Genomic DNA, 143,195 nt, shown 5'->3' on the forward strand with positions numbered 1-143,195 from the left:
TTCGTGTGTTCTTCTGTCCATATAAATCTAAAATCTTTTTTCAATAATGGACTAAACACCTTTCTATGTTTTGCTAGGTTTTTAATAAACATCCCAGCAAAATTAACAACTCCTAAAAAAGTTTGAAGTTGCTTCTTGTCTTTGAGATTATCTGAAAAATTCTGCACCTTTTCGAGTATGTGTTTTTGCAGAATTATTCCTGACTCATCGATTTCAATTCCGAGGAATTCAATCTTTCTTGTTGCAATGACTGCTTTTTTTCAGATAGAACTAGTCATTCTTTTTTACAAACCTTAGAGAAGATCTCCAAGTATTTAACATGTTCATCCATATTTTTAGATGCTATCAAAACATCATCAATATAAACAAACATGAATTTACAATAATCTTTAAAAAGATTATCCATTTTTCTTTAAAATATCTGGGGTGACTTAGCCAAGCCCATTGGTAATACTTCCCAAATATAATGTCCTTGTGGTGTGAAGAAAGCTGTAAACTTCGTGCTTTCATCCTGCATTCGAATCTGAAAAAAACCAGAGTTACAATCGAATTTAAAGAAGATCTTGGCATTGCGTATGCAGCTAATTAGATGTTCTCTGCTTGGTATAAAATACCCATCAAACTCCAAAATCTTATGAATTTCTTGATAATTAATAACCAATCTGGGTTTACCTCATTTTATCTCACCATGATTTCTTACCAGAAAACCTGGACTGCTATATGTTGACATTCCTGCTTTGATTAAACCAAGGTCCAATTGTTCCTTTATAATAGTCTGCATATTCCTTTGATCAATTATATTTATCGGGATAGGCTTGCAACGGACAAATTCATACTCTTTGCCTTCCTTAATTTTAAGGCAAGCTTTGAGTTGATTTCTCTCCCACCATGCCAATGGATCTTCATTGTAATTTTCTTTGATCCTCTTCTTGATATCTTCCAATGATACCTTAGATTCAAACTCTACTTCATTCATATGTAGAGTTATCTTAAGGCATTTTATATCTTCTTGTTGGAGTTCTTTATCTGCTCTTAACCGGAGCATTGTTTCTCCAAACCATCTAGAATCTTTCATTTTTGGGTTCAGAAGTTTTCCTTCATCACCACGCTTGCTGCGAAACTGGATCGACATTTTTCTGTAAAATGCCTTTCGTAGTCTCTGGACTATGATTTTGTGATCACAGGGCGTTGTGAACACTAGTCGTCGAGTCTAATTTTCTTGAGTATAGGACTTGAACATTTGTAGGAAATTATTTCCTAACAATATGTCAGCTCCTATATCATTAAAATAAATTGGTGGTGTCTTTACCTTGTACCAAAGTGTTTGTCCAGCACCGCCAATTATGATTTAAGTCATCTTATTCCCTTTGCATAAGATTAATATTCTTCTGGAAAAATCTCTTCCAGCAATCTTTGGTAATTCTTCTTCCAAATTATTTGGAAAAACTCCTCGCTTTGCTGTACAGATTCCAGCACCTGAATCAATATAAGCAGCAAAATATTCTGCCTTATATTGTTCATATAACATTCCTACTGGAATGTATATGGAGAATGGGCTTGTAGTCATTGGATTTTTCACATTTTATCATCTGCCATAAACTTCATTCCATACTCTAGACGTTTCCAAGGTTTGTGTTTCTCAAAAAACTCTAGTCCAACAATCAGTCGATCTTATTCTTTCCCTGGAATTCCTTTAATATGAACTTCCAATTCTCCGATGTTGATCATTCCTTGGTAAGTTCCTATCATATGTTGTTCCAAATAGTATATTGTATTACAAAGAAATTGATTCCTTTGCCTCGCAATATCAAATACTATCTCTACTTACTTCCACCCTTCTGGTCTTCTAAGCTTTCCTATTGTAGAAAAACTTTTTAGCACCTGTTGGGCTTCTGGGACAGGCGTTTTTCCCCACCTGTAACTTGTAATTCTATATCCCTGAAAAGATAGTCTTCTAGATTCCAATCTAAGACTTTGATTCATTTGTAGAATCGGTTTGTCTTGTATTTGGATATCTGTTTCTTGTATTAAAGGAAACTCAACTCTTTCTGGATAAATTGCATGGGCAACTTTTCCAAATATCACAGATATTTCAATGAACTCATTTATAATAAACAACTCTGAATGATGTGTATTAGATAGAGCATATGAAATCTGATAGGTAATAGAATATGGTCTATTAACTTCTTTCATCGGCCTTTTTTCCTTGAAATTTTGGTGCAATGTCAAGGCTCGGCTAAAATCTCGATCTGCCAGGTTGTAGGCTATTCTTGGATAGATTACTCCTACAATTTTTCCTGCGCAAAGATTTCCTGAGGTGGTTCTCAGTACTTAATCTTGAAGGTTCCCCATTCTTTTATCACATATAGCAATATCAATGGGTGAATCTATTCCTTCTTTAAAAGTAGCTTTTATCATAATCTGGATTGCTCCAATATGAATCCAGGACATGGTCCTTGCTACTTCTATCTTGAGTTTTTGTAATTCTTCCTTAATTTCTTCGGAAGGAATTAACTGCATCTCCATTCTATTTCATGTAAGTTCCATTGGGTTTGCCATTTCTCTTCTAGAAACTTTATGGATTAGATGATGCTTTATGTTTCTTAGGCCAAAACTTCCTAAGAACTTTTCTACCTGTCCTGCAGAGAATCACTGATATTTCTGTAGACTAGGATTTTCTCTCATGATTCTTTGAACCATATTTTGAGATATTGTTGTCTGGCTCAAGAATCCAGACAAATCTTCATGTGTTTCGTGTCGAAACATCTCGTCTTCAGTCAGATTCCGATTCAGTTCCATCAGATCCTCCCTGACTTAAAACTTCTTCATATATACTTTCATCTGAGGCAATATCCTCGAATTGCTATACCTGAATAAGATATTGGTAATAAACTGCTTCTTCAATATCCAGGGTTAGATCGAAGCATTTAATACCTCTTTTTTCATTTTTTGGACAGTTGGTCGAGATATTCCCTCTTGCTCCACATGTCCAGTAATTACAATCTTTGAAATTTTTATTAGCTCGAGTATGAGTTCTTCTGAAAGTTTTCTTCGTATGTGTTCTTCTTGTGCTTCGAGATGTCCTCGATGCTTGGGATGATATTTTACTTCTTGATGGTCCACTTCTTTGCCCAAATTTATAAGATCTGGCTTTTTGTCTAGACCAAACAGTTCTTGGTTTTCAAGAACTTCTTCCACTTCGAGCATAGGGATGAGTCCTAAAACTTTTCCTCTTATGCTTCTATGGCTTACTTCTAATAATTGTTGGAAGATCATTTTTTTTACAACACAAAGGAGTTCTTTTATTGATACCCCTTAAGCGTTTGTAATTCTTTTGTAATGCTGCCACATGGCACCATTTTGCTAATTTTCTTTTAAGGAAAGAAGCTCTTCGTGCCAATGTATCTGGATTTCCAGATACATATTCCCTTATGAGCATTTCTCTCGATGGAGACTTGGCATCTTGGCGAAGAATAGCTGCATCGCTATATCTTCTTCGACCCCTGAATTCCATATATATTTAGTGAATAACATAACGTATTCGTCTACTAAACATATATCATGTAACTCAAGACTATACATAGCTTGAGTATATTTCTTCCTCTTCTCTGTATCTTGACTGTTGAATATTCTACGTCTATAAATTGTGCTTTAAATATGGTAGCCATTTTTTCAGCGATCTCATTGAGAGATTCCCCAGCTAGGACTTACTCTTTTGTATCTAATGAAGTCATGTCTCAAGCAATTTTAACTGATCCCATAAGACTCATTTCTAAAAGTTTAATAAATCCTTCTCGGTTGAGATCAAGTGTTCCTGCAGCGATTCTCATAACAGATGTCCAGTCATCTATGAGATCTTCTCTGTTTTTGAAATCTAATACATCAAGGTTAAGCATAACCCCGTAAAGATGTATAGGATCTAAAATAGTTTTCCCATAGGATGTTGTTGCAAATGAATTTGACTTCTCCTTGTCCTTGTTCTCGCTGGGTGTGATCCTCCACCCGTATGGAAATCGGGTTGAGATTCTCTCATGTTTATATTTTGAGATCTCACACTTTCCCTTGGTGGTTCTTGAGAAGATGACCAGGTTATAGCAGGTGTTTCACCTCCTGCTGTGTTCATCTTCAGATCTATAACTTTAAGATTTGCGAAAGATTTCGCAAGTTCTTGTAGATCTTTTAGACCAATCATTTCTAAAGTTGTCATCAGATTAATTTCTTTTCTGAGACAGATTTAATTAGATTGATCATCTTTTCTTCTTCAGTCAAAGGTTTTGACACCACTTTGGCCTTACCTTGTTGATGTAACAAAGGTTAAGTATCAATGATGGTGGTAACCATCATCCTGAAGTTCTTTTACTATAACTTGGTTGTTGTTCTAGTTTTTGAATTATTGTTTGAATATCCTTTAATATTCCAAGAATTTCTTCTTGTTTTTCAACGATTTTTTCAACACTTTGAGGAACAATGTATAGCATATTGCTATAATTTTGTACCGTTTTTTGGATTTCCCTAAGATCCGAAGAGAGTTTAGAGGAATCTGGTACTATCTCCAGTAACTTATTTGCTTGAATCATAAGTTTACCTGAGGGTGCTGTAGCGTCCCTTTCTTCTCCTGATATCTAACCAAGGTTAGATGCTCTTGTATGTATTCCATTATACTGGAATAATTCTTGTAAACTATTTTTCTCGAACCTGAGTTCGGATTCATAATTTTTTCGAAATTCTCCTTCTTAAACATTTAATTACATTTGTAATAATAAATTTGTATGTTTGAAATAATTTTACCTCGGCTCTGATACCATTTTATGCCCAGAAAATCAATAATTAGAAAATATAATTATAAGGGGTATTTATGTCATTTTTAACCTTTTAGGGAATTTAAACAAATGTTTTTAGGTGTAGAGAGTTCGAATAAATTTGAGTTGGATTTTAGGGATTTATCTACAATTTACCCCATTTTTTTTCTTGGGTTAATTATGTTAGCATTCCGTGAGGTTTAGCGCAATTACAAATATCGACAATAAATGTGAAAATAAAAATTACCTCCTTAATATTTTACATATCTTACATATTATCCCCTCCATTTTAAAAATTAATAAAAAATATTTTATGTTTAAAAATTCTCTACGACATCCCAAATTTACCTTTTATTAATATTACCTATACAAATAATAATCTTTAATCTTTCCATAATTATTTTCTTGAGAAATTTTCATATTTGCAATATTCGACAAATTTGATTTACTAAAAAATAAATATAATCCAAAAAACTTTTAGAACATTCTAAATATACCTTTGTATTTAATATTACTTATAAAAATTATTTTTCGAGATGTATTCACCTTAATTATTTTTATTTGTATATTATTTATTTTAAAATAGGAAAATATAATGTCTATTTTATTAAAATCACTATCAAATTTAATTTCATCTTAATTAATTTAATTTTATCATTTTATTATAAATTATGAAATTGTTTTTATTATTTAATTTGATTATATTTAATTTAACTGACACTATTACCACACAAATAAAAATAATTAAGGTGTAATTAAATTTGATAGTAATTTGAAATCAAATTGTTCGAATACTATAATTTCTATTTAATCTAAAAAATGATGAAAATTTCTTACGAAAATAATTATAGAAACATTAAAAAATTATAATTTCTATAAGTAATATTAGAAAAAGGATAAATTTGAAATATTGTAGATATATTTTTTCTTTTCTCAAAGTCGTTGGGCCTTGTAAATGAACTGGAGCTGGTCCAGCCCAAATATTTTTAAGGCCCATCAACATTTTCCCGATAAAGGAAATTCCACGAGCAACCAGAGAGCGGCTATCGATTTCACACAAAAATCTATATATTCGATCGGACGCAGAGAACAAAGATGCCAATGAAGGTGTTAGATGCAACAATTTCGACATTTGAAGGTGTCTTGGAGAAATTCAGAAGCGAAGGAGCAAATAACAAAGCTAATCTTATCCTTTTCTTGGCCGACAAAGATCCCTCCACCAATCTTAGTTGGTGTCCTGGTACAATTTCCACCATCCTGTGTACATTTTTTGTTCATGTATATTTGAATCTATGTTTGTGGGATGAGATTTGATGCAGGTTCTGAGTATCCGATTGCGGTTAACTTTTCAATATAGGGGTGAGAATGGGTTTTATGTGTTTTACCTAAATCGAGTAGTATTAAGCGGCGGAAGGTGTTTTTTAGGTTTTTGAACGGATATTGATGGCTGAAATTTTGTTCGATGTTAAAGAGGAGTTCTGAAATTGTTGGCTTGTTTGTGAATGAAGCGGTGAGCAGAGCTAAATTTTGTAGTAATCTGTGTTTGTGGGATTTGTTGTGTTTCTTGAATTTTCATTTTCTATCTGTGGAGTTTGTGTGATCCTACTGGGGGTGCTAGATTGCAGTACCGAACACGAAATTACATGTTATTTATTTTCGAATATCATGATTTTGGGGTAATCAGCCAGTTATGATAGAAGATGATAAGACAGTAGTCAGTGATCTCATTGAAAAATTTGGATTAATTTGAGATGGAGGATTTCAGTAGATCTGTGATCATGAAAAATAGTAGACGATCTCATGTTTTTATAAGGTAAGGCAGACCAGACATCGAATCCCATGTACATGATTGAATAAACTAAGAAATTAATCTAATAAGAGGATATGAATCTGGTCAAAATATAAGCAATTGAGTGGAAAGTAAACATATAGAATGTTTAGTAGCTAAGTAGAACCCATTCAGCTGAATGATGAATTTTATCTTTGGTTTTGGTTGGCTAGAGTCTGGTTTTGGAAGTACAAATACTAGAATTCGAGTAACAGAAGTCATGAAAATATTTGCCCAAAAGCTTCTCACGAAAATCTCTCGCACTTCGCATTTCTCTAAATTTATGGAGTTTGAGCCACTTGAAGTGCTCGATAGGACTCCATTCCTATTATGATTTCATATCATGGTAATGACTACAAACTTCTCTTGTTCATGTAGACAAGATAGGCATTCAAAAAAGTATGCAAAACACGGAAATTTTTGGAAGTTTTTTTTATCTCCAAACATGGTTTTTTTATTTATTTAGAAAAGCCACACAGTTGAACACTAGAATGAGAATTGACCCTTTTTGTCTGTCATCGTAGATAGCACTTGTAAGAGCGCTGAGTAATAATTTTAAGTCAAGTGGATAAAGCGTTCCAATAGATACCATCTCTAAAATTTCCACGGTCATCCATTTTTATAGGTTACTTTTGCTCTTCCTTGTCAATTTTGAATTACGGCACCAGTTTTCTCGTTTGATTTGCTGAAACAATTTCCTTAGTGCAAATAGTACTTGGTTTTCCTTCTTCAGATTGTGTGAGAGCTGAACCTGTGATATACAAAAAGCTAGAAGAGTCGTCTGATAATGTTGCGCTTTTAAGAGCATACGTTGGAGATCGGCCAACTTGGCGAAATCCCCACCATCCATGGAGAACGGACTCGAGGTTCAAACTCAAGGGAGTTCCCACATTAATCCGTTGGGAAGACGATGGTATAAAATCTCGTCTCGAAGACCATGAAGCCCATCTTGAGCAGAAAGTCAACTCCCTTTTATCTGAGAATTAATCTTAAGTCAAGCTTTTATACGATCTGGCAGGAAAAAATGTTTCAACTTGCAATATTTTCTTGTTATCGCAATGACAATACTACTTTGAAAATATGTCAATATATTTTCTTGAATGTTTTGCTCGACAGTCGACACCAGAACTTTTCCCCCCCTCTGAAATCGAATGAAGAAGACATACAATCAAAGATTTTCTAGTTTGAAACAAATAAATTTTTTTAAAAGACGCTACATGGATGGGCGGAAGTATTTGATGGATTTGGATTTTAAATCTTAACATCAACTTGTTTAAATTGTTTGGTTGATTTTAAATTTTTTTGTATTTTGAATCCGTTGTGGTTTATCGAATCAATATATATATTTAACATACCGATTATATTAAAATGTGGTGGTATACCGAGATTTCAATACGATATTAATATATGGTTAAATCTGCCAAAATATCCGGGATATTTCTGGATTTGCTGGGATTGGAGAAGAATTTATTTTACAGGGAAAGATACCTCAGATAGACTTTTTAGTATGGTAACTAGTCATCTCAATCGCTAAAAATACCCAAGTATAGTTCATTGAGCCAAGATCTGATTTGAATGTCGGAGGGGTCAAGCCGGAAAAATTCCCGACGCCCCCTAACTATTGCTCGTCTGTGCGGATTAGCAGCGTTCCATCAGTTCCGGCTCAAATATTGTAGGTTCGAAGACTACGTTCACCAGATTGGAGCAAGAGAAAATTCGGTATCATCAAAATTGATTAAAGTAATTAATTAATTTAAATATTTGAAGGCAACACTTAATTTTAGAAATATCTACTTTAACAATAATCAAATGAAAACAATTTACTTTGCTACAATAATTTAGCGACACAATAATTACTTTACATTCTAAAACAATTAGCTCAATAATTAAATATTTGTCGAGTAGCATCATAAAAATAGATAATTTATGAAAGAAGATGGCTGATGCTTTATACCCTTTTGAGGTCCAAGTTTTTGGGTATCATTTTACAGATTTAAATACTGATGACATCTATGTGCATGTTCAGGACAGTCGTTCATGGTGGACTGGACTTGTTCTTCCACCTTTAATTTTGGTGTCATTGTTATTCGTTCTGTTAGACAAGGATGTAATTTTGGTGTCATTGTTATTTGTTCTGTCGTAAACCTCAGTAAAAACATCATCATCAACTATGTCTTTAGTGCCATTGTTGTTATTCTGTAATGAAGCAGCATCTCTGTTGTGCCATTCTTCTTTCCAATGATGGGAGGAGTATATTTAAAATATGAGGAGTATTTTTCAAAATTAATAAGGTAAAAATATTATATTATAACAAATAATTGAAAAAAAAAATGTATTTCGGACACGAATGTTCCAATTTTTGCTTTTTATTCCTTGAAAATGGGAAAAAAGGGCTTAAAAATAAACTATGTATTTGACCACACTTCTCAATATAAAGGTAAAGAAATCCTTTATAGGTATACCTTTGTGAGGTTTGAATTGACGCTTTCACTCGTGTTTAAGTTTTTGTGATTTGATCTCATTGAGCCACACAAACCAACGATTGCAACAAAGTACACAACGATTTACGGATTGACACCCAACTTTTGTATTCAAAACAATCAGAATACAATACGAAGGAATCCAATAACAAAGGCATAGTCGTGAATGATTTGTTATAATTTTATCTTACGAGTCAATTTTTTTTAAAAAAAAATCTTAAAATTTGTTAAATTATTTTTTGAAACTATAAATTTCGTAATCAAATTTCATGAAATGTATCTCTCAGTTCTATTGCATTTCAATTAGCAACCTAAATTCTTATCACGTATTAAGAATACATTTATATTTCCATGAAATACAAAATTTGAAAGACAAAATTATTGGTAAGGCTTAAGAGTTAAGTGTGATATAGTTCTGTTATTATTATTATTATTATTATTATTTAAACTATGAATGATAGCTGAAATTGTTCTTGAAAAATGAAGACCGGAGGTGTCTTTTTGGTTTTGAGATTTTTTTTAAAAAAAATAAAATTAATTGAATAGAATATAATTCTTAATTTTTTGGAAGGCCTGTGGAACACCTTCTTTGATTTTCGAAAAAGAAAAGTAATTGATGTCGTGAGCGTAAAATATCTGAGATAAAATAGTTAAATATTTCCAAATATCATATTGTCAATTTTGGTATTTATTATATTATATACAAATATTGTCTTGTGCTGATAGATTGGCTTACAATTTTGTTTTTCTGATACACAATCAATGTCAATTATAATATATTTCAAGTGAATTTAGGTTATAATTTAAATTATTCGAAAACCTTAATTTCCCAAAACGTGGGGAGGCTTAAATAAATTATCCAAACGAATTTAGCATAAAAACAATTTTCAAACAAAACTTGTTAAAATATATTGTGTATTTCAAATATCATCACTATTTGCCTAGAACAACCAAATCAATACCTACCACTACTCGGATGGAGAGGCAAAAACGTGAGAAAATATTGTTAGAGATTTTTCTCAAAATCATGTTGTTTACGTATACATGAACATGATATATAATATGCGGAAGCTTAATCGAGAATTACCTCCGGCCATTGAAAACTTTGAAATTCTCCGATTTCCTTTCGGTTGAAGCCTTCTAAACACTTCAACACTCCTTTAGATGATGTATTTTCTGTATGAGATTGTGTGTTTAGGGACCTCAATGCCTTCGGTATTTGTAGGCACACTCATACCATCACCGAGTGTTTTGGGAGCTCGAGATTCAAATCAAATTTGTATACGCATCTCAATTTTCAAAATTTGAGGGTGCTGTGTACAAATTTTCAACACGTTTATTTTACGGGTCACAATTTTCTTACATTCTCCCACTTGACCTGTATATCTCATTTATCATAGGAGAAATTAAAATACATGAATCATGGCGATAGGTCATCTAAAAACGATTATTATCTTCCATGTATCACAATGTATTATATCTCTCAAATAACTTAATGAATAAACCCTATATTTATTCGAGGCCAACTTTATTGATATTTTTCAGGATAACTGAATATGTACATAACTGAATATGAAAAATATCATAACTTAATGAATTTCATTAATTTTGTTTTTACAACAAAATTACATAAAAGAACCAAGTCTCATTCTTTCTGTATGATCCTTGAATTTCAATGGTGGCATGCCTTTAGTCAAAGGATCTGCAATCATAAATTCAGTGCTAATGTGCTCGATAACCATGGTTTTATCTTTAACACGTTCTCGTATGGCTAAATACTTAATGTCGATGTGTTTGCTTCGACTACCACTTTTGGTATTTTTAGCCATAAAAACAGCAGCTGAATTGTCACAATATATTCTTAATGGCCTAGATATAGAATCCATAATTCTAAGCCCTGAAATGAAACTCTTCAACCATACACCATGTGAGGTTGCCTCAAAACAAGCTACGAATTCAGCTTCCATAGTGGAAGTAGCAGTCAATGTCTGCTTTGCACTTCTCCAAGATACAGCTCCACCAGCTAGCATGAAAATATATCATGAAGTGGATTTTCTTGAATCAATGCAGCCAGCGTAGTCTGAATCAGAGTAGCCAATTACTTCCAAATTCTCAGTTTGTCTGAACATAAGCATATAATCTTTGGTCCTTTGAAGGTACCTCATGACTTTCTTTGCAGTTTTCCAATGTTCTAAACCTGGATTACTCTGATATCTTTCCAACATCCCAACAATAAATGCAATGTCAGGTCTAGTGCAAACCTGAGCATACATCAAGCTTCTAACAGCAGAAGCATAAGGAATGTTTTTCATTTGTTCCCGCTCTAGATCATTCTTTGGGCATTGGCTCAAATTGAATTTATCGCCTTTCACAACGGGAGCTATACTTGGTGAACAATCTTTCATTCGGTATCTCTCTAAAACTTTGTTGATATAGGTTTCTTGAGACAAACCTATAATACCTCGAATTCTGTCTCTATGTATCTTAATGCCAATGACATAAGACGCATCGCCCATATCCTTCATATCAAAATTTTTAGAGAGGAATTGTTTCACCTCATATAACAGACCCTTATCATTGGTTGCAAGTAATATATCATCCACATATAGAATAAGGAAACAAATCTTACTCCCATTGACCTTCTAGTATATACATTGATCCATGGGGTTCTCAACGAATCCAAATGAAGAGATAACATCATGAAACTTTAAATACCATTGACGGGAAGCTTGTTTCAATCCGTATATAGATTTCTTAATCTTACAAACTAATTGCTCACCATTACTAGAGAAGAATCCTTCAGGTTGTTTCATATAAACCTCTTCCTCTAGTTCTCCATTAAAAAAAGCTGTTTTCACATCCATTTGTTGTAAATCTAAGTCAAAATGTGCAACTAATGCTAGAATGATACGAAGAGAATCTTTCTTAGATACGGGAGAAAAAGTCTCCTTGTAGTCGATTCCTTCCTGTTGAGTGAATCCTTTAGCTACGAGTCTTGCTTTATACCTTTTAATGTTGCCTAATGAGTCTTTCTTTGTTTTGAAGACCCATTTACATCCAATGGCTTTTACACCATCAGGCAACTGAACTAGATCCCAGACTCCATTAACTGCCATAGAATTCATCTCTTCTTTCATAGCATTAAACCATAGTTTTGACTCATTACAACTCATGGCTTGTGAAAACGTTTCAGGATCATTTTTGGCTCCGATGTTAAAGTCCGATTCTTGTAAATACACAACATAATCACTAGATATTGCTGATCTTCTTATTCTAGTAGATCTCCTCAGGTTGTTTGGTTGATCAACAATTTCTTGTTGTTCTTCATTAACAACTTGATCTACTGGATTTTCATCAGCGATTTGTGGAACTTCAGTAACTGGTTGTCTAACACCCATTTGGTCTTGAGGGGTGTGAATAACGACCAATCCGTCATTTGAATAAGAGGGTTGTGCATTAATGTGATCATTCTCAAAAACTATGTCATGATCACTCCCACTAATCAAGTCATTTTCAAGAAATTTTGCATTTCTTGATTCCACAATTCTAGTATTGTGAGATGGACAATAAAATCTATACCCTTTGGATTTTTCAGCATACCCAATGAAATATCCACTTATAGTTCTTGGGTCCAGTTTCTTTTCATGTGGGTTGTAAACTCTTATTTCAGAAGGACAACCCCAAACGCGTATTTGTTGCAAACTCGATTTCCAACCTTTAAATAACTCAAATGGCGTCTTTGGGACAGCCTTAGTTGGAACTCGGTTTAATATATACACAGCTGTCTTAAGAGCTTCAGTCCACAAGAATTTAGGAAGTTTAGAGCTACTAAACATGCTCCTCACCATGTCCAATAATGTTCGGTTTATCCTCTCAGCTATGTCATTCTGGTTAGGAGAACCAGGCATAGTATATTGGGCAACAATCCCATGTTCCTGAAGAAACTTCGCAAACGGACCAGGTGCTTGTCCATTCTCAGTGTATCTACCATAATATTCTCCACCTCTATCTGTTCTCACAATCTTAATATGTTTTCCACATTGCTTCTCCACCCCAGCCTTAAAAACCTTAAAGGCTTCTAGTGCTTCGTTTTTATTATGAAGCATGTAGATATACATGTATCGTGAATAATCATCAATGAAGGAGATGAAGTATTTCGGACTTTGCATGTCCATATCTGGACAACAAATATCTGAATGTATGATTTCTAATATTTCTGTACTCCTCTTGGCACCCTTTTTAGACTTATTGGTCTGCTTTCCCTTAATGCAGTCCACACAAATCTCAAAATCAGTAAAATCTAAAGTACTAAGTACTCCATCATTCACTAATCTTTTAATCCTCTCTATGGAGATATGTCCCAATCTTTTGTGCCACAATATAGAGGAATATTCATTTATAACACATCTTTTAATACCTCCTTGAACATGCATAGTGGTGTTATTGTTTTGTAAAAAAATAGAGAAAAGACCATCAACCATTGTACCATTTCCAATAAGATTTGATTTATAAAACAAATTTATTGATTTATTCAAAAACTGAAAGGAATAACCAAAAGGTACAAGTTTTGATGCTGAAATTAAATTCCTAGAAAAACTAGAAACATAAAACGTCTTTTCCAATTTTAAAATATAACCACTATTTAACACTAGGCAGCAAGTCCCAATAGCCTCCACATTCGAAGACATCTTGTTTCCTGAATAGATGTTCCGCTCATTTTCTATTGGTTTCCTTAGGTTTTGCATACCCTGCAAGGTATTTGTAACATGGATTGTAGAACCAGAATCAATCCACCATATGTTATAAATCATATTAACCATATTAGATTCATAACAGACAAATGAAGTAGAAATACCTTTCTTTTCAAGCCAGTCCTTAAGTTTATTGCAATCCTTCTTAATGTGTCCCGTTTTTTTACAGAAGAAACACTTGGATTCTTTTTTGATGTCAGGTTGGGGTGGAATTATTCCTTTTCCTTTTTCCTTGACTTTGGCTTGCTTTTTATACTTTCCTTGCGTGGTCATAAATACATTATCACTCGTTTCCATCAACAGCCTTCCTTCCTCTTGAACACACATAGTCATTAATTCATTGATTGACCATTTATCCTTATGTGTGTTGTAAGAAATTTTGAAGGGTCCATATTGCTGTGGAAGAGTGCATAAAATGTAGTGCACAAGAAAAGTCTCAGACATTTCCACTTCAAGTGTCTTGAGCCGAGCCGCTATGTCCCGCATTTTTATTATGTGCTCTCGTACACCTCTCACACTGGTGAGCCTTAATGAAGATAATTCCATAATTAAGGGTGCTTGCAAGTGACTTATCTGAAGACTGAAATTGTTCATCAATAGCCTTCAATAATTCTTTGACATTGTTATGCTGGTCGACAGAACCACGCATACCAGCAGAGATTTTGGTCTTTATGAACATTACGCATAGTCGATTAGATCGCTCCCATTTTTCATAAAGATCAACATCATCCGGAATGCTGTTTTCAGTAATAGCAGATGGTTCGTCTTTTCGTATAGCATAATCAATATCCATCCACCCTAATTGAAGAAGAATTCTTTCTTTCCATATTTTATAATTGTCGCTCTTTAGTTCGGGAATGTCACATTTCATATCAGAAAAACTCGCAGATTACATAACTGCACAAAATATCATATGCTTAAAATTTTGAGACAATATCATGTTTTACTAATGTAATTCATGTTTTAAAATCTAGTGACATAAAATTTGCCTGTGGGCTAAAATTTTAATTCAATAAGATTTTTCTGTAACTTTATGATAAAACTATCAAAATGTATTTTCCTTAACTCCTGTGGGTAAATTAAGAAAAATATAATTTGATATTTTAACCTAATTAGTTATATAAATATAATAAAAATCCACGTGGGGTAAATTTTATTATGTTTATATAATTAATTACAATTGATGTCCATTATGTGATCCAAATCCACTTAATGTATAATTTTTTTTAATTAATGATGCAGTGGCTATTCCTCAATTATTTAAAATTATACGGTTCACCGGACAAAATTTTGGCTTTCCTTAATGCTTTATATAATAATTATTTCGCAATCAACACTTTTCTAAGAGTGCTCCCAGGAAATATAGGTAGGGCTAAGGCCCTTTAAATATCTAACTCCTAGTCAGAGCAACGTTCATCAGGGAGACCAGTGGCTAGTCAAGGCAGTTTAAACCGATCTATGAAGAACTCCCTCAGATCATGTTTTCTTACGTCACCTTATAATTATTATTCAACTTAATTATCCACATTTATGTGAATCTTTATAAGCCAAATTTTTTCTTAAAATAACTTTATATTCACATTTTTACTTAATATGAACAATTACATTCCCCATCAGTTTTTCTCTTCAATCAGAGTAGTGATAAAGTGATGATCACATTTACATAAAAATGTGGGCTCCTCATCAGTTTTTCTCTTTTATCAGAGTAGTGATAAAGTGAGGATTATTTGTTCATTTGTGAATATCTGAAATATTTTATTATATTCACATCTTACTTGATATGTCCATTTCAAATTATAAACAACTTAATATAATTTAATATGAACATAATGTGAATATTGTTTTTCCAAAATATTTTTCAATACAATTTGCATTTAAATTTCTAGAATAAATGCAAACATAATATTAAATTTGCGTGTACAAATCAAACACTTATTCATAATATTTGACATTATCTAACATGCATAAATAATTTCTAAACATGTATTAGAAATTACGTCGAACTTGAAATTACTTTAATGTGTACAAATTATTTAACCAAATGCTATATGTATATCGAATTATACAAATAACTTAATTACACATTAATCATTATTTATTTATTATTATTATTATTTAAATAATAATAATAATAATAATAATAATAATAAAAATCCAACGACAATTTGCAAGCAAATTCAAATGAGTGGATCCCGTGAAATTAAATATATTTTTTTTGAAAAAAAAAAAATTTATGCGGACACAACTTTGCATTATATAAATATGTGAGGTCCCATTCAAATCTTACTCCCATTGACCTTCTAGTATATACATTGATCCATGGGGTTCTCAACGAATCCAAATGAAGAGATAACATCATGAAACTTTAAATACCATTGACGGGAAGCTTGTTTCAATCCGTATATAGATTTCTTAATCTTACAAACTAATTGCTCACCATTACTAGAGAAGAATCCTTCAGGTTGTTTCATATAAACCTCTTCCTCTAGTTCTCCATTAAAAAAAGCTGTTTTCACATCCATTTGTTGTAAATCTAAGTCAAAATGTGCAACTAATGCTAGAATGATACGAAGAGAATCTTTCTTAGATACGGGAGAAAAAGTCTCCTTGTAGTCGATTCCTTCCTGTTGAGTGAATCCTTTAGCTACGAGTCTTGCTTTATACCTTTTAATGTTGCCTAATGAGTCTTTCTTTGTTTTGAAGACCCATTTACATCCAATGGCTTTTACACCATCAGGCAACTGAACTAGATCCCAGACTCCATTAACTGCCATAGAATTCATCTCTTCTTTCATAGCATTAAACCATAGTTTTGACTCATTACAACTCATGGCTTGTGAAAACGTTTCAGGATCATTTTTGGCTCCGATGTTAAAGTCCGATTCTTGTAAATACACAACATAATCACTAGATATTGCTGATCTTCTTATTCTAGTAGATCTCCTCAGGTTGTTTGGTTGATCAACAATTTCTTGTTGTTCTTCATTAACAACTTGATCTACTGGATTTTCATCAGCGATTTGTGGAACTTCAGTAACTGGTTGTCTAACACCCATTTGGTCTTGAGGGGTGTGAATAACGACCAATCCGTCATTTGAATAAGAGGGTTGTGCATTAATGTGATCATTCTCAAAAACTATGTCATGATCACTCCCACTAATCAAGTCATTTTCAAGAAATTTTGCATTTCTTGATTCCACAATTCTAGTATTGTGAGATGGACAATAAAATCTATACCCTTTGGATTTTTCAGCATACCCAATGAAATATCCACTTATAGTTCTTGGGTCCAGTTTCTTTTCATGTGGGTTGTAAACTCTTATTTCAGAAGGACAACCCCAAACGCGTATTTGTTGCAAACTCGATTTCCAACCTTTAAATAACTCAAATGGCGTCTTTGGGACAGCCTTAGTTGGAACTCGGTTTAATATATACACAGCTGTCTTAAGAGCTTCAGTCCACAAGAATTTAGGAAGTTTAGAGCTACTAAACATGCTCCTCACCATGTCCAATAATGTTCGGTTTATCCTCTCAGCTATGTCATTCTGGTTAGGAGAACCAGGCATAGTATATTGGGCAACAATCCCATGTTCCTGAAGAAACTTCGCAAACGGACCAGGTGCTTGTCCATTCTCAGTGTATCTACCATAATATTCTCCACCTCTATCTGTTCTCACAATCTTAATATGTTTTCCACATTGCTTCTCCACCCCAGCCTTAAAAACCTTAAAGGCTTCTAGTGCTTCGTTTTTATTATGAAGCATGTAGATATACATGTATCGTGAATAATCATCAATGAAGGAGATGAAGTATTTCGGACTTTGCATGTCCATATCTGGACAACAAATATCTGAATGTATGATTTCTAATATTTCTGTACTCCTCTTGGCACCCTTTTTAGACTTATTGGTCTGCTTTCCCTTAATGCAGTCCACACAAATCTCAAAATCAGTAAAATCTAAAGTACTAAGTACTCCATCATTCACTAATCTTTTAATCCTCTCTATGGAGATATGTCCCAATCTTTTGTGCCACAATATAGAGGAATATTCATTTATAACACATCTTTTAATACCTCCTTGAACATGCATAGTGGTGTTATTGTTTTGTAAAAAAATAGAGAAAAGACCATCAACCATTGTACCATTTCCAATAAGATTTGATTTATAAAACAAATTTATTGATTTATTCAAAAACTGAAAGGAATAACCAAAAGGTACAAGTTTTGATGCTGAAATTAAATTCCTAGAAAAACTAGAAACATAAAACGTCTTTTCCAATTTTAAAATATAACCACTATTTAACACTAGGCAGCAAGTCCCAATAGCCTCCACATTCGAAGACATCTTGTTTCCTGAATAGATGTTCCGCTCATTTTCTATTGGTTTCCTTAGGTTTTGCATACCCTGCAAGGTATTTGTAACATGGATTGTAGAACCAGAATCAATCCACCATATGTTATAAATCATATTAACCATATTAGATTCATAACAGACAAATGAAGTAGAAATACCTTTCTTTTCAAGCCAGTCCTTAAGTTTATTGCAATCCTTCTTAATGTGTCCCGTTTTTTTACAGAAGAAACACTTGGATTCTTTTTTGATGTCAGGTTGGGGTGGAATTATTCCTTTTCCTTTTTCCTTGACTTTGGCTTGCTTTTTATACTTTCCTTGCGTGGTCATAAATACATTATCACTCGTTTCCATCAACAGCCTTCCTTCCTCTTGAACACACATAGTCATTAATTCATTGATTGACCATTTATCCTTATGTGTGTTGTAAGAAATTTTGAAGGGTCCATATTGCTGTGGAAGAGTGCATAAAATGTAGTGCACAAGAAAAGTCTCAGACATTTCCACTTCAAGTGTCTTGAGCCGAGCCGCTATGTCCCGCATTTTTATTATGTGCTCTCGTACACCTCTCACACTGGTGAGCCTTAATGAAGATAATTCCATAATTAAGGGTGCTTGCAAGTGACTTATCTGAAGACTGAAATTGTTCATCAATAGCCTTCAATAATTCTTTGACATTGTTATGCTGGTCGACAGAACCACGCATACCAGCAGAGATTTTGGTCTTTATGAACATTACGCATAGTCGATTAGATCGCTCCCATTTTTCATAAAGATCAACATCATCCGGAATGCTGTTTTCAGTAATAGCAGATGGTTCGTCTTTTCGTATAGCATAATCAATATCCATCCACCCTAATTGAAGAAGAATTCTTTCTTTCCATATTTTATAATTGTCGCTCTTTAGTTCGGGAATGTCACATTTCATATCAGAAAAACTCGCAGATTACATAACTGCACAAAATATCATATGCTTAAAATTTTGAGACAATATCATGTTTTACTAATGTAATTCATGTTTTAAAATCTAGTGACATAAAATTTGCCTGTGGGCTAAAATTTTAATTCAATAAGATTTTTCTGTAACTTTATGATAAAACTATCAAAATGTATTTTCCTTAACTCCTGTGGGTAAATTAAGAAAAATATAATTTGATATTTTAACCTAATTAGTTATATAAATATAATAAAAATCCACGTGGGGTAAATTTTATTATGTTTATATAATTAATTACAATTGATGTCCATTATGTGATCCAAATCCACTTAATGTATAATTTTTTTTAATTAATGATGCAGTGGCTATTCCTCAATTATTTAAAATTATACGGTTCACCGGACAAAATTTTGGCTTTCCTTAATGCTTTATATAATAATTATTTCGCAATCAACACTTTTCTAAGAGTGCTCCCAGGAAATATAGGTAGGGCTAAGGCCCTTTAAATATCTAACTCCTAGTCAGAGCAACGTTCATCAGGGAGACCAGTGGCTAGTCAAGGCAGTTTAAACCGATCTATGAAGAACTCCCTCAGATCATGTTTTCTTACGTCACCTTATAATTATTATTCAACTTAATTATCCACATTTATGTGAATCTTTATAAGCCAAATTTTTTCTTAAAATAACTTTATATTCACATTTTTACTTAATATGAACAATTACATTCCCCATCAGTTTTTCTCTTCAATCAGAGTAGTGATAAAGTGATGATCACATTTACATAAAAATGTGGGCTCCTCATCAGTTTTTCTCTTTTATCAGAGTAGTGATAAAGTGAGGATTATTTGTTCATTTGTGAATATCTGAAATATTTTATTATATTCACATCTTACTTGATATGTCCATTTCAAATTATAAACAACTTAATATAATTTAATATGAACATAATGTGAATATTGTTTTTCCAAAATATTTTTCAATACAATTTGCATTTAAATTTCTAGAATAAATGCAAACATAATATTAAATTTGCGTGTACAAATCAAACACTTATTCATAATATTTGACATTATCTAACATGCATAAATAATTTCTAAACATGTATTAGAAATTACGTCGAACTTGAAATTACTTTAATGTGTACAAATTATTTAACCAAATGCTATATGTATATCGAATTATACAAATAACTTAATTACACATTAATCATTATTTATTTATTATTATTATTATTTAAATAATAATAATAATAATAATAATAATAATAAAAATCCAACGACAATTTGCAAGCAAATTCAAATGAGTGGATCCCGTGAAATTAAATATATTTTTTTTGAAAAAAAAAAAATTTATGCGGACACAACTTTGCATTATATAAATATGTGAGGTCCCATTCAATTTAATACTCTGTCCGAATAATTCATATTTCACCGAATTCAATTGACTCAATCATCACTTTGCAGTCTTTCATTTTGCTGCAATCTTTCATCTTCTTCATCCTCCATTTTCAGAAAAAACAAGTAGCATTTTTTTTTCCCGAAAATTTTTTGTTCCCAAAAATTTTTATTTTAGAACTTGAAACTCCGATTAAGAAGAAAATTTTCCGAAAAAATTTTCAGGTAAATTTATTATGTTTATTATGTTCAAACTTCAAGTTTCAAATTTCTTACGTAAAACTTCAAAAAATTTCTTAAATTTCTTGATCTGAAAACAAATATTTTCAAGACAGAGGTATAGTTGCTCTGATACCAAATGTTAGAGATTTTTCTCAAAATCATGTTTTTTACGTATACTGAACATGATATATAATATGCGGAAGCTTAATCGAGAATTACCTCCGGCCATTGAAAAATTTGAAATTCTCTGATTTCCTTTCGGTTGAAGCCTTCTAAACACTTCAACACTCCTTTAGATGGTGTATTTTCTGTATGAGATTGTGTGTTTAGGGACCTCAATGCCTTCGGTATTTATAGGCACACTCATACCATCACCGAGTGTTTTGGGAGCTCGAGATTCAAATCAAATTTGTACACGCATCTCAATTTTCAAAATTTGAGGCTGCCGTGTACAAATTTTCAACACGTTTATTTTACGGGTCACAATTTTCTTACAAACATCTCATGTTCTAAGGTGACTTCAAATCCACATAAATTCGAAATCTCGAGTTTTTTATATCAAACTTCCACATGAAATATCGAAAATACACACTTCTCAAAAATAAAATAGACATCTTAGACATTAACTTTCTAAAAAAATGGCACGAACAACCTCTACACAAGCTGAAATTTTGACGAAATGAAATATTTTGATAATATCTGATATATCAGTAATCAAAACGGTTCAAAAGAAACCTCAATTTGCTAAATTTATATTTCAGGATGGGTAGACTAGTTCAGACGTTATTTATATTAACCGGACGCTGACAATTATTGTATTCGTGTCATCCAGCTCGATCTTGTAGCGTCAAGTTAACATAGATGACGTCCGAACTATACTAGCCAATCTGAAATATGACTTGTATCATCATGAATTTTCTTTGTATTTGTTTTGCCCGTTGATCAATTTGATAACTTATCTTTGAGATATCATCAAAATATTTCAATTCGTCATATTTTTAGTTCGTGCAGGGATGTGTTCATTTAACTTTTATAAAAAATTAAGATTTAAGATACGTATTTAGTTTTTACAAGTTTGAATTTTCCATATTTTAGAGGGAAGTTTGGTAAGAAAAATCGCGGAAGCTCACCTGAATATCATAACCGGGGGAAAAAAAACACAACCAGACCAACCTGACCGGTTCATCTTGTCGGTTCGGTTCCTTGGATCATTTTCAGCGTATCCACTCCTCACTAGAACCTTCTATCGGCTTACTTCTTCTCCAAATTGAATAATAATTAGGGTTTCTTTAGGGTTTTAATTATCTCTTAGGGGTCCTAATTGACTGTCAGATACCAACCGATGGTACGGTGCCACGGCTTCCGGCTCGCACGCCGCTGCCTCAATTCATTGCTCCTTCACAGTCCCCCTCCCTCCGTATGCATTATTTTTCACATTGTCTTTGAATAATGTTACATTTTGCTATGTACTTGTTGTTGTTTTAATGGATATTTATTTTTATTTGATTGATTTGCAGTTGTACGAATCTTTATGGAATGGGGACCGCAGGAGCTTCAGCTCCGCGTTGTGCGATCGGTCGAAGGCCCTTTTTAATTCCGATTTTAGAAATGGTACTTGAAATTATCTCCGAGGTTCCATTTTCTTACTCATTTTATTTTTATTCCTTGAATTATGTGGTGTCTGATGTTTTCTTTTTGCTCTTTGGTTGATGCAATGCAGAGTGTGGTGAAAAACACTGGCTGGGGCTAGGATTATTCAATAGCAATCTGGGAGCAGCACGGTTGATTCATGCCACTGGTATTATTAACATGTTATCTTGTTATATTTTGTGTTTTTCTTTGTTGAGGTTCTGGGATTTTCTTATGATTATTTTCATGTACTTGGAATTTGATTGTTTGGAATGAGGAACTCATGAAGAAAAATATAAATTATGTAGTGTAATTTATATTAATTTATTATAAGAAGCTACATATTATTGTCAGCAGTCAGCCTAATATCAAATTATTGAAGAAAATGATAATTTTTGTTAATATATCGATGTTATCTATTTGTATCAATTAAAAGTTTGATTGACTGGATAACGCACTAGCAGCATTAATTGATCGTTCCTTAATGACTCAATCTTAGTTTCTGGGTCTTTTTATATCTCCTTCAAACCACGAAGAGATTGCCTAATAAGTACGCTGGTAGCCGAAGATCAGCTACCATAATATATTGATTAAGTATAATAAGTCTACTTATTTCTTTATTATGTTTATGTGATAAAACTCATAGTGAACCTTTAAGTTGCTCAGTCTCCAATTAGCTTTTGTCATTAATCATTATCCTATTCATGTTGGTATTAATTTATGTTTGAGAGTCCATATTAACTCTTTAACTGCTGGGTTAACTGACTGACTTATTATATTCTCCTTTTCTTTTTCTCTGTTTACCTTTGCTGATTAGTGCAACTGTCAAGAGATTTTTATGATATACTCGGTGTCAGTAAAAACGCAACGGCATCCGAAATCAAGAAATCTTATTATGGGGTATATTCTTGTTTCTTTCCCTTTTGTCTTCTGAGGTTCCCTCCTATTTTTTCTCATCTCTTTTTACGCCCACAATCTCAGCTATTTCCTCGATTTTGCAGCTTGCGAAAAAGTTACATCCAGATACAAATAAAAGTGACCCTGAAGCTGAAAAGAAATTTCAAGAAGTTCAAAAGGCTTATGAGGTACATTCTGAAAGCAATGGCATTTATTGGCATAAGCTTCTAGATTTGTGTCTTTTATTTAACTTGTTATCCAAAATTTTGGCAGGTGTTGAAAGATGAAGAAAAGCGCCAGCAATATGACCAGGTTTCAAATATATATTTATCTGCAAGTAATGTGTTTCTTTAAAATTGAAAATCTTATAACTTCATTAGTCTGCATCGATGGCTCCATTTACTTCAACATTCATATTATTCTTTCTTATGCTATATTGTAAATGATTTAAGAGCCACAGTTTTTTCTGAGTGTAGGATCTAATTTTAGAGTTCTATTTTCTTGATTGTCGTTCCCAAATTAATTAAGATGGTCCTTTAATTGAACTCCTCTAAACAAAATTGAATCTTAGAATTTTTTTCGATATAGAGAGGAAAAGAAGAAAACTAAATGATGAAAAGTGAAATGATATAAGTGCAATTATGTACATGGTAAATGCGAAAGTTGTAAGCAGCTAAGTGCTTTTAATTATTTTTGTGATGTGGCTAGAAAGTGAAAAATTGATTTCGTAAACATTAGGAAGTGGTGTTGGCTAATGCTAAAGTTTAAGTTAGAAAATAAGTGAATAGTATATTAGGATCATAAGACTTGGCTTGGAACAAGATAAAATTTTGAAGACATGGATGCAGTTAATGAATATATTTTTTAGGCTTCTTGTACAAACTGATAGTATGTGATAAGAAATTTACCCACACTTAATCAAGATATACTTAATTTATACGTTCAAATACGTTACCTTATTTTTTAACATGATTAAAGATGTGTTTCAATAAAATTTAGATGAATTATTTTATGTGATTTCTTTAATATGAATAGCATAATTGAATTATTTATTTATTGTCTCAATTTTTTTCTTATTTTTCATAGTTGTCTCCAACAGTTTTTTTATGCCATGTTAAGTCTGTATTTAATATTTATTAATGTATTATCTCGTAAAAGTAATATAGCAAACCCAATAGTGATTATGTGTACTCGACATGCATTTCAAGTGACTTTTCCTGGCATATTTAGGAGTACTGTTTGATGCATATATCTATATCTGACAACTTTTGCAGCAAGCCTTCCTTAACTTTTCTTTCTGTACATATAACTTTCCAAGAAAAATTCAAAATGAAAATCACTTGTGCGGATGTGCCATTGTATAAGTCCTTTATAAAGAAATTTTGTGTTCCATGTATTTTTGTTACAATCCAATGTGTCTTACTTAAAGCATATAATAATAGCATCCTAATGCCCACATGGACTCTTAAGTTTGCAAGTTTTCTAAAAATTATATTAACTGAGCTCTATGTTTTACAAAGTGCATGGTTGCATATGATGACAGAAATCTACTATACCTGTGATGTAAAACAATTGCTTGTGTGCATGGTGGAGGAATACTTTATTCTCATTTTTTCAGTTGCATCTAAAATTTCTTTATTTGTCTTTTACTGTTTGAATCTGAAAAAATGTACCTTTAACAGCTTGGTCATGAAGCTTTTGAGCAAGCCAGTAATGGTGGAGGTCCTGGATTTAATCCATTTGAAGGAGCTGGTTTTAATCCTTTCCAGGACATCTTTAAAAATGCAGATGTAAGCTTATGATCTTAAATTATCTCTGTTGTTAACGATGTTTATAGCTCTCATTGTTTTCTCAAATGTCTTGGACTCGTAATTCTCTCCCAGTGCTAATAGTAAGAGAGTTGCAATTGATCGGGTATTGGGATGTGTTAGGGACTGAAGCTGCTGTAAAATAGCGATACTCTGCTGCAGTCTTATAGGAGAAATATTAGAAGGGTAGTATCCAGAAATTGCAAGAACATACAATGATACAATGCTGAAGCATACAGAAGAAGAATTTAGTTATTCTGCTCCAAAAACTAGCTTTTCTAGGTTGAGAATTTTTTTTGGAGTAACTAGCTTTGTATACGGGGGTGCATTGTTGACCATCACCCCATCTATTCTTCAGAAGCCTGATATATAGTAAATATTGCAAGTGTGGAACTCACCGACCAGTAGCTTTTGGATGCTCCCTCACTTAGGCTGGAAATTGGTTTGGGGTGATAGAACCTAAATACACAATACAGCCACGGGAACTTTGATGCTTTCACAGTCCCTTAAGTTGTATGGTCTAATTATGAGAGTTACTGAACTCACTGGTACTTATGATGAAAGAGGATGTATAAGTTATTAATTGACATGGGTTCAACTGGTAACAGGCGACTTCAAGGCAGTGGACCTTAACATATTAACACTTGAACTTTTCATCCTAATTTTGACCTTTTTTCCTCGGTTTTCCTTATGGTTTCTGCTCATGTTTGGAAGATCTAATCTCTGTGTGTTTTGGTATGATATATTGCAAGATCAGATTTTCAACATCTTCAATAGGAACATGGGTGGTGAAGACATCAAGGTTAAAACTTTTTGTCCAATCATCTATCACAAATTTAGTGATTTTAATACGTTCTCTTAATTTGAGACATTGATGCAGGTTTCTGTTGAACTGTCGTTTATGGAAGCTGTCCAAGGATGTACCAGAACCCTATCAATCCTGACTGATTTGGCTTGCGAAACTTGTGGTATTGGCTTTCATCTTTCCTTCGACAACTTCAGAATCCATGAAGCTCCCTTCAGGATTCTCTGGCTTTGTTCATTTTCTTTGAATCCTAACTTTGTTAAGTTGATTTTGAGCTACATGACAAGAAAGTTGAGGATTCCACTATGTTTTCTCATACCTTGACTTTAATAATTCTTCTTGTGTGTGTTAGGTGGAACTGGTGTCCCTCCTGGGACTAAGCCTGAAACTTGTAAGCGTTGTAGAGGCTCTGGCATGGTGAGTCCCTTTGGCCCACTACCTGAGTTCCTGAATTTATATTAACATTTGAGTTTTTTTTGAAAATTAACTATGACATTCATATTACTATTTTGGTTTGCCAACCCAGATTATATCACAAAATGGTCCTTTCACACTTCAATCTACTTGTCCAAGTTGCGGAGGAGCTGGAAAAATTGTATCGGTATGGCATTTCACTTGTTCTATGATTATTATTTTTTAACACACCCACTTGATAGTTTTTTTGGTTTGTTATTGTGATTTGATGTACTGGGCGCTCATGAGGATTTGTAGTATCCCATTTTTCCTGTGATTGGGTATAATTGATCTAGGCAGTTTATAAAATGGCTTTAGAGGCTGAGGATGATCGCGACGTTACTAGATCTATTATATACCCTAGGTTTGTCTGATGCATTCATGGAAGTACATTGCATTGGATAAAGGATAATGTTTTCTCATACTGGTATATACTCCCTGGGTTATAGATTTAATAAATTGTACTGTTTACCCTCGTCTAGATTATGATATCAAGTCAGTTGTTAACTTGTTTATGTTAACGTTCCTTGTGATGCCAAATGTTGAAAGATATTGGCAATAGCATTTTGCTGTTTTTTTAAACTTGAATCGAGTCTAAAGTAATTCTGAATTCTATTAAGAGATATCTGCTTATGCCTATTCAAAGCTGTTTCTGGCTTGAAGTTATGGACATGCGGCCATTACTAATTGCTGTTATGGTAGCTTTTTTATTATTGTTGGTGAAATAGAGATAATTTAAACGAATTATTCAGAATAATTGTATCTTCTGACTTCAAATTTCAACCAGAGCTTCTGCAAGTCCTGCAAGGGCAAGCGAGTGTTGAGAGGGCCGAAAACAGTTACATTGAAAGTCATCGCTGGTGAGTCTATAATAAATTTAGTCATTATTTATGTTCTTTTTAACAGCAGTTATGGCTTCTGGGTCAGCAGTTTCCTCCTGTTTTGGAAACTCGATGTACATTATTTTCATCAACCTCAGTGTTAATGGAGATTTAATAAGATGCACCTTGATATTTTGCCTGTTAAATCAGTTAATGTAGTTTAACCTACTGCTGTTAAGTAGAGAAATACCAGTTATTTTCACTAGTAATTAGCCAAATTCAGTTTTTCTCTTTGAAGTGTACTCCAATAAAAAGCTTGTGAAATTTGCCATTATGTTAGAATATCTATTCATTTTGGAATTGATTTCCGGTTGTGGCTAACTTTCAGTAGTATTTTCGAACTTGGCTCTTTACTTGTTGGTCTGGGTTAAGAATGCAGTTGTAACAATTAGCAAAATGTGAGTTGAGGAGTATATGGTTATTCATTGTTTGTATTTATTTTTGTGTGTGCCAAAGGTCCAGCCATGAGAAAAATTTTCATTTGATTCTACATTGTTGACTTGCAGGGGTGGACAACGACGAAACTATTAAGGTTCCCAGAAGTGGTGGTGCAGATCCTGATGGGAATCAACCTGGTGATCTTTATGTTATGATCAAGGTCTCTTGCTTAGATATATCACTGCATTTTGTTTCTCTGCATAAGGTAGCTCGAATGTGGTTGGAAACTTACACACTGACGTCTGGATGGAATATGGATGCAATTTTCAGGTTAGAGAAGATCCAGTATTCCGTAGAGAAGGGGCTGATATCCATGTTGATGCTGTTTTGAGCATCACTCAGGTAATACCTCTCAAGTACTCTTTTCTTTCATTTTGGTAGTAGATCAAGAAAATTATTTATTTACCCAAACTGCTAGTTGTTAGTGGTTTGATTTGCATTTATCTTAAATTCGTGTTGATAGCAAGTTACCTGCATAAAGATGTATTATGCTAAATGATTTAATTTTTACATGAAGAACCAAATTGATGGTTGTCCTGATGTCTATTTTTTAATGCCTGATGACCTGTTCTTTTAGCGAGATTAGCTAATGAACAATTTCTATTTGCAGGCAATTCTTGGAGGAACCATCCAGGTGCCCACCCTGTCGGGGGATGTTGTTCTTAAGGTCGGTCTGAGGTTTCTTTAGCGATTTATTTCTTGTTAGTGGTGTCGCTTCTATCTTCATATTTTACTCTCCTTTTTCAGATGAGATTTTGGATTTACTTCTCAGTTTTTCTGTCTTCTTCTGTTTTGGGTTTAGATTTGGAGAGGGGGTTGGTATTTGGGTTTAATGTGTTTTAGTCCAAATGCTTTTTTGGTGTAGGACGCTTTACTCTTACTGTTATCCGTTACTATTGCTATTAAACTTTCATTGGGTGTTTACCCACTGAATCTCGTTCTACCCCTGGTTTGTAGGTTCGCCCTGGCACTCAACCTGGCCAAAAGGTTGTCTTAAGGAAAAAAGGTAGGATTTTTCCTGGTTATATAACTCTGGCTCCTCAATCAATGAGTTCAGATATTATAACCATTAGTTCGTACTTGTTTGCCACCAATCTTGCTATTTTCATGTAGTTGCTGGCTTGTGAGTTGTGTCTATTTGGCATCTGAGCGTTATATATGTACTGGCATTAGAATGAGTTCCAGTAGCATTACTGGAACAATCTATTTTGGTATTACTGGAATAATCTATTTTGGTCGCATGGTCATGTTGCGTTTCATGCTAGGCATATCTGTGTTTTTGAAAGAAAAAGACCAGCCAAGCTATGGAGGGTTTAAACCACCCAAACATGTATATACCTGTGGCACTCATAGGTTTTGGCTTTTGCTAAGATATTTTGTTGTAAAGCCCATTAGAAATAGCTTTTTGATGTCCGTAAGTGCCATTCTAATTTGTCAGGAATTTACTGTGTTTAAACATATACTTTTTCCCCATTTTATGTCACTGGGCAGACAGATTTTGTAAAAACATAAAATAAAAAAGTCAATAGATTGTACTTGCCTTACCATTTTCTTCCCCTTTTACAAATTTTGCATATGATGCTACCCATCCAGGACTGAAGATTGTTAATGCTTTTTATTCAGGTATTAAAGTCAGAAACTCCTTTTCATTCGGAGATCAGTATGTTCATTTCACCGTCAGCATTCCAACGTAAGTACCTCTGATGTAGTAGGTGTAGCTCTTCTCTCCTTTTCTTGTGTGAAATTGTTTGTTATCTATCGCATATTCAAGCACATTCCTTTTCTTTTCTTTCGAAATGTTTCATTCTCTAATCTACAAGTTCAGTTCCTTTTCATACAAAAAATTCATATTCTACTAGCATCTAAAAATTTGCATCAAGATACGACGAATATGTTATGTAAGAAGATGCTATCTATTTCGACTAATTTGTCCTTCTATGCCTTCTCGTTAGAAACTTGACCCAGAGGCAGCGCCAATTGATCGAGCAGTTTGTGAAAGAAGAGCAAGGGGAAACTGATAAAGAGGCTGCTGCAGGTGCATCAGGTTGATCCCGATGGCAGCGCGAGGTGGTTGGAATATTTACCAAGGTAAATGGGAAAAAAAATTATCCCCCTTAAATTTCTGGCGCTGAATGATTTGGCTGATGAGCAATTTTGAGTTAGAAAGTAATTACATTATTTTGTGTCCCTTCCCTTTGCCGAGGAGGGTATGTAATATTTCTGGTAGCCGAGCTATGTTATAATAGATAGATCATGTTTGGATTAAGAGCATTATCGACATTATAACATAAGTTTTTATTAGCCTATTCATCTTTTTTAATGCCATGTAGTTTATCGTTTATAAATAAATTCAATTTTACATTTGGAGCATGTCTGTATTTGTTGATCTATTTGGTTTTTTTTTTTTTTAAATCTATGGATTTTGATTATAGTTTTTTTAAATAAATGGGTTTTTGATTATAGAGAAAGAATGACATCGTACCAATTGTACGGTGTACAAGGTCTTCGAACACTTGTATAAAATCCAAAAAAATAAAGTAAAAATGAATAAGGTTTTACGACACTATACGATCACTGTATCTTTTATTTTTTTTTAATCTTCCCTCTATGAATTTTATTTATTCTTACTAGTTTAAGCAAACAAATAATGTTAATGCTAAATAAATATTTGGATTATCACAAATCAACTCTAGTAAGAATAACCATCAATCGGGTGATTTTTTTATGTTTTTTTTTAAAATTTTTGTTATTTAATGAATTATTTTTTTAACAAAACAAAGAATAGTGACAAATAATAAATTTTTTTTATTAACTAAATTTTTTAGAAAAATTATTTATAGTTGTTGCTCTTTTTAAAATAAAATTTGGATAGAAATGCAAACAAAAACAAGGAGAAGTTTTTTGCTTAAATTTTGAAAAGATATAAAATTGTATATGGTCATTTATTTATACTAAAGAAATTTGGGAAAAACTCGTGTGAGACGGTCTCATTTGTCATATTTTCTGAGACGGATCTTTTATTGGGTTATTCACGAAAAATTATTATTTTTTATGCTAAAAATATTACTCTTTATTGTGAATATCGGTAGGGTTGACCCGTCTTACAGATAAAGATACGTGAGACCGTATCACAAAAGACCTATTCAAGAAATTTATGTCTTTTTTTTCACATGAGTGATAAATAATATTATTTTCATATTAATTTTAAAACATTTAATCAAAAAATTTAATAATTAAAAATAATAAAAAAAGGGATTTTGCCATTTATAAAAGCGAAGATCCTCCCGAATCTCATAATCATGACGTGGCAATATTCAATTCGATACTAAACCATCACAAGGATTGCAATACGAAGCCCTTCGTTCCTTCAATCTCCACCGTCGAACAAAAACCCAATCAACGGTCTTCCCCAACACAAATTCTAGCCTACCTCAAAATTTCCCTCTCCCGCTTATATAAACACACCAACATCCCTCCGCCATGTCATTGCGATTTCCACTCCCAGATTTCAATTTCTACAGAGATTTTTCCACCAAAATCCATCTCCCATGGCGCGTACGAAGCAGACTGCTCGAAAGTCCACCGGAGGCAAAGCCCCAAGAAAGCAGCTTGCCACCAAGGCCGCCAGGAAATCAGCCCCCGCAACCGGCGGAGTCAAGAAGCCCCACCGCTTCCGCCCCGGAACCGTCGCCCTCCGTGAGATCCGCAAGTACCAGAAGTCCACTGAGCTCCTCATACGCAAGCTTCCTTTCCAGAGGCTGGTCAGAGAAATTGCTCAGGACTTCAAGACTGATCTGAGGTTCCAGAGCTCCGCCGTGGCGGCGCTGCAGGAGGCGGCGGAGGCATACCTTGTTGGGCTTTTCGAGGACACCAATCTTTGTGCTATTCACGCCAAGAGAGTCACCATCATGCCCAAGGATATTCAGCTTGCTAGGAGAATCAGGGGCGAGAGAGCGTAGAATTGGGTATTTGAATCATGTTCTCGGTTTGATGTTTTTGTTGATTTTCCTAACAACTTTCTCTTAATTATATGATATTTATACACTTGTTGTAATATTTCTTTCAGTTATAAAAGTTGCAGTGTTATGTAGACGTAGCCTATATTAGGTGATCCACGTAAATCTTTGTGTTCTTGTTGATTATTTTATTCCGCATTTTGGGTACTATTATCATCGTGATTGGCATCGCTTCGGTGTAATCTCCCAACAACTGCTATCAGAGCCTTGTTGTGAAAATTCTTAAGAATTCTGAGTATGCTTTGTGGTTGCAGTTTTGTCTGATCTTTCACATCAGAAAAGATTTTTTAGATTTTTTGCTAAAGCTAGAGAAGTGATGGCTGGAAATGATGGATCGGGACCGGGAATCAGCAAGTTCGACGGAACATATTTTTCGTTCAGGCGGTTACAGATTAGAGATTATCTGTATAGCAAGAAGTTGCATTAACTTCTATTAGGAAATAAGTCGAAAAAGATGGAGGATGATGACTGGAAGCTTCTTGACCGGCAAGTGTTAGGTGTAATACGATTGACTCTAACGAAGAATGTGACACATAACGTGGCGGAGGCAAAAACAACGGAGGATATGATGTCCATTTTGTCGGACATGTACGAAAAGCCATCGACAAATAAAAAAGTACATCTAATGAAGAAGTTATTTAATTTGAAGATGAGAGAAGATGCATCGGTGGCTAAACACATCAATGAATTCAACACGATTGTTTCACAGCTAACATCTGGTGAAATTAAATTTGATGATGAGATTCGGGCACTTATTCTTTTGGCGTCTTTATCAGACAATTGGGAACATATGCGGGCAGCGGTTAGCAACTCTGTTGGAAAAAGAAAGCTACAATTCAATGATGTCAGAGATCAAATTCTTGCTGAAGAAGTTCGCAGGATGGATTCGGGTGAAGGAACATCATCGATATTGTGTACAAGAATCAAATGATGAGGCTTTGTTATTATCTTGTCACCAAAAGTGTGGTTCATGCTGATGTGAAAAAATTGATAAGAAGTCTTCAAGACCTTTCAAATAATTGTGTGTGATTTCTCTTTTGTTAAATCAAACAGAGTTAAAAACTCTTATATGAAAAGTCATTGGGATTCAAAGGGGAAGAAAAGAAAATATCACACATTACCTCAATTTTATATTTTAGTTATGTTGTGGATTATTTGATTTTATATTATTCTGAACGATAACACTATAACTTTCATATTGTTTAAAAAAATTTAATTTTTTATTTTGTTGAAAGGAAGGTGAAAAGTACAACATGTATGATATAAACTGTCAATATGCAAGAAATGAATCTTCGATTGGAGTAACAATTAATAATTTATTTCATGCAAATCAAATTGGAACTCAATAAATGTCTCCTACTCCTATGCTTTGGTCATTTCAAGTACTATATTCAACTCCATCAATCAGCACTCTAATACACACTATAAGTAAATTTTTTTATTGTAGGTCTACATGAATAAATTCATTGATATTATACTCACAAACTGATTATTAAGGAATATGGATTGCATAACAACTTTAATGGATTCAGTCAAAATCTGATGCAAGATTCAAGTCATAATTTTTTCCGATTTGTGTCGTATATGTTTAGATTACATGGATATTTTTATTACGTAGAATAATAATTAATTGTTGTAAATCTGATGTATTTCTTATAAGTTGCTTGGAAACCTCGATGCTATGAGGACAACGTTTGGAGATTTTGGACCACAATGCTAGAACATGTCTTTTGTTCATTCGAATTGAAAAAGTTTTCTAATTTCAATTTTTTGTTGAGAGAGCAATCATGTCTTTGGTATTTAATTTACGATTTATGGTATCATGTTTTTATGTGATTTTGATACATATGCTTTATACTTTATTGAAGAAACGTGATTTATTTTGTGGATATGCTTAATATTTTTACTAGTGTTAAAGCGGAAGAAGCAGGAGGGAAAATAGAAATTGAATAAATATATAAATAAGCTATGTAGTTTTGAAGATTTAAGTAATTGTATTTCTTGTATTGTAGCATTTACAATAGCTAGAGTAATTTTATTAGAATTTATAAATGGGTAGAATATATATTTTTATATAAATTTATTATAATATTTAAATTTTAAAATATTGATTTTTAACATTCTATATGATTTTACCACAAAAATAAGAATAAGCGAAAATTTTAAATCTCAACGTAAAATACCATCAACTAAAAATTTCATATAATTTTTAAATATAAAATATTAAGTTTTAAAATTTGAGAATAATAGTAATAAAATGACACATGTTAAATAAATAATATAAAGAAATGAAATGAGTTCTGAAACGTCCATTACTCGTTTTCTTAAAAAATATTAGAATTTTTTTCCTATCCTACAAGATTCAGCCAAAATAATACATATACGTATATACTTTAAAGTATGAGTTGTACCATTTTAAAAATAAAACAACCAACCAATATTTGAAAATTAAAAAAAATAGTTTAAATCATAAAATCATTAAACGTTTTCAACTCCTAACTTAGCAATGTTGCTAAAACTAACAACCTCTCAAAAACCACTCAAAAGTATAATCAAAGTCGTAAAAATATCTTTAACATAAATTTAAAATCCTAAATCATAAACATAAGTGCGGAAAATATAAGCGCTGGTCCTCGGGTTATGTGCTTCTTCAGTCCAGTCAGATCAACCATCAAGACCTCCATTATTATTATTATCATATTCATCTGCATCAATCACACCTAGTGAGTATAAAGACTCAACACACCATATTCTTGATAACAAATAATACATATACAGATCACATGTAACAGTGAAACTATTTTTACGTAAAATAACTTCATGATCATGCATAAACTTAAACATTTTCCATATCAACATAAACATATTCATATTCATATCATCATCAACATATTCATATTCATCATATACATATACGTATTTCTTTCGTTGAATTCAGATCGTTAGTTGTGACTTTCGTATTCGTATTGGGGGCGATTGATCCATCTACATGTAACAACAGTACTGGGCTGCGGGGACATTAGCGACACTATCACCCGTCAATTGAGCCCTGGCCTTACGTATTAATATATCATCGTATGCGTATTAGTCACAATTACTTCATATCCTTCAATATTTCATATAAAACTCATGCATATAAGTATCATTTTTCTTTTAAACCAAGCATGCATCACGTCTTTTAGCGTCAACATTATATCATAAAATTCATAAACATTTAAAATAACCATTTAAACATATAAAACAACATTCAGAGCACTGTCATGACATTTATTATTTCTAGGTGTAAAATTACCGTTTTACCCCTATACGTAAAATTTCACAATTTTGACTCTTTCTTATTTTCGTTGACTCTAGACCATCCAAATAATTATTTAAGCTTACATAAAATTTATCATATTTTTATTTAGCATAAATCGATGGCTTTTTATTTATTATTTAATTATAATATATTAATGTGTTTTAATTCCGGATTAATTAAAACTATAACATAAAATTCTCAAATTTTAAATATAGAATTTTTATATTTATTTAGCCCTCGTGAACCATGATTCGACCCCGTTGAACCACATTTCAATACCTAGCCATTAAAACCCTAAGTTTCGAACTCTTAAGCTACACCTCAAACCATGTCACGTTTTCACTGAGCCAAGCCCAAGCAACCCGGAGCCATCTTCGGACCATACCTCCCCTGGACCCTCATGGACCTACTGGACCCATAGAACTTCACCCTAGCCCAACCTAAGCCTCCCACCATCAATAGCAAGCAACGGCCGAGAACCATGTTGCACTAGGACTCTACCATTTCTCGCCTAGGACCTAACCACCGAGCCAGCCCCTGACCCAGACCCTTGTGCACCCTCTTAGGACACTAGGGACCTAGTCTAGCCCAGCCCGAAGCCCCCTGGCCAAGCCACAAACCCTGCGCTCGCTGCTGCACTTGCGCGCCTCCTCTTGGGTGGAGCTAGGACTCCTTCCTAGCCGTGTCTCTTGAGTCCTAGCCACGCTAGGACTCCTTACCCGACTCAGACCATGACCCAGCTGTGATCCGAGCCGAGCTATGCAAGGCCTATCCCCTTAAACCTGAACCTTGGTTCAAAACATGCAAACTCGGTTCCAGCTTATTCGTTTCTTGTGTTCAGCGTGTTTCGTGTAATCTAGCACATTTTAACTCGTGTAAAAACAACCCTTAAACCTTCTCTAATCATGGCAGCCCCTTCATGAACACATAAATCATGTTCTGGATCAAAAAACCATGCCTTAAAAATTCATATTGATGGATAATTGAAAATAATAAAAGTGAAACTTGTTTTCCATACAATTCATGATCAAATAAATATTAGGGTGTGATAGATGAGAAAAAGAAAGAAATATGGCGTGTCTTCGCGTAATTTACGCACGAATTTTCGTTGACGAATCGAAGAACGACGACGAGAAGAACTTGGCTGAATTCCTCAACAATTTTGAAGCATTTCCCTTGCAATTCACGTGTGTGCCGTGTGATTTTGATGGAGGAGGAGTCTTGTAATTAAAATATTATGGTAGGGCGTGTATTTATAAAATAAAGGGTAGGGTTTTGGGATTTTATTTTTGGTAAAATAATAGTATACAAGCTTGGGACCATTAGTATAGTATAATAGGCCCAATAAGCCCAATTGTGCATTTAAAAATTATTTCGTTTAGGAAAGTTTGTGAAATTATTAGCCGGGTTGTCAAAACGTTCGTATTTTTGTTGAAAATCGAATACCGATAAAAATTACGTCCTGGCGTATAAAATCACCTCAAAACTCCTTATTTTCAAAAATAAGAAAAAACATCAACCTTATTTTAAATAATTAAAAATAATTATTTAATAAAAATATTTTCCATTTTTCAGCCATCGGTCTCGGTTTCTCGATCGCAATTCGAATAACCTTTAAAAATACAGTTTTATGCATTCATGCAGAAAAGTACATTTTAAACATGTAAATATGCCATCATAATTAATTTATGAAATTAAAACAATTAAATTAAATACAAGGAATTGATGATCTTGCGTGCATACGGTTCACGTGGACCTTCGAATTTTTGGGATATTACAAGTTCAATGGTTAGTTTTTGTGATTATGATTAATAATAATAATAACAATAAAAAACAGACATGTGTAAGAAAAAATTAATGGGGTGTAACTCACTTGGTATAGGATAGAATTGGCCCATATCCATATAGTCAGAAAAGCTCAAAATATGATAAATAGTGTTCAAAATTGAATGCTTAAACGATTAAGCTGGGCTTGGGTGTCCTCGTCTCCATCGACCGTGCCTCAACTTCTCCTTCTTCACCTTCCACCAAGTAGAACTTTCCTATTCCTACATCCATCATTTTTGTTCATAATATTGTTGGTACCAAATACATCTGGTGATAAAAATATGAAAATAAAAGATAAAATTAGACCATGAACAAGATAAAAAGAGTTTTATCTGAGGATCTTCTTAACCATACTCCAATACTCGCGTCCATGATTTTTTATATATCGACTAACTGTTGACTGTTTTCATTTCTTGTGCAATGTTCGGTCTTTTATAGATCACTGCAAACATTAAATTTCCTAGTGCCGATACATATACTACTTGAGACACATCCTCTCCGCTTCACTGCTAGGACACATTTCGATGGATAATTTGAAGTTAACAGGAAGATATGTCAATATTAACGTAATGTCTTGCATGTTGAAGCTTTACAACATTTTCTTCATATAATTATTTTTGAGAAATCCAAAACATCATGTTAGTTCTCTCTCGGTGAATTTGCATATCTAAAATATTGTTTGCTGGTCCAAAGTCCTTAATATAAAATTACCTAGCCAACCGTGTCTTTGATTCTTGGATCTGATATTTGTTGGGACTTACTACCAGCATGTCGTCTTTATACAATAGCAAAATGATATAATCATCACCATACTTTTTGAAATACGTACAAGGATTTGCATTAAGTCTTTTGTATCTAACACTTATAATATAAGAATCAAATCTCTTGTACCAATACCTCGACGCATGTTTGAGACTGTAAATATATATGTTTAACCTGCAAACCAAGTTTTCTTTGACTTTTTCTACAAAACCTTCTGGTTGGAGCATTTAGATTTTTTCTTCAAGATCTCCATCAAGAAACGTCGTTTTCACATCTAGCTGTTCTAGATGTAGGTTGAACACCACATACAATTTCAACCTTGCTTTGACTGCTGTAAACTGAACCACATGAGAAAATATCTCATTGAAGTCATCGCCTTCTTTCTGAGCATAATCTTTTACTACCAATATAGCATGATACCGCTCTACTTAGTTATTGCTATAATGCTTGAATAGTAGACCTATATGTTACTAATGAATTTCCTTCCTCGTGGTAGTTAGGATGACAATTTTCTCCATGTGTTTGTGGCCTTGCGGGAAAAACCTGAAATGGGGCGGGTTTGGGGATTTTTCAAATTTCTGAAGTAAAGTGGGGACGTGTATGAGAATGTTATCCCCATCCCCTAACCCGCCGCGAGACCTCCGATAATAATATCATTACTACTACTAATATTAATGATTTTTTTCTAATGATTAACGAAAAAGAAAACTCAAATTCATAAAATTCAAATCTCGTTCATGATCCAACTCATCATCTCATGATAATTATGTGGTTTCATCTGTTTTGTTTATTAAAATCATGAATTACAAAAGTTTGTATTGTTTAAGTAAAATTTATATTTATATATGTAACCGAATTATTGTAACAATATTCTTTAATTGTTTGAAGACTTTTTTTTGTTAATTCAATTGATATTTGAAATGGTGTTGAGGATAGTGATTTAATTCACACCAGGTCGAGGATGATGATGAAAAATTCGGCTCACCTCATTACCATTTTTATATTATCTGAAGCGAGGATCATGACTAAGATGAATATTTCAAGTTCGCGAATTCGAGATGAGAATTTTCTTGCTAATTAGATAAAACCAGGTATGAGGATCTGATGAGGACTTAATCCCCATGGAGATTAAATGAGGAAATATTCGATTAGGAAAAATAGGAATTGAGGCGGTGATAGAGAAGGATTGATTGATCGCCATCAGAGTCTTTAGATCAATCACTATTGAAGGAGAATGATTGATGATATAACAAGCGATTTTGTCTGATTAAGTCCAAAATGACTTAGCTAGACTTACGGCCCTCAACATGGATCTTGTTTTGTACGATATAGTTATGTTCATATTCTCGTCCACACAATTGTGTTGAGGTGTGTAAATCGTCGTGAACTGTCTTTTGATGCCATCACGTTGGCAAAATTCATTAAATTCATCATCTGTATATCATCTTTCATTGTCAATTCTCAAACACTTGATTTTATTGTTAGAATCAAGTTCAACCCGTGTTTTAAAAACTTTAAAGACTGAAAACATGTGATTTATTCTTGATTAGATACACCCAACATCATCTAAAAAAATTATCAATGAATGAGACAAAGTATCTCGTTCTTTCTAGAGATGCAATTGGTGCTTGGTATATGTTAGAATGAATTAGCTCCAATATGCTTTTGTTTTTGGAAATAGAAGTGTCAAACTTTAATCTATCCTGTTTACTAGTAACACAATGCTCACAAAAAAGTAGAGTAACTTTTGTGAGCTTCAGCAACAACTTTCATTCAGAGAGAATTTTCAACCCTCGTTCTGATATATGTCCGAGCTTTCTATGCCACAACAATGTTAATTCTTCTCATAAACCAACTGATGCAACAAATAGTTCCATCTCTTTGTGTGTTTCTCCTAAAAGTATATAAATTTGCAACAATTTTTTCGTCTTTATAACCACAAGCACACCTTTTACAATTTTCAAAATAGGGTAGTGATATGGTTTTGTACTTGATAGCATCCAATTTCCTCGAGGACAAAAGATTCTTTGTCAGTCCCTTCACATGTACCTCCATTACGGTGAGAACAATGCTATCAAATATATTTATTTTCATAGTACCGACCCCAATGATTTCTAAGACATGATCATTTTCAATGAATACAGATCATCCCAAGACTGGTTCATATTTATCGAACCATTCTCTACGTGATGTAATGTGTCACGTTATCCGAATCCTTACGTTGCATATTTTACGCACGCAAGCGGCATTTTTAAAGTTTCAATATATGATAAGTAAAGAATCGTTCTCAAAACAAGTGTCTATTCGAAAATTAAATTAAGTATTGTAATTAGATTAATATCAAATTTATTTAGAAATTAAATGATAGTGTCAATTTATAACAAATAAATGTGATTCAAACACATGTCAATAATGAGATTTTAGATAAGAGAGAAGATCTAGAGGTTTGATTTATCCTAGTTTTCCACAACAAATCAAATACTCCTTTATGAATTTAAACTTATAGATTCAACTAGTTTAATAGCCAAGAAAAATGTTTCTATTTCTCTTTCCCAAGTAATAATAAATAGATTCCATCATTCAATATTAATTTTGTATCAATATCTAAAATCTAATATTAAAAGATGTGTGTGAACAATCATTTTTATCTCGACTTCGATGGGGTTACATGTCTATCGAACAATGTCAATACCCAACGATGTGTTTTTTGTGATCCTAATTTCAATCTCTCTCCTGAGTATGAGATTTCAATTATATTATCAATCAATATATGACCAAGAAATTGAAAGAATTAAGAATAAGAAAACAAAATTAAATAAATAGGAATGCACTTATATAAATAAAAAGTCACAAATATTGTTTCCAACCAAACTACGTTATTCTTCTAAAATAGAAAATTAGTTCATAACATAATATAAATAAAAACAAGGCATGTTTATAGATCTAAAAATTAATCTAAAGAATTTAAGAAGAGAAGAACAATAGTAACGAAGCCAAAGTTTTTTCACCGTCCTTGGATTTGACGTCTTCGTCTTTGTTGCAAGTTATTCGCCTTCAAAAAATTCCTCGTGCAATTCTCTTGATCGATTTCCTCCGTTTTCCTGCGTGTATCTACGTCTCCTCCTCTATATTTTGTTCCCCCTACTAAAAGCCTTTAAAGATAGAGATTTTGCTGCCTAAAACTCTAGTTCCAACTATCGGAGTCTTCAGATCAATCTTTACTGAAGGAAAACTATTGATTCTATAACAAGCAGTTTTGACTGCTTCGGCCCAAAATGACTTGCTAGACTCGCAGTTCTCAACGTAACTATTGTTCTGTCCAACAAGGTCTTGTTCATCCGCTCTGCCACTCCATTCTCTTGAGGTGTGTTAACTGTCGTGAAATGTCTTTTGATGCCCTCATGTCTACAAAATGCATCAAATTCGACATTGGTATATTCTCCTCCATTCTTAGTTCTCAAACATTTGATTTTGTTCTCAGAATCATGTTTAACCCGCGCTTTTAAATCTTTGAAGACCTGAAAATTATCAGATGTTTTCTTGATTGGATACACCCAACAGCTCATAGAGAAATCATCAATGAACGAGACAAGATCATCTCACTCCTCCTAGGGATACAAACAATACTTTCTAAACATTTGAATGAATCAGCTCCAACATGATTTTCTTTTGGTAGTAGAAGTGTCAAAATTTAATCTGTGTTTTTTACTGGCAACATAATGCTCACAAAAGGGTAGTGGAATTTTGTCAGCTCCAGGAGCAGCTTTCGTTCTGAGAGAATTTTTAACTCTCGTTCTGACATATGTCCAAGATTTCTATGTCATATCAGTGTTAATTCATGTCCTGAACCAATCGATGCAACCGCTAGCTCAGTCTCTTTGTGTGTTTCTCCCAAAAGTACACATAAATTTGTAACAACTTTTTTTACATTCATAACCACAAGCGCGCATTTCACAATTTTCACGATCTCGTTCTCAATATAGGTTTTGCATTCGATATCATCCAATTACCCAAAGACAAAAGATTTTTCGTCATTCTCTTTACATATCATACATTTTGTATGGTACGAATGATGATATCAAAATTTTTTATTTTGATAGTATCAACCCCATCGATTTCCAAGGCATGATCATTTCTCATGATTATAGATCCTCACGACACTGGTTCATACTGATCGATCCATTCTCTCCGAGAAGTCACGTGTTACGTTGCTCCTGAATCCATAATTCACGTGTCACAAAATTTGTGTCTATCTTCTGCAACTATTGTTGCTTCGCTGAATAATATTTCACTACTGCCTGAAGTACTAACCAGATTTTTTTGATAACCTTTTAGATACTCGTATATTCTTTCTTGAAGTGCCCTTTACCGTCACATTTAAAGCATTAAATATTTTTTTTCTTACTTCTTGAATTTGATCTACCTCGCCTTTGGCTCCCACTGGAGTCACTGTCCATAAATCTCCTTCTTATCATCGGTAAAACTTATGCCTCCTTTGAATTTACCAACATATCTTCCTTATTCTTGCGTCGACTTTCTTCTTCAAGAAACATAGTTAAGACATCGTCGAATTTTAAAGATCCCATAAGGATATTGTTAGTTAAGTTGATGATCAGTTGATTATATGAATCTAGTAGACTTTGAAGTAGAAGCTCCGAACGTTCATTTTCTTCTATTTCATACCCATAGAGGTGAGTTTGGCAAATAGAGTATTTATTTTGTTGATATGCTTTGGTCATCAGTGAGGATTCCGCCATCCGAAGAGTATAAAGCCTTCTCTTTAGGAAAATCTTGTTGTGCAGTGACTTAACCTCGTATATTTTTGTCAAAGTATTTTATATATCTTTTTTCGTTTTTATCTTTGAGATACTTAAAAATAATTCGTCTGCTATAGCCAATTGTAAATTGACAACAATATTATCATTCATCTCATTCCACTTTCCATTGCCCATCATTTCCCTCGGCCTATCTCTCATAGCTGCCAAACATTTCTTCTTAAAACTACTTGTATTTTTATTTTTCACATAATAAAATTACTCACATTGAACTTTGCCATCTTGTACTTACCCGTCATTATGTCTACAACAATTTAGTAGATTGGAAAAAAACTAGGAAATTGGGATACATTCAATTGATAGAGGTGATCTCTATTTGTAGAGCTCTCATGGCTTGTGAACACGAGAAGTCAATTTTCAATTGCATCTGCCTTCAAATTTCCAAACTCATTAAATGTGCCAAAAAATATCAACTTATCAGCATTCATATTCAGCTTGTAAACAATTTAGGGTCTCGTTACTTTGATAGCGAATAGAATACTGAGCTTTGTGTGGGAAACTGGTCTTGAATTTTCGAAACCCATCCATAGTCGTCTCTTTAATCATCTTCTTCTCCTTTTTCTAAAGATTTTTGAATTTGTGCCTGGTAGTTTGGTTCATTTGTTTGTTTAGATTGTCATATTCAATCTCAACTCATTGTTCCACAGCTTGTTTAAATAGCTAGGAGAGACGCACAAGAACAATGCCACAAAGAAGTCGCCCCAACTTTGCAAAGATGGTGAAATGTTTACTTAAATTTTTACATAGCAATTATGTTCATTGTAACAAGTTCTTTGCGTGCCATTTCAGGTATCAGATCATGTAAATCAAAGGGAAAAAAAAATAAAATAATAATAATAAATTTACCGAAATAATAATAATAATAAATTATTTTCGGTATATACCGAAATACCGAAAAAAAAAATATTCTGTACCGATACCGATACCGAAAATTTCGGTACGGTATCATATCGTACCGAAATTTTCGGTATACCGATTTTTTCGGTAAGTTCGGTATTTTTTCGGTACGGTTTTTCGGTATTTCGGTATTTTTTCCCACCCCTATCTATAAGATTGATTATTTGACACTTGATCTTGAACTTTTTCCTAAATAAACACACGACCCAGTGGCTGTAAAATCGTGACAGTTCGGTTTGCTTCTCTTGGTGGGCAGAGAGAGCAGCAGGATGAATCCGAGATTCCTCATAGTGGTTGCGCTCTTTGCAGCCATTTACTGGACGGGATTGGGAGGGAGCGGTGGCAAAGGACACAACCGTACCTCTGCTGATTCATTGGTGTCTCGTCCCTTTATTGCATGGTTCCCTGCAGATATTGTTTCATGTAAAATCTCCATGGTGGATCGTTTCATCTTCTGTACTTTTCTTGCTTATTTAACAAATGCTCTTCGTTCTGATTGTTTTTTTTTATTTAAAATTTTTGTCTTTTTTTGAGGTGATCTTGATTTGACTTCAATGCAACATTGACATTATGCTTACGTGTTTCTTATGTATAAGACTAAAAATAGTAAAAAAAATTGATTTTGTAAACATAAGATACAATTATCGAAAGAAAATGAATTATAATATGTTTTTTATGGTTTGAAAATTCCAAAGAACATCTCAATCCTTTCGCACAAAATATGTCGCTTTACCACCTTTTTTATAAAGTCAAATAGAATTGGTAAATCTTTCACGCACGTGACTGGGGTTAGTCGACATGGCGTTGTTTAACAATCATACAATCAAAAACAACAAGCATCGTAGTACAGTGTAAACCGAAACCAGTTTATATCATGATTTTCAACAAAAAAATAATTGTCTTTACAACGAAATAACTGAAAAACAACAGAGTAAATGCGGAAATGTTACAATTAAATTTAAACTTGAACTAAAATCTCGAAATTTCACCAGCTCCAAAACTGGTCCGATTCTTCTTCTTCGAGTTGATCCTCGGGGTTATCTGGGAAAGGATTGTAAGGGGTAAGTGATATGGTCGTCACCCAGCAAGTGGGGGCCGTTCGAGCACAATATAACAACATGCATAATTTCGAAAATCACATAACATGTACAAAATAATTCATGTCGACACATTTCTGACCTAAGCACTGAGATTCATCTACTTTATATAGTTTACTGATATTAGTCCCTAATTTTTACTCCTCTAAGGGGGCGAAGCCATATAACGGTTACAATCCCACCGTGTAAGGCCATAAACATGTCATATTGAGATTCTCACCCATATTCAATCGAATCCTCGCAGTGCCCAAAACCATACGACAAACAACATAAGAACGGAGTAGAAGATGAATTTGTACTCGACCAAATTTTCAAAAAAAACAAAAAATGCATAACCGAAATTTAATCTTTAAAACAAGCCCACTTACAGTATTTTTAAATGCTAAAAACGTGGAAGGTTCTGCACCGGGTTTGGAATTTCTTCTAGGCCTGGACTACAGCAGAGCTTCACTACTCGACCGAACTTGAAGATGAAATTTTCAAAAATTCTGGGGAGAGTTCTAGAGAGAATTTCAAATTTTGAGAGGCGTGAAATTCGAATGGGAGAGTCCTCCTATTTATAGGAGTGATGTGAAAATCTTACCATAATTCGGTTGATATTATTTCTAAAATTGTGAGATAATTATTCCATAATTATCGAGATATATATTCCATACTTAGAATCATGCCATAACAATTAATTCGTGTAATATTCATTGAAATTTTCGAAATTTGGCTTTTGGACTGGATGGTTCCATCCTAAATTATAAATTAATGTGTATATCTTGAACTGGATTTCAAATTTAAGGTATTTATTAGCTGAGAAATTTTTTTGAATACCATGTATTATACAATATTTTCGAAATTTCTATTATTTACAAAATTCGAAAATAATATCTTATACATGTCTATGATAAATTAAAGTTTTTATAACTCCAAAAATTCACGGGTTATCACATCCATCCCACTTTATTGGAATTTTTGTCCTCGAAACTTGAGTTGGCTTGGTCTTCAAAGAGGTAGGGATATTCCTTTCATATCTTTTCTTCAACTTCCCAAGTTGCTTCTCGGCCCCTGTGATTCGACCACTGTACTTTGACGTAGGGAATGACACGTCGTCGAAGAACCTATTCTTTGGTGTCCACGATCTGATAGGGATTTCTTCGTACTTCAATTCTTCTCTCAAGTTCCCTTCGATTAAGAGTGGTTCTACATCCAACACGTGGCATGGGTCTGGAATGTACTTCCTGAGTTGGGATACGTGAAATACATTGTGGATTCTTGACATGTTCGGTGGTAGTGCAAGTCTGTATGTCAGCGTGCCCACTTTCTCCAAGATTTCAAGGGTCCGACATATTGAGGGTTTAGTTTCCCGACTTCACTGAATCAGACGACTCTTCTCATAGGCGAGACTTTCACATAGGCCTTCTCGCCAACGTTGAATTCTACAGGCCTTCTTTTTAGATCCGCCCAACTCTTCTGTCTGTCTTGAGCTGCCTTGAGATTTTCTCGGATAACTTTAACCTTGTCCACTATCATCTATACGAGCTCGAGTTTCACCACGGCTTTTTCTCCCAATTCATCCTAATACATAGTTGATCGACATTTCCTTCCATAAAGAGCTTCATGTGTGGTCATTCCAATGCTGCTGTGATAGCTGTTGTTGTATGTAAACTCAATTTAGGGTAAATGAGTGCTCCAGTTGCTACTGAATTCAAGGGTGCATGCTCGCAGCATATCTTCTAGGGTTTGTATTGTTCTCTCAGTTTGTCCATCGGTTTGATGGTGATAGGCCGTGCTAAAGGTCACTTTTGTTCCCATGGCATCTTGAAAGCTCTTCAAAAAACGAGAGACGAATCTCGGATCTCTGTCAGACAGGATGCTCACTGGTACCCCATGCAGTCGTACGATGCTGTCCATGTACAGTGTAGACAATTTGTCCAGATTATAGTTCATGCAGACGGGTAGGAAGTGCGCAGATTTCTTGAGTCTATCCACAATCACCCATATCCTGCCGTGACTTTGTCTTGAATTTGGTAATCCTACCACAAAGTCCATGGATATATGCTTCCATTTACACTCGGGGATTTCTAAAGGTTGCAGTAATCCTCCAGGTCGTTGGTGCTCTGCCTTGACCTGCTGACATACTTGACATTTGGAGAAAAATTCTGCTACATCCCTTCTCATGCCATTCTACCAGAAATTATTCTTGAGGTCCTGTGCATTTTCGTACTGCCTGGATGGACTGAGAATTTTGACTTGTGCGCCTCTGCCATTATCTCTTGGCGAAGGTTATCGCTGTCGGGTACGCACGGTCTTCTTTTCATCCATAGGATTCCTTTGTCGTCGATCTGAAGATCTTGAGACTTCCCTTCTCCGACTTGATCTTTAAGTTTGGTCAATACCGGATCTCGATCTTGATTTAACTTAACGGTTTCCTGCAGACACGGCTGGGCCGAGAGGGAAGCTAGAGTCACTTTGCCTGTGCCTTTCCGACTTAACGCGTCAGCCACTTTGTTTGCTTTACCCGGATGGTAGCTTATGGTCAAGTCATAATCCTACAGAAGTTCGATCCATTAGCTTGAACGTTAGTAGAACTTGTGGTCGAGTTCAAAAAATTTTGTGGGGGAAATTGGAGAGACATGAGAAGCGAGTAGAACTTGAATGAATGTCTGTTGAAAAGAGTGACTGACCAGTAGCATGAACGTGAATAGAAAACTGAAGTAAACCTGGAATAACCTTCATCCCAAATCGTGCATAGAACCTGAAAATTCATCCCTAAGACAAATAAATGAACATGTCTTATATTCAGAGCCTAGGGAGTACACATTCATCCCTAGGCCAAATAAATGAACATGTTTTATATTCAGAGTCTAGGAAGTACACATGAGAAAATTATGCACTTATTCAAAAAAAATTATGCACTTGTTCAAAAAAAAAAAATAAAGTGAAAACCAAAAGAGAACGTAAGGTGTGGGGAAGCCAAAAAGGGATGAAATCCTATCCCTAGACTGAAAATATGGAGATGTAAAGCGTTGAAGAATGTCAGATGAAAATTCTGACAAGTGCATAATGAAAATGATCGGTGTACTCTCAATCTTTTTGGACCACTTGAGTGTACATGTTGACACTACCCCCTTAAATATTGTTGTGCAATTATGAAATTCTACTACATTGTGTTTACTGGTCGATCACGAATAGAAACAGAACTCAGGAGAGTGAAAACTTACGTTGAATTGTTGATTTGGTGACTCACATGATTTGCGAATAAAACTATCTGAAGCACAAGCTAGTTGAACCCACAGCAAACACACGGATACATTTTCTGTCCAAATAAAAATGCTATGTGGTGCTTTGAAAGGGGTGTTAATGGATGTTGTGATATGGTTGATGAGATGTAGTTCAAAAACCCGCAGAGGCATAAGACGCCAGTTGCTGTTTTGCCTTCGAATTGATTGTTTATTACTTTTATTTGGTGTCTTATTTTATGTCTTAGTTGAGGTCTCTGACCTATTTTGCTTGAGGGCAAGCAAAAGGTCAGTATGAGTGGGTTGATAGGGGCTATTTTTACGTGTTTTATTGCATTAATTTTGTGTGTGGTTGCATTGTGTGTGCATGCATTTCATATACATTTTGTTCGTTTTAGAATTATCAATTTCATATGATCGTGTTTAACTTGTATGTGATGAATTTGCAGGTGAAGTGACCGTAGAACTGAAATCGGGACAGAAATAGGCAAGCCACAAGAACACTTGGCAGAAAGATTGGCGCCTGGGCGGTAGAATCTTACAGTGCAAGTTTTGCTTGATCAGGCCTCTTGAACTTCTGTCCTCCCAGAGAAGGCTGGCTGATAAGAGGATGTTTATTTCTGTTTTCCCATTCTCTTCGGCGAATGTCAGCTTTGGCTCGGATATCCACGCCCATTAGGTCTGAAAAGTTGGCGAGCTGGTAAATTGCTAAAGCCGACGGGATTCGGCTGTTCAATCCCTTCTTGAAGCGATATAATTTCAAGACTTCATCCACCATAATTTCCAGAGCATATGATCCAAGGGCATTGAACTGAGAGGTGTATTTCACAACTGACATATCCGGAGCTTGAGTGAAATTTTCAAACTCACTCAGTTTCTGCAGTCTGACCTCAGCTGGATAATATTGTTTCAGGAAGGCTTCTCGGAAGTGCTGCCATGTGATTGGTCCCGCAGCTGTCATGGCTGGAGAGATCGCTTCCCACCATGTTCATGCCTTGTCTTCTAAGAAAGACACTATCACGTCCACTTTAAGTGCTTCAGGGCCTTCCAGCAATCGCAGCTGGGTTTCTACACTTTTCAGCCGACTTTGTCTAACTTCAAGGTCGGCAGCTCCATTGAAGGTTGGATATCTATTCTTGTGGAGTGATTCGTAGTGGAACTTGATCCCATTTGGTGTGGGGGTGGTTGATTGGCGTTCGGGTTCACTAACCCTTGCAGTGTTGTTGCCACGATCGTGGCTATGACAATCAAGTCTGCCTGGTTAAGACTGAACCCCGGCGGTGGTCCATTATCTTCTTCATTGTCATGGTTGTTGTTTGCATACCAGGGTTGCAATTTTGTCTCGGGGGTCTACCGGTCATTTCATACAATTCAAAATTTCCTAAGATTTTGTTGTGCATATCAATATAATTCATTGATAAAATAAATCATGCTGGAAACCACAGAAATTAATGAATAAATAACTTAACTTTAATGATTTCTGAATATAGAGGAACATAAACAACTGAATGTAAACAAATCGTACTGAAGAAATAACGTAGCAATAATGAGAATGTAAACTCCTAGTAATAAAAAAGGGTCAACTAAGACACTCTACTCCACTGTCTCTCCATCCCCGATGGTTTCTAGGAGCTCCTTCTCTATCTCGACAGGCTCTTCCTCTTCAGGCTCCTCTTCGGGCTCCTTTTCTTGCATTAGCTCTATCATATACATGAGCTGGGTATTCTCACCCATGAGCTGTGCCACATGCGTCTTCAACCCCTATATCTCTTCATCATCTTCGCTTAACAGCTGGCTGGAATGCTGCTGGTACTGCTGACGCTCCATCTTCTTCTGCTTGACCTGGATCCTCAGAGTCTCAACCTGCTCGATTAGGCGGTGGCTCACGTCCGCGAGGCAATTCATAGCATCACAGGCTTCCTCCAGCCTCTTCTTGGTCCTAGCATTTTGTTGCCTCTCTTCCTCTAGTTCCTTGGGGTATCGCTCTATGTCCTGGAGCAGTCTTTCCTCTCGTTACTTGCTCTGGTCTATGTCACCCCTTATGTCCATGTTGTCTCCTCTCACTAGTTCACCCTGGTAGATCGCCTTGTTAAGGTGGACACGTACCTCCTCCTTCTCAGTGTCTAGGGTCTCGACCTCATGCCTCCTCTCAGTTAATTTGGCTCTAAGTCGCTTAAGTTGGCAGGACTGAGAGTCAAGGGCGAGCTGCTTCATATGAATGATAGCCTGAGTACAAGTGCGGAGTTGAAAGGGAGTCGATGGAGCCATTTCCTGAAATAAAAAATGAAAATGGTCAGAATATGTTCAATTATATAGAACAAGAGACAATATGCAATATATAATTTTACAACTCCCAAAATTCATGGGTTATCACAAAATATTTCTTGTATTCCCCCTTTTGAAGTTTTGTCACCAAGGCTTGCCGTCGAAATCTTGATGGCTTTGTAATGCGATCAACCTAATGGTAACAAATTTTGTAGCAAACATCCCATAGATGTTGTGTCTTATTTAATTGGTGGAAATTGGATCAACAAAAAATTATGGGTCATCTTATATGATTTTCTAGTTGAAATAACTAGAAATTTTAGTAGAAATGAACGAAATTTTCTTTCATTATTGTTGATCCAGTTTTATTTTCCCTATTTTTAGAATTCATTAATATAATATCGAAATTTTAATGCTGATTAAAAGCTATCTATTTTAAAAAAATTCCAATAGTTGTTAACTTTGAAAAAAAAAAAAACAAATATGTTGAATGTTAAATATTAAGTCTATAATCAAAGGTGTTTTGAAACACGAGTTTAATTTTTGGATAATGCCAAAGGTACAACTAAAATATCGTACAACGATATTTACAACAATCATATCGTGAAATTTTATTATTATTTCGTGAGATTTTGTATTGAATTTATCATGAGATTTTAATAAATGAAATTTTTGTATTAATTTTTTTGTGTTATAAGAATTGTTGTACAAATTTAGTTGTACATATACCATTACTCGTAATTTTTTTTTATTTTCGACTCAAGCCTTAAAAATCTCAAGAATAACGATAACCTCCTATCGAATCCAACAAAGTATCTGTTTTAAAATAATAATAATAATAATAATACACGGACACAACCACTTTCTTCTACGACTATGAGATATGATCTTGGAAAATTCTTTCTTTTTTATTATTTTTTATCACATAACTCAATTACCACTAATTTTATTATTTTCTTTAGTTTATGACAGTTGCATAATGTTTTTCTGTCAGGCTGAATTATGATGGCTTTGTTCTTTGGTTTATTATATTCTTAAAGCGAGTTGAAGAAAAATATTATTTTCGAATTTAATTGATATATTTTTTGACTTAAATTATTTTTCTAACAATATGTTTTCCTTGTTGTTTTGATTAAGTAAAGATTTAATATGATTTTGCTTTGCTTAGGTAATGAGATAATCATTCAAATATATTCGAAGATATGATTATTTATGATAATGAATTGATTAGATATGATATTGATGTTTAAAAAAGAGTTTATTCCTAATAAAATTTTTACTTCCCTTGTGGTATAGGATTCCTTATGGAGATAAATGTATTCATCAATAAATAAGAGGTCAAGGACATTGGTGAGTGGTTGCTTCAATATCGATCATACATACATACACGGAGTGGAGATTTTCAGAGAAAAATAATTCTCGAAGCCAGTGCTGTTGGAAGAGTGGTGATCGCGTGTTGGCTTGAATGTTGAGAACATTTACAAACAACATCCGTAAAGAAGTTGGCTGAAGATCGTTTTCATGGATTCCCTTTTGGCATTACATTTTTGCTTTGTTGTTAAAGTGTTATTCTAGTTATTTGTTTTAGAAAGCTATTTATTTTCTCAACTTATCGAGGAAATTAACTTTTGTTATAATCACTAGTGATAGGTTTTTGTAAACAATTTGGTTTTCTATTGATTAATTTTTGCCATAAGGCACCGCACACGTATTTATACTTGTGCAAATTTAATCTTGTCCATCTATTAGTTTAAAGTCAATTTGTGTTACAAAATATAATATTCCGCTGCATGTTGTCCCAGAAGTTGTAACATCTGGCACAACACTTAATTCTGATTAAACACCAATTCACTATTTTACATCCTATTATGATATTTTTATTATTTTTGATATCTGTCGAACAACATCAGTTATTACAAGTGGTATCAGAGCCTACTCTTGATATACTAAGTGTTGATTCTGGTTTTTTGTTTTGTTTGACAGAAATATTAAATGGATCCATCTCTCACAAACACCGCACTTCGGCCATCAGTCTTAGATGGAACCAACTGCGGTCTATGGAAGGTCAAAATCCATTTTCATATAAAATCCATAGATGAGAGAGCAAGGCAAAGAGTTCTAAGCGGTTGGTCTCCACAAAGGAGAATAGACGAAGATGGTGACAGTCTAATCAAATCGGAAAGTGACTGGACTATTGATGAAGTGCAAATTTCAAATTACAACTCGAAGGCACTGAACGCAATTTTTTCTTCAGTTGATACGAACATGTTCGGGCTTATTACTAATTGTGTCTCGGCCAAGGATGCATGGGACATTCTACAAAGACACTGTGAAGGTTCTGAGAGTGTGCGACGAACAAGACTGAGGATAGTCACTTCCAAGTTCGAGATGATGAGGATGGAAGAATCTGAGAACATATTGGAATATGATCGTCGCCTACGGGAAATTGCTAATGAGGCGTTCAGTCTTGGAGATCCCATCTCCAATGAATGATTAGTTAGTAAGGTTCTTCGTTCTTTGCCCGAAAGATTCAACATAAAAATCTGTGCGATAGATGAAGCTAAGGACACAACGCAAATGGCTTTGGAAGACCTTATCAATTCACTTCGGACTTTTGAAATTAACATAGACACGCAGAAGAAGGATAAAGGGAAAACAATTGCATTCCAAGCTTCAAATGACACCTACAATGACCTCTTTCAAATATCCCAAGAAGTCAAAGAATCAGACCTTTGTGAGGACTCTATCTCCTTTATCACAAAAAAATTCTGGGATTACTTGAAAAGAATCAGAGATAAGAAGAAGGATGCACAACCCTCAAAACTTTCAAGTCTTCATGCACCTGAAAGACCACAAAGGTTTTCTGCCAAGCAACAATCTCAACCAATGAATGAAAGTAGATAACAATTTAACTCAAGGAAGTATGATTCAGTGCAGTGTAGAGAGAGTGCAAGGGGTTTGGACACTATGCAAATGAATGTGCCAACAGATTGCGAAAGAACAAAGGCTACAATGCATCTCTAAGCGTTGAAGAATCTGATGAGGAGGAGAAATCCAATGATGAAGATAATCGTACCTCCTTGACTGCACTATTGATAGAAAATCGTAGGCTGCAGGTGAATCCTTTAGGTGTTGGCCTAGGTGTTGCCACACCTGGCCGCAACATCTGCAAAAAATCAGTGTGTTTGAAATCCACAACTTCTGGAAATTCGAGTGGAGATGATGAATCAGAAGCAGATGATGAAGAGATGACTCTTGAGAGTGTTCAAAAGCTTTATGAAGAATTGTTTGAGGATTAGACCAAAAGAAACAAGCTTAACTCCACTCTTGTAAAGGAAAACACTGATCTAAGAGCCGTGGTTGCCAAACTTGAAGTAATTTTGAGCAAAAAGGACTTAGAACTGGGAAAGACCAAAAAGAACTTCAAAAGGCAACTGAAACCTTGTCCAAGTTTAATTCGAGCACATCAAAGCTCGAATCCATACTTTCGATGGGAAGAGATGACAAGAAGGATCTAAGGTTCAAAGACAGTGTGTATGAAACTGGTGAATCTTCAAAATCCACTGTCTTTGTGAAAGGAAAAACTGAAACATTCACACCGCCACAACCTACACCATCAACCAAAAGCTTTCCACCGAAAAACAACCCACTTGCACATGTTCCTAAGAAGAGAAAACGAAGGTATGTATGCCATTACTGCTTTAAGCTTGGTCATATCATGCTATATTGTTTTAAACTCAGGGATGATCGCATGAACCAAAAGTCAAGCCGGATGTTGCCTCAGATGTAGCACAACACTTTCCGCAACACCTCTAAGAATCTACCTACAGTAAGGCAGATGTGGGTACCAAAGGTAAAAATTCACTGTAATGTTGTTTATACTTCATTAAAAACTAACACTGCAGGTTACTAGTACTTTGATAGTGGAAGCTCACGCCATATGATAGGGTCAAGAGAATATCTAATCGATTATGTTGAACAAAAATGTGGTAGAGTAACCTACGGAGGTGGAGCTAAAGAAAAAATTGTTGGAAAGGGAACTTTGAACGTTGAAGGACTACCAAAGCTCCACAATGTGCTCCATGTTGAAGGACTAAACTCAAATTTGATAAGCATAAGTCAATTATGCGATGATAATTTGCATGTCAAGTTTGATAAGCATGCGTGTGAAGTCTTTGATGAATCTAACATATGCATCATGACAGGTACAAGGTCCTCGGACAATTGCTACCAAATTGGTGAAAAACTATGGTGCAAACGGGCACAAATCGCTGAACTTGACCTTTGGCATAAAAAACTCGGCCATGTTAATTTCAAAACCTTGAAGAATAAGAGTAAATACGAGGCAGTGCGAGGTATGCCCAATCTTTCATCTGGAATACCCTATGTGTGCGGTGAGTGTCAAAAAGGAAAACAGACTCGTGTGTCACACCCGGTGATGGCAACATCTGGGACAACACGCTGTCTGGAGTTACTTCACATGGATCTTGTGGGTCCTATGGAAGTCGAAAGCTTTGGAGGTAAGAAATATTCTTTCGTATGTGTTGATGATTTCTCACGGTTTTCATGGGTTAGTTTTATTAGGGAAAAATCAGATACCTTCAGTGTGTTTAAACAATTGGTCATAAGTATCACAAACTTTCATGGTTTGAAGGTAAGAAGAATCAGGACTGACCATGGTAAGGAATTTGAGAATTATTCATTCTCATCATTTTGTGACAGGAAATGTATGTCACACGAGTTTTGGGCACCAAAAACTCCACAACAGAATGGAATTGCTGAACGCGAAAAAAAGAACAATTCAAGAAATGGCAAGGGTGATGCTAACCTCAAAGAATATCTCAAAGCGTTTTTGGGCAGAGGCCCTAAATACGGCTTGTCATATCTCAAACAGAGTGTATTTGAGAAGTGTCTCAACCATGACATCTTATGAGATAATCATGGGAAAGAAGCCTAATCTCAAATATTTTCATATTTTTGGATGCATCTGTTACACTTTAAATGACATGGATCAACTTACTAAATTCGATTCAAAGAGTGATAAGTGTCTGTTTTTAGGATATGCCACTAATAGTCGAGCATATCGTATGTTTAATCTAAGAACAAGGACTATTATGTAATCAATTAATGTTGTTTTTGATGATTGTGCAGATCCCAAGAAGAAAACTGCTGAGGATGACGTTGATGATCTTCTGAAAAACCCGACCATACTGGAAAATGCAGGTGTTGCCCCAGATGTTGCAACACCTAGCACAACATGTGACACTGAAGTCACTGAATTTGAGGACGAAGCAAATAGTGATGATGTGACACAACGGATGATGGACAGAATATACCGACTAAGATTCAGAGAAATCATCCATCATCTCAAATAATTGGAAGTGTGCAAGGTGAAGTCCAAACTCGAAAGAAAGAGAAAGTCGATTACCGAAAAATGGCTGGACTTATATACATGAGCTCGGCTTACTCACAGGTTAGATTTTCATGCTTTGTATCTCAACGTGAACCTAAAAATGTTGACGAAGCCTTAAAAGATGAGTTTTGGATCAATGCTATGCATGATGAGCGTGATGAATTCGTTCGAAATGATGTTTGGGATCTAGTTTCACTTGCTGACCACGTCAATATAATTGGAACAAAATGGATTTTTAAAAATAAAACTGATGATTCAGGGAACATCATTCGAAACAAAGTAAGGTTGGTTGCTCAATGGTGCACACAGGTTGAGAGGGTTGATTTTGATGAGACCTTCGCTCCTGTTGCCCGCATTGAGTCAGTCCGGCTTCTGCTAGCCATTGCATGCTACATGAAAATCAAATTATTTCAAATGGACGTAAAAAATGCATTCTTGAATGGTACCTTGTGTGAGGAAGCATATGTCAGACAGCCTAAAGGATTTGAAGATCCACATAATTTGAATCATGTGTACAAGTTGAAAAAGACCCTCTACGGTTTGAAGCAAACACCACGTGCATGGTGTGACAGACTAACAGAATATCTTCTTGAAATTGGCTTCAAACGAGGTGAGGTAGACAATACCCTTTTTATTCAGAAATCCAAAGGTGAAATTCTTATTTGTCAAGTTTATGTTGATTATATAATCTTTGGTTCTTCATCTCAAAAACATGCTGATAATTTTGTTGAGTGCATGTCAGCCACATTCGAAATGAGCATGGTTGGTGAGCTAAGTTTCTTTCTTGGTTTGCAAATCAAACAAATGCATGATGATATCTTTTTGTATCAAAATAAGTATGCTAAAAACTTGATAATGAAATTTGCTAATGAGAACACCAAGCACATGAAGACACCTATGGGTTCAAATGAAAAATTATCCAAAGATGATGTTGCCGAAAATGTTGACAACACCTTATACCGAACATCATAGGAAGTCTCATGTACTTAACTGCTAGCCGCCCTGACTTAATGTTTAGTGTTTGCCTGTGTGCTAGATACCAATCTAATCATAAGATTTCTCATTTAAAGGCCATAAAACGTATCCTACGATACATAGCCGGAACCATTGACTTAGGATTATGGTATACACACGACACCAACTCAAATTTAGTAGGGTTCTCAGATGCTGACTGGGCAGGGGATTTGGATGATCGAAAAAGTACCTCTGGAGACTGTTTTTATCTTGGAAATAAATTGATATTATGGCATAGTAGAAAACAGAACTGTGTTTCACTTTCAACTGCTGAATCTGAATATGTGGCAGCTGGAAGTGGTTGCACTCAACTTTTGTGGATGAATCAAATGATAGAAGATTATGGGCTTAAGAGTGAACCCTTAGTGGTGTACTGTGACAATTCTAGTGCAATAAACATTTCAAAAAATCCAGTACAACACTCTCGAACTAAACACATTGACAGTCGTCATCACTTTATTCGAGATCTAGTAGAAAAAAGATTGATTCGAATGAAATTTGTTGATACAATTAACCAATTGGCTGACATATTCACAAAAGCATTAGACTTTGAGAGGTTCTCTAACCTTAGGAAATCTCTCAGCATGTGTTCTGCCTGATCATTCATAGATGTTGTCTCAGATGTTACAGCATCTCGGATAACACCTAACATGTATGTGCATTTTTAAGCATTAGACATTCTGCATTTTCATACATACTGTGATATGTTGTGTTGAAACTGTGTAGCATAGTTTTCTGATGCACTTACATTTCCTTGTTACATTCTAAAAACTTCACACCTATACATGTGAACTTTGTCACTAAAGATTTCAAGAATGGTCACTTATCTCTAATCAATGTGACAAGTAACCCTAGAGATTAAAGTATAATTATTAATATTGTTGGGTCTGTGATTAGAAGAAAAGATGGAAAAAGCTACCTAAAATAGCCCAATGAAGGCTGGACTTTAAGTGTGGGAGCTACCCCTTCTAAGTATGAACACATAAATAGAAGAAAATGGAAAAAGCTACCTAGAAGAGTCCATTGAAGACTGTTCTTCTAGTGTGGGAGCTGCCACTTCTATGATCAAAAAATTGATAAGTGTAAGTAAAATTGAAAGTTTTTGTTGGAATTGTGCGTGTTGTCAGAAGATGTTGCCAAGATTTGTGTCAACACCTCATCAGTAAACATATCTCTTACTTGTTTCATGTTTATATTTTTGTTACATTCTGTTATTAGGCATAAATAGGTCGTGCATAAACATATCATCGTGAATATTGCTGTGCCAAAAGGACATGAGTATTTCAACAAAGTAAAATTCGATGAAAATCCAGACTTTACAACAATTTCTAATCTATGTGATATTTGATGTCTAGTGATGCTAAAATTCGATGTGGAGTTATCTCTGGAAATTTTGAAAAGTTGTTTGTCTCAAATTGTCTCGGTAATGTCTGAAAAGGTATTAAGCTCTTAAACAGTGCCATTATTTTATTACCGTTGGGAGAAAATTCTGTGGAGTGAATCACTTCTTTTTACCGTTTGGACTCATTTGATTGTTTGATTTTGTTACCATTGCATTGTTCATTCATACTTATCTCATTTATTTACACCGCCTAATTCATCATTATCTGCCTAATAGTTTCTCGAATTTCCGTACCATCTTCTTGAACTTCTATCTGTAAAACTTTTCCCCAAAATTGTCGATTCCCCTCTTTGCTAGCAACTTATCTCGTGTAAATGGTAGGAAAGGGCTTTGATCAACACGATATCCGAAGCGAAATGGGCCATACAGAGGATGTTTCCTCACCTCCCGCAACATCTGCTGCAACACCCCCTGTCCAGAACTTGCAGATCATTCCTGCTGTTCTAATGCCCGAGCCTCTGGAAGTTATTGCTCCCGGTGAACCTGGGATTGCTTTTGATGTTGATAATCCACCAATAATTCAAGTGTTCGATCATGCGCGCCAGCAAGTTCGGAGTTCCAAAAGACAGGCAGGATATTACCCTGATTTGACCACCTCAAAGTGATTTCGTCGAAAGGGTGAGGGGACGAGCCGACCTTCATTTGCTGACCCTGAGCACACCTCAGGTGATGACTCTGCTGATGGAGATTATGAATTTGTGGCCCATACGAAGACAGTTCCTTCGCCCCCAGATAGAAGTGATTCCTCCGGTGACTCCACTAATTCTGCTACGGACGCACCGCCTCCTCCTCCACCAGTGTCCTCACCACCTCGTGATGAGGAAATCACGTTGGACCAATTTATGGCCAACCTAAAGAGCCAACAAGCTACTCGACCATCTGGCTCCATTGCTTCTGAAGACTCCAGTGTCTTTGCTGATACGATACCTGTTGATGCACCTCCCCCTATGGATGTTGTATCAGATGACGAGACCTCCTCGGAAAACATCGACCTCAGCGACTATGACCTGTCAAGCAGTTTCAACAACATGTTCTATACAAAAGTGGCGTTTTCAAATTGGTCCCTCTACGCCAACCGAGCTCTCCTTGAAGAATGAAATGCTGACATAGAAGCTTTCTCTCGCAACAATCTAATCGAGTTTCTCAAATCCCGCGGATTGTTCTCTACCGTCTCATCTGCACTTCCCTATTGCCGTAAAGTGGTACTTGAATTCTACGCCAACCTTTCACCCGGCGTCAGTGATGCGCGATCGGCCAAATTTGGTCGAGTTTTTGTATGGAACATGGTATACAACTTTGAGCCGCAGATCATCAATGATTACTACAGCACACCTGTTATTGCTGAAGGTCCTCCACCGGACCTTAATGATGTGATTTCCATCCTGACTGGTGGACTGATTCGCCATTTCCCTGCACATCCTGAAAAGGTCTCGGCTGCCAATCTTACGTCCCTATACTCAGTCCTTCACAAGATCGCCATTCGCAACTGGACCCCAACCACCAACACCACGGTGGTCACTAAGTCTCAGGCACTGACTATTTTTGCCATTGGCAACTCCAGCTTGAACTTTGGGCGTCTGGTTTTTTATACTATCATGCAATATGCACATGGCGGCATGAAGTCATCCAAGCTCCCATTTCCCTCTCTCATTTGTGGCATTTTGGAGTCACAAGGGTTCATTAAAGACATCACCGAACACTCCACACATGCCAGTGAATTACTGAAGATTGTCCCTGCTCTCTTCAAGGGAAATAGAAAGATTGACCTTCCCTGGATCGAGTCTACCACATCACCTCCAACTTCTGAGCTTTCTACAAGTTCCACCTCTCATCGACCAACAGATGGTTATGTCAAGATTCCCGTTGCTGGAGTTCAGGCTCACCTTGATCATGCTCTTAAAAAGATCTCCCAGACTAAGGTAGACTTGGCATATTATGAGAATTTGGCTGCTGACCTCAGGCTCATCTTAGAGGTAGGTAACTTTTCCGGACAAAAAAGGGGAGATGATCAAACGGATGCTGGTCCATCAGGTACCAAGGATGAAGACAGTGATGAGGATGACAGTGATGATGAAGAGGAGGATGAGAATTATTGAATATGGTCTTGTTTCTGGTTCAATTTCTTTGGTTTTAGTTGTCTTTTTTTTGTGTTAAGTTCCTTATACATGCTTCCTGGTGTGTAATCATATTCCTTATGTTTCGCTCTGCACCTGATATCTATACTGAGTGAACTGCTAATAACATGGTGCAGGTGTTGTTCCGAATGTTGCCAACACTACTAACAACACCCTTGCTAAAAATATTTTATTCAGGGGAAGAGACTAAACAAGGATAAATATGTTTGATCTCAATTTGTCCAAGAAAGGCAAAAAGGGGGAGATTGAAGGGGAAATATTATTTCCGAATTTAATTGATATATTTATTGACTTAAATTATTTTTCTAACATGTTTTTCTTGTTGCTTTGACTAAGTAAAAATTTCATATGATTTTGTCTTTCTTAGATAATGAGATAATCATTCAAATATATTCGAAGATATGATTATTTATGATAATGAATTGATGAGATATGATATTGGTGTTTAAAAAAGAGCTTATTCCTAATAAAACTCTTACTTCCCTCGTGGTATAGGTTTCTTTGTGGAGCTAAAGGTATTCATCAATAAAGAGGTCAAGGACATTGGTGAGTAGTTGCTTCAATATCGATCATACATACATACACGGAGCGGAGATTTTCAGAGAAAAATAATTCTCGAAGCCGGTGCTGTTGAAGAGTGGTGATCGTGTGTTGGATTGAATGTTGAGAACATCTACAGACAACATCCGTAAAGAAGTTGGCTGAAGATCGTTTTCGTGGATTCCCTTTTGGCATCACATTTTTGCTTTCTTGTTAAAGTGTTATTCTAGTTATTTGTTTTAGAAAGCTATTTATTTTTTCAACTTGTTGAGGAAATTGACTTTTGTTATAATCACTAGTGATAGGTTTTTGTAAACGATTTGGTTTTCTAGTGATTAATTTTTGTCATAGGGCACCGCACAAGTACTTATACTTGTGCAAATTTAATCTTGTCCATCTCTTTATTTAAAGTCAATTTGTGTTACAAAATATAACACTTAATTCTGATTAGACACCAATTCACTATTTTACATCATATTATGATATTTTTATTATTTTTGGTATCTGTCGATCAACGTAAGTTCTTACATGAGTCATCATTATGTTTTATAATGGTTACACTTCGTTCTCTACTATATATACTGTATAAGGATTGGAAATTCTTTTTTGAGATTTTTCTTTCTTTGGAAAAACTCTTTAAAATACTTCCCCTAACATTTATTTGTGTTTTGGGTGACATGACTAAATATTTTTACTGTATATGATCACATTATAAAAGTCGACGTTGCGAGCTAGCAACATAGTTTGATCTTGGATTCATAATCTTCCGTTAAAATCTGCCGATAGAAAGACTTTCATAGTTTGGAGGAAATTTTGTGATGTAACTCCCGATCTGCCAAAGCCGTGGGACGTAAAAATATATCGGTAGGGGAGCATTCCGCCTTAGAGGGAAGCCTCTGCGAGAGCAGGGGTGGACGAAGCAGAAGCAAGAATGTCGGCTTGAGTAACGCAAATATTGGTGAGAATCCAATGCCCCGAAAACCTAGGGGTTCCTCCGCAAGGTTCGTCCGATCCAGATTTTCTCTCGATCTTTTGTATTTTTATATTAGTTTTTAGGATGTTGATATTGATTTGTTTTAAGTTTTTATAAACATAAATCACAAAAATACCCCCGACAGTTTCATCTCAGTCCGAGAATGGTCCATGTACGTTAATTTTTCCAGAAGACGATGAACACGGAGCCGTGAGCAAAACATGTCGTGGTGGATTTATTTATGTCCAATAATTGTTTGACTTTCCTAGAACCGAGTAGCTGCCTCTTGGTAACTTCCAAGAAACGAAAACAAAAAAAATATATATATAAAAATGATTCGTTCCCACAGATGACTTGAATCAGTCAGAGATACGGCTCCGTTCAAATAAGATATTGGGTTTGAATTTTTTGAATGGAGAAAATGATTGATAGGAGAACCTCCGTGGCCATGACCAATTAGTATATTTTTAAATAAGTATGTTTATCTTGTTTGTAAGAGTTTGTCTATGTGTGTGTGTGTATATTTTGATTATGAAACCTTTAATTTTCGACGTGTATTGAGTATATTTTTGGATTAACGCAGTAGCTTGTAAACCACGTTAATTAGATAAATCATACTGTATGAACTTTGTGCTGGTCCGATAAAATATTGATAGAAAGAATCAAACTCATATTCATATAGAACATCTCTAAAGAGCAATAGTTTGTATATTGACAAAAATTTGTGTGAGACGGTCTCACATATCGTATTTTGTGAGACAGATATTTTATTTGGGTCATCCATGAAAAATTATTACTTTTTACTTTGAATATCGGTAGGGTTAACTAGTTTACTAAATAAAAATTTGTGAGACCGTCTCATAAGAGACCTACTCTTGTATATATTTGAATTTTAAAAGCATGGATTTAATATAAATATTTGACATATATATAATTTTAATATATTATCTCTCGACCATGGTTATATATATATATATATATATTCATTGCTAAGGTACTTAGGTGACGAATAATTTTGATATATTGTCAATCAATTATACCGACTTTGTTCATTTTTATATCTATTTTTGAAATGACACTCAAGAATATATCAAAATTGTATATATATATATATATATATATATCATTTTATCTGATATTTGAATATTAGACTGTCGCGTAAATAACAGTTGATTAAATTATCTTAATCGAAAACATGTTCTTGGGGTTTTAGGACTGATCAATCATTGGAATAGGTAATAAATATGTGGTGCGAGTCAGAGTTAGTGCTCACAATCGCTGTCATGAATTACAATAAACTTTCGAATCGTTGGAGCACTTGAAATCAATCCCTCTTCTTCTTTGGGATTTGAAAGAAAAGAAAAGAAAAGTAAAGAAAAGAGAGATGGCAGAGTGTCTTACGTTTGTTCTTGAGAAGTTAACAGATCTATTGGAGGAGAAAGTGAATTTGGTGAATGGGGCCAGAAGGGATGTTGAATATGTGAGGGATGAACTGGAGAGAATCATCTCTTTCCTCAGAAACGCTGATTCTGCAGGTAGCAGCGATCCGGAGCTGGATGTTTGGGTGAGGCAGGTACGGGTTCTTGCTCATGATATTGAAGATATCGTAGATAATTTCATGCATCAGATTCCTGCTAGCAGGGACCGCTTCCCTGGAAATCTGATTTCTTGTCTCAAGAAACTGAAAACCCGTCACCAAACAGCTTCGGAGATCCGGGAAATCAAATCCCGGATGAAGGATGTGGCGGAGAGGCACCAGAGATATGGGTACCTTAAGAGTGTACTGAATCAGGGATCAAGTGTGTCGGATGGTGTTGGGGGAGGGAGCACCTCTAGTGGAATTGATCGTCGAGGTGATGAACTTCTTTTGGAAGAAGGGGAGCTTGTGGGTATTGATGACCGGAGAAAAGAGGTCATTTTTGGGGTTCGGGAGGGGGGTTTGAGGCTTCGAGTGGTGTCTGTCGTGGGGATGGGAGGTTCTGGGAAGACAACTCTTGTCAAGAAAGTGTTTGATGATGGTGTTGTGAAGAAACATTTCCACAATCACGCGTGGATTACGGTTTCTGAATCTTTTAAGATGGAGGAGCTTTTGAAGGATATGATTCAGCAATTGTATGGACAGGTGAAGCTGCCTGTTCCTCTGGAATTGGGCACCATGACTAGCGGTAGGCTGAAAGCCATGGTCAAGGATTTCTTGCGGCAGAGGAAGTTTTTGCTTGTTTTCGACGATGTCTGGAGCGCAGAGGCCTGGGAAGGGATCAAACATGTGTTGCCTGATGAAGAGCAAGGCAGTCGGGTCATAATCACGACGCGTTTTAGGGATACGGTTGAGAATGATGCTTATGTGTATGAATTGGATCCCTTTTCGGAAGAGGATTCATGGACTCTTTTCTGCCAGAAAGTGTTTAGGGGGGGTTCTTGCCCTGCACATTTGGTAGACATTTGCAAGAACATCTTGAGAAGATGTGGGGGTTTGCCACTTGCAATTGTTGCAATTAGTGGGGTGCTGTCGACAAAGAAGGTGACTAATATTGATCAATGGAGGACTTTTATGAATGGCATTGGTTCTGAACTTGAAGGCAACGATCGGCTCAGAAGTCTCAAAGCGATTTTGTTACTAAGCTTTAACCATCTCCCTTACTATCTCAAGCCATGTTTTATGTATTTGAGCAAATATCCAGAGGATCACTTGATTGAGCACAACACCCTTATCCGACTTTGGATAGCTGAGGGATTTGTGAAGCAGAAAGAGGGACGAACCCTTGAAGAAGTTGCCGAAGGCTACCTCAATGAGCTCATTAATCGATGCTTGATCCGTCCCATGGTGACAAATGATGATGGAAGTGTGAAATCGAGCTGCATTCATGACTTATACCGGGAGCTTATAGTTCAAAAATCGAGTGATCAGAACTTAATGACTCTTTCCTCTTCAGAAAACATTTTGTGGCCTAAAAGGGTTCGGCGTTTATCAATCCACGGCACATTACGCAATAATGGAGTTGAGAGATACGGTTCTCGACTCTGTTCTCTTCAGTCATTTGGTGCAGCCGATAGTGTATCAGTTTCAGGAATCTTGCAGTTGATCGGAAACTGTAAATTGCTTAAAGTTTTGGACTTGAGAGGTATTCCTTTGGAGACATGTCCCGAAATTATTTTCGAATTGTTTCATTTGAAGTATCTATGCTTGAGGAATTCTAGGATCAAAAGGCTACCAGGATTGGTCAAGAATCTTCGGAAGCTGGAGGTGTTGGATCTTAAAGAGACTAAAATAACCAAGTTGCCTACTGGGAGTCTAAAGCTTCAACATCTTCGCCATCTTTTAGTTTACCATCATGTCCGTGATTCATATATGCCTTACAACTACGTAAATGCTTTCAAAGCTTTGAAAGGAATTGGACGTTTAAAATCGCTGCAAAAACTCGGATTTATAGAAGCAAGTCGAGGAGGCCGTGTGTTTAAAGAGATCGCATCAATGACCAAACTTAGGAAAATTAGCCTCACGGAGTTAAGAGCTATAGACAGCATTGTTCTGTGCACAATGATTGAAAATCTTCACAAGATCACTTCATTAGGTCTAAGAGCAAGGGAAGGAGACATCCTTGATCTTCAACTTGTCTCTTCGCCGCCACCATTCCTTCAACGGTTGTATCTGAACGGACGTATGCAACAGTTCCCACATTGGGTTCAATCTCTTAGTAGCTTGGTTAAAATTTACATGAGATGGAGTCAATTAAGGGATGATCCGCTTCAGTACCTTCAAGACCTGCCTAATCTTGTCCATATTGAGTTTCTTCAGGCCTATACTGGACAGGTATTATGTTTTAAGGCAGGCAAGTTTCAGAAGTTAAAACTTCTCGGACTTGACAAGTTAGAAACACTAAAATCGGTGATCTTCAAAGAGGGCACCTCGCCTCTTCTCGAAAAACTTATAATCCAGCGATGTAATCTGTTAGAGAGCATCCCATTTGGGATTGAGCACCTCACAAACATGAAAGTTCTTGAATTTTTTGACATGCCAGGAGAGTTTATTATGTCGGATGACGAACACTTGAAAGTTAAACATATTCCCAAAGTATATCTTACACACTGGAGGGACGGGTTCTGGGAAGTCTGCCCATTGGAGGGGTTGGGGAAAAATGGGAAATCGTGGGAAGCTGGAGCTTCCATTGTTAGGAGCCAGGAACAAAGGCACTGGCTGTAATTTATTTATATAGCCATGTTTCTGAATTATGACTAATGTATGTAGTGTTGTGTTAATTTGTTTCAAGTACTTGTACTTCTAGTCCATCCACAAACGAGCTCTTGCAAGGATGATAGCTCAATTTTCTCTGTTTTGTAATGAGTCTTACTATTTTTTTCTAGTAATTTTTTTTTCTGAATTTAGCATGTGAAATAGAAGCCTAAAAGATATGTTTAAACCAGGAATGAGAAAATTGTCGTCAACTTGATATGCCAATATTTGCTTGAATCTCGTCTTCTTTGCGATTCTTTGTGACTCGTACTAGTAAAACATTTTCCAACACGACCCTGATAGACTGAACTTGTTCATTGATTTTATCCTATGGACTTATCGACAGTATTTGCAATCTGGATTCATTCATTAATTATGACCCTTTATCAGTCGATCCAAGCTCTTCTTTGTGGGATGGGAGTGCTACATTTGTTGTCCTAATAATTTTCCATGATTCCTAATAATTTTCATTCAAATTTTGATTTGTTCAAATCCTTCTCTTTCATTTTCTCTATTAATTCATTTTGTTTCCTAATTTCATACACGTACCTTTTAGGCCCGAATTTGTAAGATACAGAAGCTTAAATTCAAACATTTAAAATAAAAACGCTTCAACCAGAGTTATAAATAATCCGGCAGATCGCAAAAAATTCAAGAGAATTCTAAGCATATAATGGAAACCGAATGGTCATCTATACTATTAATAAAAAAATGGAACTTTTCACGTTATATTTGAATTTGAGAAAATATTTGAATGAATGATTTGAAATAATTATATTTTAATATATATTTGAAAGTTATTACAAACTAGTTGATGATTTAAAATATGTTACCGAAAGAATTTATCCAAACAAGACGATGAATTTGTTATTATAAATTTGAATCTTTTAAATTTTAATCTATCAATCAAAATTAAATTTTAAAAGTGTTTTGGTGAAACCTTTTCTAAAATTTCATAAATATCTTTTGTAATTCCCACAGCTTTCACCTCTCCTAATTCTTTCTCCAACATCTTATTTTGTTCACTTCTCGAAAATATTTTACAGTTTTTTTTTTAAAACAGATATTTCATTTTTAAAAAAAATTTGTTTATAATTTATTATAAAGACAAATTATCAATCAACTCCACATCCTCAAACACAACTTCCTCCTCACTCTTCATTCCTTCCAATGTTTGTTTGAGCTCTCTAATTTTTTAAAATTTCTAAAAATATCATCAATTTTCATAATTATGGTACATGTCATTGTTTAATCTAACGAATCTGTTCTTAAAAGCGTATATCATAAAGACATGCAGTTACACAAGGTTTTCAGCCTATATACCATATTCATATGATCAATTTTTTTAAATGGTCAATCAAATCGCTGTATAATAAATGAAACAGTTTACCTCTTCGAAATAATAACATGTGGTTCCTGATGTAGATTCATTCAACATCACCTAGTACAACCCCGTTTCGTTTCCTACCTCGAAGTTTATACTAAAATTTAATTTTGAAAATAATACATGAGAGGACAATAAGCCTTTGTTCTTTTACTCAAACATACGACATATTATTACATAGTGACCTCCTGTAAAGGAGGAGAAACTTGAGAATACAACACATATAAACTAGAAAGAGAAAATATTACAATTTATTTGAAAGAAAATGAAGAGGTTGAATGATGGCTTCATCTTCCTTGTGTCTTGGTATTTATAGAAGTCTTGATATATTTGAAATCCAGACTTCAAATATTGTGAATTTTTCTGTCAGTTGTGGCCGAAAACATCTTATAAGTGGTGGTCCATTCAATCACTAGTTGGTGAATTCTCTTTATGGGTGGTTGAGTGGTCCGTCTTTCCACTAATTAGTGGAATCGTCTTTTAGAGATGGTCCGTCCTCCACTAATAGAGTTGTTGAATCATACGCCTACTTTATATTTGTCGGAGAATCTTTTGTTTTATATGGTCCCCAAAGAAATTATTTTTGTGTGGTACTTCAGTACTTGTTCCCGTTTCTGCAGGATACTTTCTGTCCGATTTGGGTCGAAATCCATTTTCCGAATTTTGGCTCCTTTTGGTTCAGGCATTCTGGGAAGATGTTTTCTAACCATCTTCCCACATGAGCTATGTTATAGAATTTTACATGAGTTTCTTTGCTCCCCGGCCGCTTACTATTCCACATAAGTTTTCTTTTCTTTTCAAATAGATCTTCTACAAAACTTGTTGTAATTTCCTGTCATAGTATTTAACAGGAACGATCCATTTACAGAATTAAAAAAAAAAACTTAAATGGAAACTTAAATTTATTTGCCTCAGTTAAACAGACTCATAGACCCGATGCTCTTCGGGTAGAGATATCATCTTAAGTCAATGAAGCAACAATGGTTGTTTCTCCGATCGGAGGATCTTTGATAAATTTATGAATATTTGTATCTCAACTATTTAACTTGATAAAATGAAAGATTTCATGTAAGCTTTTTCCTGATGGTTTTGATGTTGTACTGAAAAAATATAGCTCCAGAACATCTCATCTGGACAAATAATCATTATCTTTCCACGTCTCATGCACTGCTTCCTGGATCCACTTAGGTAATCCTGAAATTTCTGGGAAGTTGAGTGATGTGGTATAAATTGAGGCAAGGGCCCCAAATTCATACTATGCATTGACCTCATTTGGATATGAATTTGGTTTCATCCATAACCTGGGATATTTTCCTGCTACGTCAACCCGGATTGTGGCTGGGTTAATGCCTACTCCTGTTTTCAATTCTTTCAGTTTTGTTGATAAACCTAAAATGGAGACTACAATTTCATTAGTACCAACCTTAGATTTACCCTTGTCTTTATTAGGTCTAAAGTTGATCTTTCTCTCTTCAATCCCCAAGGTGAAGGGTTGACTCGAAGACTCGAGACAAGGATACGAAGTTTCAATTTTTGTTTTAGCCGACTCATCTGGAGATGATCTCGACTTAACACTTGTGTTAGGGGTATTTGAATCCCTTGCTACATGTATGTAGTCTTGTAATAAAAAAACTCTCCATTTGTAAAACCAATGACTTTTCAATGCCTTGGAGGATAGGCATTTACATTACATACCATAGATGGGTATATGCCTATAAACATCATGTAATTCGATCAGATACAATTATCTTTTTAGCTTGTTATAGCTTACCTGCAACTTCTGCATTTAGAGCTAACATTTTGAACTTTTTTTGAAGTATATCAAGGTATTCCAACAAATCCCTCTGTATTTTTATGATGACATCGATATCACCGCTGTCCATCTCTTATTAAAAAATCTGTAAGAATATTTTCATGAGATTTAATAATCACAATATCAAAAATATAATTTACACATAAAGCTTGCATTTTAATAATCTAGGCTTCTCGGGTTTAGATTCTATTATATTTTTCAAAAAGATTTTACCTGTGTATTATCAACGTTTAAAGTAAATTTATTTGCCATTAAAATTAATGGTTATTTTTCAAAAGCCTTTTTTTATTAAAGTAAAATTTCTTTTCGTTGATATGTCATCATATGAATTCTGCTTCTGAGAATATACTAATGCAATACATGTATGGTTGTTCTCCTTCTGGTGTGAGCTTAGTTAAAACCATTTTCCACTAATGATCACTGACATCTTTGTATAATATCGAATCATCTTCATCTTGAGGAATAACCATTTTTGGAAGATTTTTGCAAATCTCTTTTAGTTGGCTAGGTCTATTTGTGTGTTTTTCTATTCATATAAATTTTGCTTCTTTTTTCAGCAATATACTAAACACTTTCTTGTGTTTTGCTATGTTCTTAATGAACATCTCAGCAAAATTAACGAACCCTAAAAAACTCTGAAGTTGTTTCATTTCCTTTAGCACGCTTGGAAAATTTTGCATTTAATAGTTATGTGTTCTTGCAAAATTATTCGAGACACATCGATTTCTATTCCAAGAAATTCTTTCTAGTAACGACGACTGTTTTCTGTTCAGATAAAACCAGTCATTCTTTCCTACAAACTTTAGAGAAAATCTCTAAATGTTTGATTTGTTCTTCCATATTCTTAGACTCTATTAAAAAATCATTAATATATATAAACATAAATTTGAAATAATCTTTAAATATATTATCAGTTGTCTTTGAAATATCTGGGGTAAATTAGTCAACCTCATTGGTAAAACTTCTCAAATATAGTGTCCTTGTAGTGTGGAGAAAGCTGTGAATTTCTCGCTTTCTTCATGCATCAGAATCTAATAAAATCTCTCTTTACTCATTTACGTCAGATTTGAGTTGTCATTCTTTACTCATTTATGCTGAACTCTTTAGGGGATTTGTGAATTTGGTGATGTCTGGCCATTCATTCGCCTTTGCCTTGTGTGTGTGATGGGTGGCCATTGTCCCCACTCGTGATTATTTTCTTTATCCTCTAGTGACAAAATACATCTAATATGATAAAAGTGACCTACTGACCAACTTAATTGAATTATGTTCATTATTGAAACATAAAAAAGAAATACCTACACCAATGGTCGCCTACTTGAACTAAAGTCTAAAAATAAATAACTAAATATGTATAAAAATGGCTTGTAAGCCACTCTTATGCCAAAATAAAACTTCCAAACTCTTTTGTGATTTGCATAGTGCTTTCATTCTACTATGTTATTTCCTTATTCTTCTTTATTTAACTCGAAAAGCCTGACTCGCAGTTCGTTGTCCTTATCTACCACACTTTTTAGGTGGCCCAGACGTTTACCTCACGGATCATCGATGCACGAACAAACTACCAGTTTACACAAGTAGCTATGTAGCCTAATTTATCAATTATTTCCCGTAATATAAAATAAGCATAACAAAAACATCAATCAAACGTATGCTCAAGTGGTCATAAGGCCGACTCCCCACATTTTAAATTTCTTTTCGAGCAACACGAGAGATAATGTGAACTCGAATTATTATTGTTCAAACAAAAATTTGACTCTCGAGAATGGATACAGAGCCTATTTTGTTCTCCATATTTCTCAATATTCAAGTAGTAAAAACAAATATATGCGAAAGTGACCAAGAGGCCAACTCCCCGATGTTTACCAGCACCTTTACTCTCTTTACTCACTATCTCACTCTTTTTCTTCCCTTATACTTGGAAAGTATGGATTTAGATACTTGTCATTTATGGATTTCTTTATATGGTTGGTCATCTAAACTTGATAACCAATATGCATTTTCTTCTAAAACCTTGTGCACCTTAAATGGTCCTTCCCATTTGAGGACCATTTGACCGAATCCCTATCCTTTGTTCCCAGGGACATTATGGTTTTCCACACGATCTGTCTTTCTTGGAAAATCTTCTTGTTGATTCTCCTATCATATATCCTTGCTACTTTCTGATTTTGTAACAATAAGGTGTTATATGCTTGGATTCTCATGTCATCTACTTCTTCTAACTCCATAATCATTGCTTTATTGTATTGTTCGGAGGAGATTTTGCTCTGCTTTGCCACTCGCATTGATGGAACCATAATATCCAAAAGTAGCACTGCATCATGGCCAAAGGTAAGGGCAAATGAATTCACCCCAATTGCAGTCCTTTTAGATGTTCTATATACTCACAATGTTTCTGATAATAGCCTTGGTCAATCCCTATGATTCTGTTCCATCATCTTATGTAGAATCTTTATCAAATCTTAGTTTGATGCTTTAGCCTGTCCATTAGATTGTGGGTAACAAGGGACAAATTTATAAACTTGATTCCATAATCTTCTGTGAACTCCCTCATATCAGAACCCATGAACATAGTGCCTTGATATGTGGTTAGTGACTCTGGAATCCCAAATCTAATGAATGATGTTTCCTTTCACAAAGTTAATGACATCAGCTTTTTCCGCTTTTTTCAAAAACAATGCTTCTACCCATTTGGTAAAAAATTCTATGGCCACAAGGATAAAGAGTGACATTTAGATGATGTCAGGTAAATTTTCCTTACTAAATCTATAGTCCAACCCTTGAATGACCATGGTTTGAAAATGACGTGGAGCTCATCCGCTGGAAATTTTAACCAAGCAATTTCATGACGCAATTCACTTAAAACACTTTAAATCAATAGTTGTACATAATATTCCGGTTATATGGCACTCATAAGTATTTCATAGTTATCACGTAGTTTATATTCACATTCAATATTGGTCAATAGCATAGTTTTGGTGGTTTAACCACCCATTCGTAATCACATAGTCATCGTGACACAATCGTCATCGTAGTCAATATGGTACATCTATCAGCATATTCATTTTGTTGGGTTCAATAATGTCCATGCTGGGTAGAGAAATCGAATCGTAGTATTTGAGCTGTTATACAGTTTAAAAAATTTGAGTTACACTGTTACCGATAGATATATCTTTTGGTAAAACGACAAGCTCTCGATCCTACAATTGATATCAGAGTCAAGGTCACGTGTTCGATTCTCATTTATTGCAAGGATTACAATTATATGGAGAGAGATTGTTGGGTGTAATAATTGTCGCTGCTGGTAGACCAATTGAACCGTGATACTCGACCTGCTATACGGTTTAAAAAATTTGAGTTATACTGTTACCACGAGTTATAGATTTTGGTAGTCCTATGCATTTGCCCATTCTTGCCATACAACTCATGTTCTTTACATACTTCACAGTAATTGGAACTTATAGGCTAGTCATTTGGCTACGAGTATGTAGTTCAAAAATCATAATCAAGCTTATTTGTTCACATGTCAAATTCATGTCATAGCCAAATGCATTCCTAATCATTATGTAACAAAGAGGATTGTCATTTGTAATCAATAGAATGAAAGGAAACTCATACACAAGGTACATATAGCATAATTCATGTCATTTTCATTTCTAATTCATGACAAAAACATAATATGCCCATATATGGCCACAAAGAAGAGCCCCACTTATAATATAAGTTGTAGAATGAGGTAGGAAACAATTTGCTTGGGTCTATTTTGTGAAAGCATCATAAAGTAAATCAATATTCTTAGTTCTAGCTCAAAATTTGGAAATCCTTCCCTAGGTTTTCATTCAACTCATAAAATAATGAATTTCCTATCTATTTACATACATAAGAAGATCATTTATTGTGTAGAACTTGAATCTAGCTTCAATTTGATGAGGAGTGGAATGTTGGGCATGATTTTTAGAGATACATTTGGAAACCCTTGTTCATGAGCTCTTCAATTTCGAGTTTGGGGATGTCAGAGTGAAAGAAATTCACAAATTCGTTATTAAAAGCTGGCAAAGGCATTCAGGTTGTGGGGCTTAAGGCAGTATTTTCCTACCTCTCTAGCATGCCCCCTACGGTCCAAAGGGGGCTGTCGGGCAGGAGAGTGCAATACACCTGACACACTTTGAAGAGATCCAAGTCCTTTTTTAAAATATATTTGGACAAAACTTAAAACATAAAAATTGTAGCATTGTTCTTGGATTTCTAATGGAAGTGTCCTCGTTGCATTTGGCTGAAAATCCATGTTATTATGCTAAAAATCGTAACTGATGTCACTTATCCATAGCAACCCAAACACATGGTTTGGAGATAAAGTAAAATACTAATCCATACCATCATCACAACACACCCTATTTATTCCTCAATTTCCAACTCAAATCATTGATTTTTCTCCTTCATTCTTAACAAGCTATTTCACAATTTAACACAATCATACTCTAACTTACTCATATCATATACATGAAAACATGACATATTCATAGTTCCTCGTAGTCACATCTCAACGTATCACAATGCATTGGAGAATAAGGTATAGAATATCAATGCAATACTTCATGACATTGTTAACATAATATAACTATGAACTACAGAAAATAAGATAATATGAGTTCTGATTTGTAGGGAAGACCGAGCATTACACTAACTATCTAAAATCTTATTCTTAAGAGTTTGGCATACATCTCCCTTCATAATCCACTATTTGTTTCTCTGCCTAATCTGACATTTGTTTACTCTGTTTCTACTCTCAAGGCAAAGCTCTAATATTTATAGCATATGTTGGTTCGTCAACCATTCTCTGGGTTTGACCTTACAATTTTTACAATTACCTAGGTCTTGTCTTCTTACAAGACATTAATCAGTTTGACTTATATTATGCCAACTCCTGAAGGTTATTAAATGGCTCTTACTCTTCCTATAGAAAGTGTTTACCATCCCAAGATCATCAGCTAAGACATGGCCATTTAAAACTTGGCCTAATTAAGATATTTTCCTCACTAGGGATTCTACTAATGAAATCTCCTCAATAGTCCCAAAATTCACTCTTAGTCTCATCATTTAATCCCAGTTGTGGTGTATACGCACACACTAATGATATAAACGATATTTGGTTCCAAGGTTAAATTGATACTCAGAATCCATGTGAGAAGGGGTGTGACGCAATAGTTGGTTGGCTGTCATAGGCCTAACAACAACAATGATATATTTTTTTACAGTGCTAGGCTATCACCGACATAGCACCAACACTCTTTTTTTATCTTGGTTTGTGACCGTTGACCGTCCGTCTCAACGGACGGAGTTAATCTATTGATTGACTTGTTATAATTAAATTATAGTTAAAATTTAAACATTTTTCATGTTAAATCTCGTACTAAATGTTTTAATCTCGTAAAATTTTCGAGTTTAAAACTTGAATTTACGTTTAACATTTTTTAGAAGATAAAATTTCGTCTGAAAAAGTTGAATGACCTAGGAAATATTTATTATAATTGAGTTTCGAAACCAATATTTTGTTCCTAAATTGAGACTTTATAAACTACTGATGTTATATGACTTGTTTTGGGTGTTAAAAATTTTGGTTCGGTCTACTCGGAAGTTCGGTTATCCATTTTAAAAAATATGGGTTAGTTCGATATAATCTGTTTGTTTCGGTTTTCGATTGTTAAAATCGGTTAAATCGATTGACTTATTTAAATTTTATTAAAACAATCAGGGATCTGGCTTTTTTTCCAAAAAATGTGTTGACGTGTTTTTCCAAGTCCATTGTTAATGCATCAGCGTTTTTTTTTATATTCATATTTCGTTCTCTGGATATGATGTTCATATAGTGTTGTGGGACACGAGACCTCACTTCTGTGTAATGAATTTTTGATTTGATTTTCTTGTTATTTCTTAATGAAGTAAAGTAATAAAAAAAAAATAACTAAATTAATCACCTCTTTACACACATTCATATAACTTGTTTCCCTTTCCACCATTTACAAAACCACTTGGTTGCTTCTTCTTCTTTTTTTTTAAATGGAAAAGTATACATTATACAGAGTCTACCAAAGTTACAACAGAAATAAAAGAAGGCGAAGGAGAAACACGGCACGGCCTTCCAAACCAGTCATAGAACCTACCACGTCCAACACATAATATACACAATCACCGTGTATACATATTCGAACCAATTCGAGTTCCCATATAGTACATGTCTTGCAAATTCCACAACCTATCTGGTTAATACATAGTCACATAAAATGCTGGCATTATGGGCACATCGAGTAGCCATGAATCGACATCATCGCTATGTTCTTGTCCAGAGCCGTAGCAATATTAATGTGTTGTCAAAAGAGACGACTTAAGTCGCAGTAGTATTTGTCGCTTATGATCCTCGTGAACAGATGCACCTCGCCCTCGTATCCGTGAGTATCTACATGATGATGGATGAAATAAAAGATGAAGATGAAGATGAAGATGATGATGAGAAATTTCATGTGAAGAGGTGGAAGTTTGATTGAAGGGATTTGTTTGTTTTCTTACCTTGACTTGTTTTTGCAAGTCTTTAATGTACTCAACAGCAAGGTCTAGCATATCTGATGTATTTGTTTGCTGCCAATAACATTAAAAAAATATAAGGGGAAAAAAGAAAAGAAAACAGAGTTTAATCTGAAAAGGAGATCAATAAAATTGAATTTTGTTCAACCCGACCAATAGAAATTTCACCATTTTGATCAAATTCAACAAAAATTTTGGACGAAAATCGATCGCCAGTAAGCAGATTTGTCCCCCCAACACATTGCATCCGACCCCGTAAAAATACAGGGGCAATTCGAGAGTATCGGGGCATCGGGTGAAGATCGCCTGGTGCATGCACATGTGCCATATATAAACAGCACCTGGCCTTGGTTGTGTCACTATTAAGTATTCACGAGATGTAATCCCTTACAAGAGGTCCACATGACCAGGCTTTGCAAGTGTATTTTCCAACAAACGGGACTACAAAATTTAACAAGTACCTTGTCCATATTTGGGAAAAGATCTTGCAGCTTCTTCATTTTTTCACTTATTCTGGTCCGCCTCATCTACAAAACCAGGAAAAAAATGTTTTCGCCACCAAAATCTTGCCGAGTTTTACATCCAATCTTTAGATAATCTTGATGATACACATGTCAGAGAGTAACAAATGCTCACCTTGTCTGTCTATATGGTATAATGATTGAACAAGAACACTGAGGCTATTGTATGTTTTAAAATATTTGAGTTATGTCATTATCGTCAAAGAAAATATTTTTTAATGCAACTAACAGCTGCAAGAGCTTGGGTTGTTGTACGGTATAAAGATTTGAGGACTATCTTTATACATGTGTGTACAACCACATGAAAAGTCGATCCTACACTATGCAATAGGTTATTTACCCTTTCGGCTATGCTTCTCGGATGAGTGGCAAAACCTCGTTTGGCCCGGATTTGACAAGGTACAGTGTCTTGTTGAAAGTGCAAGAACTTCTGCATTTTGACAGTATTAGAAGATGTATTTGGCAAGCTCAAATGATGAACTAAACCTGGAGGCTTCTTCCTAGTAATTTCCTCATTCTGACAAATAAAAATGACACTCAGAATACAATAAAACCACGAAAAAAAATAAAGAAAATGGAAAGAAAACAGAATTTCGACCTGATTTTCCAATCCATTGAAACCGGAAAACATCTTCAAATCACCATCTCGAGTTCTTTTCAAGACATTGAAAGAAGAATCGTTCCACGGCTCGTATTCTCTGCTGTCAATAATGCGTGTACTGTGTGCCGATCGTTTGTCTACGGAGCTAGTTGTGATTATGCTCTCATTGCAGTTCTCGGGTATTGCGGGCATGAACCTTGAGGTTGTAGAAGATGGGGGCGATGAAAAGTTGATTTGATTGTTCATACCTCTTGATGAATTGGGTTCTGCGTGATTTTGGATTCTGTAATTTCCCAAGCCTCCCATTGAACCTAATTCTGAGGTGAAAATACATGTTTTAACCAGTATTAGTACACAACTTATGCCTATCTTGAATATTTTGAACTAATACAGAGCGCAAAAACTATAAATGAAATATAAAAACTTTTCCATTTTGACAAGTTATCACTCCTTGTACCAATTCCCACCAAACTCCCGTCTGCTTGAAACAGGAATATCGAGTTTCTCGGTCAAGGAATCTAGTGATTAATACTTGTACAAGAATATTTAAACATAGAACCAATCGGTGGCGGAGCCAGGTTTGACCAGAGGGTCTCCCTCCAAGTTCTAAATTGTTCGTCCTAATCGAATTCTGGTAAGTGCCGGCAGCAGCAAGAACATATAATGAATAATCAAGTGAAAAAACAAGCACAAATCATGAATTGCTCGAAACTAGAATTGCCTATTCTGGCTCTCAGACGGGTTCATTGTAAATCCTGAGATACAGAGACAAAAATTTGTAGCATAATTATATAAAAGCAGACTAACAATCAACAAAACAAGCAATTCCAGCGAAAAGTACACAAAATCCCAGCACCAAAAACGACGTTAAAGAAAAGGAAAAGTGAAACCTCAAGAAAAAAAGAATAAAGAAACCTACCAGAGAGAAATCCAGCAGGAGAACTCGTTTGCCTAGCAAGATTTGAGCCATTATTATTCACCTTATGAACTTGACTCTCCATTCCCATAGAATAAGATCCCACATACCCCATTTCCCCGCCAATCTCCTGCTTCATCGAACACTGCATCTGGTTCAGATCAAGGTGCCCGTTATCCAAGAAAGCAGAAAAGAGAGCTTCAGAATCATCACCGGTGCTGCTGTTATTGTCCGCGGTGGATTCCAGAAGGGTTGCGAGAAACGAACCCGGAGCAGTTCGATACCTCGCTAACCCACTACAATGCTCTTGATTTTGCTGATTCCCAAACAAATCCGACCCCATCGATTCTTTGCTCCTCAAAAACTCCCCCTCGGCTGAAATATTCTTGATATTGCTGGTGTTGTTCGGGAAAAGAAAGCTACTGCTATTGCCGTTTCTGCTCATGTTTCTTGGGCTTATAACAAGTGCAGAACACCAAGTCAACGATAATGGCGTCTTCAAGATCGGGTAGTTCGGGAGGGAGAGAGATGGAAATCTTGGATTCGAAGCTTTGGGTTGAGTACTGAAGCATCAAAATGGAAACTTTCTACTCTTTAATTCAGCTGATTTCTCGAAAAAGAAAGAAACATGGTCGAATTCGAGGGGGCGGCATATTAAATCCCTGCAAGAATCTAGTGGTAAAAGGCTGTTTCTTGCTATTTCTCCAATTCCACAAACAGCGCCAGAAAAGGCAAAAAAGGAATCAGATTTTGCTCAAAAATGTTCTAATCCCTATTTAGTAATTATTGACTCCAATTGCCTCACACTGCCACTCTCTTTGGCTTTGGGTTTATCCTTTCCCAAATCCATTGATGACGTGTTATATATATTTATATATATTATAAATGAATTACATTCCATTTTGTATATTCATAAATAGATTATAAATAACAAAAAAATAGAACGTAAATATCAACTTTCATTCTATAATAACTATCAATTATATCACATAAATACAATTAATGAGTTATATTTAAAATTTTCTAATAATCTAAAAAAAATTAAATTAATAATTTACATATGCACCTGAAACCTCGTCAACACAACATCATTGATATTGTGGGTCATTCATACAAATCATGATTGTTTTAGCAGGTGATCTCACGGCTTTAAAACGTATCACAAGAGATTAATACATGTCCATTTAAATGCTCAACATTTCTTCTGTGGTTTGACGATATGAGATTTCTCTTTAAGGGCATTCGCTATATGTAAATGTTCAATCCAATTGTGATATTGTCTGCTTTGGCTAGTGGCATTACTGTTTTAAAATGTGTCACATCGTGCGGCGTCAACAAACTGGCTCAAATACCAAATTTAACGGCCTAACTCACTTGTGATATTTTCTGCTTTGGCCCGCGGCATCACGACTTTATAATGTGTAACAACATGCGACGTTCACACACTGGCTCTGATACCAAATGTAACAGCTCAGCCAACTTGCAATATTGTCCTCTTTGGTCAGTGGTCTCATAACTTTAAAACGTGTCATAACGTGCGACGTCCACACACTTCCGATACCAAATGTAATGGCCCAACTCACTTGTGATATTGTCCGCTTTAGTCAGTGGCCTTAAGGCTTTAAAAAGCGTCACAATGTGCGACGTCCACACACTTACTCTGATACCAAATTTAAATGCTCAGTCCACTTGTGATATTATCTGTTTTGGTCAGTGGCCTCACGGCTTTAAATTGTGTCACAATGTGCGGCGTCCACACACTGCTTTGATGCAAAATATAACGACCCAGACAACTTGTGATATTGTACACTTTGGCCAGTGGCCTCTCGGCTTTAAAATCCGTCACAACGTCCAACGTCCACACACTGGCTCTGATACCAAATATAACGTCATAGCCTACTTGTGATATTGTATGCTTTTGCAAGTGGTCTAATGGCTTTAAAATGCATCACAATGTGTGTGGTCCACACATTAGTTCTGATACCAAATGTAATGACTCAGCTCACTTGTGATATTGTCCGCTTTTTTCGACGAACTCACAGTTTTAAACGCGTCACAACGTGCGGTGTCCACACACTGCTCTGATACCAAATGTAGCGATTCATCCCACTTGTGATGTTCTCCGCTTTGGCCAGTGGCCTCAAAGCTTTAAAACGCATCAAAAAACGGTTGCTAAATTCCCATTTAAAGCCAGCATCTCTCACGTGGTTTGGTGATATGGGATTTCTGCCTAAGGGCCTTCACGCTAATGCTTGATGATGCAAATGACCAGTAGCCAAAACTACTTAACAGAAAACATAATTTGGGACAAGTTTTATTTCAAGTCAGTTGGGATAAATTGGCTATTATCTAGGCAAACCGATGGTTGCAATACCAAACTGATTGCACAAAAACAGCAATTAGTTGGGGCTGAGCAGTTGCGGTAGTTTGGCCAGCATGATCATCTTGGTTTTCCAAATGAAACGATTCAGTATGCGTTACGAAGCTAAGACGATGATCTACAAATAATATTCACAAGTCAAAGTACGAATCAGAGTGTAAAATGTAGATAAATGGCAATGAAGATACAAGTTTTGTGCATGCTGCTGATTCAGCAGACCTCATCAGTTTGACTCAGTTTAGTAGAGGAGCAAACTGAAAGACCAGTCTAGCAGAAGAGCAAAACCGAATGAGCAGTCTAGCAAACGAGAAAAATTAAATGATCAGTCTAGCAGACTAGCCAAAGTGGAAGATCAGTATAGCTGAAGAGCCCAATTGAACAAAAACATCAAAATCAGTTAGGCTCGGAAAAAGTGAACAGTAAGGCGGAAATAACGTATATATCATTCTTGGAGCCTATGAACATTTCAAACGGTCATATTCTTGCGTATAACATATATATCATTTTTGAGCCTATAAATATAATATATTAAATATCAAATACAATCTTTTGAAGGGATTCAGAGAATGGACGGCCTACATGAAGAAATTAACAAGAATGAGAGCAAGCCTAAGTGTGATGATACATTTGCAAGATACATACACTATAATAGACACACAATCACTTGCACATATACATGAGATTGAGTTTCAAAGTTTAGATGAGTGAGTCTTCAGACAAAGACATTAAAGATTGTGTTTGTAGTCTTGGTATAAGAGACATTAAACATTGTGAAGATTGTAAGGTTGCGGTCTACAGTCGAGAATGGCCAAAAATTTCAATTATGTAAGTGATAAGTCCTAAGTTGAAATGTGTTTATATAAAAATCAAAATCTTATAGTGAATCCTTTCCAAGGGAAAGAAGATGTGATATAAGAGTTGTTAATCTTCAAACATCCACGAACAAATTTGTGCCTATTTATTCATCGTATTTATTTATTATTCCTATTGTTTTTAAGATGAATTTTTAAAGCATTTTATGTGTATTTCAAATACCAAAATATTGCATACCGAGTGTTTGATAAAATACTTCAACCAAATTTTTTTTTACACATGCAACTTGTACATCTTTTAAATGTTTTATCAAAATGTTTATTTGGTTTGTACGAATGATTATTTTGAGTATCTTCCACTTGGTTTGAAAAGCAAAATCGATTTAATATATTGGTGTTCAATATTTCATGAACCAAGCTATTGTAACTCAACGATTATCCCCCAATCGATCCAATCAATTGGTATCAGAGAGGATTGTTCTTGAAAGAGTATTTGAAACTATTTTTAGTTTTAAAATTCTGAAGGATCGTGTGTTGGGCACCTTGAGGTGCCTTGAACACAATAAATCAATGAGCTGCAATAGCTCGTGTTCTAAGAATGTATATACCGATGAATTAAATCGAGTTTGGTTACAAACCAAGGAAAAAACACTCGAAGTAATTATTGGTTAAGAAACACTGATATATTTTATATTATGTGTAACTGAATAACTGTAAATATCGAGAATCAGTTGTGGCATATATCGGTTCAATGATGGTTAAAACTGAACTGACGAATGCTCTAACTGATCAAATCAGTTTGAAAACAGTAATTAAACAATTAAATAATACAAGATATGTTTATGGATGTTTGGAGACTTCAACTGCTCCTACGTCACCCCTTCTACCTCCTCGGATAGGATACACTAAAAGACTTTGATTAATTATAACAAGTGTAATAACTCACCTAGTTTAGGACTTACCCACTGCCTAACTGAACTCCTAGACTAGACTGAAGACAACACCTTCCGATCAACACTTGTTTAACGTCTGTGTGTCAAAGACTACATACACAAGTTTATTATCTTTGTGCAAGAATGTATTTGGGTGGTGGAGTGTGTGTGTGTGTGAGAACTGAACAATTAACACTATTAGAAAATGTTCTCACACACTCAGGGATCCGTGCTTCTAAACTATGCTTGATAACACGATGAAATGTTCCCTCTGGGCAAATTGCTTCTAGAAAGCTGATATGCAATATGTGTGTCATTTCTATTGTTTTTCCACATACTTGTTCTTCTTCTTGTTGTTGTTGTATATGTTGGTCTTCACTGATCTTCTATTTATAGGCGGGTAACTGATCGTACAGTCAGACTCAACAATTATATCCATTGCAGCTTGAATGTGTTCCTTGAGATTCGTGTCTCGACTTTTTCGAAATCTATGCTGGAACATTTTGTCTTTAAGTTTTGCTGCAACGTCCATTATTATACTATTGATAGTACAAATGTTTTTGTAACCTTGTGCGTAGCTGGAATCTATTTAGATAAGCTTGTCTTGATCTGCAACTGATTGATTCCTAACTGATTCTCCTAACTGGTCATCTGAACTGATCTTCATTTGGGCTGGTGAAATCAGTTTACTGGTCGGTTGAACTGATTTCACTCTTTCAGTTGAGCTGGTCAGCTGGGCTCTTCATCAGTTGAGCACTTCATCAGCTGGCCGGGATTCTGAAGTTCTACTGCTGAACCACCTATCAGCTGGACAATCAGTTGAACTGTTCTTTGATATATCAGTTGAGCTGATTCAGTTTAGGCAATCAGCTGGCATTTTCAGTTCGCATCTATTAGCTTCAATTTTGGCCTGATAACTGGTCAATTCGAAGCCTGATAAGTTCCAGCTTCCTGCATATTTAGGTAAATCATTAGAAACAAAATAACAAGTTTTATTAACATAAAAATCAAGATTGCGAACATGAAATGTTCCAACAAATTCGTTTTTTTAAAATAATTTTCAAAACCCTCTGATAATATTTCATATGTATGATGTGATATTTTGTTGTTTACTGTTTGCAGGATTTTTGAGTTCCACTGACAGCAGAATAGCTAAACTGATCAGCGGACAAGATTTCAGTTGCCAGCTTACCAGTTCAACTGATCAACAAACGAAACCCAACTACCAGCTGAAACTGATGAGTTAAGTGGAGCTTAATCATCAGAAGTGTCGTCGCTTAATTGCCATACCAGCTCCTAGTAGTTGATCATTGCGGTTCAACATCAATTGAGTCCAGTTTGCATCAGTTAGAAGCCAGCACAGAGATCAAGTCCAAGGCAATTTTTGGTACACTCAGTTCTATTTTATATAAACTGACTGATACTTGATTTTATTTGATATTTGGTAAGTGTAGTAGCAATTCCCTTACATAAGATGGTGTGCTTTATGTTAATACAAGGGACACGTGATGAATTAAATTAACATCACGTGTATCAAGTTAGTTTGCATGTAACTGAACTGATTTTTCCAGTTTATATGTTGCCTTAATTGCTCGAGTGTTTATTGCTTAAAATTATTTTTAAAAGTCGCGTAAAGATTATATTTTTGAGGGGGAGCTATTCTTTAAAACTGATTTTAAATTTTCTATCCATCGAACTGAAAAATTTTTTTCAAATCATTTTATTCAGTTGTTGAGAGAGAGCTTTTCTTTCTGCTATCCTTCGAACTTAAAGTACTTTTATTTGCTTTATTGTTTTTAAATGTTTTTTTATTCTCACAAAGGAGGAGAATTATTAACTGTTTAAATTTATTTTAAATCATTTTAACTGTTTAATTTTTGTGATCATCAAAAATGAGAAGATGTTGGAAAATTTCATATTCGCAATCTTGATTTTGATGTTAACAAAACTTATTTATTTATTTTTAATAAGTTTATTTAAGTGTGCAGAAACTGAAACTGATTATACTTCAAATGATCAGTTACCAAACTTAAACTGAAGCTATCGAGATGCAAACTGAAAGTGTCAACTGATTGATCGAACTGAACCAGTACAACTGAAGTATCAAGAGCAGTTCAACTGATTGTCCAGTTGATAGGTGGTTCAGCAGAAGATCTTCAGAAGCCCGGCCAACTGATGAACTGTTCAATTGATAAAGAACCCAACTAACCAATTCAACTGAATCAATGAAATCAGTTTAGCTGATGAGTCAACTGATTTAACCTCACCAGTTCAAGACCAGTTCAATTGACCAGTTCAGAACATCAGTTAGCAGCGAACCAGTTCTTGGGCGAACGAGGTAAATGAGTCACAAAGTCCATAGCAATATGTTCTCAATTCCATTTTGGAATTTCAAGACTATGGAGTAATCATCCCGATTTCATTCCCTCGGCTTTCACTTGCTGACAGATAAGACATTTCGACATAAATTCAGCAATGTCCTTCTTCATACGTCTCCACCAGAATTGAGGTCTCAATGTCAAATACGTTTTTTGGCCTCCAGGAAGAATATTGTATTTGCTACAATGTGCTTCATGAATAAGGGTAGATTTCAAATCAGAATCATCAAGGACTACCAACCGACCATTAAGGCGTAAAGAACTATCAAAAGAAATCTGAAATCCAAAAGGATGTCCTGCAGATACAAGTTCTTTAGACTTTTGAATCTGAGCATCACTTCGTTGGGCCTTTCGTATTTTAGATATCAGGTTAGGCTCAATTTGCAATGCTGAGACATTGACATAATTTCAGTTCGAGTGAAAAGTCCAACCAGAAGTACATATATCATCATGTACTTTGGAGACACTAACAGAGGCTAAAATAGAGTCATGAACTTTACGACTAAGAGCATCTACATTAACGTTCATCGATCCAAGGTGATACTGAATCTCAAAATCAAAGTCCTTCATGATATCCATTCACCTGTGTTACCTCATATTTAAATCAGATTGAGAAAAGTGAAATTTCGGACTCTTATGGTCCAAATATATAACAAACTTTTCTCCGTACAAATAATGGCGCCAAATCTTCAAAGCAAACAGACTGGCGGCGCGGCCAGTTCAAGATAATGAATATGGTAACGAATTTCATGAGATTTTAATTGACGAGACACATAAGTAACCACCTTGCCATGTTGCATCAGAACACAACCCAAAACTTTATCAGATGTATCTGTACACATTACAAATCCTTTGGTACCTGAGGGAATAGTAAGCACAGGTGTTGTGGTCAATCTCGTATTCAATTCAAGAAAACTAACTTCACGTTCATCTGACCAAATGAATCTCTGATTCTTCTGTGTCAGTTGTGTGATAGGTTTAGCTATTTTCGAAAACCCTTCAATAAAACGACGACAATAACAAGCTAAACCCATGCAGCTATGGATCTCAGGAATATTCGTAGATCTCGGCCAATTCAATACAGCTTCAACCTTAGCAGGATCAACAGATATTCCATGTCTCGAAATGACGTAGCCCAAAAATACCACTTTGTCCATCCAGAATTCATATTTGGACAATTTAACATATAAATGCCCATTGCGAAGAGTTTGAAGTACCCGTATCAAATGTTTAGCATGCTCCTTTTTTGATTTAGAATATACAAGAATATCATCAATAAATACGATAATGAATCGGTCAAGAAAATCTCGAAAGACACGATTCATTAGATCCATAAAGAAAGCAGGAGCATTAGTGAGACCGAAAGGCATAACCAAGAACTCATAATGGCCATACCTGGTACGGAAAGCAGTTTTAGGCACATCTTCTTCTCGAACTCGTATTTGATGATAACCAGAACGAAGATCAATTTTAGAGTATACAGAAGTACCCTGAAGCTGATTCTTAGCCGCTTTGATACGCCAGAGTAAGCACATCGAATTAAAACACACGCTCCACCGTTTGTGCAAATAAGTCATCAATACGAGGAAGTTGATACTTATTTTTCACAATAGACCGATTCAGTTGCCTATAATCAATACACATTCGCATAGTACCGTCTTTCTTTCGAACAAATAAAATCGGAGCTCCCCAAGGTGATACACTCGGTCGAATATATCCCTTATCGAGAAGATCCTACAACTGTTCTTTCAACTCCAAAGGTGCCATGAGATACGGAGCTTTCAAAATAGGTGCAGTCCCGGTACAAGATCAATTCTAAATTCAACTTCTCGATGACGAGAAAAATCAGGAATCTCATCGGGAAATACATCCAGGAACTTTTTTGCAACATGAATGTCAGATAAAGAGGGTTCCTTCTTAGAAACATCAACAACATAGACAAGATAACCCTCATCTCCGCTAAACAAAAGCCGAGACATTTCCAGAAAGGATACCAAAGGAATTTTAGCTTGGGAACCCTTGTCATAAAAATTCGAATTGGGTCCATAAACAGGTAGAAATCGAACCACCCCGTGAAAAAAATCAACAATAGCTCGATTGGTTGTCAGGATATCCATGCCAACAATACAATCAAAGTCGTGCATTTAAAAGACAATCAGATTCAAAAATATCACATTATTCTCATATATCAATACACAATTATACACAACTTGCTCAGATAAAATAATTTTTCCTGCTGACGTGGCTATCGATAACGTATCATACAATGAAGTACACATAAAATCAAGGTATGCAACAAATACATGAGAAATGAATTAGTGAAATGCTCCTATATCAAATAAAACATGTGCAAGATAATCACAAAGCATGCAGATACCTGCAATAACACCACCAAGAGCTTCTTTTGTCTGATCCTCGGTCATGGCATACACTCTAACTTGGGGAGGGCCTTGTACAGTCTGGCTATCAGGTCCTCGCTATTGTGGCACATTTGACTGCTGGAAAGAAGGAATAGGAACACCAGGTCTCATCATACTAGGGCCACCTCGTAATCCTGGCTGAGCTTGGGAAGAAGTCATACCCATATTCGGACATAGAAGAGAGAAATAACCTTCCTGCCCACAATGATAACAAGTACCAAACATAATCCAACACTGCTCAATAGTATGCTTGCCTTCACAATGGCTACAATATGGAGTAATAACAGGACTCCCTCGTTGGGATCCATTGGAACTAGAAGAATATGCGGACGCAGTAGAACACAGTCCTTTTAAACTTTTTGCCTTTTGGGCGCAAGGTAGGCTGCTGGGCTGACACTTGAGGTGGAGGAACGTACTGAGGACCTCCTCGCCTTAATCCAGCTTCGGCTGCCTTGGCTCGTTCAACTGCCTCTGCGTAGCTAGTAGGAAAACCAGAAATGATAAAAGTATATATATCATGATGTAACTCATTCACAAACCTGTTATATTTCTCTTTTGCGTTTGCAGCTACATGAGGCGCATATTTCAAAAAAATAGAAAATTTCGAAGCATATTCTGCAACAGTCACCGTTCCCTGCTGCAGACTATTGAATTCATTTTCCTGAGCAGTATAATAAGGAGGAGAGTACTGTTAAGAAATTGGGCCTTGAAGACATCCCATGTGATTTCAACATCGGCATCTTTAAATCCAATCTCAGCGGCTTCCCAACAAGATTTTACTATGTCCTTTAATTGATACAGGACAAGTTTCATTCTCCGAGGCTTGAAATATTCAACAATATTAAACAAGTGATCGATAATCCTTTAATCAGACCTCTGCTCTTTCTGCACTCTCGGTGCCAAAGAACCTCGGAGATTTCAGATCCTGTAATCGGGCCATAACCAAATCCATGGACATTCCCTGAATTCTCCAACCATCCTCTCAGTACTACTACTCATAGCAGTTTCATTTGTGGGATCTATCTACAAAATATAGTATGAATATCACAAATAAATATCAATTATACATCATCAAATCATATCGAATCATCAATCTCACCAACAACTTACTCAAACTACATCAAGAAAGGGCAAGTAATACAAGTAAATCAAACACAAATGCACAATTCATTTGTGCCTATTCAAGTGTACACAAGACTCAATCGAGCATTCTCAGCTATGCTCTGATACCATACCTATTCAAGTGTACACAAGACTCAGTCGACCATTTGGATTAATTAATCACAGCGGAAAACAAGTGAATTTTTTTCTTGAAAATGAGCCCAAAATGTGATGACTATAATTATGTTACTAAAAATAGTATATAATAAAGTATCATCTAAACATAACACATCATAAAAATATGCCCACACATAATCAAAATCAAATGCATACAACATCTCATATTCGCTTGACATTTCCCGATATATAGACACATATACATATTGGGATAGACTACTCAACATCAACTCAAATGTGACTACCTCCAGAAGTACTATTTTCGGTTTCCTAATAACCTGGAGTACCTGCCATTGTCCACACACAAAGACAATAATAACCCTCCTTCGGGTGAGCACAAGCTCGTATGGAACAACCATAATATATACATGTATCTACACAATAATATATGATATGCAATGCAAGCATGTCGTGGGGATATCAGGTCGAATGCCCATCCACTAAGCATGTATCGGAACCAATTGAATCGCTATAATATCAATGCTTGAGCTGGCACACCGGCCTCAATCAAGTATAAGGGATGATCGTATGATAGCGCTGGCAAAGAGCCATCAAATCCCAAATCTCAATCAATCAATCAATCATCGGGACCACGAATAATTATGCTTTTAAGGGCCACATAATGCCAAATATAGCATCGTGCTCACAAACACCAAAATCAAATCCAATTATATAAAGGTATCCCAAGGATCATAGCTCAACGTGCATGTCATGTATCGATGTATGAATAAAATGATGTGTGTTAACAAAATATTTAATTTATACATCGATATACCAATCATGAATGTCATGTATGCCACATCAACTCAACAAATAAGGCACACAGACACATATTCTCACTCAAATCAATCAAACATATATCATACGACACAGATACCTGCCGCATGTTACTCGGTCGCAACATACCTCAATTTTTCGTTTCCAGTCAATGTAGCTTTTCAGTATAGAAACGCTATCTACATAATCAACATCTTCATTTCACTCAATGAATTCAATGAAAATCAACAATTCAAGTTTAAAAAAGTTTTTGAAACTTTGAAAATTCATATCAAATTGAAATCATAACATAATTCAATTCCGCCTTTTAATATAAGTTTCTTGTCGATTATTCTATCTCATATATTTATATCGACTTCAAATACATGTTATTTCAGCGATTCAAGAAATAAAGGTGTTGAAACCATAAAAAAAACTTACCTCAAAAGAACGCTCCCAATGCGAGGATTCCAAATATATATTTTGTTTCAAGTTTCGTCAATGTTTCGAAGTAGATTCGATCGATAGAACTTGGTTTCAACCTTTTATTCGAAATTTCAGAGAAAATAGAAAGAAAACTTATCACTGAACTCATTCTTATCAACTTAAATGTTGGCGGTACGCGCTGGGCGGTAAAGAAATGCACCCTAATGCACCGAGTTCTGCCCGGACATCTTTTATCATGCCGTGCTGGAGCGGTAAAGAAGTAGCGCCCTAGCGCGCCGTGTTCTGTCCCAAAAAATTTTACAATGCCGCGCTGGGGCGGAAATAAAGTTGCGCCCTAGCACGCCATGTTATGTCCGGACCGCTAGGTTTTGAATTAACAAAAGTGTTCAACATGAAAGTTGTAGATCTATGTCTTGGCTTTCATTTGCCACCAACCTCACTCAATTTGGATATCAGACGCGAGAGTTACGCTTATTCTCCCAAAATATGTCAGTGCAGAAACTTCACTGCAAACGATACATTTCGGGATGAGTTTGCCCCTATTTTCAAATGGATTTGGAAAAAACTCAAAGCATAAAAGTTCTAGTACTATGTATTAGCTTTCTAATGAAATTGATTTCATTTCATTTGAATGAATACTCAGATATTTATGCTGAAAACTGTAACATGTGTCACGTATATATTTCATGCACTTAATAACATTACAATGTCATAAATTATCGATAATCAAAATATGATTTACGATAATACGATACACGGTCCTTACAGATATGCTACAACAAGTCGATAAAAGACTGTCTCTGATTGAATTACAGGATGTTTGTAGGTTTATACACAGTTATGATCTGTATTGCAAAAGCCTATCCTCCTGGCAGGAAACTATTAATGAAACCTGGACAAACAACGGCTATTTGTCCAGATGAGACATTATGGAGCTCTAATTTTTTTGTACAGTACCAGAACCACCTGGGAAAGACTCAAACGAATCATTTCATATTATCAAGGTCAGGAGATCAGACATGAACATCCAGAAGTTCATCAAGGATCTTCCAGAGCATGAAACACCTCTTGTTTCATCACTTACTCAGGACGATATCTCCACTCGAGGAGCATAAAGATCATGGTTATGTCTCAAAGAGATAGACAAAGTAAAGTTTTCATTTAAGTTTCACCAAAATTCGGTAAATAAATATTTTCTTTTAAAGACTATAATGGGAAAAACTACAAACTTTTAGAAGACAAATTTGAAAAGAAAATAAATCTTATGTGGAATAGAAAGCTAACAAAGAGTAAAAAAACTCGCCAAAAATTCTGTAACATGTCACATGTGAGAAGATGGTCAGAGAGAATCTGATTAGAATTCACGAACCAGAAAGAATCTAAAAGTGAGCTCTAGGATAATTACGTGATTACCGTATTATTTTAAGTTTCTAGAGGTATTTGACTTTGGCTTTTCTACATTATATTAATATGATTTTTCTATAAAATAATTTTTTTGTGATCGTGGCTAACCTTCATTCACTTGTTAATAATTTTGTGATAAAGCATGTATATAATTGTAACATGCAAAAAGTCAACGTAATATTATTGTTATTTTATTTTATTTATTTATTTTTTTTGGGATTTCATAAACTTTATGGAGGAGGATTGGTGATAGACGACCGAAAACACGATTAAATTACCCAAAAAAAATTGATGTAATTGTTTGCAAGTTTATATACATTTTATAATCTCGATTTTACGAATTTATATACTTTTTTATAATATTTTTTAAATAATAATTTAAAGTATATGTCATAAAACATAAAGAATTCCCATTAAAAATGTTTTGTCAAATTCCTAAAGAACTTGGAGGAAGGTTTCCAAGGTTTTGTTAATTATTCATTAATCCTTGCTAAAGTTTATTAAAGTAATCCAAACCATTGAGAAAGTATTGGGCAATTGGCTCACATGACAAGTGGACATATAAATTTCACATTTAATTCATTCGAGGTTATGGTTGAAATTGACTTGTGTCAAAAGGAGTGTAGAAATTAGTGAAGAAAAAAGTCATCTCCAAATTATTAAAAAAATTGTATGATTTTTTATAAGTAGGTTTTTCTAACAATAAAGTGTGAGAATCGAATGTTTGTCTTTTTATCAAAATTCATAGTTGATGGTAACGACACAACTTCAATCTTTTAAATCGTACACCATCTCAAAATATAATGTTTCAATTGCTCTCTTATCATGGTTAACTATTGTATCCGTCATATTTTGTGTATTTTGGAAAAAAAAATATATTTTGTAATAAGATGTTTTGAGACTGAAAATTCTCGAATCCATATATAATTTTTGTTCTAGTCAGTATCACAACTTTGATTTTCATGAATCACAAGTATGGGAAGATTGGGTTTGTGTTAATGAAAATTATGTTGAATTATATATAAATCGTAAGGGGTGGAAATTGAAGTGAGGACCAAGTGTTCGATTTGAACCAAGGTTAATGAGAATTTATTTCTGTTAGAAATATAAAATACTGAAGAACTAAATCCGATCTACATATGCATAATAATAAAACGTAAAGAACGATATGAAAAAATATAAACATGAACAAATTATTATCTCCAGCTATTGATATTGAATTTGAGACTGCAACCAATGAAATTTGATAAACAACGAAAACATAGATCTTCTAAATCTTTATATAATTATATAGATTATGTATTTCTGGATAACTACATTAATTTAATGATCTGTATTCTACTATTTATAGAAGTTCTCTAACCATCATAGAAAAACTCAAGATTTAGTAAATCCTGGTGATTTTTATCTGGGATATGATAAATCAAATCCCAAGATATTTACCATCTTAATTTACCATCTTAATATATAAAATATTCTTGATTTAGTTTATTTTAAATACGATATATCTCATATATTTATATTAATGAAATATGTTGATCATAATTAAATTATTTTATAAACTTAAATAAAATAATCTAACGATTTCATCATATCTTTAAAGTAATATTCAAACATTTAATCTAATGATCATAAAAAGGCCATATACGCAACGGAATATTGTTGTGAATCGTGTTTTCTCGTGCTCAAACGCAACGGAAGTTTTAAATTTTTTTGAATCTTAACATTCAAGATATTGTTTTGAGCACTTGTATGGTTTTAATAAACAAACATTCATAGGATGTTTAGTATATACCTTTAGTGAACAATTTTCACTTGGCTCCAATTACTCCGATATAAGCGAACGTATCTCTTGTTGTATATCTCTACGAACTTTTTTCAAATCTTCTTTCTTCAATCTCCTAATCCGATCCACGACTTGATTACTTGTTCCTCTTCCAACTTGCATTAGAAAGTATAGAAAGATTTTACGTTGAGATGGTGGCTGAAAACAAGGAGAATGAGAGGAGGTGTTTTTTTCGAAAATCTCTTGGCTTGGAAGCTAGGGTTTCGAAAATTGCATGGGTTAATTGTGTTTAACCCTAAACCTAATACACATATATATAAGCTTAGGGTCCATCAATTAAATTAAATACTTAATGTGTTTATCAATTAATTATTCTAGTCCAACTAGTTTAATTAATTAATCCTTTTAAAGTCCAATTAAGAACCTTAATAATTTGTATATTGGTCTTGTACTCCTACAAGCCCATAATAAATACACTCATTACATTTAATTTAAATCCTTTATCAATTCAACATTTGAATTTAATATTTAAATTATAAATTCAACTACTTGAATTTATCACCTCCAAAATTTAATAGTCATAAATTCAACTTCTTGAATTTATTTCTCAATGCTTTCTATAAATTCAACTCCTTGAATTTATTATCTCAATGTTTTATATAAATTCAACTCATTGAATTTATTATCTCAACGGGGACAAAATAATCAAGTACTTGTGTGACTCTCAGTGGTTCAAAGATATAGATGGCTGTGAGTTCACAACTCTTTGTGATTCAGGACATAATCCTTTATTTGGACTTACCCTAATTCGCCCCATTTTATGTATCAACAATTGATCATGAGAATGTTAGAAATCATATCTCTGATTAAACTCATCGAATCATGATAAGAGCGTCTAGTAGCATCGCCCCATGATTCCCTAGGTATCACTGATAGTGCCTGCAAGAACCAGTCGGTTATTATTAACGTACAGTACTGTCCTTTCATCTCATATATCCCGATCGAATCAACAACCATTGGTTCATCGAGGGTTGCATAAGAATTAGATAACTGTGTGACACATCTTTGAGATTAAATAATGGCATGACATGTACAATTGGAGAAATCCTTCCCTGATGTACATATTATACTCTGGCCAAAGATTTCACGCATCCTTATTTCATCAGATCACACAGGTTATCCGCACCCGTAGGTGAGCGGTGAATTCCCGACTACAATGAACAGTCTCATACATGTGTCGCAACTGTACTCAATCTCGCCACATGATGACCCTCATGGAATCGATAAACGAGTCAAAGCATATCCCTAGCAATAGAGCCTCAGAATTGTCTCGGGTCGGAAGGACTAATAGTGTACAATCACAACCATGGACTTATCCTCTCGATGATAACCACTTGGAAAGTCCTAGGGAGAGCAGCTCGGTATAATCATCATATGTCTACACATCTGCGTGTTTGGACATCTCTATGCCCTTACCAAGAAACGCGGTACACAACATCACAAATGCTAGTTTCGAGCTCAAGCGACCTTTATTCATATTTTAGGCGGCTGAATCGACTAGGAACTAATTTAGATTATACAGTGTCAATAAATGAGTTTCAATATCGGATTACGATTCATTTATATTAAAGTATAATTAAGGTCTTTATCTATGTTGATCACATGGATATAAAAATAAAGAAATAACAAACTATGAATTGATACATTATATTAAAATAAAGATTGTTGATTACAACTGATTCAATAAATTCTTAGCCAACAATTGATTTACAAGACATCTACTCTAACAATATTTTTGTTGCGTTGTTCAATGTATCGAATCACATGAAATATATGTGGCTTCCCTTGTAAACATTGGATCAAGTGTTAGACACTATCCATATGATATGATCGAACTAATCGTTAATGAGTTGCTAGCCTTGAGATTACCAGTTGTCGTACCTTGACCTTTATTAATTCTCACATGTGGGGTTCAATAAAAAAGCAAGGACCACACATGTAAGAATAAATTTAATTCACGGGGTTTTTCTAGTGTAGCTTACCTGGTCACCGTAGTTTGTAGGCTACTATATTAGCCAAAGGTTTATCCAGTGAAACCATAGAATAGCGGATGTGGGTTCCATCGTCATCGAAAAATATGGATTGTTTGATACACATTTCAGACAATGCTCTAAGAACAGAATATTGAACTCAAACCGTAATTTTATGTCTAAACCGCACTTTCTTTTTTTAAAAAAAGACTAAGCTTGTTCCCTATCTCAATTTGGGGTAGATCAATACACTTGATTTTAAGTTCAGCTGTTCAGATACGGAAAAAGTTAATTAGTTGAAATGCATGCACATGTATACACAAAAGGCAAGGGTTTAAGACGTTCCCAAGTGTTCATAAATTGGAATTGACTTGCTACCTTGGAAATCCACTAAATGAGTTTTTTTAAAAATCAGTTATATACTAAGATTAGATATTAACTAGTTAGATTGTTAAAATCTATAATCTCTAATCTACATTACCAATTTTAAAAGTCACATTCATATATATATACATCCATTGGGTGGAGTTACTTGAAGGATAGGATAAGTAGAAGCTAGGTAATACATGAGCTAAATTCTAATTAAACTTTTAATGTCTTTTTTGTAGAGCTCAAGGTTTGACTCGATTTCTTTTAACATTGCAGTTATAAAAAGATAGAATTTAAGATTGTCGGGATCGAAACATAGTTTAGAAGGTGGTAAATAAACTCTTTAATATATTTTCTTAAAGACGGATGTTTTAACAGTTTTTAAGCTGTTAAAAATAATATCCTTGAACAGATGATTTCTTTAGACCACTAAAGAATAAACAAGTATGAAGACGGCCGATTAATCTAATGATAAAATATATATTCAAATAAGACAACGAATAATAAGCAACGGCTAGAAAGATTGAGTATGATAAGGTAAATAAAAAAAATATAGAAGTTCATAGAAAAATACTTCTACATCACTCCTTCTTTCACTCAGAAGTATTTCAATAAAAAAACTTTAATTTTACAATTGTTTGTAACAATTCACTTCAACTAGGAGTTACCAAATATCTAATTTAAAACTCTTAGTGATCACCTTTCAAATCTGATTTTTTAAAAACCCTCGGTTCATCAGACAACTAGACAAATAACCAACGGTTAGCTTCTAATGGCTAGAGTTGGTAAATTAGCACTGAAAGATCCTTGAATGATCTGATAGGTTCTGATAGACGAGTGCTAAGTGAGCAGCTTGAAAATATGATCACTTTTGTCACGCCCCGAGACTGGGGTTAGTTGACACCGGCGTTGTTTTACAACCACACAATTGAAAACAACAAGCCTCGTAGTACAGTATAAACCAAAAACCAGTTTATTACTCATAATCAATCAAAAGATTGTCTTTACAACGTAGATTCTTAAAATGATAAAAATAATATGCGGAAGCTTTTACAACTTACTAAGCCAAAACTAAAATAAACTTCTTGAATCATCTTATTATCAGCCCCAAAACTGTTCTTGTTCATCCTCCTCGATTTTCTTTTCTGATTTATCTGGGGAGAGTATTTTGGTAAATACTCAGCAAGTTGGGGCCGTTCGAGCACAATATAACAACATGCATAATTTCGAAAATCACATGACTTGCACTTACATAGCATCATTCATATCACATGCATAACATTTACCAGCACTGAGATTCATCTACTTTCTATGGTTTACTGATATCAGTCCCTAATTTTTACTCCTCTAAGGGGGTGAGGCCGTATAGCGGTTATGTCTCCCACCGCGTAAGGGTACGTCATGGTTGGGATTCCCACCCATATACAGTCGAATGCTCACAGTGCCCAAAACCGTATGACAACCAATACAAGAACGGAGTGGAAGAAGAAGTGTACTCGATCGCATTTTCGAAAACGAAATAAATATGCATAAACAAAATTTTATCTTTAAAACACGTCCACTTACCTTAGACTGTGAACAACTCTGAAACTATAGAAGAATCATGCAACCAACCCCTCGAAAACGCAGCAGCACATCTACCGAAAAATCAGCCGTCTTGAAAAATTCACTGCGCATTATTTCATTGTTGGATCGGACTCAAATTTTACAGTACGTTCACAAGTACGTTAAATATATTATGAACGGTGGAGATCGGGTTTAGAAGTCGTTTAGGCCTGTTCATACAGAAAAACCGCAGGTATGCTGAATTCCCGCCTAAAATCTGAGCAGTTTTCTTTCAAAGGCTATAAACAAAAAACTAACCGTTGGATTTTGCTGAAATTTGGATATGTTATTCAAAACATATTGAAGCACATTTTGAACGGTGAAGATCGGATTCCGAGCTTCCGAGCGAGAGAAACGAATTTCTGAACTTTGAAAAAATTTTGTTGACTCGTGCAGAATTTTTTGGAGAAAATTTCGAAAATTCTTGGGAGCACTTGTGAGAGCAATTTCGAAAATTTCTTGCTAGAATGAAGGGTGAAAATTTCAAAGGCTTAGGGGGGTATTTATAGGTGCTGGGTAAGAATCCTACCATAAACCGATTGATTTTCCTTCCAAAATTTGGAGATGCTCCTTCCACAAATATTGATATGCTTCTTTGCTGAGAAAAGCTGCCTTGTATGTAATATTTCCTTCCAATTTGATTGATATCCAGCCTTATTTCGAAATTAATACATGATTTGTACTGAATTTTGAATTTCATGTATTTATTGGCTTGGAATTTTCAATACCACGTATTATTTAATATTTTCGAATTTTATTATAACTCGAAAATAAATTCTCATACATGTCTATATTTAATTAATTGCATGACCAAAAATTTAGGTTCTCACATCCCTCCCTTCTTATTATAAGTTTCGTCCTCGAAACTTGAGTCGGCTTGACTTTCGAAATGGTAGGGATATTGCTTGCGTATTTTTTCTTCAAACTCTCAAGTAGTTTTCTCGTTCTGTGTGGTTTGATCATTGCACCTTGACGTAGGGAATGATACGTTGTCTCAGTATTTGGTATTTGATGTCCACAATATGAATAGAGACAACTTCATATTTCTGCTCTTTCCTCAAGTTACATTTGATCATGAGCAGTATAATTTCCACAACATTACTTGGGTTCGGGATGTATTTCCTTAGTTTGGACTTGTGGAATACATTGCGGATTCTACACATATCTGGTGGCAATTCTATTCTGTAAGCCAATGTGCCAATCTCTCCAGAATTTTGAATGGTTCTATGTACTAAGGATTCACTTTTTCAACTTTACTGAATATAATGATTCTTTCATCAGTGAGACCCTTATATAAGGTGTTCACCCAATGTGAATTCCACTTGTCTTCTTTTAAGATCAGACTAACTCTTTTGCTGGTCCTATGCAGCCTTGAGTATGTCTTTGATAATGGCCAATTTTTCCATTGTCGCTTGGAATAGTTCTGGCCTGTTATGGATGTCTCCTTTATTTTGTCCCAGTACAGTGGTGATCGACACTTCCGTCCGTAAAGGCTTCAACTGGAGTCATTCCAATTTTGACGTGATAACTGTTATTGTACGCGAATTCTATCAGGGGTATATGTTCACTTCAATTACTACTGAAGTCTATGGCACATGCTCTTATCAAACCCTCTAGGATTTGAATCATTCTCTTTGTTTGACCATCATTTTAAGGACGATAAGCCGTATTAAGAGTGATTTTTGTTCTCATGGCTTCTTGAAAGCTCTACCACAAACGTTACACAAATCTTGGATATCTATCCGACATTATGATTGTTGGCATACCATGTAGCCGCATAATGTTATCCACGTATAGAGTAGTCAACTTGTCAATATTATAATTCCTTCGAACGAGTGGAAAGTACGTAGATTTTGTGAGTCTATCTACGATTATCCATATCCCGTCTTGAATCTGTATTGACTTTGGAAATTCTACTAAGAAATCCATGGAAATATGTTCTCATTTCCATTCTGGGATTCTAACTGTTGCAGTAATTCTCCATGTCGCTGATGATCGACTTTCACTTGTTGGAATACTTGTCACTTAAATATAAACTCGGCGACATCTATTTTTATTCTGTTTTGACAGAAACTTTTTTTTTCAAATCTCTATACATCTTTGTACTGATGGTATAGATCTGGAATGTTGACTTACGCGCCTCTAACATCACTTCTTATCGAAGATTGTCGATGTCTGGCTCACACAATCGTCCTCTCATCCCCAAGATTATGTCTGGGCCCACTTGAAAATCTGACGACTTTATTTCCTTGGCTTGTTCTTTGAACTTCTCTAGTGTCATGTCTCGACTCTGATTTAGCTTGACTGCTTCTAGAAGACATGATTGCACAGAGAGTGATGCTAGGGTTATCTTACCCATGTTTGACTCAAAGTATTGGCTACCTTATTTGCCTTGCTGGCGTGGTAGCTTATTGTCAAGTCACATTCTTTGAGTAACTTTATCCACCGTCCTTGTCCCATTTTTAATTCTTTTTGAATGAACAAATATTCGAGACTTTGTGGCCAGTGAGTGAATACTTCACACTTGGCATCGTAGAGATAGTGTCTCCAAATTTTCAAAGCAAAATCATTGCTGCCAACTAGAGATCGTGAGTATGGTAGTTTTGCTCATGCGGCTTTAGTTGACTAGCCTGTCTTTCATGAGTACGCCTCTAAGATCTTCCTTTGATACTTCGCTGTAGATGGTAAAATCCTTGTCCTCAGTAGATAATACCAACATTGGTGTAGATGCTAGCTTCTCCTTTAATGTTTGAAAGCTCTTTCACATCTTTATCTTCAGTTGAATTCATAGTTCTTTTGTGCGAGTCTCATTGGTGATACGACTACTGAAGAGAAGCCCTCGACAAATTTCAGCTAATAGCCTAGTAATCCAAAGAAGCTTCTAATTTTGGTTGCATTCTTATGTTTCGGATAATCTAGAATTGCCTCTACTTTCTTAGTTCCACTGATGACCTTATTTTGAATGCTGACATTGGGGTGTCTTCTGCTCTGACCTTTAGCTGATTATAGCTTGACCTCAGGTCGAGTTTGGAGAAGACTGTAGCTCATTTAAGTTGATCGAAAAGACCGTCTATTATTGGAAGAATATATTTATCTTGATTGTGATCTTATAGAGTTCTCTATAATCTATACACAATCTCATACTTTAATAATGCTTCTTTACAAATAGGACTGGGGCTCCCCAAAGAGATGCATTTGGCCTAATCCATTTTTTTTTGTCTAACAACTATTGGAGTTATTATTTTAGCTCATTGAGTTCATCTGGAGCCATTCGGTACAGTTTATTGGAGATTAATGCATCACTGGTACCAAATTTATCTCGAACTCTACTTCTTAGTCCGAGAACATTCCAAGAAGCATTTCTGGAAAAACGTCTGAAAATTTTCGTATTACTTGGATATCTTCCAATTTCAGCTTATTTCCTTCTTGCACTTTGTTCACCATTGCTAGGTAAACTTCTTCTCCCGATATTATGGCTTTCCAATTCTGGGTAACAGAAAAATGCATTTCTGTTCCTTGGCATCGCCATGGTATCTGATTTCTTTTTGGTTTGGGGGTTCAGAGTTTGACATTTTTACTTTGGCCATTTACTATCGCACGGCTCTTAGCTAATCAGTTCATCCTTAGGATGGCGTCAAAATCTACCGAAGTGAGTTGAATTAAGTCGGCACTGAATATATGCGAATTGATACTAATTTTATCTTATCTTGAAATTACCCCAATTATTATCTCAAAACTTAAAACCCATATAGAATATTGAAACTTAACTCAGTATTGATCTATAGCTTATTGACTTAAATCCCGAAAATTATAACCTAGTCGTTACCTCAAATAATTATTCTTTTGCTAAATCTTATTTTCATCAAGATCACAAGCCTATCACGCTCTAAAACAATGGAGTTCATTGAATGTCATTCTCTTTGAATCATTCTTAATACCATAAAAATCAAAACTTATTGTACTATACTTTCCTTGATACCCATCAATATCTCATAGCTTACTTTTTTTTTTTTTTTTTACGTAAGGTCGTAGCCTACTTGTTATCCCAAAATAATATAAATTCCTTAACCTGGTGATATTTTCTCACAAGATATTCCAATATTCTACATATTTAAAGTTAGCGCTTAATATTCTTAATAACCCAAACATATTGCTCACACAATTAACTATCGACACAAAATCAACTTCTATAGTACAATACCCAAAACTTATGATATAATCCTTATATCAACTTTTCTCATGTTAGTTATCATAAATAACTTATCATCCTCGAGTCAATTTTTTTTTCCTTAAATCAGAAGCTTAAGTCAATTTATCTCTGATAGATATATTCTTAAAATAAATACAAATACTAATTATCCTCATAATAAAATTTCAAAAAAATCGACAAGTAGTTCAAGAAACACGTTGAACGAGATTTTCGAGAAAGTTTCCAAAAGTAGAAAATTTGGACATTGACCCATGGATAGAAAGAATACGTCGAGAGGATTCTAGAACAGTCGACGGAATTAAATTCTGAGTTTCCTATGAAAAGTTAGGAATTCTACGAAACTTTCCTAAAATAGCAAAAAACACGATTTCGGAGGTCTAAACGAAAGATTTTCTTGTTTTCGGACCACGCCTCATATCAAAGTTGTGAATAATACTTGTTGGGAGTTCCGAAAGGGACTGCATCAGCCTTTTGTCATAACCTGACAAATTTTTCTTCTCAACTGAATTATGAACCTGGCGGCTCTGATACCACTTAAATGTCACGCCCCGAGACCGGGATTAGTTGACACCGGCGTTGTTTTACAACCACACAATTGAAAACAACAAGCCTCGTAATACAGTATAAACCAAAAACCAGTTTATTACTCATAATCAATCAAAAGATTGTCTTTACAACGTAGATTCTTAAAATGATAAAAATAATATGCGGAAGCTTTTACAACTTACTAAGCCAAAACTAAAATAAACTTCTTGAATCATCTTATTATCAGCCCCAAAACTGTTCTTGTTCATCCTCCTCGATTTTCTTTTCTGATTTATCTGGGGAGAGTATTTTGGTAAATACTCAGCAAGTTGGGGCCGTTCAAGCACAATATAACAACATGCATAATTTCGAAAATCACATGACTTGCACTTACATAGCATCATTCATATCACATGCATAACATTTACCAGCACTGAGATTCATCTACTTTCTATGGTTTACTGATATCAGTCCCTAATTTTTACTCCTCTAAGGGGGTGAGGCCGTATAGCGGTTATGTCTCCCACCGCGTAAGGGTACGTCATGGTTGGGATTCCCACCCATATACAGTCGAATGCTCACAGTGCCCAAAACCGTATGACAACCAATACAAGAACGGAGTGGAAGAAGAAGTGTACTCGATCGCATTTTCGAAAACGAAATAAATATGCATAAACAAAATTTTATCTTTAAAACACGTCCACTTACCTTAGACTGTGAACAACTCTGAAACTATAGAAGAATCATGCAACCAACCCCTCGAAAACGCAGCAGCACATCTACCGAAAAATCAGCCGTCTTGAAAAATTCACTGCGCATTATTTCATTGTTGGATCGGACTCAAAATTTTACAGTACGTTCACAAGTACGTTAAATATATTATGAACGGTGGAGATCGGGTTTGGAAGTCGTTTAGGCCTGTTCATACAGAAAAACCGCAGGTATGCTGAATTCCCGCCTAAAATCTGAGCAGTTTTCTTTCAAAGGCTATAAACAAAAAACTAACCGTTGGATTTTGCTGAAATTTGGATATGTTATTCAAAACATATTGAAGCACATTCTGAACGGTGGAGATCGGATTCCGAGCACCCGAGCGAGAGAAACGAATTTTTGAACTTTGAAAGAATTTTGTTGACTCGTGCAGAATTTTTGGGAGAAAATTTCGAAAATTCTTGGGAGCACTTGTGAGAGCAATTTCGAAAATTTCTTGCTAGAATGAGGGGTGAAAATTTAAAAGGCTTAGGGGGGTTTATAGGTGCTGGGTAAGAATCCTACCATAAACCGATTGATTTTCCTTCCAAAATTTGGAGATGCTCCTTCCACAAATATTGATATGCTTCCTTGCTGAGAAAACCTGCCTTGTATATAATATTTCCTTCCAATTTGATTGATATCCAGCCTTATTTCGAAATTAATACATGATTTGTACTGAATTTTGAATTTCATGTATTTATTGGCTTGGAATTTTCAATACCATGTATTTTTTAATATTTTCGAATTTTATTATAACTCGAAAATAAATTCTCATACATGTCTATATTTAATTAATTGCATGCCCAAAAATTTAGGTTCTCACAACTTTAGTGTGCTCAAAAATCTTGTGATAGTGCAGATTGAAAGATGCACGAGAATTCTTCTTCTGAATTTGAATCTGAATATATATATAGTTGAAAAGCTCTTGCGGTCGGATTCGCCTTTATACAATCATATGTAATTGTCTATAACAGAATGACTTTGTCTCTATCAACATCGTATACTGTAATAAATACCATTAAATGACCCCTTGGCTTTTTTTTGCTTTAGCTCGAATAACCTCTAAAAAGTATTTGAACTTATGCCACTTTGGAAAATATTTTGTCACATTAGGATTAGGTGAAGTAGTGTGCTTCATCATAAAACTGGTAATATTCAGAATGGTTGGAAGTAACATATACTCATTGATTTGCACATTTCTAATCGGTGGTTGGATAGTAACGATCTTCATTTAATATCTAGTCAGGACTTAGATGATATGTCACTTGTAAAGCATGATACACTCGAGCGGCTGGAATTTGTATAAGTGGACGGAAATCCGAAATACATATAATATAGCGACTGGTTTCCTGAAACAATTTGATGCCGATATTTTGTCAAGCACTAAAATTAGGATAAATGAAATATTCTAACAATTTCTCCATTACTGGTTATCACAAAACTAAGTTGCAAGTCTATACAAAGATTACAAGAACAATAAAAAAAATGAGTTAAAAAATTTAATTTCATTAAAGAAATGAAATTTCATTGTAAAGTGCAGAAAAGTAAGTACTAATACACCTACAAATAAAATATAAAATCTAACGTCTATGACTCAAACCGCGGCTGCCACATCCTCTTTTCCTTCTTTCTTTTTCCCTTTTTCTTTCTTCAACTCTCTTAGATTTTTCGTATTTGACTCTCTCAGCTCGTCGTTTTCGCTCTTCAATCTTTTTGTAGTCCACCACTTCCCTCTTTTTGGCACCACCATGTCGCATATATTCTAGAATTTCTTGCAACTGGTCACTCAAAGTATCAATGCATTCATCCATATGTTATAGAACTTGAGCCACTTGGACTTTCAACTCTATATCATATTTATTTGGGCTCGAGTACGTTGAGCTGCCAATTCTTTGTTTATGGTGATGTCTTGACTTCTGATCTTCGATTGAGTAGTGGCTACTCGAACTTGTGATTCAATGGTGCTTAGATTCTTGATTACTTGAGCCTTGAAGCTATCGAACTTCAGCAACATTGCTTCTTTATTGGCTTCGGTGAGAGCTATATACTCTCCCTCAGTTTTAGACAAGGCAACTACTAATGATTGTAGCACCAGACATAGTGAAGATAAAACCAATTAATGATTTCTTGGTATATAAGTTTCCAGCATTGTCTGAATCCACAAATTCCTTGAGTGGTTGAGTTATATCCCCTTGTTTTTCAAACTATAATCCCAAACCAGACGATCTCTTCAAGTACATTAAGATCCATTTCAGTGCTTCCTAGTGTAATTTTCCAGGATTAGCTATGTATTTTGAAACTACACTTATGGCATAAGCAAGATCCGGAATGCTGCACACCATACCATGCATCAAACTGCCTACACCAATAGAATATGGGATATATTTCATACTTCCTGCTGGTCAGCACTTTCAGGTGATTGATCACATGAAAGTTTGAAGTGTTGTCCTAGTGATGTCGACATTTCCTTGGAATCATGCATGTTAAAACGTTGTAGCACGATCTTTATGTAAGAACCTTGACTTAAGAACAACCCCCTTGATCTTCTGTCCCTTTTAATCTCCATATTGTAACGTGCCTTTAAGATTTTTAAGCTGCTCTTTATTGACACTCGAAATTAGTATGTCATCTACGTATAATAATAGGAGAGTTCTCATTCTATCATTCGCATTCTTTATGTATACACATCTTTCAACATTATTTCTTTTAAAGAGCATCCGAGCCATAAATTTGTCAAATCGTTTATGCCACTGCCAGAGACTTTTCTTGATGCTAAACAACGATTTTTTCCACAAACATACCTTATTCTCATCTCTATTATTTATGTATCATTCCGGTTGTTCCATAAAAGTGTTTCTTCAAGTTCACCATGGATAAAGACAGTCTTTACGTCAAGTTGCTCTAGTTCAAGGTCCAATTGTTTGACTAGTGCAAGCATTATCCTTATCGAGCAGCGTCTCACAACAAATGAATATATTTCATGAAAATCCAGTCCTTCTACTTGTGTGAATCCTTTTGCAGCAAGCCTAGCCTTGAACCTCATTGGTTTATCAGTATAAGGGACTTATTTTACCTTAAAGATCAACTTGAATCCAACTACTCTTTGTGCCTTTGGCTTATTTATTATATGTCAGGTATTGTTTTTCTTTAGTGAACTAATTTCTTCATTCATTTTCTCAAGCCATTTGTCACTGTCCTTGTTCTTTATGGATTTCTTATATGAAGTTGGCTCCGAGAACTCCACCTGTCCCACTATTGCGAATGCATAGGAGACTATATCAGGTTATGAAAATCTTTTTTGTGGTCATATTTCTCTTCTTACTCGATCTCTATCAAGCATGTAACCACTAGATTTTTCTTCTGGTTATCTTTCTTGTTCTATGTCATTGTGACCATTATCATCTTCTTGACGTTCACCAACTTCTTGTTTCATTTTCTCTCCTTGGTTCTCCACATCAATATGTAAATCCAAGTCATTTATCTCTTCTGTCAAGGAGGAGTTGTTTTTTTAGTGTATTTATCAAATTTTATGTCTCTTGAGTTGAAGAATCGAGGTCCTGTGGGCTCAAGATTCCTAATTTTTTATCCCTTCATGCTCTCTGGATATCCTATAAAAATATACCCAAGAGCCCTCACATCCAATTTTTGTTGTTTTACATGTGCATAGGCCAACTCTCAAGTGTGAGCTGTCTGTAGTAGTTCCTTTACAGAGTTCCATAGGAGTCTTGAAGTTTAAAGCACTTGATGGGCACCTGTTGATCGAATAACAGGCTGTGGCGATTGCCTCACCCCAGAAAGACTTTTCTAAACCAGTTTTTAATATCATCGATCTCACCCTTTCAAGTAATGTGCAGTTCATGTGCTCTTCCAAGCCATTTTGTTGTGGTGTCCCCGAAACTAAACTATGTCTTCTAATTCCTTTCTATCTGCACAACTCCTTAAATTTTTCTGAAAATTACTCTAACCCATTATCAGCCCTCGGATGTTTAAGTTTCTTGTCCAACTTATTCTCCATTAACACCAGCCATTCCTTGAACTTACTATAGGCTTCATCATTTGATTTCAACATATATACTCACAATATTCTTGAATAATAATCTATTATTGACATAAAGTATCTTCCTCCTCCATGCATTGTGGCTTTAGAGGGACCCCATAGTTCGGAATGGACGTATTCAAAAGGTATTGATGTATTATGTTTTCCCACACCAAATTGAACTCTTTTTGACTTTCCGAGTAGACAATGCTCTAAACCTTGAATCTTATCTCCACACAAAATTTTTTTGTCCTGACAGTTCAATTAACATTCTCTCACTCACGTTCCCAATCCTTAAATGACACAACTTGGATGTGTCTAGCATGCTTTGGATCATCGAAGCTCCTCCTACCACTCTCTTGCCTGGAAAGATGTACAAAGAAATTTTCTTACTGGTTTCATCATAACCAATGAGCCATTTGTTACTTTGATGCAACTCATCTAAGATTTAAAAGAGTAACCATTTTATTCTAAAGTACTAAGGGATACTAGATTACGTTTGAGCTCAGGAACACACCTTATATCTTGCAAGATTCTGTCTATTTTGTCTTGCATCCTCAATCTAATGGTGCATATCCATTTGACGCACAAGATTTATCATTCCCCAAAAGAATGAGCCCTTGATTTGATTCCTCAATTTCCCAAACCAAGATTTAGTCGGGCACATGTGGAATGTACAACCTGTGTCTAGTATCCATTCTTTAGTAGAATCTTGATCTGTAATGGCTAGCACTTCTATTGACTCCTATCCATCCCAGGCTATAGTTGTTTCTCTATCATTCTTGGATCTTTCTTGAGGCCTTTTCTTCATGTCTGGGTAGTCCCCTTTAAAATGCTCTTCCTTATGAAAATGAAAGCACTTATACACACCTAGAATTCTTGATCGAGACCTGCCCTTGAATCCCTTGTTGGTCCTCTTTTATGTCCTTTACCGAGCAATCAAAGTTTCCCCATGTGATTCATCATTGTTGTTTGTTTTCTTTTGCAACTCCTTTGATTGAATGACATATTGTACTTCTTCCAAGGTTATTATTTGTTCCCTGCCATTTAACATGAAATCTTTGGAATTTTCATAGGACATTGGGATAGCACCGAGTAAAATTAGTACCTTATCTTCCTCCTCCAATTTAATTTTGTTATTCTCAAGATCTTGACGAATTCGTCAATCTGATCCACTAGGCTTTTCTCTTCTAGAATCTTAAATGAATAAAGTCGTTGTTTCATGTATAACCAGTTTGCCAAGGACTTGATCATGTACAGATTCTCGAGTTTAAGGTGTATTCCAGCAGCTATTTTTCTTTTGACACTTCCCTCACTTGTTTATCCCCGAGAAATAGAATGATAGCACTTTGTTCTTTTTCCCTCATATAATTCTTCATTTTTTCTTTGTCAGATCCATCTTCCTTGTTTGAAACAGATGGTCCATCATCTTTCTTTAATGCATTGATGAGACCTTGTTGAATCCAGATTGATCGCATATTGACTCTCCATAATCCGAAATTGTTTCTTCCAGTAAACTTCTCGATATCAAACTTCATCGAATCCATTGTGTGCTTGATTCCCACATACGGGTGCTACTTGTTAAATTAAGTTTTTGATTTCTTGATAAGAATTTTGGAATTAGTCATGGACTAATTATCAATGATGAACACAAGAATCCCGAATCGAATATTGAACTCGAATAGAGATTGGTAACAAGGAGTCAAAACACAACGAAAAAAATTCATAGCAAGACACAAACGAATTTACATGGTTCAGTCGAAGATCTACATCCACGGGAGAATAGCCACACTTGTTTTATTACTGCCACAAGATTGATACCAGAGTTTTGCAAAAATAAGTCTAAATATAATTATAAAGTTTTTCCTCTCTATTTCACTCATTTTTTCTCATTCTAGAAACTCTCGGATCTTGTTCTGGTAATGGGGATTCTTCTAAGTATTTCTACCTTACTGGACTTCTTGCCATGTCTTTTTCCTTTTATCCCAACTCAATATTCTGTCGTTGATTTGTGAAACTCACCCATAGTCACCAACTGATGGACTTCTTATGCTGATACATTTAGATTGGCTATTTTCGAATGCCGACAGACTGTGAAATCCCAGATAAATCCGAAACGAGCAACGAGTTTTAATAAATCTGCTCTAATACATATATTAGGGTTAATTTCATATATTATCTCTCTAAAATCTCGATATTACTAAAAATTTCCAATGAAAAAATGGATCTATTAACTCCCCGTGTTTCCAAATCTCGACCACACGCATCATGTTTTCAGAACTTGAGCACACGCACCATTGTCCGTGTGTGTTTTTATGGGTGTGTATATTCAAAAGTTGAAAACACAGAGTTACTAATCACAGAGGACTTTCAACAAGATTTCACAGAGATAATATATGTAATTAACCATATATATTAATAATAATATATTTATATTTATTTTACATTGAATGATAAAGGTTCTAATCCTCAACCATAGTTTAAATGATTGTCAGTCTCTGAATTCTTGAATTACATTTCTTTTAAGAATGATCTAAATTGATATATTGTGGCATGTGAATATCATAAAAATATTAAGACTTAATAAAATTTTGATAAATATATTAATTTTTCCATTTGATTTCAAGTTCATCCTTTAAAATAAATTTTATTAAATAAATAACATGTGAATTTAGAATTTCATATATTTTTTCATTCTAATCAATAAAAGAAAAAACTTGTGTAAGACGATCTCAAGAATCGTATTTTATAAAATAGATCTCTTACTTGAGTTATCCATGAAAAAAAATTAATTTTTATACTAAAAATATTACTTTTTATTGTGAATATTGGTAGTGTTGACCTGTGTCACAGATAAAGATTCGTGAGACTGTCTCACAAGAAACCTACTCATCAATAAAACTATAATCAAAATTCATGGATTTTAAATTCATCTCCCAGTCAATCTTAAAAACATTTGAAAATAATCGATCCAACATATATTATATTGTGAACCAAGAACACTATCTGCATTCGGAGAATCGCATTCCAAGTGCTTAATCGACAAGGAAAAAAATTTAAAATAAACATGTAAATTTCAACACTGGTTCAATATTAAAAATTAAAGTTGTTTGATACAACCTCAATTAAAATTTGCAGCACGGCTTCAAGAAGACGGAAATCAGGAACTACCTTGGCACATTGAGGAAACACAAGCAAGCAGCACAGATTCAATCCAAAGAACTTTGAATCCTCTGATTATCCTCAAGGACCAGAGACATCTGTCTTCAGTAATACGATTTCCGTGGATTGTTCTGCAATAAGCAAATCACCGAGATGCATGAGATCAATCTTGCGAGAACAATGTGTGCTAAATACAACGGGGCGAAGAAAATAAACTGGGTATCTAAATATTAAATTAAGAATAACTTATACACTATACCAAGGGATTAGGTCTATGGCGATAACCGAGCATCATTCGCTTCTTGTACTGCTCATATATGTCATCTTCAGCAGTAACCTCACCTGGAGCATGAGCACCTATGCCCAGGTTATCCTTTTTTACATCACCTGCCATAATTGGTGCAGCAATTCCACTTTTGGAGCTCCCCAGGCCCTCGCCTGCAGTTCACAATCAAACCAAGACAGAAATTCAAGTAGCATTCTACAAACTCTCACAGCTGTCCATAAACAAAGACAATCAAACAGAGATCCCAAGTTATGATCATGAACCAACTTCCCACAACCTCAGGAAATAATAGGGCAGACACAGTTTTAGCGGAACCATTACGTTTACAGCCAAAGCAAAAACAATGGTCAGGTATTAAAAATGACATTTCATAGACAATCACTGTTCAAATAAATAATCCACTGAGGTGGTTTCCTGCAACCTGGAAGCATCGACATCACAGATATCTTGGTACGTGTATCTTATGATTGTTATTAAGGTTGAAGTCGAGACAAAATACAAGTATCCCATAAGACACGACCAAAAGAGGAAATAAGTTCACTATCCATTAAGAATATAAAGAACCAAAAAGCCATGACCCTAAACAATAAGATATGCTCTCAGAATATCTTCACTCTCGATAGATTAGCAGCTAAAGAAACAATTAAGAAGGGTGATTCTGAGAAAGAGGCTTACATAAATGTTAATAGGATAAATGAAACAAATTCAGAAAATAGATTGACTTAAACAGACAAGGGCAATAAAAGACGAAATCTATTAAATAATTCAAAGTGAGATCACAATTCATGTGTCAAGGTATCATTATTGTGATCCCTTCCCTTTACCTTCCTTCCAGCCCATTTTCGACAAAAGCTTGTGACCAACATTATCTGCCTGGATTTTTGCTCTATCTGCATATTCTTTTGCAGCTTTCTGAGCAGAAACATCATTACAGGTAGCCATGAATTTTTCAAGTTCTTCTAGAGGAATATAATCACCCATGTGGTGTCCTTTCTTAGCAGACGCTGCACATTGAGAAGACATCATCAGTACAACAAAACATTAAAACTTTTGAATGATACACCGCTAAACTAGGAATCCAAAAAAAAGTTCACTGTAGATAATTAAAAAAAAAAGGACCACAATACAAAACTTGGAGAACCCTAAATACGAATCAACCTTGGAGAGCAGCAGGGGGCGGCATCTCATCCTTTGATGGTTTAGGAGGCCTCAATTTCTCTTCTTGTGCAGCCTTCTTCATGTAAAATTCCATCATCGCTATAGGGTCTGAGGCAGTTAAGGTACTTGATTCACCCATCAATATTTGGCACAATAAGGATAACAAACATTGAAAAGGTCCAGTACACATTTCCCATACTCCATATCATAACATACAATTATGCAACTCACAGGCATGCAGCAAATTTCTCCCAGAAATTAACAAAGAAACATTTCATAGTGCCTCAAAACAATTTGCTACTCCATACAACACTAAAGTACTGACAGCTGCAACAGCTTATCTCACAGAAAACCAGAAGTCAACTCAGTTTTTCATTATTATAGAATATATTTCCCCGATGATGCAGTTAATAAAGCTTAACAAAGATCTGAAGAAAAAATGCAGGCAGAGAGAGAGACCATTTTTTCCACTTGTTATTTGGGATAAATGAGTATGTTCCATATGCTCTGCAGACTCGTATAAAGCTGAGGAAGGAGTTTGATATTTTGAATGCTGATGATGTGGCCTCTGAGAACTACTTCCTGAATGGGAGGTTGCAGTGTCTAAACAAACAGATACAATGAGCCAAATTACCAACGCAACAACTTGAAAACTAAACAGTTAAAATCATAAATTTCATGCACAGGACAAAAATTTATGTGACAGCTATAACCACGTGGTGCCACGGAAAAACATGAGAAAGAAAAACGAGGAATAGAAGGGGACTAATACAAACTAATCACTTTATCAGGCCACAAATTACAAACTAATGAACAACTTCACGATAAAATCACAAGCCTCTCATCATGCAACAAAGAAACGGGAAATGAGATGCTACAGTGAAATATCTCAAATTAGGTTTGATCTAAAACACCAATGTGATCCAATCAAGAAAATACTCATCCCTCAATCGATTGAACATGCAACAAACTAAGAAATTATACAGACAGATCAAACACCAAAAGAGCCTGGCTATTTTAGAAAAGGATGCATCTTATGGAACAATAATACCAACTAATGTGTTGTATCCATGGCCCACACGGGGAAATTTTGCTTCAACGAATCCACTTGAATTCAGCAGGGAAGGGCGTAGAAGCCAAAACGAGGAAAAATTCCTCAACAATTAGAAGGGTATACTTTAGGGTCTGTGTTTCCTATATGACACAATTAGAGTTGATCAACTAGGAGAAATAAAAAGAGAGAAGACTCAATGAACTCAATTTTTCATTATTTGCTTATGTGAGACCACAATGATATGATATAAGCATAACCATATTGAGTGGAGACTTGGAGTTGATAAATTTATTAAGCCATATATTTGGAGTCTAAAGAAGATGAACACATGATTCCAAGTGATGAATGGCAAGTTCCAAAAACGACTAAAAAAGGTTACAAGAATTGATAACATACTGAATAAGGTGATTTCAGCATTCTTAAATATTGCACTCAAACAGAAATTTGGAATGTAACTCATAGCAGGTACTACAGAATCAATACACCAACCATTTTGTGATGTTTGGGAATCCCTACTTTGGACCAAACCCTTTTGCTCTTCACTGAGTCGATACAGATAATACTTGTAATCCGAGCAGTTTTCATCAAATAAAAACCTGCACGGAATGGAATCAAATTGAAATCCGAAATGTTTATATTAAGCTTAAAGAAAAAGTAACAACAATTTTTAAGAAAAACAAACTGTAATTCTCACAAAACATTTAAAGGCTAGATGGTAAGTAAAGAAATAAAAGGCAAAAAAAAAAACCAATCATACAACAAAAGACTGTCATGACCATTTGAAGTCCAACTCAATCAGTATCTAGCCTGCTTATCAATCACAAATCTTCCTACTTGACATTTTAGTGCATCTTACAAAAATCATTCTAAGCCACATCATTAGATTGCCTCAATAGTTAAAAATTTCACTTGCATAAAGGATATATGAATTTATGTAGTGCCCCCACAAAATATAGATGTAGACACAAGACAGTATTTGCATTCTGGGTCTTAAGTATATTTATATCCGATTTTAATATATAAAGCAGTATTGCCAACAATTGGTAATAAATTTCCAAGCAGCCTCCAGTAAAGAAAACGACGGAGGTGAAGAAGCTGAATATGCATAATGGCTAGCAATATAGCTTTATCAGTAAGATCAGAGAGATAGATAACTGAGCATCAGAGGTAACATTCTAAATGTTTGCTAGTAGCCTGCTTTATGCCTACTTCATTCAAAAAGCATCTCGTATGTTGCATAAACTACACAGAGTAAAGAAAGAACTTAGAAACCAATCGTTCTTTTTTAGGCAAAACAGATTTCATGCATAAACCAATTGTTGCATAAATGACCGTAATAATGTGCATTTTACCAAATTAACCAATTAAAACTAATATCTAATTCAATTAAAACAAATTAACAAGAAAAAGAATTCTACTAAGTAGACATCTGTGTTTTCTATTAAAAGACGAGTAGCAACGAATCCTGTATAATGATTCACAATTTGCATATGTTTTAGATAAAGTAATAAAATATACATTTGAATATTCATCCAAATCTGGTGTGTGTTAGGTTCGGTAATTTAGGGCCTTTAATGGATTTTTTATGGATGAGCCCATTTGCAAATACAAAATTTACTGGTAAGTTCCATAAAAAATTCAAATTTTTTTAGATATTATAACAGTTGTGAATGCGAGCACCTGGCTGCACTTTGGCGCAGGGCACACCCAGGCAACCCTCATGCGTCAGGCGTGCCTATGCCAGGCACAGATTGTGGTTCAGTCATGTCAGTGCGCACTTAATGAAAACAATGCCCAAAATGGTCATTCCAATATAAAAGTGATGCGCTTATACTGGGCACAATTAATTGAAGCCAAACAACCCAAGCCCACTATACTAACCAACATAATTAACTAAATGATGCACAACACAGACTTATTTGGGTTCTAATGTTACGCTCTTTCTCTCCTTTGTGGTAGACACTTTATTAATTTTGTTTTCCTTTTCACAGTAAATTATAACAAGATACTATAATTCACTAGATATTTACTACTATATTTTTATTTGCAATTTTGCACTATTATTTAGTTTTTGTGAAATATATATTTTTTTTATGAAATATCTTTGTAAAATGCAGTTAGTCTTTATATATATGAATTCTAAAATTTATGCCTACTGCGCCTTACTTCGATAAGGCGCGCGCCTCGCCCTGCACATTGCATATCAGGCATGACGCCCATGAGCTTTAGTGTGCCTTGCGCCTTAAATAAATATGGATACTATATATTTTTATCATACAGAACTAATTTGTATAGCAGCCTGCCATTTTATTTTTCATGTCCAATTTCAAAATGAAATCTATTTAAACACACCAAATGAAAACTACAGCCGATGTTCCATCTATTTACTCGTGAAACATTTTACAAAAAAACCTTAATATCATACTCCTCATTCCAATCCCGTCTCTGTTCCACTTCCTACTCTTCATCTACAGTTTCTTGTTCCTCTAGTTAGTTACTTTCCTTATCCTTTTATGTTTGCATCCGATTCGATCTTTCCAGATTTTTCTTACACCACTACCATAATCAAATTTTTTTATTATTGTGGTTTGTCTATAACTTTTGTCTGGAAGTAAAATATAACCTAGATCTTATTCCAGACCTACTCACACGTAAGTAGAAAATATATCTGGAAAAAGTTGAATCCCGTTTGACTCTGACATGTTGATGGACCTAAACACATATGACCGCATGTACGGCTTTCTTCCTTGAAAAGTTATCAACAGGCATACCGTCTAAAATCTGAATAGCATTCTTCTTCTCATGGCCTAATCTTATTTCCTTTTAGGACATACATATATCTCAGTCGCTCGACTTTCTTCCTAAAAATGATGTCATTTAGACAACATTAAGCAAAGCTAAACAGACGTCAGACATAAGAAACTAAAAAAAGAGCATCACTACCCATAGAAAATCAGTTTTCAGAAAGAATTACAAGATCATAATGGTATAAAGTTGAATTCACAGAGATAACACAATTCTATAAGAAAGTAAGGGGATCTTAACATACACAAGAAAGGAATACCACATACTTGAAGGGAGTGTCTCCAGGGTTTTTTTGTCGTGTTACATGCTCAAACTGCCTTCCATTCTTAGCAACAAAACTTGCTAGTTTGTCTGCTACTTTCCTCACTGTCAGGTCACTTGGCAAAGGCGGTACTGCATGTACTTAATAAACTGATTAGTAACAAGAGACTTATCAAGTGTGAATTACTTTGAAGCAGGCGTGCCAAAGTCTCCAAATTTTTCGACATCTCCTTTCCTCTGACAAAGATTTACCAAATCTTTAGTCTTAAGCTGCATTCATCAGATAGAAATAACACAAGAATGTCTTACCCTACGTATCAACAAGCTCATGCAAAAATCCAAAAATATTTTTGCCAAATTCTAACATGGACTAACTACAATTCAGGTGAATTTTCCAGAAAATAGTATCACATACGATGGTGTTAGTGTTACCAGCCAATGCAGTTGTAACTTAATGGAGCGCCAATCAAAATAAACGAGAAGCAATTAAAAAAATACAAAGGAAGTATGAACCAAAAACATCTGATTAATATGAAACGGGGAAAAACACACAAATTTATCAACTGTAAACATTATATCCAGGAGCCAACCTCAAATGAACTCTATAGAACCATGCAACCTAGAAAACCAAAGGAATTGATCTACATGAGAAGGATGACATTGAGTAATGACAAACTTATGCGACAATTAAAATTCACAGATAATTTAAAAAAAAGGAAAAGTAGTTACCAACATCAGCTTGAGACTGCTGGTCAGACACACTATGATCTGCCAATTTTGGTCGCTTCATAGGTGCATCATCTGAGGAATTTCCATGATTCTTTTCATCTTCATCCTCATCTTCATCAAATTTAACAGCGGGTGAAACAAGTTTGGACTTTTGTTTCAAACTGAAGGCAAGTTTTCCACTTGAAGGAGATTGGATAATTTTCTGAGAGTTATTAGCCTTAAAATTCAGAGTCGGTTTACTTTTGACTGTTTTTGGGTATGAATTTACAGATGTACTTGAGCCCGACAAAGACTTCTTCCGTACTTCATCCTTCTTATCTTTTTCCTGTTGAAGTTGTTTGAACCTCTCCATGAATGACCCATCATTAGCAAAAATGCCACGATCTGTTGCTTTGTCCATTGCCTAAGTGCCAGGTATCTTTCACAGCTTGCAATTACTCACTGCTAAACAAGCAAGCTCACAAGCTATTTAGCCATAGAAGTGGTCCATCAGATAACTCTTGCTATTGACAGAATGCACATCTTTTTAAGTGGATGCACAATAAGACAATTTTCCAGTTCCAGAAAGTGGTCATTTTCATGGAACAAATGAAAATAACCATTCGATCATAAATGAAAACTTCAGAAAGAAAAATTTATTTAACTGTCAACCTAAGTTAAATATCTTTAAGCAACTTCTCTTTACCAGTAACATAACAGTTAAGAAATGACTTTCACATTGAGCGTAAAATTAGGATCTACATCGCTCAAAGAAGCAACTGTAACTGATTACAAAGGGTTGATTTCCGAAGGGATGTGTAATAATGGCAAGGCCAAAAGTCCAACTTGTTTAAATGTAACTCAACTTGATTAGAAGGTCAAGTATTTCTGCTACATCGAGTAGAATGATATATTACAATTTACAACTCAAACATAACATCCAACACAGAAAAGCAGCAAAACTAAAAGAAACTCCCAAACTCGGCAGATGCAAATATAAAGGTACAGCCCTTCATTTAAACGGCGACAATCCTGTTCCAGTAACCTTCTCCCATTTAGATCACAAACAAGAAAAGGGGAAAAGATAGAAAAAAGTATGAACTCATAGAAAGATAAATAAGCTTAGTTACTTTGTTTTCTATTGAAAAACAAGCAGCGCAGAAAAGCAACCTTGGTAGAAAATTACAAATAAATCTTCATTTCATATAACCCTTACAAGAACTGTAGGAAAAATTCACAAATCATAAAATCATTTCAGTCGATCACGAACCACTTAAAACGTAGCTAGACCAAATTGGACGCTTCAATTTACCAATAAGAACAACAGAGAAAAAAATCAGACTAATGCGATCGAATAATAAATCAAAATCTCCAAAATAATTTGAAGCTTTGTCTCTGTAGCAAAAATATACGATTTTTTAATGCGAAAACAGTGCCGAAACCCCAAATTTGACAAATAACATCAATTGATTGATAAAAAGAACATAATGTTACCGGAAGAACGGTGAAATCAATGGATAAATTGAAAAAAGGTTGATGCAAAGACCAAAATCGGAACCCTAATCGAGTCTTTTTTCCCCAAAGCCGCAACAGACAAAAGTTGAGGGGAAAATGAGGAAAACGGGCCTTTGGAAATGTTTATTTAAAAAAAAAAGTGGATGTAATCGTTGAAAAATAATATTTAAAATGTGTATATTGAATATTTGAATGTTGAATATTTGAATGTTGAAAATAAGAGTTGTAAATATTGAAAATTAAGGGGGTGTATTGGTTATAGACTTTTAATGACTTTTATGGAGTTTAAAAGTCTAGAGGTATTCAAACTAGACTTTTATATACTCCATAAAAGTTTAGTGGTATTCAATGTAAATTTTTGTAGAATTTTAAAAAGTCATGTGGTATTCAAACTTGACTTCTAAAAACTCTACAAAAGTCTATAGGTATTCAAAATGTCAATAGACTTTTACTGACTCTATGGACTTATATTAAGCACAAGAATTATAGTCTAAGGTACAACAATAAAATGTCAACAAAAGTCTTTGATTCAACCTAAAGATTTGGATGTACATTTAATTGAGAAATCTCCCAAATTCAATACAAACTTTCATTCTTTTCTCATCTATTTATTTTTCCTTTTATTTGTACTTTTTAAAAACATAATTAAAATTTAATTTTTTATTAATTATTATATAACATTTTATTTTTAATTATTTTCTTTAATTTTAGTTAATCTATATTATTGTATAAGCAAATTCATACCGATACTATACCAAAATTTTCGGTATAACAAACCAAAAAAACCTTACATTTTAAAAAAAATTATAATTTATTGTTTTAAAATATTATATATTTTAAAACTTTTGTATATTTTTTCGGTATTTCGGTATATACCAAAATTTTCAAATTGGATATCGTTACCGTACCGAAAAATTCGGTATTGTTACCGTACCGTATCGAAATCTTCGGTATACTTAAAATTCGGTAAATTCAATATATTTTTTGTTATGGTAATCTCGATATACCGAAAATTCGGTATTTTTTCCCACATCTAACAGGGTTTGTATTGGCATGTGCTATATTACACAATTTTCTTTGAAAGAAGTGTCAATTTGATGAATTTCAAATTGAACTAGATAATGAAGCTCAATTGTCTTCATCAGCACAAGTTTATGAAGGTGACGACTTTGATCAGTTATTTAATACTCAAAAACAACAACGAGCAAATGCTAATGTATGGAGGGATATCATAGCCAATGGAATGTAGAACGATGTTGATCAAATTGTCAGTAATGATTAGATTTTTTTATAAAAGACTACTCATTATTTTGAGTGTTCTTTTAATAAAATCTTATTATGAATTTATAAAAATATTATTCATTAATATGTTGAATTGACATAAAGAATTGAAATTTTGATTTCAATAAATTGGATAGTTCATTTGTCGTTTTTCACAAATTAAATTGATTTAACTTTTAAGTAAGTAAAATTCATTTACATTCATAAATAAAAAAAATAATATAAAATTGAAGAGATTATCTATGTCCAATAATTATTTTAAAAAAATTAATAAAAAATAAATCACAATTATAAACTACAAAATTCACATAATTATATAAAAAAGTTTACAAAAGTCTACAAAAATCTTGAAAAAAAGTCTATAAGAGTCTATGAAATTTGTTTTACAATTCTATGAGACACCACAAAAGTCAATAAAAATCTATCAACTCCACAAAAGTCCATCATTTAAAAAAAGTCATTAAAAATCTTTGAAAATATAGAATGAATACACACTCCTTAGTGTGTGATGATGTAGGTAATGATGAATTTATTTTTGGATTATTTGTAAAAATTTTCTATAAATAAATCTCTCATTTGTGAAGAAAATGACAATTGAGTTGAGAGAAAAATATTATAAAGTGTGTAGTTTGATAATTTTGAGAGTTTGAGATTTTTACTTTTTACTATAAATTTTTACTTTTTCACAACACGTTATCAGCACAAAGCTCTAAAAGTCCTTCATACTTTTCCAAGCTCCAAACAGAAGAAAAAGGTAACAAAAGTAATAATATTTATTTTACTATTATTTATTGATTGTGTATATATTTAATATATAATATAATGTTATTATATAATAAAAATTAGAAATAATAATAATAATTTTTTCAAAAACTTGTTATAAATCCTGGGAGGATGTTAAGACGACATCCCACACTCCCGGTAAGGGATACGACAAGTATAAAAGCCTATAAGATTTTTAAACAAAATAACTTATGACACCTCATTATAATAATGTGATATAATATATATAATTATTTAAACATGACTAATATTATATACATCATATTATTACCATAAAATTGTACAAATACATACATTTATTTTTTGTACACCAACGGTCATAAACAGTAACAAAACATCTAGTTTTTGCCCTATAAATATGATCTCATAAACACATTCAATCACTCCAACTTTCTCTTCTTCTCTAAAAATTATTCTTCATCAAATTTTTCGAAGAAAAAAGAAGATGATTTTCTTAAGGTTATTTTTAATTATTTTGGTTATCATACTCACGAGTCTTGTATTTATTGGAGAATATCCTCATCGTGTGTTTTCTTTATTTTTACGAATGCTTGTACTTGTTATTTATCCATTACTTTGTATTGCAATATTCATTAACTAATAAAATGCATCGTAATTTTTTTTAGTACAACCTATCAAATTTGACAAAGCTCGAATTTGTTGCGCTCGACATCACGGGAAAAAAATTATATGCCATGGACTCTCGATGTATAAATGCATCTTGAGTCATTGGGTCTAAGCGAGACCATTAAAGAAAATGGTATATCTTCATCACAAGAAAAAGCAAAAGCTATAATATTTTTGCGTCGACATCTCGATGAAGGTTTAAAATGTGAATATCTCATCGAAAAAGATCCAATGGCTCTGTGGAAAGGATTGAAAGAAAGATTCGGACATATAAGGGAAGTTATACTTCCGACCGCCCGTGATGAATGGAATATGTTAAGATTCCAAGATTTCAAGAAAGTTATTGATTACAATTCGACGATGTATCGAATAATCTCGCAATTAAAATTTTGTGGACATGAGGTTACGGAATCAGAAATGCTTGAAAAAACATTTTCCACGTTTCACGCATCAAATATAACTTTAGAGCAACAATATAGAGTGCGTGGATTTGCGAGATATTCTGAACTTATCGTCTGTCTTCTTGTGGCGGAAAAGAACAACGAACTATTAATGAGAAATCATCAGTCCCGACCCACTGGATCAACAACATTTCCAGAAGTAAATGTTGTGAGTAAAAATGAATTTAAACCTGGAAACCAAAATCAAATCCAGAGACAAGGTTTTGGTCGAGGTCGAGGTCGAGGTCGTGGTCGTGGTCGTGGTCGTGGACGTGGACGTGGAAGTGATCGTGGTCGTGGTCGCGGCCGTGATTTTGAAAACAATCGAGATAGTTATTATTATAACTCATCTCAAAAGGGCGTCACGAACCACCCACCAAAAAGGCATCATGAGAACATGAGTATAAATGAAAATCACTCAAAAAGATTTGAAAGCTCTTGTTTTAGATGCGGCACTCCAGGACATTGGTCTCGTATTTGTCGAGCCCCCGAGTACCTTTGCAAGCTTTATAAAGAATCGATAAAGGGGAAAGAAATAGAGACCAACTTCACTGAACACAGTGGCCGTTTGAGTGATTCAACTCATTTTGATGCTGCAGATTTCCTGAATGATTTCTCTGGAAATGATCAATATGCTGGTGGAATAGAAATGAAAAATATTGACGCTGGAGATTTTCTCAATGATTTTTCTGAAAATGAACAATATATTGGTAGAATATAATTGTAAAATAATTTATTTTTCATGTACTCATATGATAATGTTTCATTGTACAAGTATGATACTCAAACAATGAATGAAGGGAATGAGAAATATATGTGTCTTACCATATACAAATCAGGAAAGAAATATGTAGTTGAAAAACTACCAATGCTACCTACTGGATTGCATTATACATATATAAGTCCAATTGAATCAAACATGGTAGTTGATAATTCTTCAATACTGATCAATTGGCATGATCGATTAGGACATCCTGGTTCAACAATGATGCGAATAATTATAGAAAATACACATTGTCATCCGTTGAAATACCAGAAGATCTTTCAGAATAATAAGTTTCAATATAAAGCATGTTCTCTTGGAAAACTTATTATAAGACCATCACCAGCCAAAATCCAAACTGAATCACCAATGTTTCTTGAACGTATTCAAGGTGATATTTGTGGATCAATCCATCCACCATGTGGACCATTCAGATACTTTATGGTATTGATTGATGCCTCCAGCAGATGGTCACATGTATGTTTATTGTCAACTCGAAATGTTGCATTTGCAAGATTACTTGATCAAATAATAAAATTGAGGAATCAATTTTCCGATTATACAATCAAAAAAATTAGACTTGATAATGCTGGTGAATTTACTTCCCAGACTTTCAATGATTATTGTATGTCTATGGGAATCATTGTTGAGCATCATGTTGCTCGTGTACATACACAGAATGGATTGGCTGAATCATTGATTAAACGTCTGCAAATGATTGCTAGACCAATGATTATGAACAAAGCTCCCTATTTCTATATGGGGACATGCAATTTTACATGCTGCTGCATTAATTCGTATCAGACCAAGTGCATATCATAAATACTCCCCATTGCAGCTTGCATTTGGTAAAGAACCAGACATTTCTCATCTTAGAATTTTTGGATGTATGGTGTATGTGCCTATTGCACCACCGCAACGAAAGAAAATGGGACCTCAAAGAAAGGTTGGAATCTATGTCGGTTATGATAGTCCATCAATCATTTGATATCTTGAACCTTAGACAGGCGACGTGTTCACACCACGTTTTGTTGATTGTCATTTTGATGAGGAAATCTTCCCAATGTTAGGGGGAGAACAGAAACATACCGAAAAGGAAATTACATGGTATGTATCATCATTGTTACATTTGGATCCAAGAACAAAACAATGTGAAAAAGATGTACAGCAAATTGTGCACTTGCAAAGAATAGCAAATCAAATACCAGATGCATTTGCAGACACAAAAGGGGTAACTAAATCATATATACATGCTGCAAATGCCCCTGCTCGAATTGAAATTCCGAAGAAACAAATTGAAGCTACTTATGATGTCATTAAACGCCTGAAGCGTGGAAGGCCAGTCGGTTCCAAGGATAAAAATCATCGAAAAAGAAAATTCATAGAGAAACACGATGATCACAAAAGAGAAAATGATGTTCCTGAAGAAACACATGATAATCACAAAATAGAGAATGATGTTCATGAAGAAATACATGATGATAAAAATGTTCTGTCAGAAACACAAACTGACGAGAATCATGAAATATCTATCAATTACTTTAATACTGGAAAAATATGGAATCGAAAAGATATAGAAGAAATTGATGATATATTTTCTTATAATGTGGCAATCGACATCATAAATGATAATGAAGATCATGAACCAAAATCTTTTGGTGAATGTAAAAATCGGCAGGATTGGATAGAATGGAAAAAATCCGTCCAGGTTGAATTGGATTCGCTAAATAAACGTAATGTTTTTGGACCTATAGTCCTTACACCTTTCAGGTGTAAGGACTATAGGTTACAAATGGGTTTTTATTCGAAAGCAAAATGAGAAAAATGAAATAGTAAGATATAAAGCTCGACTTGTTGCACAAGGTTTTTCTCAAAGGCCTGGAATTGATTATGAAGAAACGTATTCTCCCGTGATGGATGCAATTACATTTCGGTATTTGATTAGCTTGGTATCTGAAAATTTAGAAATGCGTCTTATGGATGTTGTTACAGCTTACTTATATGGATCACTTGATAGTAATATAGATATGAAAAACCCTGAAGGATTTAAGATGCCTGAAGCACAAAGTTCAAAACCCAGAGAATGTTATTCTGTGAAATTACAAAGATCATTATATGGGTTAAAGCAATCCGGCCGAATGTGGTGGTATAATCGGCTAAGTGATCGATCACTTGATGAAAAAGGGATATGTAAATAATTCAATATACCCTTGTGTTTTCATTAAGAAAACAACATCCGGATGCGTAATTATTGCTGTATATGTTGATGATTTAAACATCATTGGAACGAATAAGGAAATTCAAGAAGTTGTGTCATACTTGAAGGAAGAATTTGAAATGAAGGATCTTGGAAAAACCAAGTATTGTTTGGGTTTACAAATTGAACAAAAAGAATGTGGAATATTTGTTCACCAGACAAATTATACAGAAAAGGTCCTTAAACGTTTTAATATGGATAAATCAAATCCTTTAAGTACTCCAATGGTTGTTAGATCATTAAATATAGAAAAGGATCCATTCCGTCCATGTGAAGATGATGAAGATATTCTTGGTCCAGAAACACCATATCTAAGTGCTATCGGTGCCCTTATGTATCTTACAAATTGTACAAGGCCCGATATATCTTTTGCAGTAAATTTATTGGCAAGATTTAGCACATATCCAACAAAGAGACACTGGAACGGAATTAAACATATATTCCGTTATCTACGAGGAACGATAGACTTGGAACTTTTGCATTCAAAAGATGCTAATCCAAGTATAATTGATTATGCCGATGCTGGATACTTATCTGATCCACACAAGGCACGTTCCCAAACTGGATATGTATTTACTCGTGGAGGCACTGCAATTTCTTGGCGTTCACAAAAACAAACGCTCGTAACAACTTCATCAAATCATGCCGAGATTATTGCACTACATGAAGCAAGTCGTGAATGTGTGTGGTTAAAATCAATGACTCAACATATCCAAATATCATGCGGATTATCATTTGACGAGAAGCATGTGATACTATATGAAGATAATGATGCATGTGTTGCTTAAATGAAAGAATGATACATAAAAAGCGACAGAAATAAACATATTCCTCCTAAGTTCTTCGCATTCACCAAGGAGCTTGAGAAGAATAAATATATTGATGTTCGTCACATTCAATCAAGTGAAAACTCATCAGATCTCTTCACAAAGGCACTTCCTACGACAATATTCAGAAAGCACATATATAATATTGGGATGCGCAATCTACGAAATTTGTGAAGAATTGTTCGTGTCAACATGAGGGGGAGTTTACATGACTGCACTCTTTTTCCCTTACTATGGTTTTTATCCCAATGGGTTTTTCCTAGTAATGTTTTTAACGAGGCAGTATAAAAACACGTAATGAAGACAGTCATTATGATCATCATCACAAGGGGGAGTGTTGAAAATAATATTTAAAATATGTGTATTGAATATTTGAATGTTTAAAATAAGAGTTGTAAATATTGAAAATTAGTGTGTGATGATGTAGGTAATGATGAATTTATTTTTGGATTATTTGTAAAGATTTTCTATAAATAGATCTCTCATTTGTGAAGAAAATGACAATTGAGTTGAGAGAAAAATATTATAAAGTGTGTAGTTTGATAATTTTGAGAGTTTGAGATTTTTACTTTTTACCATAAATTTTTACTTTTTCACAACAGTAATTTATTTTTTATCTTTTTTTAAAATTTGTTTAAAATCTAATTATTTTGATTAGTGTATTTAAATTTTTATTTTAATTTTATACATAACAAAATTTATAATTTAATTAAATAAAAAACTTACACGATAAAATCCCACTCAACTCAATTCAATCCACGTCTCACTCAATTTCTTCACAATTTTCACAAAATATTTTCTTATTCTCAACCCTCCTTGCCATCAATTCTAATTTTGTTTGGTTTATGGCTAACAATGAGTCTACAAGGTATTCGTTTGCAAGAAATCAAACGAGAGAATCACGTATTAGTAAGAAATTAACTTTTTATTTTGAATTTTACTGGGTGGAACTCAACTCATGAATTCGATTAAGATGTTATAGATCTATTTTGTTCATTTCTTATTCTACATGTAAGCCAGCACACACACACAAATTGCGACCAAAATCGACCACCTCGACCCAGGAGAGTGGGTCGAGGTGTGAAGAGCTTGAATTCTCTTCACACCTGAGTCGAGCTCACACCTCGACCCACCTGGGTCGAGCTCGATCTCACCTCGACCCACCTGGGGTGTGAAGAGCTCGACCTAAACAAAGAGCTCGACCCAATTTTTTACATGAACACTATTTAATTTTAAATTTTGACAAGTAATAAAAATTTTTTTTTTTCATATTTACTTCCCCCACTAAACTTGGAAGAAATCAATTTTTTTGAATGTAAGTTAACTCTAGGATTAAAATACGTTGAGATTTGTAAGAAGATTGTATCATTTTTGAATGAGAAAGAAATAAAATATTTGGTCCAGTATACATAATTTGGTAATTTAATTATATGTGCTAAGGAATATAACAATTTGAATCAATTGTTATGGTTTTGATGAGTAGACAGACTTATGACAGTAGATATAATGAATTTTGGATGATATATTGTAAACGACCTTTACGGTTTTCATTGTTAGAGTATTTTTTGCTAACGGGGCTAAATTGTTCAAAATTTTATCATGTGATATCTGAGGAAGATGAATTTAAGTAGAAACATTTTGGTGGAAGAGACAGTATAGGCTTTGGGGATTTCATAGTTAGAATGGATGAGTATGAGAATGACTTAGGAGAAGAGATAGACGTAGAAAAGTTGAAATTGGCCAGTCTTTTGTTCGTGGCAGGTGTATTAGGTAGACAAAGAAAAATAAAAATGATACAGTAGATTTATAATGAATTAGATTAGTTAATAAATGGGTATGCTTTTTTTTTCTAGATTTTGGCGTATGAATATTTTTCAGCAATTGCTGAGGTTTTTGCTAGACGTCGGGAAGGTCCCAATGTATCGATGCCTCGGATGTGTCATTGGTTGACTAGGAAATGGAGTAAAAACCATTCCCGTTCCATAGATGATATGAACAAAGCATTTAAAAATGTATATACCAACTTAAATACAAAAAATTCATTTTATTTACTTTTGTATTATCTAATACATTTTTTATTAACTGTTAACTAATTTTCATGTTTAATGTTAATGATTAATATAGGATACGGAGGAGCTGTTGTCTGTGCACTATATGACTGGAGATTTTGTTGATTCTAATAATGTGGTAGTCAATCACATTACGGAATTGATTAGCCAAGGTATCAAAGTAGTGTGCAGTCAAGATCCATTGAGCGACCAAGAGGATGAAGTGGGTGTACATTCACTTATACATATTATATATCATCTTGAGATAAAGTTCGAAAATATTCTTGGTTGTCTGGTGGTCCTTCACACATGAATCAACTGTCTCCTCCATTGACTGACATGAGACATACATCTGTGCATAGATATCATACATCTCTTGCAGATATGTATGAAATTCGTTTGACAAGTTTGGAGGATAAAATTGCGACGATGCAAAAGGACCAAGCCGAAGGATTTTCCCATATCATGGATGTATTGAAACATATGCAGACAGCTATCTCGAGTTTGAAATATATGTTTGGGAGATTGCCTTCAGTGAGTGCTAATATTGGTAAGTTTTATCGATATTTATAGATTTTTAACTATCTTGTTAGCTTAAAAATGACATAATTTTATGTATATTATTCTTTCAGATTATGGCGAGACATCAAGGAGAACACATGAAGAGACGTCATTTATGAGAACAGAGGTGGTAGATCCAAATACGCCACTTGTAAGCGATCTGTCTTTGACTAGTGCTTCTATAAAGAATTCGGGCTATAAGTTAAGATTGTTAACAATAGACGAGGAGCCTATGACAGATGAGGAACTGTGTCAACTTCTTATAAATGATATGATGTCTCTGTCTTTTGAGAAGAGAGCTAGAATGTTTGTCAATAGATCATGGGCTAGAGTAAGCGCTAAGATTAATTGTTGCATGGAAAATACGATGATATATGGGTTGTACTTGTCTTACGATAGAAAGTGGTTTCTTGAGTTGGGGACACCTGCTTGTTGGTTGAATGGGACCGTAAGTTTTTTCTTATTTTCTTTTTTGTTATTACATTGAGTTAGTAATTAACATATTTCACTTTATCACTTTTAGCATATTCAAGAATGTTGTCGAGGGTTGCTTGAGTTACAAAGGACGTACTCACATTTAGCGTCGCAAGACGTGTCATTGATGGACGTCGATTTTCGTCAGCTCGTTTTGAGTGCTTTCAATGAGGGCGGGCATAATAATATAGAATGTTTGATGCCCTATGTGAGAGCAGAAATTGGTGAGTGGCCAGCTGTTCCATGGAATAAAGACAAAATAATTTTGATGCTCTTTCATCTTCCAGGACATTGGGTTTTGTTAAAAGTTTTGCCTAACATTAAGAAGATCACAATCATGGATTCAGACCGCAGTGTAGATAGGTCGGGCAAGACATTACTTAAACTTATTAACCCTTTGTCGCTTATGCTTCTACATATCTTGGGTGTCAGTGATATTTCTGAAAGATGGAGCATAGTTAGGCCAGATGATTTTTCTACTCAAAAAATCATGTTAAAATTTTTTATTTTAAAAACTATTATTTCATTATAATTTGGTGTATATCAATGTACATTTTATTTTTTTTATTGCGGCGGTGAATATGGAGTTTACTGTTTAGCGGCAGCAACATATACAATGTTCAGAAAAAATGTCTATCAATTGAACGATGAGAAGATAGAGGAATTTAGGCATTTTTGTTGTTGCATTTGGGATAAATTACGGCCATTGGATTAAAACAATTTTATGTTATTTTGTATTGATTTGGGTTGAATTTATGTGATTTAATAAATTTTGATTAAGTTTTTTAATTGCAGTGCACTCAATTTATTTTGAACAATGAAAACAATTCATTGGGTCGAGGATGGGATCGTGTGGGTCGAGCCACATAAAATCTCTTAGGCTCGACCCATAACCTCAAATTGGGTCGAGAGGCTCAACCCATCGACCCAATATGAGTTTTTGGGTCGAGATTAAGAGGTTTTGGGTCGAGACAGGCTCGACCCATGAAGGTGGCTCGACCCACTCAACCTCGGCATGAATGCTCGACCCACTCAACCTCGGCATGAAGGCTCGACCTACGCTCAATACACGAACAACATGGAGGCTCGACCCATTGAGATGTATTAAACATTCAACTCATATGGCTCGAGATACGTTAAACATATAGTAAATGTTGTAATGAAATTTGTTATGAATTTTTTAGGTTCCATTGTTATAAAATTTGTTAAAAATTTTAGTAGAATTATGAAATTTTTTAAAGAATTTTAGTCGAATAGATATTCAACTCACATTGTAAGAGTAAATGATACAATCTTAACATTATGTTTCCACTATTGTTATGAATTTTTTAACTAACATCCTTAAGTTATAATATATGTCATATTAAAATGTTTACACAATTAAATTTTTTTATATACTTACGTTCTAACTATATTTAAAGTAAATTATATATTACAACATGATCAAAACTCAAAATCCCTCTATACACTCGACCCAAATCGACCCAAACTCGACCCAAACCCTAAACCAAACCCCAAACTCCACCACTCGACCCACTCTCCACCCACTCGACCCAAAATCGACCCACTCACAACCCACTCGACCCAAACTTAAAATTCACCACAAAGAGATCAAGCGCCATACAGCGCCGCAGCGCTACTTCAAAGAGAACACAACATGCAACATCGACCCATAAATTGTAACACAACACATCACTAGACCCCTGAATTGCAAGCTAACATCACTCGACCCACACACACGACCCAAATGTGAAGAGCTCGACCCATTCTTCACATCTAGGTCGACGTGTGAAGAGCTAGACCCACTGGGGGTCGAGGGTGATGGGGCAAGATTTCGGCCGAGAAGTCGACCCACACACACGACCACACGTGCTCGACCAACATACGACCCACACATCAGCACACACGACCATGCTCGACCCACACATATTTGCACGTTCGACCCCACACCAGCACACTCCATCCATCTCCTCGACCCACACACACACTCCATCCATCTCCTCGACCCACACACTCTGAACACTCAACCCACACTACCTTGCTCAACTGTAAATATTCACGCTAACTCCACCCAGAAAATTCTAACAAAAAACAACCAGAACTAAACTGAAACAAATCTAGTTACTACAACATAGTATTACGAGTATATACTTACTTCTTTTATAGATCTTCAAATTTTCAGTTGATTTTGATTATTTTGCTGTGAAGAACACAAATATAACTAAAACGAAACCCTGAAATCCCGAGACGAGATCAATTAAAAAATATTTTTTTTAAAAGTGAAATCTAACTAACTAATTAATGAGCTAATCAATGATCTCACCTAACTAACAGGGAGTCAACTCCCTTTCCTCTATTTAAAAAGTCAAAATCCATTTTATTTAATTAAATTTTAAATGAATCGTATATTTTTATTGACTCCAAAGTTGAATCTCATGTGATACTAAACGAACGCGCTACTCGATGTTTTTATAATCACATGTTTGGATATATTTTAAAAAATAAAAATATTATTTTTATATATATATATAATAGTGAAACAAATTTTTGGATATTACCAAAAAATGTAGGTATATTATTTGAGCATTCAATCAATTTTGTCTATTTTTTAAAATTATATTTATATAGATATTATCTATACATACTCTATAATTAAAATATAGAGATATCTGTATTAACTAACTTTCAATTGGTTTGGTGAACCTTTATTTGAAATTACAATTACGCGTTTATTGTATAATTTTATCGGTTTTTTCTTATTTTTTTTCTTTTCCTTAAATGGTCTCATTTTAAATTCTTTCAATCTTATTTTCAAGGAGATAAAGACATGTAATTATTTTTGAAATTATATCATTTTTTAATGGTCAACATTATTAAAACTTGAAAAATAATTTAAGCATTTTCAAAGGTTCAAACTTTTAAAATCTTTGTCGTGAGCGGCCTCTCCTCCATTAATTCAGTTTGAGCTCCCATGTAGCATCACTCGAGCCACATTCAATGGCGTGAGCTCATACTAATGGGGACATCATGTGGAAGAAAATTACGGTAATGGAAAATTTTTCTTGGTTAAATTTAAGCATGACAATTTTCTCATTCAAGGTCCCGCAGGAAAAACTTGAAACGAGGACGGAGATGTCTGATTTTTTCAGGCTCGGGTTCAAAGATTTTAAATAGTTCGGGATGGGTATGAGGATTCCCCGAACCCGAAAAACGAGGATTGGGATGAGTAATCCTTCCTACATATGGAGATTGATCCTTTGGAGCAAAGAAATTCTGATGCGAGGATTATTATGGAGGGTTGGCGATGGCAAGTCAATTAACATCTTTGAGGAGCACTGGATTCCAACCATGCAGTCCAAAATAGTAAGCTGATGGTTCCTCGGGAGAACGACGTCACTTAAATATTTTAATAAAAGAATGAGCTTGGGATGCCGATCTACTCTACTCCAGTTTCAACCAATATGTCGTTGGAGAAATCCTCAAGCTACCACTATATACAACAGGTAAGTGTGATGCTCTATATTGGCGTTTTGATGTGAAGGGCAAATATTCGGTGCGAGATGGGTGTCCTCTTCAACGTGGTCTATTCGAACCACCAGCGCATCGGTCAACTCACCCATGTGAAGATTGGTGGTCCTTTATCTGGAACCTCTCTGTTCCACCTAAGGTCCGGCTATTTTGGTGGAGTATCTCTCATGCTTGTATCCCCACTAATCATAATCTAAATTGTCATCATGTGTTAGTCAGCAAATCTTGTACGGTGTGTAATTTTCCCATGGATTCTTCCTGTCATGCTCTAGTCTTCTGCCATGCTCTTAAAGTCCTATGGAAGTAGGGATGGCAATGGGCCGGGGCCGGGGCGGGTTTTGCCATCCCCACCCCCATCCCCGTCCCCATCCCTGCTTTTTCGGGTTCGGGGAATCACCAAACCCCAAACTTCGGGAATCAAATTCCCATCCTCGCCCCCATCCCCGTTTCAAAAATATTAATATGGCAAGACGATGATGGATTCGTAGATTTTTTCAAACCAAAATTTATTATTATCTATTATTAATATTAATATTAATAATAATATTATTATTAATATTTTAAAAAATAATATTATTATTATTATTATATTATTAATATTAATAATACTATTATTTTATTATTGATATTATTTTCGGGGCGGGTTCGGGGATTTCGGGGATGGGGATAATAATCTCATACCCGCCCCGAACAACATCGGGGATTTAAAAAAATCCCCGAACCCGAACCCAAACCCGAAAAAATCGGGGATCCCCATCCCCGTTTCGGGTTTTTCCCGTGGGGCCCCAAACCCGTGGGAAAAATTGCCATCCATATATGGAAGAACACACCGTTCCAGCGTGTCTTAAGAAAAGCTTCTCGAACCACCATTTTGGAGATACGTTTCTGGCTGAAAGACCAAATGACCAAAGAGGAGTTTGAATATCTAGCAATGCATACATGGGCAATTTGGAGAGAAAAGCAGAAATTTCTTCATGGCAGCAGGTGGAAACCAATGACCGAAAATATCCCATGGAGCTCTGCAGATCTATCTGATTTTCAAAAGGCACGAATGAAGGAGACAATTGCATGCCCTTATGAGCGAGGAAGCCATGAGAAGACTTGGAAACCACCAAGGTCATCCACTCTCAAACTTAATGTTGATGCAGTCGTGGATGAGTATTAGAATCAATATAGCGTTGGTAGAGTAGTTCGTGACACTCAACGGGGCTCTATTGGCATTCGGGAAACAAATTAATCAACCAATTTCTGTAGCTCATGGTGAACTCCTGGCAATCCGAGAAGGCATTAAACTGCTTTATGAGAAATGTTTTCAAGATGTTCAAGTTACATCAGATTCAATTTTGGTGATGCAGACAGTCACCACCAATCAGGAGGATCTTGGCTATATTGGATTCTGCACGACATAAATAATAGACAACATAAAAGCATCTATGGTTTATGAGATTATTCATGAACACAGATCGGCTAATAAAGTATCACATCATATTGCTCGTTTTACTTTGTCATCCCTTTCATCATTTGTTTGGGTGAATGGTGAATTTTCTTCCTGGTTGCTTAAACTTGTAATTGACGGTTATTTCCAATAATATTATGAGCTTTTGACCCTAAAAAAAATTCAGCATTAGTGGAAGGAGGTCGATAGACACTTAACTTTTGCGGCAAGAAGTCCATTATCCTTTTCATATTTCCGCAACAATTTTTCATTCTTCATAATTTCTGACGCTTGAAATTCAACTTTTTTAAGCAGACTTCCTTGCAATTGCTTCCCCTCGTCTACTTCTTCGGTCTTTTCTTTGACTGTTTGAAGAAGGTCACTGAATTTTTTCTCCATATTTTCTAGTTTGGTACCGAGACTATTAAACTCATCTTTGAAGTGCTTCAAATGCATTTCTTTCTGAACAAGTACTTTCTCCTCATATGCTTTCAAATCCTTTTGTTTCAACTGTTTTTGGAGTTCCTTGAGAAGATCAGAAAACTGGCTTTTCATGTTCAAAAAAATTGAATGATCTAACTTTAGTATATGGTTTTCCTCAAAATCCTGTCTTTTTACAAAACTAAGCTGATATAGACCCGGTTAATTAGGTTGAGCTTAGTGAGCAATTATATTGGGTCGGACGGATTTCTTCTCGAGCACACTAAGATTTTATATGGTGTTTGCAAAGATGAAGTTTTGTAACAAGGACAAAAATAGATGAGGTCCTGAAACAATTGTGTCTGCTTCACTTCTCCCTTGTAACGTCATGAAGGAGATCGAAATTAATTATAAAAATACCATATTTTAAAAATCTTAATTGCGGTAATTGATTTGTTGAATATCTTGGAAAGAGAAAAAAAATTGAATTAAGATAAAGAAATATTTGATAGAGTTTTTATTCAATAAAAATTCAATTTTCCTTATTGATCATCCTATCATAGTACAAGAATATTTTATTTTTGGTATTGAATTTTTTTTATCTTATCTGTATCTCTGAAATACAAGAAAAAGACTATAATCTTAGAGAACTTGTCATCATCAGGACGTGAAGAATAAAGAGGAAAAGACGTACTAGACGAGCAAAATTCACGCGTCATCCAGTTATATTATTACTTGACCTAGTGCACTTGCTAGTTTTCCCAACTGAAATCTTCGGTCAAGTTTTTGGTTCCGTTACCTGATAGGACTCGTTTTTACGTGTTTTTAGTGTTGGTTTTGAGTCGCGTTCATGCATCGTATTAGTTTGTTTTAGTTGAATTTTGCATTATTTTTAGCATTATTGAGCATTTGACTAATCTCGTGTATTCTGTGGTTATTTTGTAGGAATTGAACCAAAAAGTGGGAGAAACTTTGGCATAATATCGAAGAGGTCTCGCTAGGGCGGTCAAAAGTGACCGCCCCAGCGAGCATTATGGTCTGGCCGAGGATTATTTTGCGCAAGTGTCTCGCTAGGGCGGTCAAAAGTGACCGCCCCAGCGAAACCAGGGACATGCTCGAGGAAGCTTATTCGAGGACCTCTCGCTAGGGCGGTCAAAATATACCATTTTGACCGCCCTAGCGAGAAGCGAGATTGAGAAAGATTTGTTTCCAAATTTTGAGGGACTCTATCCTACACCAAGACCTAACACACGAGATCAGCCGTTTTTGACACACTTTATCAGACTTTTCATCATTTTTCTTGGAGAGGAGGCTAGGAGCAAAGGGATTTCGAAGACCTCGAAATTTCCACGCGTCGTGGCCGTCATCCATCGTCATCTTTAGTATTTTCATTATTCAGTATTTTATTTCTTACATTGATTGTTGGTTTTTATCATGAATTTCAGTAGCTAAACTCTAGATTTGTTGGGATTTGAGGGGATCCTACCCCGTACTCGGTGTTTAACATTATTTCTCGACGTTTTTATTAGTGATTTGTTTATGCTATTGTTATTTCTTGTTTCAATCGAAGCCTAGCTAACTTCCTTCGATTATTTCATGTTGTTGATGAGTTCGATAGAATAGTTAACAATACGATCAAATAGTATAAACCATGGATTTACAATTTTAGTAGATATACGGAATTGGGTACGTGTCGATAGTGATAGTTCACCCGAATGAAAGCTAGTGGATTCCATAGAATGTAATGCAATCTTGAACTGTTAAATATTTGAGGACACTTGAGTACTGCATGTTTTTTATTAGTATTAATATAGCTCGACAGAGTATATTAATTAATCTAGGGAATTTCGTCGAACGCACGAGTAAAAGTCAAGTGTGATTATTTAAACACGAGTGGTAGGTGAACTGCTAATTCCCAACAAATTCATTTCTCATTTGATTTAATCCAAATTAATCATTGCGGTCTTGAGTACGTTTTCTTTGCATTTTAATTATTTTAGTTGTTTAATTTACATTAGTTTAATCATCAACTCATTTTATCGTTGCTAAAGAAATTTTACTTGAAAATAAAAATAGTGTAACGCAGTCCTTGTGGAACGATACTCGTATTCACTTACGTTTATTATAACTTGACTATCGTGCACTTGCGATATTTAAATCGAGCTTTCATTTATAAAATAAATTTTGGGATTATTCACTGTGCAAGTTTTGCTCGATCAATACCGAGAACTATTTTTTAATATTATGATTGATTATTTTTTTGAGACTAGGTTTTTATTTCTGCTATTTTTTTGTTTATTTTAAGGTTTGATTCTTTCTTTCATCCGGTAGTTTAATTAGGCACTTTGTTTTGATTTCAGGAATTTAGCTCATGTTAGATGAGCCGTGCTTGAGACATTAAAAACCTCGTGCCACTTGATTTGGAGATTGAAAGCACACTTCGATGTATACGTACAGCGAAGAGGCGTAATAACCTGGCTCTTGAGTTTGAATCTGAAGAGGAATTTTACACGGACTGCAACAAAGATTCTGCAAAGAGTTCTGAAGACATGACTGGAGAAGAGGATAATCGTACTCTAATGGAGCTTCATCGACCAATGGTTGGAGGTTATGGGTCCAGCGTTGTTCGCTCAATGATTTAAGAAAATACATTTGAGCTTAAGCCATCCATCATCCATGTGATTTAACTTCAATTCAGATTTGGAGGGTTTCCATCCGAGGATCCGAATGCACATCTGGAACAATTCTTGTCGATCTGCGATACCATCAAATTCAATGGTGTAATCAATGATGCTATTCGATTGAGGTTATTTCCGTTTTCACTGCAAAGATAGGCGATGGAGTGGCTCCGTAACACTCAATGGTATAGGGTTACAACTAACCATTAGTTCACAACTTCATGTGATTTAGAATAATATTTATTATTATTCGAGTGTATCATAATTAATCTCATTCTTTTCATCAACCCCTTGATTAAGAATGTCAGAACTCAAGCCTGATTGTACCCATCAGATCATGGTAAAAACGTCTAGTAGCATCGTTTCGTGATCCCCCAGGTATTACTGATAGTGCCCATAAAACTTTAAGTTATGGTTAGTGTACAGTACAGTCCGTTCGACTCATATATTCTGATAGAATCTGCAACCATTGATATATCGAGATTCTTTACAATATTAACCCATCAGATCACGTAGAATATCTTCAGCCGTAGGAAAACGGTGAATCCACGACTACAATATATTAGCTCATATGTATTTCGAAACTACACCCAACCTAACCACCCGATGACGTTCAATAGAGTCGATAAATGGATCAAAGTGCATGCTAGTACGTAGAGCTTCTACGATGTCCGGGTTCAAAGGATTAATGATATACAACCATAGTTGTGGGCTATTTCACTCGATAATTGATAACTACTTGGACAGTCTGATGGAGGGTTATTCAATTCATCATCATATAATCACACATCTATATGAATGGACATCTTTATGTCCTTACCAATGAAGCATGACGTTTATATCACATATGCTAGTCTCAAGATCAAGCCATCTTTATGCTTATTTTAAGCGGTTGATTCGACTAGAGACTTATTTAGAATAAATGATACACTTCTTAATAAGTTTCATGATCTTACGTTACGAGAGAGACATCATGGTAACTATAGTATATTCAATGACTTTATCTATGCAGCTTGCATGTGTACACAGATAAACTAATGTCATAATTGGATAAAAATGTAAAATATTATTAAAATAAAGATTGTTTTTACATAAGATTCAATAAAGCTGAAGCCACAAGTTAGCTCGCTGAGCATCTACTCTAACACTAATAACTCCATACATGTGTCATGAGCGTATAATAAGTTAATTTTCGAGTAATTTTTTTATTTAAATAGCTTTTATAAACTAATTTCGAATAAAGAATCTCAAAGATATTAAACTATTATATAAATAATTAAATAAAAATTTAAAAAGCTAAAATTCAAATTTTTATCCAATTTCGCCCTTCTCAATTTTTAAAATTTATAATTCTTTTAAATTTTATCTAAAAATATGAGCCCTGATTTATTGTGACATTGATGTATGCATCTCATTAACAATTTATTGAACAATTCTATACATAAAATCATATCATATTAATTATATTTACAAAAAAATATTAAACTTTTTTTCGACGATTTATATCTAAAAACATAATAAATTAATATACGGGCAAATCAGAGTAAAACTCATCTGTCATAGTTTGTTTTAGAATATATTCCCTTTCAAATTTAATCTGGGAATTGATACCAGACAATAACCAAACTATAGTTTTCACTAGGGGTGTCAATTGGATGGGTTGGGTCGGGTTTCGGGTCAATCCGCGAAATTTTTTTTATTTTTTTTCAACCCGAACCCGAAGCAACCCGAAAATCTCCAACCCGAACACGAACCCGTATAACCCGACTCAACCCGTCTAACCCGCATAACCCGAATTTTATTTATTTTTTTAGTTTAAATTAATGAATAAAATTCAAAAAAATAAAAAATAATAATAATATTTTAATTTAAACACATAATAACAAAATTTCCGATTTAAATTTGAAAGTTTAATCGTAGAAAATTAAAAGTATATTTAATAAATCAAATAAAAAATTGTTAAAAAAATAAAAATATGCCAAATAAATATTAAATGATGAAAATTTATCATATAAATATACAATAAATTTTGTTCAAACATACAATATATAAAAATATAGGTAATATTTTCAAAAAAAAAAGTTTGCGGGTCAACCCCCGACCCAACCCGAAACCCGCCTAACATGACACTAACCCGAACCCACCCAACCCGAACCCAACCCGAACCCAAAAAACCCCAACCCGAACCTGATTTTTTCGTGTTGGGTCGTGTCGGATTTTGACACCCCTAGTTTTCACTCCCTACAAAAGCCATTTTACGTTTTTACCCTTTCTTCTTTACGTAAATATATAAATATATTATCTTCCCCTCAACCAAATCTATCGGCCCAAATAATTTTCTCCTCCCCTCAACCAAATCCATTGTCTCCAACCCAAGCAAATTCATCTGCCTGATCTATCATCCTTCCCTCTGGCTTGAAAAAAGGGGATTGAGAGTAAAGATCATCTCTTATTCTGATTGTATTTTGTACTTTTGAAAATAAGTTTAAATAGGTATGCAATTAAATTTATAGAAAAATGATATTATGATTTTTTTTCCAGAGGTGAAAAACAAGAGAGAAAAGAAAGGGCACGCTTATTGCATATCAGCTTACAAAGAAGCAATCAACCTAGTCAAGGGAACACTCCAAAGTTATATTAGCTTAGTGTAGAAGCTTATTTCCCTCAATGTATGAGAACACCTTTCGGGTTGTTTTCAGAGATCAGTTCTCACATACACACACACACTACCACTCAAATACCGTCTTGCACAAAGACGTAAAACTTGTGTATGTAGTCTTTGACACATAAATGTTAAACAAGTATTGGATGGAAGGTGATGTCTTCAGTCTAGACTAGGAGTTCAATTAGGCAGTGGATAAGTCCTAAGCTGGGTGGGCTTATACAAGGTGTTGTATAAATCAAAGTCTTCTAGTAGATCCTACCCGAGGTAGTAGAAGGGGTGACGTAATAGCAGTTTAAGTCTCCGAACATCCATAAACATATATTGTTTATTAACTGCTTAACTATGGTTTAAACTGACTTGATCAGTTCAGTCCTGTCCATAGCTAAACTGATAGAAGCCAGAACTGATTCCCCGTATTTCAGTCGATCAGTTTACACAAGTCATTAGATTTTAAAATATTTCAGTTTTTCTTAACGAATGATTACTTCGAGTGTTTTTCGCTTGGTTTGAAATCAAACTTGATCTAATTCATCGGTGTATACATTTTTAGAACACGAGCTATTGCCGCTCGTTGAGGATATTGTGTTTGAAGCACCCTCGTAGGTGCCCGAACCGATCCATCAATTGGTCTTCTGTTTTGAAGAAAGCTACGTACACCCCATCAAAACATGAGTTTTCACAACATCTCAAAAGCATAATTGATTTGATGCCGCTTGCCCAAGATTTTTTTGTGGGCGAGTCCCCAGAAAATTGGGCCAATTCTATGTTTTTAGGTGTGCGATGGAGGTGTCATTAACAATAATATTGTTGAAAGCTGGAACAATTTGGTAAAACCTACGCGTTATCTACCTATTGTGGGTATGATAGATAATATACACATTCAAATAATAACCACGATGCACAAAAACGAGAAAAAACATTGGAGATGACTGGAGAACTAAGTCCAAGAAAAGATAAGGACGTGTCAATTGCACACAGTCAATCTCAAACTTTAAAGTTGCCCAAGTCATGTGGAGCTATGTTTGAGGTCATAGATGGGGACAAAAGTTTTTCAGTGGATTTGAATTCCTATCATTGTTCATGTTGATCTTGGCAGATCTATAAGCTATCGTGCAAGCATGCTTGCTCGTGCATAGAATTGAAGTCTATGTCAGTTTATCAATTCCGTGATGAATATTTTAAGATGGACATGTATCGCCAAGCATATAAAATAATCATTAATCCAATTCCAACATATGACATGACTGAGGGCTATCTCAATGATGGTCATACCATTTATGCTACTACAAGCCATAGCCAGCCAAGACATAGAAGGACTAAGCGAATATTTCTCAAGTTGAACAACGTTTGGGAGATGTCATGGGCGAGGGCATAATAGAAGAACATGCAAAGAACCAATCCCATAATTGGTTTGATTGACATAGACACTAATACTATCTTGTTTCATTCAATTATCTTAATTTTATTGTAATTTCATTTATTTTCGAAATTCCAAATCGATATCTTAGTTTTTGTTTTAATTTCTTACGGGCATAAGCAGTTACTAGACCAACAAAACATCACTAAAGGTTGTTCAAAAAGACGTAGAAGATGTGGTGGCATTATGTGAATATTTTTGGGTTTGTAATCAAAAAGACTAATGTGTTGCTATCAAACTCAACTGCTTGAGTGAGATTGAAATACTTTATGTCGTTGAACAAAACATTAGATTTTGTGTGTGTAATTGCAATTTCTAGATGTATTATGAAGTGTTTATGTATAAATCATTAAAATGTTGTGTTACTGATAGTTTCACATATGTTGTGATTTGTTGTTGTTTGTTATCATTACAAATAATCTCTTTCGAATTTTTTCCAGGAATGGTTTACAAAAAATACTCACTTTTAAGCTGTCAGTACTTATTTTTCCTTAAGTGATGCCCAAATTTGTTGTTATTTAATATTATAAATTAAAATATCAATTTTTTTCATTCAGAAAAAATTTAGCGTTTCCATGGAACATTTTAAAAGTATTTAGTTTATTTGAGAAGTGCCTAATTTGAGTTTTCAAATATCAAATTTGAGTTTTCAAATACTTGATTTGATACATGAGATACTCATAATATGTAATATAATACTGAATATTTGAGTAAACAACGTAAGTTCACCGAGTGTTGGCGTTTCCATGAAAAATGCATTTGGATGACATATTCATGTCATTTAAATAAATAAACATAGTTCATCACTCATCATGAACTAAGAGTAAATTGTTTGTAAATCAAAATAAGAACTTACTCTTAACAAAATATAGTAGCTCGCTTGTCATAGAGTAAGAGTAAGTTCTTTGAAGATTGAAATAAATTGTTATTCTTATTTCTTGATGAGTGATGAACAATGTTTTTGTTAAAATTTCAATTACATGGAAAATGAATCATAATGCATTTTTCATGGAAAGACCAACAATGATTGAGTTATGGCGATCCCTCGAATATCCAGTATTTTAATACATATCGTGATTATCTCATTCAAGTATTTGAAAACTCAAATTAGGTACTTCTCAAGTAAAACTAGGTACTTTAAAATGTTCCATGCTTAGTTAGGAATTTGATTTTTTTTAGCACAAAAAATATTAAATAAAATAAATATGTTATCCAAATGCATCTTATATGGAAATGTCAACATTCAGGGAACTTACGTTTCCTACTCTAATATTCAATATTTTAATATATATTGTGAGTATCTCATTTACCAAATCAAGTATTTGAAAACTCAAATAGGTAATTCTCAAGTAAAACTAAGTACTTTTTTCCATGCTTATTTGGGAATTGATTTTTTTTTTTACAAAAAAATATTAAATGAAATGAATATGTCATCCAAATACATCTTCCATGGAAACGCCAACACTTGGTGAACTTACGTTGCCTACTTGAATATCCAGTATTTTATTATATATTATGAGTATCTCATGTGTCAAATCAAGTATTTGAAAACTCAAATTAGGTACTTCTCAAGTAAAACTAAGTACTTTAAAATTTCCATGCTTAGTTGGGAATTTGACTTTTTTTTTACAAAAAATTATTAAATGAAATGAATATGTCATCCAAATGCATCTTCCATGGAAACGTCAATACTTGGTGAATTTATGTTGCCTAAATATCTAGAATTTTATTACAAATTATGAGTATCTCATGTACCAAATCAAGTATTTGAAAACTCAAATTAGATATCTCTAAAGTAAAACTAAGTACTTTAAAATTTACATACTTAGTTGGGAATTTGATTTTTTTTTTACAAAAAATATTAAATGAAATGAATAAGTCATCCAAATGCATATTCCATGGAAACGCCAACGGTGATTGAATTTATGGTGATCGCTCAAACACCCGGTATTTTCTTACTCATTTGGAGCATTTAAGGTGCCAAATCAAGTATCTGAAACTCCAAAATAGGTATTTTGTAGATCGAAATAAGTACTTATTCTTATTTCATTACGAGTGATTAACCATGTTTTTTTTTAAATTTCAATTACACGGAAAATGCATCATAATGCATTCCCATGGAAAAACCAACGATCATTGAATTATGGTGATTACTCAAACATCCGGTATCTTCTTACTCATTTGGAGTATTTCAGGCGTCAAATCAAGTATCTGGAACTCCAAAATAGACACTTTATAGATTGAAATATGTATTTATTCTTATTTCATGATAAGTGATGAACCATGTTTCTTACACATTTAGAGTATTTAAAGCACCCAATAGTACGTTATTTGGCCCGGTAAATACTCATATACAATTATTTTTTGTTCAGAAAAATAAAATTTCGAGTTTTTTAAATTAAAATTTTAATACTTAAGAAGTACCTAAATTGAAATAAAATGTACAAAATTTATCAAATAATACTTACGTTGGCACCGTTAAAAATCATATTTCAATGTTATTTTTCAAATATAAACTTGACATTAAATCTTGAATTACTTATTTGACATTCAAACTTTAACCAAATAATACATAATATTCCTCAAATACTACCTAATACTTGTCAATCGAACATATTCGATGTTGGTTTACAAAAAAAAATTGTCATGCCATCAACGCACGATAAAACATATCATCACGTCAAAACATCAAACGAAAAATGGCTACCATAAAAGTAATGCTCCAAAAGATCGATTAATTCAAGGAACAACACCAACTTACAAAAATAATATTGTTATCCTCATCAGTCATCATTCACCTCATAGGCAAATCATTTTAAACCTTTGAACAAGCCTCGTTCATCAGACAAAATCGATGAAGCAATCCGAGCTCTATGCCCTTCAATTGATGTATTCCATTCTTCATTCCAAAATTTCGGATTATCTCTAACAAAAATTTCACCCCGTAGACAAACATAAACACCACAATTCAAATTATTTCCTTGTTTTTGACACTTTAACGCAATCACTTCACCCCTGCCAATATCACAATTTTTCACATTCAAAGATATCAAGACACAAATTTGTCCTAAACAAGAAATTCAATCAATATTAGTTTTCCAAAAAATCATAAAAGATGTGTGCACTTTTGTTTAAAACAAAAATACTATTTTTGTATCCGACTTACAAATTTCTTTGATGCACTTTTGTAAACAGGACTACTAAGAGAATCTCTTAGTATGAAATAATGATCGCCTCGAGTATACCCGAGCAAGATACAATGTGCTCTATAACTAATCGGGAAAATTATGTGCTTACAGCGTTCTAGAACCTCTTTGTTTAGTTCAGACAACTTGCTCAATGTACTCACATCCAACTGTGATGTAAATTCTGAAAAATCTTTATCTTTAACCCTCTTCTGCTACATGAAAACCCCATTTTTTTCCATTCTCGCCTTGTAAGAAATTAATAGAAATTTTTATGGGTTTTCTTACATTCAATTTAAGTTTTAAATCAATTATGAAGATATATATTTATATTAGTTAAGCTAAATAAAGAAAACATTTTATAAATATAGAAAATGAAGAGTAAATTAGGAGTTAGAACAAATAACCATTCTATTCCAATGTCATATCAATCATGAGTATAAGTTCCTTTCTATCAAGCATGTCATCAGAATGGATCGAGTGTATTATATATGGCCTGGACCAATGCTCCTATCGAGGTGATGTCAAGTCTTATTTAGGTAATATTTATGTTCCGAGAGTTCGTCCAAACTAGAAGATCTTGATGCTAGATGAATTATAAGTGATCGGTTGTCACTCGTCTATTTGTATGTTGATTGGATAACCATTACACTCAAAATATACATATATACGTGGATATATGTGGTGCTTTGTCGAGTTCAAGAAACAATTATCATATCCAAGAAATCATAGAATCAGAAGAAAAAAATGAAAAATGATCTAAGATTCTTGAATTTAATCACAATTAGCTAGGTGGTTTGAGTGAATAAGGTCAGATCGTAGTTCGCTGCCAAACAAACAAAGCAGTAACTCGTGTCCATGCAATATTACGTCATCATCTTGCTAGACTACACCACTACAAAGCCAAAATAACAAACCTAACAATTCAAATAAATAGAAAATGACAAATTATGATTTCGGGAAAAAAAGAAGAAGATATTTTTACCACAAAATATCTCTGCAAATGTATTTTTCAATAAGTCTCTCCGTTCCATTGATATCTGATTATGTCCATTATAGTCTTGTCTTCCTCGGAACTCCTGCAAAGATTTCTCTACGACACTTTCAGCTATACCTTTAACATCAATATCATCCTATATAAAAACAAGAAAAGATGCAAATACAAAATACATTAACAAAATTTAAGCACTACAAATCATAAAAAATATAAATTATTTTTAGGTATTGTCAAACATATGAAATTAAATTAACAAATCCAAGATGAGTGATGAATGTTGTTTTCTCTTGTGCTTTGGTGTTGTACTAGGGGATGTC

General features: G+C 34.6%; 7 protein-coding genes across 12 annotated transcripts; 4 read left to right on the plus strand and 3 right to left on the minus strand.

Annotated features, from left to right (window-relative positions):
* Nucleotides 1–5,819: 5,819 nt before the first annotated feature.
* Nucleotides 5,820–7,728, plus strand: LOC142519237 (thioredoxin-like protein Clot). The gene is made up of 2 exons (XM_075622185.1): nt 5,820–6,039; nt 7,361–7,728. Exons 1-2 carry the CDS (start codon nt 5,895–5,897, stop codon nt 7,612–7,614), a joined length of 399 nt encoding a protein of 132 aa, XP_075478300.1. The 5' UTR covers nt 5,820–5,894; the 3' UTR covers nt 7,615–7,728.
* Nucleotides 7,729–21,932: 14,204 nt separating this feature from the next.
* Nucleotides 21,933–30,044, plus strand: LOC142518647 (chaperone protein dnaJ GFA2, mitochondrial-like). Its single transcript, XM_075621439.1, has 18 exons — nt 21,933–22,182; nt 22,283–22,376; nt 22,486–22,563; nt 23,212–23,294; nt 23,396–23,479; nt 23,565–23,603; nt 24,974–25,081; nt 25,857–25,901; nt 25,980–26,067; nt 26,257–26,321; nt 26,431–26,505; nt 27,145–27,217; nt 27,745–27,836; nt 27,947–28,018; nt 28,287–28,343; nt 28,634–28,682; nt 29,300–29,366; nt 29,629–30,044. The coding sequence occupies exons 1-18, from the start codon at nt 22,108–22,110 to the stop codon at nt 29,723–29,725; spliced, it is 1,341 nt and encodes a 446-aa protein (XP_075477554.1). The 5' UTR covers nt 21,933–22,107; the 3' UTR covers nt 29,726–30,044.
* A 1,103-nt stretch (nt 30,045–31,147) lies between these two features.
* Nucleotides 31,148–31,712, plus strand: LOC142518320 (histone H3.2). The gene has a single exon (XM_075621085.1). The coding sequence runs from the start codon at nt 31,225–31,227 to the stop codon at nt 31,633–31,635; it is 411 nt and encodes a 136-aa protein (XP_075477200.1). The 5' UTR covers nt 31,148–31,224; the 3' UTR covers nt 31,636–31,712.
* Nucleotides 31,713–46,570: 14,858 nt separating this feature from the next.
* LOC142519787 (uncharacterized) lies at nt 46,571–48,596 on the minus strand. The gene is made up of 3 exons (XM_075622814.1): nt 48,178–48,596; nt 47,094–47,151; nt 46,571–46,945 (listed from the first exon to the last, which is right to left on the minus strand). The coding sequence occupies exons 1-3, from the start codon at nt 48,594–48,596 to the stop codon at nt 46,571–46,573; spliced, it is 852 nt and encodes a 283-aa protein (XP_075478929.1).
* A 13,966-nt stretch (nt 48,597–62,562) lies between these two features.
* On the plus strand, nt 62,563–65,709 carry LOC142517907 (disease resistance protein RPM1-like). Its single transcript, XM_075620410.1, has one exon. The coding sequence runs from the start codon at nt 62,762–62,764 to the stop codon at nt 65,576–65,578; it is 2,817 nt and encodes a 938-aa protein (XP_075476525.1). The 5' UTR covers nt 62,563–62,761; the 3' UTR covers nt 65,579–65,709.
* A 9,214-nt stretch (nt 65,710–74,923) lies between these two features.
* On the minus strand, nt 74,924–78,271 carry LOC142517986 (transcription factor bHLH130-like). Of its 2 annotated transcripts, none has more exons than XR_012813444.1 (6): nt 77,426–78,271; nt 76,504–76,823; nt 76,021–76,422; nt 75,846–75,982; nt 75,370–75,438; nt 74,924–75,259 (listed from the first exon to the last, which is right to left on the minus strand). XR_012813444.1 is itself a non-coding variant. In XM_075620542.1 (6 exons), the coding sequence occupies exons 1-6, from the start codon at nt 77,865–77,867 to the stop codon at nt 75,212–75,214; spliced, it is 1,122 nt and encodes a 373-aa protein (XP_075476657.1). In that variant the 5' UTR covers nt 77,868–78,271; the 3' UTR covers nt 74,924–75,211. The 2 variants fall into 2 exon arrangements, 1 of the variants encoding a protein (XP_075476657.1); XM_075620542.1 differs by having other exon boundaries at nt 75,846–75,911; nt 76,246–76,422.
* Nucleotides 78,272–108,506: 30,235 nt separating this feature from the next.
* On the minus strand, nt 108,507–116,610 carry LOC142518834 (SURP and G-patch domain-containing protein 1-like protein). 5 transcript variants are annotated; one of them, XM_075621654.1, is made up of 9 exons: nt 116,472–116,610; nt 114,999–115,442; nt 114,275–114,401; nt 111,693–111,799; nt 110,607–110,752; nt 110,150–110,282; nt 109,816–109,995; nt 108,965–109,143; nt 108,507–108,836 (listed from the first exon to the last, which is right to left on the minus strand). In XM_075621654.1, the coding sequence occupies exons 2-9, from the start codon at nt 115,396–115,398 to the stop codon at nt 108,810–108,812; spliced, it is 1,299 nt and encodes a 432-aa protein (XP_075477769.1). In that variant the 5' UTR covers nt 115,399–115,442; nt 116,472–116,610; the 3' UTR covers nt 108,507–108,809. The 5 variants fall into 5 exon arrangements, with proteins under 5 accessions (XP_075477769.1, XP_075477770.1, XP_075477771.1 ...); XM_075621655.1 differs by having other exon boundaries at nt 114,999–115,439; nt 116,472–116,601; XM_075621656.1 differs by having other exon boundaries at nt 114,999–115,463; nt 116,472–116,598.
* Nucleotides 116,611–143,195: the final 26,585 nt, after the last annotated feature.

This window comes from Primulina tabacum, chromosome 11 (assembly GCF_025594145.1).
Source record: "Primulina tabacum isolate GXHZ01 chromosome 11, ASM2559414v2, whole genome shotgun sequence".
Classification (NCBI taxonomy): domain Eukaryota; kingdom Viridiplantae; phylum Streptophyta; class Magnoliopsida; order Lamiales; family Gesneriaceae; genus Primulina; species Primulina tabacum.

Coding starts and splice junctions, on each gene's coding strand:
- LOC142517907 (XM_075620410.1), top strand. CDS start 62,762: ATGGCAGAGTGTCTTACGTTTGTTCTTGAGAAGTTAACAGATCTATTG.
- LOC142518834 (XM_075621654.1), bottom strand. CDS start 115,398: ATGGACAAAGCAACAGATCGTGGCATTTTTGCTAATGATGGGTCATTC. Junction 110,753..111,692: donor TTCCCAAACATCACAAAATG/GTTGGTGTATTG, acceptor CTGTTTGTTTAG/ACACTGCAACCTCCCATTCA. Junction 109,996..110,149: donor GCCCCCTGCTGCTCTCCAAG/GTTGATTCGTAT, acceptor CTCAATGTGCAG/CGTCTGCTAAGAAAGGACAC.
- LOC142519237 (XM_075622185.1), top strand. CDS start 5,895: ATGCCAATGAAGGTGTTAGATGCAACAATTTCGACATTTGAAGGTGTC. Junction 6,040..7,360: donor CAATCTTAGTTGGTGTCCTG/GTACAATTTCCA, acceptor TTCCTTCTTCAG/ATTGTGTGAGAGCTGAACCT.
- LOC142518647 (XM_075621439.1), top strand. CDS start 22,108: ATGGTACGGTGCCACGGCTTCCGGCTCGCACGCCGCTGCCTCAATTCA. Junction 23,604..24,973: donor AGCGCCAGCAATATGACCAG/GTTTCAAATATA, acceptor TACCTTTAACAG/CTTGGTCATGAAGCTTTTGA. Junction 27,837..27,946: donor ATCTTTATGTTATGATCAAG/GTCTCTTGCTTA, acceptor TGCAATTTTCAG/GTTAGAGAAGATCCAGTATT.
- LOC142518320 (XM_075621085.1), top strand. CDS start 31,225: ATGGCGCGTACGAAGCAGACTGCTCGAAAGTCCACCGGAGGCAAAGCC.
- LOC142517986 (XM_075620542.1), bottom strand. CDS start 77,867: ATGAGCAGAAACGGCAATAGCAGTAGCTTTCTTTTCCCGAACAACACC. Junction 76,423..76,503: donor TCAATGGATTGGAAAATCAG/GTCGAAATTCTG, acceptor TTTATTTGTCAG/AATGAGGAAATTACTAGGAA. Junction 75,260..75,369: donor ACTTGCAAAAACAAGTCAAG/GTAAGAAAACAA, acceptor ATCATCATGTAG/ATACTCACGGATACGAGGGC.
- LOC142519787 (XM_075622814.1), bottom strand. CDS start 48,596: ATGACAGCTGCGGGACCAATCACATGGCAGCACTTCCGAGAAGCCTTC. Junction 47,152..48,177: donor GATCAAGCAAAACTTGCACT/GTAAGATTCTAC, acceptor ATGAATTTTCAG/GTTCTATGCACGATTTGGGA. Junction 46,946..47,093: donor TACTTCAGTTTTCTATTCAC/GTTCATGCTACT, acceptor GAACTTCTGTAG/GATTATGACTTGACCATAAG.